Source organism: Chiloscyllium punctatum, chromosome 27 (assembly GCF_047496795.1).
Source record: "Chiloscyllium punctatum isolate Juve2018m chromosome 27, sChiPun1.3, whole genome shotgun sequence".
In the NCBI taxonomy this organism is placed as follows: domain Eukaryota; kingdom Metazoa; phylum Chordata; class Chondrichthyes; order Orectolobiformes; family Hemiscylliidae; genus Chiloscyllium; species Chiloscyllium punctatum.
Genome location: NC_092765.1, coordinates 19,185,708 through 19,314,594, shown reverse-complemented (window position 1 = coordinate 19,314,594; position 128,887 = coordinate 19,185,708). Strand labels below are relative to the sequence as shown.

Below are 128,887 nucleotides of genomic sequence, written 5' to 3'. Positions count from 1 at the left end.
TAAAAACATACTTGTTTATAATTCTGACAACATTAGAATGAGAATACCCACTATGTTTGGTGAGGCGCTGCCAAATGGTGGGAATAACTCTGCAAAGAGTGAATGTTTCATTACCAAAGAGAAATCGGAGGCTGAGGGGTGATCTTATAGAGGTTTATAAAATCATGAGGGGCGCGGATAGGGTAAATAGACACGGTCTTTTCTCTGGGTGGTGGTGGGGGCGGGGGGGGGGGGAGTCCAGAACTGGAGGGCATTGGTTTAGGGTGAAAGGGGTAAGATTTAAAAGGAAACTAAGGGGCAACTTTTTTATGCAGTGGATAGTGCATGTATGGACTGAGCTGCCAGAGGAAGTGGTGGAGGTTAGCACAATTACAACATTTAAAAGTCATCTGGATGGGTATATGAATAGGAAGGGTTTAGAGAGATATGGGCTAAAGGCTGTCAAACAGAACTAGACCAATTTAGGATATCTGGTCGGCATGGACCAGTTGGATGGAAGGGTCTGTTTCTGTGCTGTACAGCTCCATGACTCTGTAAATGTGTATGCAAATATTTGTGTGTGAAAGTATGTTTAGACGGTTGTCTGAAAGAAGGATAGATGTGTGATTTGGGCTTGTATATCTTTATCTCTCTTGGTAGGTATGTTAAGGTTATCTATGTGTATTTAAAGGATTCAGGGAAGAGCAAACAACAAGGTTTTTGCGTGAGGTTGTTTATGTTAACTTGTGTAGAAAACATAGCCTAGTTTCTCTTGGTGTCAGTTTATGTGGGTGTGAATAGTGAGTGTGTGTGATATCTAATTGGTAAATGCACGTCTGTATCAGGGGTACAATTGTGAATGGTGTATATGTATGTGCTCGCATGTTAGTGGTATGTGAAGGAGTGGTGTGTTGGTATGCCCAGTTTGTCTCTGAGGTTGTGGGCAAATGTTACATGAGTGTGCTTGAGCATGTGTACAGGTTGATATGTAACTGGAGAGTGGGAGATTTGGCAGGTAGGTATTAATATTGTGTGTATGTCGAGGTGCAAGTGTGAGGGGAATCTATTTGGGATAGTCTGCAATATATTCAATTACATCAGCTGTTTCTAACTTTGTGAGGCAGTTTACTTGTTGCAGTAATGGGACCCTCATCTAATTTAAGATATGTAGTTGAGGTCAGAGGCAGACTGTAAAATTATGACACTTCAAATTATTCTTGCTTAAATTGTGCAGGCTCTGGGAGTGATGATGTTTTTGATCGAAGAGAGTATGCAACTATATTTGTAAATCTTGCAACCATTATTAAATATTTCCACCAAACACAAGAGAGTGTGAATCAGGATATGTCGAGAACCATCCACACACAGGTTTCCATGTGATGTGACTCATCTGACATCACTGATGATGTAGTCTATCAGTTACTATAATGGTTGTTAACTCTTTGGATTACATCTCTCCCCGCCAAGACTTTCATTGCACACCTTAACGAATGCCTTATATCCACTAGCAAAACAGTCAGAGGATAAAACAGTGCAGCATGTTAACTAATCTGCCCTGTCATGTCCTCATTTCTGTTACAGGGCCTGGACGGCAGGGAATTGCTGGAGGAGGTTACACCAATTTCTGTGAACAGCCAAAATTTATTAAGCAAATACCGTACAAGCTTTGGAGGATCACTTAATGTGCTTTGCAATGCTTGCAGTGCCTGTCAAGAGAAGCTCTCTGAACGGGAGACCAGTTTTCCATTTATACAAAATCTTACATCACAGTCAGTAATGCCCACAAGACAACCCCCAATTACTCCCTTATAGTCACATGCCACTCAAGACACAATGCAGTGACCTTATTATCTCCAGAAACAATGTAATTTAGATCATTCCTTAATAGCAAGATCTGGTGTAAATCATTTATTTAACTGCAGGGTGTAGTCAGAATGCAATGTTCTTATTGATTCTGAATAGAAGATAATAATGTAAAGTTACTCTGAATAGTAAGAGATGATAATGTAATTTTGTTTTACATTGTACCTGTAAGACAGAGAAACATACTACCATAGCCCCAGGCCATCAAATTTCTTGCAGGCCGGCAGAACAAATTAACCCTTTAGCATCTAATTCCCTTCTTTTATCATTCCATGATAACCACCTAAAAGGTGCTACCAGCTTATTCATAAGACTCTGACAGCCAGTATTTAAACAAGTTATTGACATGCAGCATGCAATTATTATAACAACAAGAATGACTACTCCATGCAGTAGATAGAATCCCCAGGATCCTCCCACGTGGAAAAAAAAGTGTTCACCAGTAAAGTTTTTAAATCCACAGTCCTTAGTAACCACTCCACCCCCTCCAAGTTGAGTGGAAATGAGTCAGATCTCCGAAATGTCCTTCAGTAAACTCCAACCTGGAAACAAAATCCAATCTGTCCTTGCACACCACTCCACAGAGAAATCTGAATTCTTGGATAAGGACAGTTAAATACTTTAAAAAAACTGACGAGACTTTATCCTTGCGGAGTTGCTTTAGATGGAGGATACAGTTTTTCTGAGTGTGACGTGCGGCAGCTGCAGCACCAGCAGGCTAGGTGAATGCAGCATTCTTTGCTGCTTCTGCTCCTGCTCTGCTGTCAAATGTAACAAAGCCAACCGGCTGTTTTGATGTTAGCTTAATCAGTGAACCATCATATCCCTTAATTGATGGAAAGAGAAGGTAAATCTCACATGGTTTAATATGCATAGGAAGGCCACCTAAAAAAAAGCATACAGACCTCCCCTTCACCGTTGTTAACTTCTTCACCTTTTGTACTCATGACTGGAGAGCTGATTGAATCTGTTGGATCAGGCTATGGAGGGGCAGGCATTGGTCCAAAGGCGTAATTTAACTGTGAGTGGAGAAACTCTAGAGATGATGTTAAGCTGGTGGAAGTATCTTTGCATTTCGTCTCTCATTCCTTCCTTGCCAAGGTGAGTATCAGTATGAAGACATTTGCACATTTAACTACACTAAATTGTCTGCCTATTTCAACATTCTCAGTCATCTTGAAGTCTGTTACTTCGTTCACTATTTATGACATTATCAAGTTTTATACAATCCATAAACTTCTAAATTGTACTGCCTAAACAATTCAGTCATTTATAAGCAACAATCAATGGTCCTAAAATCAAACGATTCAGGCTATTCAAAAATTATTTTCCTTTTACAGATTAGTACTCGGTTAATGTGAAAGCTGTCAGGAAAAGTATTTCACAGTTCCTGATTTCTTACTAAGTTTTTCTTTTACTTCTGTAACTATTGACTTTATGCTTAGTTGTAATAAAGTTTAAGTTCAAGACTTCTACTTTCCTGATCACTCAAGCAAGGCGTTACTAACAGTATTCACATGTAGCTTTTTCCTTGAGGTTTAATTTTTTAATGCAGCTGTGTCTCCTAGTCAATTTAAACAGTCCTGCCAGCTGAGAATCATTCAGATGGAACCGACAGCCCATTACTGGACTCATTGCATTGCATCACTTCAGGGATCTCCCACCCACAGCTTCCAATCTCATAGCTCGGGAACCCCACACCGCCCAGTTCTACCTCCTACCAAAGATTCACAAGCCTCACTGCCCTGGCTGACCTATCATCCTGACCTTGCTCCTGCTCCACCCAACCTATCTCTACATACCTTGATCCTGTCCTATCCCCCCTGGTCAAGGAACACCCCACATACTTTCAGGACACCACCCATGCCCTCCATCTCCCCCAAGACTTTTGTTCCCCTGCCCCCAACGCCTGCACCATGGACATACAGTCCCTATACACCTCCATCCGCCATGACCTGGGTCTTCAAGCCCTCCTATTCTTCCTCTCCAGGCGTTCCCAACAGTACCCCTCCACTGGCACGCTCATTCATTTGGCTGAACTGGTCCTCACCCTCAATAATTTCTCCTTTGAATCCTTCCACTTCCTCCAGATGAAAGGGGTAGCCATGGCACCCGCATGGCCCCCAGCTGTGCCTGTCTCTTTGTCGGTTACGTGGAAGAGTCCATCTTCCGCAGTTACACCGGCACTACTCCCCACCTTTTCCTCTGCTACATTGATGACTGTATCGGCACCACCTTGTACTCCTATGAGAAAGTTGAACAGTTCATCAACTTCACCAACACATCCACCCCGACCATTTTAGACACCTCCTTCCCCTTTGTGGGCCTCTCCATCTCCATCAATGCTGACTGACTCAACATGGACATCTTCTACAAACCCACAGCTACCTGGGCTATACCTCCTCCCACCCTGCCTCCTGTAGGAACACTATCCTTTATTCCCAATACCTCTGCCTCTGCCGCATCTGCTCTCAGGAGGACCAGTTCTACCACAGAACACACCAGATGGCCTCCTTCTTCAAAGGCCGCAATTTCTCCTCCTACGTAGTCGATGATCCCTTCCTGCGCATCTCATCCACTTCTCACACCTCTGGCGTCAAATCCCACCCCTCCAATCACAGCAAGGACAGAAATATCGAATCTAATCTAATCTAAAACCCCCCCCCCCCAGTCCTCACCTTCCACCCCATTAATTGCATCATCCTCTGCCATTGCCGACACCTACAAACGGACCCCACCACCAGAGATATTTTTCCCTCCCCACCCCATCTGCGTTCCGTAAAGACCATTCCCTCCCTTGTCAGGTTCACGCCCCCGCACCAACCCAACCTCCCCTCCTGGCACCTTTCCCTGCCACTGCAGTAATTGCAAATCCTGTGCCCACACCTCCCTCTCACCTCCGTCCAAGGCCTCAAAGGAGCCTTCCACATCCATCAGAGTTTTACCTGCACTTCCACACATGTCATTTACTGAATCGATTGCTCCCATTGTGGTCTCCTGTACACTGGAGAGACCGGATGCCTACTTGCAGAACACTTCAGAGAACATCTCCAGGACATCTGCACCAACCAATCCCACCACCCCATGACTGAATACTTCAACTCGCCCTCCCACTCCACCAAGGACATGCAAGTCCTGGGCCTCCTCCATTGCCACACCACCTGAAGCTTGGAGTCGTAGAGGGAATGGTCTTTACGGAACGCAGATAGGGGTGGGGAGGGAAATATATCTCTGGTGATGGAGTCTGTTTGTAGCTGGCGGCAATGGCATAGGACGATGCAATTAATGGGGTGGAAGGTGAGGACTGGGGGTATCTGTCCTTGTTGTGGTTGGAGGGGTGTCTAATTAACCTACTGATTTGATCCTTCCAAAAGAACATTCCATCCTCCTGTCTCCTGACAGCTTGATTCACAGTTAGTAACACATTTTACATTTCTTCCCATTTGTATTTCTATTGAACTCAGTGTGAATAAATGTCAGAGAGGCAGCCAGCTATGTTAAACATTGGGGCTGTATCTTATGCTTCCCCATCCAGTGGGTTTGATGGTGGGAAGCAGATAAAATTCAGCAGGCAGTCTGTCCATTGTCTATCCCCCCAACCCCTGCCTCACAACAATCAGACCAATGGCAGGGGCTAGTGTCATACAACCTGTGTATTTTTTTTTTAACCCCCACACTCCCGCCTAACTGCGGTAGTGCTTATTTTTATTCCCCAGCACCCATGGTGCCAAGTTGTTGTTTTTTTTTTCTTTTTTTTTTCTTTTTTTTCTCCCGGGCCAAATCTCCTGTTTATCTTTTTTTTTTCCCTTTTTACCCCCACACTACCGCCTAAGTGCGGTAGTGCTTATTTTTATTCCCCAGCACCCATGGTGACAACCTGTGTATTAGTGGACTAATGGATGCCATTAATTGGTCAATTAATGCTGATGGAATATAACTTGCATTAGACACCATGGGTGCTGGGGAAAAATAAGCACTACCGCAGTTAGGCGGTAGTGTGGGGGTTAAATAAGAAAAAAATTTTTTTTAAAAATAAATAAACAGGAGTGTATTTTGATTTAATCCCTGCCCTCCCCTTCACTGTTTTGATCACACAGCATTGCCCTTTGATGTGAAGGGCAGTGCTTGTCACTGGCCACTCGGGTGTTTTCCTATCTTGAGAGAAAAAAATATATAACTTGCATTAGGGTCTTCTTGTGGCATCCCTACTCCTGGACCAGGAGGCCCACCTGCTCCAGAGATGTGTAGTAACATCTCTGAATAGGTTGATCAGAAAAATAGGTTTAACCTGCATCAGGAGAGGTTCATGCTAGCAGGCCAGTCCAAAACACTTTCCTTCTCCCAGCTCATGGATGAAGGGAGGGCTGGCTTCTTTGTTGGACCATCATTGGAACCCTCAAAGTTGCCTTGCCCAGAAGCTGTCTCAGAGGAGTTTATGGTACCTAACCCTCTCGCCAACCCTAAAGCTCTGATGCATGGCAGCTCACCTCCTAATAACTGGAGTGTACTAATGACTGCAGTTCTCTCTTGGATGGCTCACCACAGATGTTTTAACTTGGGTGAGGGCAGGGACCATGATGTTCCATAAACTCCAGTCCCTGAAGTGAAGATCAAACTCATGATTTTCTCATAGAAGGAAGGAAGGTCATTCAGCTCCTCAAACCAATGTGCCAATTGACTATGTCATTATCAATTTGTACCTTAATCATATTTACTGCCTTGAGTTCTGAAACCTTTGTACATCTGGCCAAAAATATATATCAATCTCAGTTTCAAAATTTAGAAACAAAGAAAATAAGAACAGAATGGTCCATTCAGCCCATCAAGCCTGCTCTGCCATTCAACATGATCATGATGAAATCCCAGTCTCAACAGCTTCCTTGGGGAGCAGGGTCTAGACTTCTGTAGACCCTGCTTTATGTAGACCCCCATCTGAGACACTGAGCTTCACTCTATCCATCTTATCAACCCCTTTAATTATCTTAAACAGCTCAACTAGATCGATACCTCACTCTCTCTAAACTCAAGGAAATACAAATGTCATTTAGGGAATGCCACTGGCCTAATAATCCAGAACCACAAGTTTATGTTCAGGAGATGTGGGTTCAAATTCACCATGGTAGATGGTGGAATCTAAATTCAATAAGACTGGAATAAAATCGAGCTCAAAACGACCACAGTCATTATCTTAAAAACCTATCTGGTTCACTAGGGAAAAAAAATCTGCCATCCTTACCTGGTTGGTCTACATATGACTTCAGATCCAAAATAATGTGGTTAACTCTCTGTGTTGAAAAGTGTGGCATTGGAAAAGCACAGCAGATCAGGCAGCATCCGAGGAGCAGGAGAGTTGACATGTCGGACATAAGCTCTTCATCAGGAATGAGGGGGTTGGATGGGAAGGGGACTGAGAGATAAATAGGATGGGGTTGTGGGGTTGTGGGGCTGAGGGGAAGCTATCACCTTCCAAGCTACCTTCCCCTCAACCCCACCCTCCCCCTCCTCCTCCTCCTTACCTATCAGTCGGCTTCCCCCACCCACATTCCTGATGAAGGGCTTATGCTCAAAACATTGACTCTCCTGCTCTTCGGATGCTGCCTGACCTGCTGTGCTTTTCCAGCGCCATACATTTTGACTCTGATCTCCAGCACCTGCAGTCCTCACTTTTGCTTAATTGTCTTGTAGGCCATTAAGGGTGGGAAATAAATACAGGCCTAGCCAATGACATCAGCATTCTATGAACAATTTTTTTTAAAAACCATCCTTTAAACTTAACCCTTCAACCTTCCCATTCCCACCATAAGAGTGGCTCCAGTGAAAGATCATAGCTACACAGGTGTCTGTTACACAGAAACAGAAAGTGCTGGAGAAACTTGGCAGATCTGGCAGTTCCAAAAAACCCAGTTCTTTTTCAGAACCCAATTTTGACAAAGGGCCACTGGACCAGAAACGTTAATGCTGCAATTGCGGTTTTTGTTTTAGATTTACAGCATCTACAGTTCTTTAGTTTATTCCTGTATTACACAGAGTCAACTTTAAATAGGCACTGACTGTTTATTTATAAATAGCTAAAGTAATAAAGAAGACTGCATGGAAGTATGGCATCTCAAACATTTCAAGGCAATTGGATGTGAATAACATGTACATCTTCTCCTCTCCAAGAGAAACAAATTGATGTACACTTTGTCAGAAAGTCACTTGACCTTTAAAATTACTTTGATTTCCCCACTCCCGTCATCCCATGAGTTTTACTGGGTTTCAAAAATATCTGTGTTTACACAGTTGTGACCCTGTCAAGAGATTGAGTCAAGGTATTAAACCTGACTTACAAAGGAAAGGCATTAGAATCAAATCACCTATCGGATCTGAGTCAGTACTAAGTTTTTACAGCACGGGAACAAAGTCATTGGCACCCCCACCCCCCCCACCCCCAGCCCCCTGCAACCCCCCTCCCCACCCAGGTTAAAGTTGGTAGCCAAGCTTAACAGAAACCTCCACAGATTCTATTTCATCAACCCCCATCAATATAGCTTATTTCTATCTCATTCATATGCTTAAATAATGCCTCTTAAAAGTAATGGGTGAAATGTTATGAAGCCTAAGCAACATGGTGAGATTTGCAGCACAAAATGAGTGAAGCCTGGTGAGGCCTCACTTCATGTTGGGAGCAACCTGCTGCATCTCTTCTGTATTTGAGGAGTGGCAAGGTAGGTTTTGTCCTACTTTAATCGTAAATTAACAAAATTGGATTTATCAGCCCCTGATGGGACACTGTAACAAAAAATACAGGCTAATGGTGAACAGAAACTTATGGAAAGAAACAGAGCAAGGTGAGACTCTACTGAGATAGTGGTGAGTTGCCAACTAAAGGTGATTATAGCTTGTTAAATGCCTTATTAACTCCACATCCCACCTCATTAATATTCAGCTTTATATGTGATCAAATGTACCTAACAAACTCAATGTCAAGAATTCCTGTCATGGAAGTTAGAGTGGGTGACTTCAGCTCATCATTGACTGTGAGGAGCTTTCATGTTGCTCAGCACAAAACAGCATCTCACACATGATCCATGGGGACCAGCCACAAGCACCTCTCACCCACTGACATTGGCATCTGACATTCGCCAACTCTTCATGACCAACATGGTCCCTCTCCAATGCACATTCAGGGTGCTCAGGAAGCACAGAGCTGCATTGCAGAGTGCACAGGCAACTAACATTGAATGGCTGCTTAAGAACAACTTGCACACAGAGACAGGCACCCAACTCATGGACTGGATCAGGCTCCATGTCATCTTTCTCAATGCTCAATCATCTGGATGCTTACAGGATCTCTACCTTGCCTTACCATTTAGACACACACCAGGCAGCTTGCCTTGCTGGTCAGCAGGCCTCAATCAAGTGCTGCATATCTTGCTCTATGACAGGGTGCTATGTCAATCTCACAGCTGCTCCATGTGCCAGGAGCTTAAGCAACTGTGTGTACAGCAAGCAGGCAGCCATGTCTTGGGGAGTAGATCTCGCCAAAGTCTACTGAGATGTGCATCAGTCAGGGGGTCCTGGCACAGTAAGACAAGGGCACCCTCCCATACCAGTGCAGGGGTTTTGTCATGGTCAAGCATTAAAAGTGAGGTAGAGAGGTATGTGGCATTTACCCTGGTGGAGCGGAGAAGGTCATTGACCATCTAACAGCATTGCTGGCCATTCTTCCAGACTACGGATATGGCAATGACCCAGGTGGCAACCTTGGGCCAGGCTGATAGGGTTGAGAGGCCTCCTCCGTCAGTCTTTCAGAAAAGAACAGCTCTCCTTTGCACCTCAGGTCCCTGTCTGTGAATCACAGTGTCATCTTCCCCTTCTCTGACATTTTCAATCTGTCCATCAACAAGCAGGGCAACTTTGGAATGATAATACTTATCTGCGTACACAAAATCCTTTTAAATATGGTGTGGGCATCAGGGGTGCTGGTCTTTTGGTGGATGTCTGGTGAGTGGAAAGTTGTTCCAGGAACAAGATGTGGTTAGAAGGGTCTTGAATTAGATATGAAGACCGTCATCAAGACAGGCTAGGGTAGTAAATGAGGTGAGATTAACAAGTTAAAACCAGAAAATTTGCTCGGCATCATGCTGAAAAGCATTCCAAAAAACTCAACACAATTCGCACTTTATCAAAAAATTGTAAATTTCAGCCCAATTTAGTTTGTGTCAACAACTTCATGTCTTTGCAAAGTTGACATTCTGACCATACAAATATTGTGCCAAGTCATGTACTAACTGTGTCAATGAAAACTGATAGGAAATACAGTGGGAGTTACAGAAGACTACAGCTTGCATACATTGCAAACTGATAGAATCTGTACTGGTTGTTTTCTAAAAGGGACCTGTAAGGAGACACCTGCTTATAAGATTGAACTAACTCCAACAATCACCTCACAAACTGACTCAGGTTAGAATTGCCAATTCTATTCTGGTTCACTTCTAACGATTACATTACAAAACTTCCAGCCTTGAACTGCCCTCCCTCATACTCCTGCCATTGGTCCATCCACTGAGAGCACACCTTGCCCTCAACCAATTGAAAATAGAATGAACACTTTGTATCCAATTGGATGATTCTTGACTGTCAATCAAACAGGCCTTCTCATCTGCAAAATTTTTGTAGCTAATAAATTGTATGTTGAAAGTGAGTGCGAAAAATATTTTTTATGGCCCAATGATTTTTCTTCCTGAGTGGTGCTTACAACACGTAGTCTAATCTTCAAGCGCTTGGGGGGTGAATAACCTTTCTTTTGATGCTTTCTGTTACTTCACTCATTTCGACCTTTGTTTACATCTCTGATACTATACAGCCTGATGGATAAACAAGACCCAGTCAGGGAAATATCGCTCCGCTCAGCAGCAAGACCCATGGGATGTCAATCACAGTGTCTGATTAACTTCTAACTCCCCAACCCCTCCCCACCCAACTCAGTTCTACTGGTTAGGCAAAGTCATGTGATGTTTACCGCTCTTGGAAGATGAATGCCGAAATGCAAATTTACCCCAGGGACACCCAGCAGTTTGCCATGCTAATGATATTCTAAACTGCAACAAGTAGATTATGCTGATCTTGATTTGATAGATCACTTTCACTCTGACTTTACTTTAGCTTCAGATTCATCAAAATACAGTGCATTCTTTTGATTAAAAACAGGTCTGGGAACAGCCACAATTCATCTAAATGATACTTTGGGTTTGTACATATTATTTAGGTTTGCAAATCTGGTTTGGTATTTTGCTGGAGGTTTCATCACATGACCTCAACACCACACATTTCCACTATTGGCTGCCTGACACGCCATCCTTGAGGTACCCACTTTCCCATAGCCAATCAAAAGCCAAAGAAAGTTTTCCAAAATTGGTTGATTATTAACTGTCAAATCAAATATATTTTTTCATGTCTAATTTTTTTTTAACAGACAAAAATTACTCTGGTTTTTAAAATTTGTTCACAGGATATAGATGGCTAGGCCAGCATTTATTGACCAAAGGGTCAATACATTGTTGTAGGTTTGGAGTCACATGCAGGTCAGACCAGGTCAGGATGGCAGTTTCCTCCCCTAAATGATATTAGTGAACCAGATGGGTGTTTATGACAATTGGCAGTAGTTATACAATCACCATTAGGCCTGCTGTGTATCCCAGACTTTTTTTTACTGAATTCAAATTTGACCATCAGCTCTGGTGGGATTTCAACCACAAATACTGGTTTGGGTCTCAAGATTATGAGTATACTAACATTACCACAACACTGTTTCCTTGTGAGCTGACAATGGTGTTTTCAAGACCAGTCTTTAATTCCTGATTATTCCAGGGAAATTTGACCACATACCAAGAATATTTTCATGATATAATTTTATTCATTCTCAGGATATGGGCATCAATGGCAAAATAAGTACATATTGTCCATTTGTTTAGAAGCTGGCACTTCCTTGAACTTCAACAAGTAGTGGTTTTGTACAACTGAGCACCTTGTTGAACCTGTTCAGGAAGCATATAAAAGTCAGTCTGGAGGTGTGGGATTCAGCTCACATATAGGTCAGGTGAGTTAAAGATGGCACATTTCTTTCCCTAAGGAACAATAGTGAATCACATGTACTTTTATCATAACCTGACACTTTTACAGATACTATGTTGGTATTTCCTACTTTTGTAACCTGAATTTTTATTCAGAAATTGCAAAGGTGAGCCATGGTCACAAACCACGTGTCAAGTGGAAAATCATTATACCAACCAGAAGTTTGGCTTCAAATTCTACTGCAAGATTTGAAACCCAGTATCAATCAGATGAATACTTGATGCTTAGAGATTGCTATATATCTCAAGTAACAAATTTCAAATAAAATATTCTTTAAAAACGGTTCTAGAATTTCAGGTAGACATAGAAAACCACATGACATTATTTGAAAAGTATGTCTTGGTCAAAATTCTTCCCTCAACCTCAAGCCATAGTCACTTATCCATTTTATATGGGACTTTGGTGTATGCAACATATTAATGTTTTCCTACATAGGAATGTAAGATTTTGGTCATATTCTAAGCATTTTCAGATGCTTTTGAGAGATTTAATACAAAACTAAGTTAAAATGAGCTCTATTTGAAAAGTTCAATGCCAAGAAATTGGATAGTTTTCTACCTTTTAGAACAAAGCAATTCTTTCTTTCAAAAAAATTATTAATTATTCGTAAAGGTTTATTAGACAAAAATTCCAATTTAACATGACAAAAAGTGCAATAAGATCAGTTACTTACAATTCAGTTAAAAACTAAGGACAAAAGGGTAACTAGGGAGAGAATAGGGCCCCTCAAAGATCAGCAAGGAGCCACAGGAGATGGGGGAGATACTAAATGAGTATTTTGCATCCATGTAACTATGGAAAAGGACATGGAAGGTATAGAATGCAGGGAAATACATGGTGACATCTTGATAAATGTCCAGATTACAGAGGAGAAAGTGCTGGATGTCTTGAAACGGTTAAAGGTGGATAAATCCCCAGGACCTGATCAGGTGAACCCGAGAACTCTGCGGGAGGCGAGAGAAGTGATTGCTGGGCCTCTTGCTGAGATATTTGTATCATCGATAGTCACAGGTGAGGTGCTGGAAGACTGGAGTTTGGCTAACGTGGTGCCACTGTTTAAGAAAGGTGGTAAGGAAAAGCCAGCGAACTATAGACCGGTGAGTCTTATGTTGGTGGTGGGCAAGTTGTTGGAGGGAATCCTGAGGGACAGGATGTACATGTATTTGGGAAGACAAGGACTGATTCGGGATAGTCAGCATGGCTTTGTGCATGGGAAATCATGTCTCACAAACTTGATTGAGTTTTTTAAAGAAGTAACAAAGAGGATTCATGAGGGCAGAGCAGTGGACATATCTATATAGACTTTCACTAAGGCGTTCGGCAGGGTTCCCCATGGGAGACTGGTTAGCAAGGTTAGAATACAGGGAGAATTAGCCATTTGGATACAGAACTGGCTCAAAGGTAGAAGACAGAGGGTGATGGTGGAGGGTTGTTTTTCAGACTGGAGGTCTGTGACCAGTGGAGTGCCACAAGGATCAGTGCTGGGTCCACAGCTTTTTGTCATTTATATAAATGATTTGGATGCGAGAATAAGAGGTATAGTTAGTAAATTTGCAGATGACACCAAAATTGGAGGTGTAATGGAAAGTGAAGAGGGTTATCTCAGAGTACAACGGGATCTTGCTCAGATGGGCCAATGGGCTGTGGAGTGGCAGATGGAGTTTAATTTAGATAAATGTGAGATGCTGCATTTTGGGAAAGCAAACCTTAGCATGTCTTATACACTTAATGGTAAGATCCTAAGGAGTGTTGCTGAACAAAGAGACCTTGGAGTGCAGGTTCATAGCTCCTTGAAAGTAGAATCGCAGGTACATAGGATAGTGAAAAGGCGTTTGGTATGCTTTTCTTTAATGGTCAGAGTATTGCGTAAAAGAGTTGGGAGATCATATTGCAGCTGTACAGGACATTGATTAGGCCACTTTTGGAATATTGTGTGCAGTTCTGGTCTCCTTCATATCAAAATGATGTTGTGAAACTTGACAGGGCTCAGAAAACATTTACAAGGAGGTTGCCAGGGTTGGAGGATTTGAGCTATAGGGAGAGGGTGAACAGGCCGGGGCTGTTTTCCCTGGAGTGTCAGAGGCTGAGGGGTCACCTTGTAGAGTTTGTAAAATCATGAGGGGCATGGATAGTGTGAATAGACAAGGTCTTTTCCCCAAGATGGAAAATTATAGGCCAATCAGCTTAACCTCGGTTGTTGGTAAAATTCTAGAATCCATCATTAAGGATGAGGTTTCTAAATTCTTGGAAGAGCAGAGTCTGATTAGAACAAGTCAACATGGATTTAGTAAAGGGAGGTCATGCCTGACAAACTTGTTGGAATTTTTTGAAGAGGTAACAAGTAGGTTAGACCAGTGGATGTGGTCTATCTGGACTTTCAAAAGGCCTTTGATAAGGTGCCACATGGGAGGCTGCTGAGCAAGGTGAGGGCCCATGGTGTTCGAGGTGAGCTGCTGGGATGGATTGAGGATTGGCTATCTAACAGAAGGCAGAGAGTTGGGATAAAAGGTTCTTTTTCAGAATGGCAGCTGGTGACGAGCGGTGTCCCGCAGGGTTCGGTGCTGGGGCCACAGCTGTTCGCATTATATATTAATGATTTGGATGAGGGAACCGGGGGCATTCTAGCGAAGTTTGCCGATGATACGAAGTTAGGTGGACAGGCAGGTAGTACTGAGGAAGTGGGGAGGCTACAGAAGGATCTAGACAGGTTGGGAGAGTGGTCCAGGAAATGGCTGATGGAATTTAACGTGAGCAAGTGCGAGGTCTTGCACTTTGACAAAAAGAATAAAAGCATGGACTACTTTCTAAATGGTGAGAAACTTAATAAAGCCAAAGCACAAAGGGATCTGGGAGTGCTAGTCGAGGATTCTCTAAAGGTAAACATGCAGGTTGAGTCTGTGATTAAGAAAGCGAATGCAATGTTGTCTCTTATCTCAAGAGGGTTGGAATATAAAAGCAGAGATGTACTACTAAGACTTTATAAAGCTCTGGTTAGGCCCCATTTGGAGTACTGTGTCCAGTTTTGGTCCCCACACCTCAGGAAGGACATACTGGCACTGGAACGTGTCCAGCGGAGATTCACACGGATGATCCCTGGAATGACAGGTCTAGCATATGAGGAACGGCTGAGGATACTGGGATTGTATTCGTTGGAGTTTAGAAGATTAAGGGGAGATCTAATAGAGACGTACAAAATAATACATGGCTTTGAAAAGGTGGATGCTAGAAAATTGTTTCTGTTAGGCGAGGAGACTAGGACCCGTGGACACAGCCTTAGAATTAGAGGGGGTCATTTCAGAACGGAAATGCGGAGACATTTCTTCAGCCAGAGAGTGGTGGGCCTGTGGAATTCATTGCCATGGAGTGCAGTGGAAGCCGGGACGCTAAATATCTTCAAGGCCGAGATTGATAGGTTCTTGTTGTCTAGAGGAATTAAGGGCTACGGGGAGAACGCTGGCAAGTGGAGCTGAAATGCGCATCAGCCATGATTGAATGGCGGAGTGGACTCGATGGGCCGAATGGCCTTACTTCCACTCCTATGTCTTATGGTCTTATGGGTTGGGGGAGTCCAGAACTAGAGGTCATGGGTTGAAGGTGAGAGGAAAAAGATATAAAAGAGACCTCAGGGGTAACCTTTCATGCAGAGGGTGGTGCATGTGTGGAATGAGCTGCCCGAGGAAGTGGTGGAGGCTGGTACAATTGCAACATTTAAAAGGCATTTCGATGGGTATATGAACAGGAAGGGTTTGGAGGGATATGGGCCGGGTTCTGGCAGGTGGGTCTATATTGGGTTGTGATATCTGGTCAGCGTTGATGATTTGGACCGAAGGGTCTGTTTCCGTGCTGCACATCTCTATGACTATGACTCTGTGCCTCACGATCTTTGGCATTGCAGGTTATGTTTACATTGTACACTTATATTTAACATCAAGCATTCTGTGGTGGATAGAGCTCAGTTGCTTTCTAGTCCGTGGTATAGTATGGTGGAAGAGTGTTCGGAAATAATTAGAAAGGGTCAGGAAAGAGATGGGTTGGACATGACTGAGGGCCCTGTCAACTGCAATGCTGGGGAATTCTTTGTTGAGGAAGAAAGTGAAACTGGCATCATCGGAACAGATGTAATGGAGACGGAGAAACTGGGAGAATGGAATGGAGACTTCACAGGAAACAGGGTGTGAGAATGTACTGTCAAGGTAACTGTGGAAGTTAGTCAGTTTGTAGTGGATATTGGTGACCAACCTTCCCCAAGAAATGGAAACAGAGGTGTCAAGGAAGGGAAGGGAGGAGTCACAAATGGATCAAGTGAAGGCGAGAACAGTGTGGAAATTGGAAGCAGAATTGATAAACTTTTCCAATTTCAGACAGAAAGAGGAAGTGGCACCAACAATGTCATCATGTACCAGAGAAGGAATTGTGGGTGGGGGCCAGAGGAAGATTTGAGCAAGGAAGTTCCGCACCCTGCAAAGAGACAGGCATAACTGGGGCCCATTCAGGTAGCCATGGCCACATCTTTGACCTGATAAAAATGTGAGGAATGAAAGGGGGAGTTATTCAAAGTGAGGATGAGCTCAGCCAGGATAGTTCAGTCCTATTTTTCAGGAAGAAGTGGAGAACCCTGAGACCATCCGAATGGAGGATGAATGTGTAAAGGGTTTGCACATCCATGTTGAAGAGGAGGCAGCTGGAGCCCGTAAACCCCAATTCTGTAAAGCAACAGAGGAAATGCAGATGTAACTGGAAAGGAACTGGACAAGGGGAGAAAAAAAATCAAATTGAGATCAGGAAGAGTTGGGTTCTGTGTGGTAGGAGCAGGCAGAAACAATGGGTCTCCCTGGGTAGTCCTGTTTATGGATTTTGGGAAGGAGGTAGAAGTGGGCTGTACACTGTTGGGGACATGGAGCTTGGAGACAGTGGGATGGAAGTCACCAAATGATATGACCCTAGTGACAATAACCTCGTGTTGCAGGATGGAGTCATGGTCCAGGGGCAATAGGATGAGGTGGCGCTCAGCCTCTGCAACATAGAAGTCAGTATGCCAGATCACAGCACCACCCTTATCAGCAGGCTTGATTACAAAGTCAGTTTCAGAGCATGGAGGACAGTCAGTTCAGAGACAGGTTCAAATGGGTAGAGGAGACAGAGAAATTAAGGTGACCAAGGAGTGACACGGTGGCTTAGTGGTTAGCACTGCTGCCTCACAGCGCCAGGGACCCATGTTTGTTTCCAACCTTGGGCGAATGTCTGTGTGGATTTCGTACATTCTCCCCATGTCTGCATGGGTTTCATCTGGGTGCTCCGGTTTCCTCCCATAGTCCAAAGTGCAGATTAAGCGGATTGCTCAGAGTAAAATGCATGGTTACAGGGATAGGGTGAGGGCTGGGTCTGGGTGGGATGTCTATGGGGCAAATGGCCTCTTTCTGTGCTGTAGGGTTTCAATGAATGTCATGCCAAATGTTCTCGCTGAACAGGTTGAGCACAAGTAAACTGCTTAACTTCCAAGTCAAGAGTGTGATGCTGGAAAAGCACAGCAGGTCAGGCAGCATCGTCGATTTTCTTGTTTCACAGATGCTGCCTGACCTGCTGTGCTTTTCCAGCACCATACTCTCGACTCTGATCTGCAGCATCTGCAGTCCTCACTTTCTCCTGGCTTAAATTCTAAACCTGCTTTCAAATCCCTCTATGGTCTTGCCCCTCACTCTTATTGTAACCTTCCACCCTTTGAAGTAAGTTCACTTTTCCAATTCTGGTCTGCTGTGTGTCCATAATTTTAATTTCTCCACCACAGCCATCAAGTGTTTCGTCTCCAAGCTCTGAAACACCATCATTCACTCCCTCCCTCTCTCTCCTTTTTTAACACACTCCTTAAAACTGACCTCTTTGGCAGAATTTTTAATCATATGTTTGCCTTATATTTCTTCTTGTGACTTGGTGTCAGCATTCAGGCAAAAGCCGAGGTGCTATATAAGTGCAAAATAATGTTGCTCGGGTGGAAATGTTTGCTAATTGTCCTCCTTAATGTAAGTCTCATTTTCTTTTCCCCACAGTGGAAGGTTTCCAGAAATTGCGACAGCAGGAACTGATGTTGACCTCAGTCTAAGTCAGACTCTAGTTGTTGTGACACTGTTTGCCTCCTGTTGCTAACAGAACACCTGTTATTTTGTGTTGTCTCGATGTTTGTGTTAACGCTATTTAAAACATTTGTAGACCTTGGTTCGAAAAAGAGGTTGGCGAACAGCAGATTGAAACGAGACGCCAAATGTGCCATAGCACTGCCTTACCATGTAGCAGACTCAGACATTAAGAGGGACAATTATATTTTTCTGTATCAGTCCCATGAAACTCTATCAGTTGATTTTGGGACTTTTTTTTAACAGCAGTCCCACAGCTACTAAATGGGGCAGGACATGCTGAATTTATCTCACTCACATTCTGCCCCTAACAGCTCCTAGAAAATGCTGACTTGTACTAAGGAAGTGAAAATGCAGTCTTTGACAAAAACAACTTGCATTCATCTTGTGCCCTTTACACTGTAAAAACATCACAGGGTATTTGTGGTTTTTGAGAAGATTTGTAGCTCAGGTTGTGGTTCAGGTTGTAACTTTGCTCTCTGAACTGGTAGGTTTGTTCTCAGACATTTTGTCACCATGCTAGGTAACATCATCGGTGAGCCTCTGTTGAAGCGCTGGTGTTCTATCCTGCTTTCAATTTTGTGTATTGGTCTGTTTAGGTGGGTGATATCATTTCTGGTTATCTTTCTCAGAGGTTGGTAAATGGGGTCCAAATTGATGTGTTTATTGATGGAGTTCCAGTTTGAATACCAGGCCTCTAGGAATTCCTGTGTGTGTCTCAGTTTAGCCTGTCCTAGGATGGATGCATTGTCCCAATCAAAGTGGTATCCTTCTTCGTGTGTATGTATAAGGATACTAATGACAGCTGGCCATGTCTTTGGGTGGCTAGTTGGTGGTTGTGTATCCTGGTGGCTAGTTTTCTGCCTGTCTGATGTAGTGTTTGTTGCAGTCCTTGCAGGGCATTTTGTATATGACATTCGATTCGCTGGTTGGTACAGGGTCTTTTAGGTTCGTCAGTAGCTGTTTCAGTGTGTTGGTAGGTTTGTGGGCTGCCATGATGTCAAAAGGTCAGAGTAGTCTGGTATCAGGACGTGGTTCACAGGATGAGGTCTATATTTGGACATTTGGCGACAATTGTAGGGTGTGTCACTCTGCACACTCCCAAACATACCAGCACACATAGCATAGTAAGCCTTCTCTCTGCTGCTACATTAACATGGAGCAGCTTAGAAAGGGAAAACTATTGAGATGTTCACGGAGAGAAACTGTATATTGGAATTGAGGGAACGAAGCACAGAATGTGGCATGTGGATATTTCTCTGTTGCCCAATCCTAAGTGCCCTGCTTGCCAATTTCAGAGGGTATGTAAAAATCACCAACTTTCTGTGGACCTAGAGTTACATCTTGGCCAGACATCCCTTCCTGAAAGAAGGATTGGTAAACCAAATGGGTCTTTATAACAATTGGTGGTCGCATTATGGTCACCATGACTAAATCTAGCCTTTAATTCCAGATTTTTTTAGTTACATTCCACTAGTTGTTGTGGGGGGATTTGAATACATACCTTCAGAGCATTAACCAATCATCTCTGGATCATTAGGCCATTGGCATTACCATTACCCTATCATCTCTCCTGAAAGGGAATGCCAGAATTTGAAGGATGCAAAGAGTTAAGGGCTGAAGGAGGTTACAATGGTAGGAAAAAGCAAGGCTAAAAAGAGATATAAAAACAATATTTGGGGATTTTAAGTTTACAGTGTTGCTGGACTAGGAGCTAGAGTAACTCACTGAACCTATAATAGGTCTTTGATTCCTTTCTCAAACAGCTATTGTAATGTGTACATATTGAATGCAATTATTCCCATCCAGCCATTAGATACCATACTGTGATCTTAATGATAGTCTGAATGTTATTGCATGAAAATGTAACCACACAGGTCAATTGTTCATACTAGCTTGGTTCAGTGGATTACATTCTCAGCTCTTGGATGTAGCATTGTGGGTTTGAGCTCAGGATTGAACACATGACAAAACCTCATAAAAACTGAAAGAACTGCAGATGCTGTAAATTGGAAACAAAAAGAGAAAATACTGGAAAAGCTCAGCAGGTCTGTCAGCATCTGTGAAGAGAAATCAGAGTTAATGTTTCAGGTCCAGTGACCGTTCTGAGCAAGGGTCACCAGACCTGAAACATTAACTCTGATTTTTCTTCACAGATGCTGCCAGACCTGCTGAGCTTTTCCAGCAACTTCTATTTTTGTTTGTGAGAGAGAAGAACAGTTGGCTAGACAAAGGAGTGGATAACATTCTGGCTAGACAATTGAATAGGGACTGTACTGTTTGTGGCTAACAATAGGCTAACAAAACCTGATATTTCAGTGCTGCACTGATGGAGTGCTACATTGCCAGAGGTGTTGTCTTTCAAACTGGATTTCTGTTTAAGTGGCGAGGAGAATTTTTGACTGTATTCAACTAGACAGAGTAGTTCCCCTGGGGTGCTGACTTCCTGTCATATGAAAAACAGACTCATCTTATTCTTGTCAGTGGGACCTTGAAATGGAAAAATGGTCAGTTCATTGGTCTACAGAACAACTGTCCTTGCACTTTAATGCATTTCATTGTGTTTCAGTTCCTGCAAAACATTTCTGACAGAAACATTATATGAATCTTTTCTCTCATACATGTTTCACTTGTTATGAAATGTTACCGATGTGAAATGAAGAAGTACCCTTTGTAACAGCAAAAAAAGTACAGTGCTTTTTATGACCTCAGGACATCTGAAAGCACCTTATAACCAATGAACTACTTTTAAAATGTGGTCACTGCTGTAAAACACAGCCACTGGTCAGTTCTGAAGAAGACTCATAGGACTTGAAACATTATCTCTGTGTTTCTCTCTATAGACTTGCTGAATTTCTTCAGCACTTTCTGTTTTTATTAAACACAGCAGCCAACCCCTTCTCAGCAAAGTCCCACAAACAGCAATGCAATAACAGCTAGATCATCTGATATACATTAAAACTGAAAGAACTGCAGATGCTGTAAATCAGAAACAAAAACAGAAGCTCAGCAAGTCTGGCAGCATCTGTGCAGAGAAATCAGAGTTAATGTTTTGGGTCCGGCGACCCTTCCTCAGAAGTTTGCAGGAATGGTTACTGGACCCAAAGCGTTAACTCTGATTTCTCTTCACAGATGCTGCCAAACTTGCTGAGCTTTTCCAGCAACTTCTACTTTTGAATCTGATTTAAATGTTAGTGGGGGAATAAATATTGACCAGGCTGTTGAGGAGACTGTACTGTGCTTCTTCAAAATAGTGCCAAGCGACTTCCTTCATATCTACTTTAGCGAGCAAGGAGGTTCTCAGTTTATCATCTCAACCAAAAGACAGCAATTCTGACATTGCAGCATCCTCAGTACAGAGCTCACGTGTGAGCCTAGATTATGTGATCCAATCTCTGAATTAGGAATTGACCCCACAACCTTTGACTGAGAGTGACATCTACTGAACCCGAGCTAATATCTTGTAGTTTTTATTTTAATTAAGTGCCCTAGTTATTGTGCAGCCAAGCTGATTTGGTTGAAGTTACAAGTAAAATAATTTAATTAATTCTATAACACATTCAGTGGTTGGCAATGAATGTACAGCTGTCCAATTTTCTAAGTAATGGGGTAATTAAATGGGACAACCGTTACCCAGGTAGCCCTTACTGAACATGAGGTCTAGGATAATTTACCCAACATCATGGTGTGTGACAGGAGGCACAACATTTTCCACTGCTGAAGCCCTGGTTGCCAGCAGTGCCAAACTTGACTTAGGAATAGGAAGATATTGATAAGGCTAGTCAATCCCTGACAAAGGATGAGACAATTTCAGACACTGTCCAGTGACTCTGGGTTGAAGTAGCCCCTGGTGCCTGTCAGGCAAGTGTAGGACTGGGTCTAGTTTTAATGTGTTCTCCTATCAGATACCTTGTTTGTGCTCACACTGATGAAGTCAGGGTGAGTTACCAGAGAGAGGCGAGGACCTCATGGAACATGAACTTCGGAGTCAATGTGTGCATGGAAGGGGTGAGGGGAAAAATATCCTAAGTGCAAGTCTGAAACATATCCAATGAGCAGCTGGAGAGCTATGTTAAACATGTGGCAATCAATTTATTTTATTTTGATGGTCCTTAGCTATGGTTGTCCAGCTGCTCACTCAGGCAATTTTTAAAGAGGCAGCATACTCAGGAGAAACATAAATGGGAATAATGCAATCTTGTCTGGTCACTCATATGGGGGGGGCAGAAAGCTTACTGGAGCTTAGAGGCTTTTTTAAACCATGTCTCGAAGAGCCATCTGCTCCAGTAATACAGTATTCTGCCTTGGCTACATGCCAATTTAGGTGGATTTTGAACTCTCAAATAAACAGGCAGCTCCACTTACAGGGATGAGACTCAACTAGCTCTTGGATGCCCTCATAAGTTTCTAAAGTCAGTTTGACAAAACCACTGTCACTGTAACAGCTGTTACACTTCTTTTATTGAGAAAATAATGGGTGGGATTGTCCCAGCTCCTGGATGAAGGAGTGGTAGAGCAAAGTGTGCAGAGGACTGTGCAACGGACATAGATAGTTTAAATGAGTGGGCAAAGGTCTGGAAGATGGAGTACAATGTTAATAAATGTGAAGTAATCCATTTCTATAGGAATAATGGTAGAAAAGAACTATTACTTGAACGGTAAGTAATTGCAGCACGCTGTTGTGCGGAGGCACCTGGAGTCCTTGTGCATGAATCACAGAAGGTTGGTCTGCAGCTGCAACAGGTAATTAAGAAGACAAATGGAATTTTGTCCTTCATTGCTAAAGGGGTTGAGTTTAAAAGCAGGGATGTTGTTTGCAGCTGTATAGAGTGCTGGTGAGGCCACACCTGGAGTATTACTGGCACGAGAGGGGGTGCAGAGGAGATTCACTAGGTTGATTCCGGAGTTGAGGGTGTTGTCTTATGAGTAGAGACTGAGTAGACTGGGATTATATTCATTGGAATTTAGAAGAATGAGGGGGATTCATATAGAAACACATAAAATTATGAAGGGTGAAACTAAGATACTAGTATCCACTGGCGGGTGAAACTAGGACAAAAGGGCATAACCTCAAAATTAGGGGGAGCAGCTTTAGGATTGAATTGAAATGGAACCTCTTCATACAGAGGGTTGTGAATCTATGGAATTCCTTGCCCTGTGAAATGGTTGAGGCTTTCTCAATAAACGTTTTTAAAGCTAAGATAGATCATTTTTTGAACTGTCAAGAAATTAAGGGTTATGGTGAGAGGGTGGGTAAGTGGAGCTGAAGCCACAAAAAGATCAGCTGTGATCTTATTGATTGGCGGAGCAGGCTTGAAGTTCTTATGTTCTTATGTTATGATGTGGGCCCTATTTGGGAATATAGGGCGAGTTCAACAGAAATGAGATTCCCGACAGTACGGTGACAAAAAGTCCAATTCTTCGACAGGTTTTGAGTCACAAAGCCAGAATCTCAGTCATGAGGGGCAAAGGACTAATTTGCATCCAATGGAATGCATTAGTGTGCCATTATAACTAATTCCACCTCGCTGAAACACAGTTTCCAATTCTCCCAGCCACCAAATAGTAACGCGACATCAATATGTAAGTCAGAGTAGTTCCAGATCATTGTTTCCACCTCTAGGCCTCCAATGTAGCAGTCCCCTACATCTCATGGCACATTTCATAGCCAAGAAGCAGTCCACATGCCATCCATGGACATTGGTTTCGGACACCTCCCAACTTCACCACATCTCCAATCCAGTTACAATACAGTTCTGCATGTTAATGCTGCACTCTGGAATGTTGCTGCCAGGACTTCTTTATGCACAGGGATGGGCACCCAGCTCATGGATTTGAACAGGTTGATCCTTGCGGTTTCTCACCTGCTTTCTGAGCACTCACTGACTTTGTACCTACTTGGATCCTCACAGCATTTCTGCCTTTTTGTGTGTTTTACCCTCTCAGCCAGAGCTTGAAGGCTTACTTCTGTCTAGTGCAGACAAAAAAAACCAAGCAGCTTGTCATGATTGTCAGCAGTTATCAGTCAAGGAGAAGGACATCTTGTTGTATGGCACTGTGCTACATCAATCTCACTAAGTCTCAGCAGCTTATGCAGCAAACACACTGCAAATACATGAACCAAACGGCCTTGTCTCAAAGTCTAAGGGGTATAGTGCTCAGTCAGGCCAAAGGAAACAGCCTTCAGTCAGCAGGTGTCATCACAGTAAGTCAAAGGCAATGTGTAATATCACTTCAGGGATTTGAATCCCCACTTGGCTGCTTAGAGCAGACAGTGTTGGGGAGTTCATACCAGTACAGTCTAGGGACTGGGACATGGTCAGTCCTGCAGATCCCCTGCAACTAGTCGGGGCATTAGGGGTGATTCAGTTGTGGAGCTGCAACAAAGCAATCAAATCATTTGATCAAAATACTAGTGTTGTTTATGGGAACTTGTGTGTATATCTTCTGCAACGTTTCCTACATTACAACAATGAAACGTATTAATTTTAAAAAGTTGTAAAATATTTGTGGGAAGTCATGAAAGGTTCTATAGAAATGCAAGACTTTCCGATTCAGAAGAGGGAGAATTAAATGCTGGCTTTTCGAGAGTATCAGTGGGGTACAGTTCCACAATCAGAGCTGATCCCACTCCACTAGTCAGTCCACAAGGCAGACAGTCAGTATCAACAAGTCATACACAGAGCTGACACAATTAGCCTTCATGAAATGTCAGCCTAATATTCTTGGGCTTTACAGTTCAGTGGGTGACTTTCAGTTATTTTTCTTTAATTGTCTTAGCATTAGTTTCAATATTCAGATTATATCTGTTATGAACTAAAAGCTGTCGTTTTTATTGCTCTGCTCCACTAAACCTGTGTAACCAAGGTCTAAAATTAATCCAAATCATGGCTATGTCAGCCATGGCTCAGAGGGCAGTACAATTGTGTTCAGTTCAGAAGTATGTGAGTTCAAATTCCAACTTAGACACTTGAGCATAAAATCCAGACTCTCACTTCTTGTACAGTACCATTAGAGTGCTGCATTAACAGAGGTGTGGTTGCTCATAATACAACATTTCATTATTTATTTTCCCACAGTTCCTAAATATCCACAGGGTTTTCTGGTTTTAAGAATGTCCTTAGTTCCACAAGATAGAGGAAGACCCACTTACTTTGTGTTAAAGCTCTGCCAGCCGCCTCGCTTGATGTAAAAGATCCCATTGCATTATTGTTGCAGGAATTTAGGATTTGGCTGAGGGATAAATTTGCCAATTCTCTACAGAAGGTCCATCCATTGCTCTGGAGGTGATAAACTGTAACATTTATCCCAGGATGCTGAAGTAAAGGGAGCAGCAGATGATCAAAGGAGCTAAATAGTCTACAAGTGATTTAATCATCCAAGAACATTAAGTAGATGTTGTAACACAGATGGTGGAGCTATCAACTCTAATGTCATGACTGACGCAGATAGTTCAAATGTTTGTTACACTTGTCATTGAACTAAAATGCTCTGAGCTGAGAGGAATTGGCTTACCAGTTATCAAGGTTGAAAGGACAAATCAGAGTTTTTAAAAATAATTCCCAAACACTTTCTCCCACTCTCCGTATAATCGTGCGATGGAGACCTAACTGCACCACATTGTTTCCATTTCTTTTTCTTTGTTAACTTAGAATAATGCTTTGGCGCAACTGTTTGTCAAAACCATCAATCACTTTCTGAAGCACTAAGTTTGCAATTTAGACATTGCATGTGTAGCGGGGAGATTGCCTATCTGTTCCTTTTAGAACATAGAACATAGAAGAATACAGCGCAGTACAGGCCCTTCAGCCCTCGATGTTGCGCCGATCAAGCCCACCTAACCTACACTAACCCACTATCCTCCATATACCTATCCAATGCCCGCTTAAATACCCATAAAGAGGGAGAGTCCACCATTGCTACTGGCAGGGCATTCCATGAACTTACGACTCGCTGAGTGAAGAACCTACCCCTAACATCAGTCCTATATCTACCCCCCCTTAATTTAAAGCTATGGCTCCTTGTAATAGCTGACTCCATACGTGGAAAAAGGTTCTCACTGTCAACCCTATCTAACCCCCTAATCATCTTGTACACCTCTATCAAGTCACCCCTAAACCTTCTTTTCTCCAATGAAAACAACCCCAAGTGCCTCAGCCTTTCCTCATAGGATCTTCCTACCATACCAGGCAACATCCTGGTAAACTTCCTCTGCACCCGTTCCAGTGCCTCCACATCCTTCCTATAGTATGGCGACCAAAACTGCACACAATATTCCAGATGCGGCCGCACCAGAGTCTTATACAACTGCAGCATGACCTCAGGACTCCGGAACTCAATTCCTCTACCAATAAAAGCCAGTACGCCATATGCCTTCTTCACTGCACTATTTACCTGGGTGGCAACTTTCAGAGATCTGTGTACATGGACACCAAGATCCCTCTGCTCTTCCACACTACCAAGTATCCGACCATTAGCCCAGTACCCCATCTTTTTGTTACTCTTACCAAAGTGAATCACATCACACTTAGCTACATTGAACTCCATTTGCCACCTTTCTGCCCAGCTCTGCAGCTTCTCTATATCCCGCTGTAACCTGCCACATCCTTCCTCACTGTCTACAACTCCTCCGACTTTCGTATCATCCGCAAACTTGCTCACCCAACCTTCTAACCCTTCCTCCAGGTCATTTATAAAAATGACAAACAGCAATGGTCCCAAAACAGATCCTTGCGGAACACCGCTAGTGACGGCACTCCAAGATGAACCTTTGCCATCAACTACTACCCTCTGTCTTCTTCCAGCCAGCCAATTCCTAATCCATACCTCCAACTCACCCTCAATGCCATATCTCTGTATTTTCTGCAGTAGCCTACCATGGGGGACCTTATCAAACGCCTTACTAAAATCCATATATACCACATCTACCGCTTTCCCCTCATCTACCTCCTTAGTCACCTTCTCAAAGAATTCAATAAGGTTTGTGAGGCACGACCTGCCCTTCACAAAACCATGCTGACTATCCTTGATCACATTATTCTTATCCAGATGTGCATAAATCCTATCCCTTACAATTCTCTCTAAGACTTTGCCCACAACAGAAGTGAGACTCACTGGCCTATAGTTACTAGGATTATCCCTACTCCCCTTCTTGAACAAGGGAACCACGTTTGCTAGCCTCCAGTCCTCTGGCACTACTCCTGTAGACAAAGAGGACACAAAAATCAAGGCCAATGGCTCTGCAATCTCCTCCCTTGCTTCCCAGAGAATCCTAGGATAAATGCCATCAGGCCCAGGGGACTTATCTATTTTCACCCTTGCCAGAATTTCCAACACCTCTTCTCTACATATCTCAAAGCCATCCATTCTACTTATTCGTGCCTCAGTATTCATATCGACAACAATGTCCTGTTCCTGAGTGAATACTGACGAAAAGTATTCATTCAGTGCCTCCCCAATCTCTTCAGCCTCCACACGCAACTTCCCATTACTATCCTTGATTGGACCTATTCCTACCCTAGTCATTCTTTTATTCCTAACATACCTATAGAAAGTCTTTGGGTTTTCCCTAATCCTACCAACTAAGGGCCTTTCATGTCCCCTCCTTGCTGCTCTTAGCTCTCTCTTCAGGTCCTTCCGGGCTACCTTATAACTCTCAATCGCCCCTATTGAACCTTCACGCCTCATCTTTACAAAGGCCGCCCTCTTCCATTTAACAAGGGATTCCAATTCCTTATTAAACCACGGCTCCCTCACACGACCCTTTCCTCCCTGCCTGATAGGTACGTACTTATCAAGGACACTCAATAGTTGCTCCTTGAACAAGTTCCACATATCAATTACGCTCTTACCTTGGAATCTACTTTTCCAATCCACACATCCTAAGTCATGCCTCACCGCATCATAATTTCCCTGCCCCCAGCTATAACTCTTGCCCTGTAGTACACACTTATCCCTCTCCATCACGAGAGTAAAAATCACCGAATTGTGGTCACTGTCCCCAAAGTGCTCACCTACCTCTAGTTCTAATACCTGGCCTGGTTCGTTACCCAGAACCAAATCCAGTATGGCCTCACCTCTTGTTGGCTTATCTACATATTGTGTCAGGAAACTCTCCTGCACACATTGGACAAACACTGACCCATCTAACGAACTTGAGCTATAGCTTTCCCAATCAATATCAGGAAAGTTAAAGTCCCCCATAACAACCATCCTATTACTGTCACTCTTCTCCTCAATCATCTTCGCAATCCTTTCTTCAACGATTCTAGGACTATTAGGAGGCCAGTAAAAGACTCCTAACAGGGTGACCTCACCTCTCCTATTCCTAACCTCAACCCAAACTACCTCAGATGGCAAATCTTCATCCATCTTCCTTTCCACCGCTGTAATACTACCTTTGACAAGCAAAGCCACACCCCCCCCTCTTTTACCCCCACCTCTGACCCTACTAAAACATTTAAACCCTGGAACCTGCAACAGCCAATCCTGTCCCTGATCTAGCCATGTCTCCATAATAGCCACAACATCGAAGTCCCAGGTACCAACCCACGCTGCAAGTTCACCTACCTTATTTCGTATACTTCTGGCACTAAAGTATACACACTTCAAGCCACTCTTCTGTTTACAGGCACCCTCCTTTAAGATTGATGCCATATTCCTAACCTCCCTACACTCCAGATCCTGCACCCTAAAGCTACAGTCTGGGTTCCCATGCCCCTGCAGAGTTAGTTTAACCCCCCCCCCCCCCCCAAGAGCACTAGCAAACCTCCCCCCAAGGATACTGGTGCCCCTCAGGTTCAGGTGCAGACCATCCTGTTTATAGAGGTCCCACCTTCCCCAGAAAGAACCCCAGTTATCCAAGTACCGAAATCCCTCCCTCCTGCACCATCCCTGTAGCCACGCATTTAACTGTTCTCTCTCCCTATTCCTCGACTCTCTATCACGTGGCACGGATAACAAACCAGAGACAACAACTCTGTTCGTTCTAACTCTGAGCTTCCAACCTAGCTCCCTAAAAGCCTGTCTAACATCCTCAGCACTCCTCCTACCTATGTCATTGGTGCCAATATGGACCACGACTTCAGGCTGCTCCCCCCCCCCCTTAAGGACCCGGAAAACACGATCAGAGACATCACGTACCCTTGCACCTGGGAGGCAACATACCAAACGTGAGTCTCTCTCGTTCCCACAAAACCGCCTATCTGTGCCCCGAACTATCGAGTCCCCAATTATTATTGCTCTGCTCTTCTCCACCCTTCCCTTCTGAGTAGCGGGGACAGGCTCCGTGCCAGAGGCCTGAGCCCCGTCACTTACCCCTGGTAAGTCGTCCCCCCCACAAGTATCCCAAACGGTATACTTGTTCTTGAGGGGAACGGCCGCAGGGGGTCCCTGCACTGGATGCTTCCTCCCAGTCCCCCTCACTGTCACCCATCTATCTGCCATCTTTGGAGTTACTACTTCCCTATAGCTCCGATCTATGACCCCCTCTGCCTCCCGAATGATCCGAAGTTCATCCAACTCCAGCTCCAGTTCCCTAACACGGTCTTGGAGGAGCTGGAGATGGGTGCACTTCCTGCAAGTGTAATCAGCAGGGACGTCCATGGCATCCCTCACCTCATACATTTTAGAATATGTTTAAGTCCAAGCCAGGTTGTGAAATCTGTTCTCATCGTTCTAATGATTAGATTTGTGATAACAAGCAAGGACCAGTTCCTATTCAATCCCAATTATAATATCTCAAGTGAAATTTGTAATTAAGCCCAGAATTGTAGTCAGCAGATATGCAAGGTGAAGTACAATTGCATGATTTTTATAGGCATGTGAATGGCTTGATTTTAAACCAACATCAATTGTGCCCTTAGCCACTAAGAGACTTTCAATTTACATATGATACTTAGTTAAAATCACACAGGTTATAGTCCAACAGGTTTATTTGGAAGCACTAGCTTTCAAAGCGCTGCTTCTTCCTCAGGTGGCTGTGGAGAATAAGATCATAAGACACAGAATTTACGTACAGTGTCATGGAGATGTGATGATACATTAAACAATTTTAGATCAAGTCTTTGGTGTGTTGGTTTCTGTTCTTCTCAACAAAGGTCTAGATTTTAACAATAGGTGCCATCTCAGCTCAGACAATGCTTTAAGGTGTGAGGTCTGTCTGTGTCTCAACGTTGAGTTAGACTGGTTCTATTTCTAAAGTGGGATTTACAGAGTTTTACATGGATTCATGCAGTTTTTGAGCACAATAAAATGTAATTCTGCAAAAACAAATTTACCCTATAAACTTTTGTGTATGCGCATATAAGAGAGACAGAGTGCGTGTGTGGGTGTGAGTGCATGTGATAGAGTGTGTGTGTATATGTATGTGTGTGTAGGCTTGGTTAAGTGTGTGTGTGTATATGCGTGATGGGATATACACTTATGAGAGTGAGAGTGTGGGTGAGAGTGTGGGGGGTGCATATGTGTGTGTATAAGACACAGAGGAATTCATCAGCTGGATGAGACTCCAGGAATTCTTTCAAGATTTTGGCAGTGATCCCAATTAGTCCACCGATGAACCAGAACAGCCATCACTGGGATCTGTAGAAGAGTGACCAAAGAAGGGTCGACTTGGACCCCATAGGATGATTGCTGCCCTGGGCTTGACATGTATGCTCAAACTATCAGGAAATATGTGAATACCAGATTCATCTGCCACATCCATAAGGTAGAGCAGAACATCACCTGATCACAATGCAACGCCATCCATGCTCTCAAAACCAATCAGAAAATTGTCAAGGAGCAGTTATCGTCATTCAGAATAGATCAGATTACTGCAAGGAAGTGTACCGGCAACTGAACAACCTGAATCATTACAGGCAACTACCGGCTGATCTGACCAAAAAACACACTGTGAAGTAGAAATGTTGATTAGGACTTTTGATCCAGTCCTTCAGAGTTCCTTACGTGGTCTCATCTCACGTACTTCTCATGTAGGTGACTTCTACTGCCTTTTGAAGATACACAAAGCCAACACATTAGGACGCCCATCATATCAGGCAATGGGACTCTATGTGAGAACCTCTCTGGCTATGTCGAAGGCATCTTGAAATCCTTTATACAGGGGACCCATAGCTTCTTTCTCAACACTACAGATTTCTTACAGAAATTCAGCACCTACGGACCAGTTGAACCTGGAACCTTCCTCGTCACAATGGACGTTTCAGCACTCTACCCCAGCATCCCCCACAATGATTTCAGTACTCAACACCAACAACTGCTAATCTCCGAGCACCATGCTACAACTCATCCACTTCATTCTCGACCACAACATTTTCAACTTTGACAACCAGTTCTTGATCCAAACACACAGAATGGCCATGGGGTCCAAATTTGCCCTTCAATATACCAACATTTTCATGCATAAGTTTGAACAAGACTTCCTTTCTGCACAGGACCTCCAACCAACACTATACACCAGATATATTGATGCCATTTTCTTCCACTGGACCCATGGTGAGGAGTCACTGAAACAACTACAGAATGATATCAATGAGTTTCATCCCACCATTAGACTTACCATGGACTACTCCTTAGTATCTGTCTCATTCTTGGACACATGCATCTCCATCAAGGATGGGCATCTTAGCACCTCACTCTACTGCAAACCCACTTCTCTAGTTTCCACCCTAAACATATTAAAACAGCCATCCCTTACGGACAAGCCCTACGCATACACAGGATCGGTTCAGATGAGAAGAAACATGACGGACACCTGGAAGTGCTCAAGGATGCCCTCATAAGAACAGGGTACGATGCCCAACTCATTGATCACAAGTTCCGACATGCCACAGCAAGAAACCATAATGACCTCCTCAGGAGACAGACACGGGCTGCAACAGATAGGGAACCCTTAGTTGTCCAGATTCTCTCTCATACACAAGCTCTTTCTCTTATGCACACACATACACTCCCTTCACTCACAACCATGCACGCACCTTCTTACAGGCATATACCTTATCATACTCTCACACACACACTTAACCAAGCCTACACACACATATATACACACACACACACTCTATCACATGCACTCACACTCACATACACACACTCACTCACACACACTCACTCTGTCTCTCCTACACACACACATATAAGTTTATGCGGTGAATTTGTTTTTGTAGAATTACATTTTATTTTGCTCAAAAACTGCCTGAATCCATGTAAAACTCTGTAAATCCCACTTTAGAAACAGAACTAGTCTAACTCAACACTGGGACACAGACAGACCTCACACCTTAATGCATTATCTGAACTGAGATGGCACTTACTGTTAGAATAGCTAGACCTTTCTTGAGAATGTAATTTTAAAAAGTTCTGGGACTTATATATCAAAGAACAGAAACCAACGCATCCCATTCTAAAAGATGAAAGACTTGATCTAAAATTGTTTAATGTATCATCACATCTCCATGACACTGTACTCATTTGGCTATAAATTCTGTGTCTTATGATCTTATTCTCCACAGCCACCTGAGGCAGAAGCAGAGCTTTGAAAGCTAGTGCTTCCAAATAAATCAGTTGGACTATAACTTGGTGTTGTGTGATTTTTAACTTTGTCCATCCCAGGCCAACACCGGCACCTGCATGTCATATAATACTTAGACCATGAAGTTGTCATTTTCAATATTTTACTCAGCAGATTTTATTTATTAAATCCTATTTGGGGCTGCATTGCTTCATAAAGACCCCAGTCTACAGAATCAGTGCCAAATATTTTGATGGCTACAAATTGTACAAAAGATGTTATTATTTAATTATTTATTTCCCACAGTTCCTAAATATTCACAGGGTTTTCTGTTTTTAAGAATGTCCTTAGTTTCACAATGCAGAGGAAGATTCACTTACTCAAACGTTACACTCTTACAACCAGGTACAGAGCAGAGCAATCTCAGGCTGGGTGCATGGGCTGAGGGTCTGCCTGGGGAGCACTGCAAATGGGGAATGTTACAATTTTCAAAGGGGTAGTGGCACATTTTTGGCACATGGGTATTGAAGGGTGGGAAGGATAATGTGCTATAGGAAGTGTGTGACACTTGGGAGCATCCTGATGACCTTCTCCAATCCGAGACCTTCATTGTTCATTGATGTTACACTCAGGAGAACAATAATGGAGTTTGGGATTGATTGACTGACGGAAAAGGGATGCGGACATGAACCTATATTGGCTCTGCCGCTTTTCGGGGAAGTGAGACATAAGACCATCTATTGCCATTTTTTAAAAAATCCATTCATGCTTAAGTAGATTACCGCCTAACAACTTTATATTTTCACTCTTTTCTATAGGGAGAATGGTGAGAATGTCCAACTCCCTATCTGGTGGAGTGGATAAGACAGAGAACATTGATGCATGAAGCTTAATGTATACATGAGAGATGACGGAGTATATTGATAAGGCCAGATTGGGAAGAGGCTATTGGAATGGATGGTGGTTCATATTGAGCATTAATGCTAGCATAGATCAATTGAGCCAAATGGCTTGTTTTTGTGCTGTAGGTTTTAGGTGATATTTTGGGAGAATTAAGGAGGTTTTTTTTAATGGTGCAGCATGTTTAATCATATCCCTTGGAATTTGTTTGATTAACCTGAGGAATTGGGAAGGAAATTCCCAGAGATTTACTTTTCCTGAATTTTGCTCATGTTTTGTTTCTTAAGGAAGGTTAAAGTACAAGGTTTACTTGGCAGAGGGAGCATGTTTATACCTTTTCACATATAATTCAGTATTAAACAGAAAGGCAAATAGAATGTGCAGTGATTAAACTCCCTTCTGTGTCGTAAACATTTGAAAATAATGACTTATTTCGAAAGTTCTACTAATCTTCAGTAAGTTGAACTGGGCTGTAATATCCATCGATAGCAAATGTCTCATTTTCCCTTATTTAACTGCGTTGTAGCTGCTATCACACTCCTGGTTTAATGGACTGTTTTCACTATATATGGTGTATGGCTGATCCAAGATAGGATTTGATTCATCTGAAACAGAAAATAGATATAAAATTCAAGATAAATATGTTAAAACTATAAGGATTGCTCAGTGGATAGTACTTTACTCTTGTTGCAGAGGTTGTGGGCTCAACTCGTTCCTCATAAGCTTGTGCACAACATTCAAAGCTGACCCTTACAATGCAGTAATAAGGGAGTGTTGATTAATATGTTAAACCTCAGTGACACGTAGCTGATTCCTTTTCCTTTTGAACAGTGACTACACTTTGTAAGTATTTCATTAGGTGTGAAGTTCTTTGGGTCATCCAGAGGTGTGAAAGGTGCTATTTAATGCAAGTCTTTCTTTCCTTATGCTAGGAATTTGTACTGTGCAAGTGTTTAATGCTACCATCTGTGCAGCACTAATCCTCAGAGGCTGGATTGTTGTTGGTTCAATATCTTCTTTTTGCTAAATTAGCTCACCTCAGCTGGGGAATTGGCTAAAATTACACTGACAGAAAAATAAGCAAGAAGGAAAGACCATTTGTCTCATCAAGGCCAATTCCTGTGACATACAAACTCCCAATAATCATTTTGCTACCTCAGTTCTCCATTAGAATCTACAACATTGCCGAAAAAATTGTCTAGATTTTCTCTTTGAATATTCTATCTTTAGTGCTCATTAACAACTATCTGCCTCTCCAGTATTAAAACACTGCAATCAGGCCCCATCTCTCGAGTGTCCTAACCCTTGCATTGAACATCATCCCTTCAGTACCTTAACTGCCCATAGAAATCCTTTCTTCATTTATCCAGCTCTGATTAAAGCTTGTCGCATCAGTAACCCAATAAAACCATTCCTCCAGTATCTTACCTCTCCCCCCAACCCCATTCCTTCAATACTCTAACGCACCTCGCAAAACTCATTCCTCTTGGATCTTTTACCTCCCAATGAACCCTATTCTTCCAGTATCCTAACACTCCCATTGAATCCCATTCCTCCTGTACCCAAACCATCCCAACCCTACTCCTCCAGTAACTCTCCCAATGAAACTCATTCCTATTTGTTCTATTACTCTGATGTACTTATGTAAGGTATTATTTGTCCGGTTAGCAGGCAAAGCAATTTTTTTCACTGTGTCTCGGTACAAGTGACAACAATCAAATTAAATCAAATCCATGAGTCATTAATCTGTAGTATAGGGACCTGTAGACTAGGGAAATGTAAGATCCTGCGTCTAACCATAGCTTAGTCACTGTTTATTTTAATTGTTCATGAGATGTGGGCATCACTGGCTAGCCCGACATTTGTTGCTCACCCCTAATTGCTCAAGAGAAAGTAGTGGTGAGTTGCTTTCTTGAATCACGGCAGTCCATTCAGACCCAAATGAACCCATACGGCCGTTAGAAAAGGAGTTCAGGAGATTGACTGTGACAGTGCATGAATGGCAATATACAGGCGGTCCCCATGTTATGACTTCTTGAGTCCATTAACAAGTCAATTTGTAAACAACTCTAAACACAATGCAGGACAATATTAAGTCACCATTCGTAAGTACGGGAAATTTTCAGATATCAGATCTTTAACATTACACCCCGTATTGATCACATTAGTAAATCGGGGGCCCCCTGTAGTTCCAAGTTAGAATGGTGTGTGGCTTGGAAGGGAAGATGCAGGTGGTGGTTTTCCCATGTGCCCTTCTAGGTAGCAGAAGTCCCAGTTTGGAAAATTCTGTTGAGGGACCCTTGGTGAATTGCCACAGTGCATCTTGTAGATAATCTACTTTATACTGTTGCCACTGTGCATCAGTAGTGAAAGCAGAGGTGCTTGGAGAATGGATATGACCATGTCACATTTAGCTGCAATAGACCATTTAGTGGTGATGTTAAAAAGTAAAGGATAGTGGAAATATGGAACTGTCTGCCCAGAAGGTAAGAAGTGCTGTCATGGTGGCATAAATATGGACTATTCATTTTCTAATTCCATTGTCCTATTAATAGATGGGACTTTCATGGGTTGAAATTATTTTTTTAAAAAGGCAACAAAAACACAGGCTTTAAATGACCACAGCAATCAAATGTCCACACAGGTTGGCTAAGTTTCATGAAACCAATGTAGATTAAACAAGGGAGAGACGAGCTGAAATTAACATGTTTTTCTAAGAGCAATGGAACAAGCCAGCAAGCCCCTTGAGAAAGTGTTTAAAAAGGCCTCCATTTTCTAGTTTAATTCATACTCTTTGAAAATGCTCACATGGCACCTCACCTACAATTAATAAGCCTGAGAACATATCTTCCGCAACAGACAAGCTTCCAAGGAGTTGTTTTGACAGAGAGAGATGAAACTAAGGATGCAGCACTGAACAGAGGCTATTGATGCTTTCTTTCAGGAGGACAAAGCACCTTGATTGGAGATAAATATCAGGACACTGAGAACTCAAAGGATAACTACATCATTCATTATTATTGATGGTCCCAGATATTAATAGTCAACCATAGTGTCAATTTAAAACTTTAAACCTCAAACACTCCCTAAGGACTTCAAATTGTATATTATTTTACCTTCTCCTTTGTACTGGACCCTATTTCCTTTTAACTTTTCAACTGATGTGTGTGTGTGTGTGTGTGTGTGTGTCAACTATTGTTTTTCTTGTGGTTAGTACATAATAGCTTTTCCTTTCACTCAAGAAAGCTTTTTAATTGCCTCCTTATTGCTTACAGTAATTGGAGAATAGGTATACTCACATGCTAAAAAGAACATAAATCTTTGCTGCAACCAATTGGAAGATTGAAAATGGGTGACACGGGGGCACAGTGGTTAGCACTACTGCCTCACAGCGCCAGAGACCTGGGTTCAATTCCCGCCTCAGGCAACTGTCACAACTGTCTGTGTGGAGTTTGTACATTCTCCCTGTGTCTGTATGGTTTCCTCCGGGTGCTCTGGTTTCCTCCCACAGTCCAAAAATGTGCAGGTTAGATGAATTGGCCATGCTAAATTGCCCGTAGTGTTAGGTGAAGGGGTAAATGTAGGGGAATGGGTCTGGGTGCGTTGCTCTTCGGAAGGTCAGTGTGGATTTGTTGGGCCGAAGGACCTGTTTCCACACTGTGAGTAATCTAATCTAACCTAAAAAAAAGAGGGGAAACATTTTACCCCGCCTTATTCGGCCGTAATGAAATTAGGAGCTCAATGTCTGGAATAGTACTACTGACTATTAAAGAACTGGATTGAGGAAATTAAATTGTTCCTTCAAAGTCTATTTTAAATATATTTATAAAAAAATTTTCTTCAATCTGTAACACTGAAGTGTTGAGATGACCACATTTAATGTCAATGTTTTCATAGATCAGGATGAGATAACTTATGAAAAGTTCAACCTGGAAACAAGTTAACTTCCAGCATCCTAGAGGGTCCAGTAGTCAAAGTTTACTTGGAGAGTGAACCTATTAATGGTCTGGTAACAGAGGAGATAATCCCAAGTCCATTATGCTTTTGCATTAGCAAGCAGTAAAACTGCACTTCCTTTCACTCAAGAACATCTTTGTAATTGGCTCCATTTTGTTTCTGGTGAAAAAAATTAATTGCATTTTAATTGAGAATATGAAGTTAAAAGTTCATGTTGTAAAGAACTTAAAAAACTAAAGAACTGAGGATGCTGGGAATCAGAAACAAAATCAGAAATTGCTTGAAAAGCTCAACAGATCTGGCAGCATCTGTGGAGAGGTAAAAACAATGACTGCAGGTGCTGGAAACCAGAGTCTAGATTAGAATGGTGCTGGAAAAGCACAGCAGTTCAGGCAGCATCCGAGGAGCAGTAAAATCAATGTTTCGGGCAAAAGCCCTTCGTCAGGAATACAAGCAGAGAGTCTGAAGGGCAGAGAGAGAAAGTAGAGTTAGTAGACCAACAAGCAAGGTTGGAAAGAGGAGAACCAATTCAGCTCTCTTCACATTTTCTCGTGACTATGCTGGTGAGAAAATTGGAGCTTTAAAGGTGAAGATTAATAGATTTTTGGTGAGTAGAGGATGATAGGCAAACAAGTAATGGGATTATGACACAGATCAGCAGTGATCTAATGAAATGTGGAACAAATGTGAGGGGGACATGGTCTCCTGCTGGAGAAATGCACTGCACCCCAGCAGGAATCAACACCTTTAGAAGGGTAGGATGAAAATCAGAAGGATAAATACAGGAGTTAGTATTTTCAAATGGGTCTGATGGATGTTTAACATGCACCTTAATCACCATGTGTTCCTCACCTGTGGGAATGTCTCCAGAGCTCTCATTGGTTTGATCAGCCTTTGGTAAACACTTGCCACAGCAGAAACAACAACACAAACAGCAGCAACAGCAAGTGATGATCGTACAGAAATAGGCCAAAAACTGTAAGAGAAGCAAAGCTTTCAGTACACAATTGGGAAAAAAAACAACTGACTGACAATGAGACCAGACATTACAATCATCCTGCCTCTAAACCCAAGGACCAGAGTCCCAGTGATAAGGGCGTGAACTGCAAAGCCAGCATTGGATCAGATGTGTTCAAGTCCTCTTACTTAAAGCACTGCCAACAACTTCCATTTTGTATTCATTTCTTGACTTAAACTATCCAACAACTTTTGTCTGATCTCATTAAAGTTTGATCAACCCTTTGATGGAAACGAGTCCTATAACTTGCAACAAATCCTCGGCAAATTAACAGCTGCAGTATCGATGACATAGCATCATGTTGGCTCCCTATCTTATTTCAGGTGGTTCCAGGAGATTTTGACATTTTCAAATAGTTAGATAGAAGTGGTGGGAAAGAGCTGTATTGATTGGGTGTGAACGTTTGCAGGCAAAGTAAAATAGTCCAAAGTGATGAACAGATAACATCCTGACTAACGGTTCGACGGCCCTTAATATTTCAGTAACTGCCTTCTGCATAAAATTTGATGGACAGATGAATCAGGATGTACAATCAGTAAGTTTATTGGTAAGGGAATGAAAAAAGATTAAAGGAATGCTGAAACATAATGAAGTTAGAAAAGGACATACAAGATTGGGTGCCAGGGAAGAGAAATCAGAATTAATTTGAGGTCTGATCAACTTTGAACTTGAAACTGTTAATGTACATGGACTCTCCTGTGAATTTGCGAGGTTTAGCTGTACTTAATTAATGCCAAGAATAGTTATTACAATACAGTGTATAAACCTGTTCATATTGACCTGAAATGTTACAAATACTGTTATTTTAGATTAGATTAGATTAGATTCCCTAGTGTGGAAACAGGATGTTCGGCCCAACACGTCCACAACAACCCTCCGAAGAGTAACCCACCCAGACCTACTAACACTATGGGCAATTTACCAGACCTGCACATCTTTGGACTGTGGGAGGAAACCCACGCAGACATGGGGAGAATGTTCAAACTCTACACAGACAGTCGCCCAAGGCAGAAATCGAACCTGGGTCTCTGGTGCTGTGAGGCTGTAGTGCTAACCACTAAGCCACTCATTTTGAAGACTAATTTGCAAAGGAAGACCCATCCCTATACAGAGTCTGAGAATAATATTGCCTGGAAAGAGGCCATTTAACTCATATTGCATCCAATTAGCCACACTGCCCTTCCCTTTCCCACAATCCCGAAAAAATTCCATTCCAAATATTTATCCAATTCCCTTTTGAAAGTTATTACTAAATTTGCTCCTACCATAGTCAACTTAGAAATATAAACAAAAAGTGCATCAAAAGCCATGATTTATTTCTAAAATATTTTCATCTAATTTTTGTGTTATAAAGTTGTTAGTTATTTAAGTTTTCATTTAACTTTTATCAGCTACAAGGAAAATATCAGGCAATTCTCCAGCAGATCTGCTGTAGCTCTGGTGGAACCAGAAGGGCTGACATTTATATAATAGGACAACAAGATCTTGATCAATTGGACCAATAGGCTGGGGACTGGTAGGTAGTGTTTAATTTGGATAAGTGTGAGATGTTGCATTTTGGTAAGACAATCAAGGGCAGAGCTTACACAGTTAATAGTAGGGCCCTGGGTGGTGTTGTTGAACTGAGAGACATAGGGGTTCAAGTATTCAAGTTCATTGAAAATTGCAACACAGGTAGACAGGGTGGTAAAGAAGACATTTGGCATGCTTGCCTTCATTGCTCAGACCATTAAGTACAGGAGTTGGAATATAATGTTTCAGTTGTACAGGACATTGTGAGGCCACTTTTGAAATACTGTGTACAGTTTTGGTTCCCCTGGTATAGGAAGAACATTATTAAATTGGAGATCCATAGAAAGGATTTAAAAGGATGTTATGAGACTGGGAGGTTTCAATTATAAGGATGAGGGTGGAATGGTGGCTCAGTGGTTAGCACTACTGTCTCACAGCATTAGGGACCTGGGTTTGATTCCACCTTTGGCTGACTGTCTGTGTGGAGATTGCATATTCTTCCCGTGTCTGCGTGGGCTTCCTTCAGGTGCTCCAGTATCCTCCCACAGTCCAAAGATGTGCAGTTACGTGGATTGGCCATGTTAAATTGCCTTGTTGTGATTAGCTATGTGTAGGTTGGGTCGGTTAACCATAGAAAATGCAGGGTTACAGGGACAGGGTAGGGGGTTGGGTTTGGGTGGGATGATCTTCAGAGGGTTGGTTCAGACTCGAGGGGCCAAATGGCCTGTTTCCATACTGTAGGCATTCTAATGATAGGCTGGGACTTTTTTGACTGGAACATAGGAGGTTGAGGGGTGAGCTTTCATAACTTAACAAAATCTTGAGGGGCCTAGATAAAGTGAATAGCAAATGTCCTTTCTGTTGAGTTGGGAAGTTCAAACTAGAGGGCACTTTAGGTGAGAGGAGGTGAATTTAAAAGGGACCTCAGGGGCAACATTTTCACACAGTGAGTGGTTCATACGTGAAATGAACTGCCAGAGGAAGTGGTAGATGCAGCTGTGGTTACATCATTGAAAAAACATTTAGACAGGTACGTGAATAGGAAATGTTTAGAGGGATATGTGCCAAATGCCAGCAAATAGGATGGGTTTAGTTTGCGAAACTTGGATGGCATGGATGAGTTTGACCAAAGGGTCTGTTTCCGTGCTGTATGACTCTATGACTCTATTCCCTCAGCATTGCATAAGAAGTCAGTCTGGATTCCCTATTATCTGAAGGTGGATGTGCTATCATGGAGCCAAGGTTCCATGAAACCTAAGTGAGGGACAAAGAGTGTGTAGGATAGAGGATTTAAGGTTGAAAATAAACAGAAGAAGGCTTAGAGATTATTCCACCAATACTACGGGGAGGACAGGATTGTGTTAGGCTGTGATCATACATGTTTGAATAAACTATCAATCCACATATAGAATACAGCAACTTGACTAAGGTGCTGGAAAGCATCCAGTGACCATGGATTGGTAACTAATTCAGGAAAGAGAAGGGGAGGGGAGAGACACAATTGGGAACATGATTGTCATTCATCTCATGTGAAAGCACAGCATTGTGGCCAAAACAAACATAGCCATGGTCTGAGGTATCAACCGGTAGGAATTCAAGTTGAATCTCCCGGACACAGAAAGCAAAATGTGTGAGGAAAAAATGTATGTGGAGGAACGTTATCATAAAATGGTGTATTACTTTAATTTGTTTTGAACACTCTTATTCAATCCTTACAAAAATATCTTGGAGATTTTGGATAGGAGAGATTGCATAGGCTGCCAGTCGAGAATCATCAGATCATCAAAATTGAATGGGAAGGTTGAGCAAAGGTGGGATTGATATGTCATGGGACCAGTAATGCAAGTGTAAGGGGGGAGTAATGGAAGTGTGAGGGTAGAGTAACACAGCTCACCTTTATGCAGCAGTTATTCTTTGAGGCGAGGATGTTTTCCCCATCCTCCCCAAGCATTGAGGCCATTTGCAGCCCGACTGAGCCATATGAGTCATAGATACGCTTCTTCTTTTCATCAGAGAGTATGGTATTGGCTCTGTTTATTTCTTTGAACAGTTCAGCAGCCGTAGGGTCATCCAGATTTTTATCTGGGTGATATCTTAGTGCCAGCTTTCTACATTACAATCAGACACAGAATCAATAGCAATCGAAAACAACTGACAGAGGCAGCAATTATCCTTCTTAAAATATTCTTTTTGGAAATAGTTCTTCTGGATGGCCTCCCATCTTTCTCCCTCCATAAATCTGAACTCGTAAAAACCCTGCTGCTCTAATTCACCTGAATTTATAACAAGCCTCATCACTCAACACCCGCTACTTCCTGATCTACATTGGTTCGCTGTCTGTCTATACCACAATTTAAATATTCTGCATCTTTCTCTTCAAATCTCTCCATAGCTTCATCCACTTCCTTCCTTTGTAACTTGCTATAAATTCTGTGTCTTATGATTCTGCTCCACAACCACCTGCTGAAGGAGCAGCGCTCTGAAAGCTAGTGCTCCCAAATAAAACCTGTTGGACTATAACCTTGTGTTGTACAATTTTTACTTTTATAATATTCCAAGATTTCTGCACACCTCCAATTCTGGGCTCATGTGCATCACTGCTCTACTATTCTTTCAGCTGCCTCGAACCTAAGCTCTGAAATCTCCTCCATAAACCTTGTGGCCTCTTTACCTCTCTTTCCTTCTGTAAGATGCTCCTTAACAGCTAATTTCTTGACAAGTTTTTTGATCACTTGTCTTAACATGTCTTTACATGACTGTCAAAATTTGTTTGATAAGCGCTGCTGTGAAGTGCCTTACGATGTTTAACAATGTTAAAGGGGTCTTATAAATGCAGGTTGTTGTTAATTTCAATTAGCTGGTGAATCTGCCATGCAGCGTAGGCTAGAATCACAGAGATATTCAGCTCATCCCAGATACTCAGCTTGTAATTAATGAATAAATGGTTTACCAAGTCACCCAATAGTGAAACTATCAGTGTCTAATTTAACAAGACTAATCTCATAAAACTCATAAGGTGCACATTCTACCCACTTATCTGTGTGCCTCAGCCAATATTGAAATTCCAAAGAAGAAAATAGAAGTTTTTGATATGTGGATGCTAAGATTTATGCTAAAAATTACACACAAGAATAAATGATAAGGTAATTGAAATTGTAAGAGCAAGAAGACGCAAGACGTTCAAAACAAGTCATATTGTCAGGATTTCAGCCACGTCCTACCAAGGTCTCTTTGAGAGGTCAAAGTAGAGGGCTTCAGAAAGAGGGGTCAGTCTAAATATCATTGAGTGTCATGGACTGGTTGCAATGAATGTGTGAACATGGCACAGGCCAGGTGAGTGTGGCACACCATGGTAACAGATCTGTTGGCAGGAGTAGATACAAATAGTAGCAAGAAAATGATGACTGGCACAAACTGAACCAAAGGATCCAGTAGGCACAATATCAAAATTAGACCTGGACCCTTTGAGAGGGTGAAAGCAGGGACTGGAGTTTACACTTTTCAGTGGGATGTTGGATATGAGTATCAAAGAGAATGGGGCAATGCCGGAAAATGGAGGGAAGACACAGATCAATTATGATACAATTTAAAGACAGAACAGGCTCAAGGACCTTAAAAGCCAAATTTCATTGCCGTGTCTCTACCTGTATGCTGCTTTAACCTCTTCTGGCGTAGATTTTCTTGGCAAATGTAGAATCCTGTAGAGAGTTTCGCCACTTGTTGAATTTGCTCGCTCACGTCTGTTGGCCATTATAGCTTCTTTTAGAAAGTGAAGACAATGAGATGGTTAACAGTTGGTTGTCAAAGTCCCAACCATCTGAAGGACTTCTGTGAAGGGTGATGCACGTGTCACAATTGCTGCTGTCTGCCTGCATGAAATTCCTAATGAAGGGCTTTTGCCCGAAACGTCGATTTTCCTGCTCCTCGGATGTTCAGTTCAGTTTCCTGAACTGCTGTGCTTTTCCAGCACCACTCTAATCTAGAAAAGATTGTGGTTGTTGAATCCAACCTAAGGGCAATAGCACCAGTGCAGCAGCAATTACGATCACTGCCATGAAACTTCCTTCTACATCTTTCCAGTGAAAATCCTCCTTTTTACTGGCAGAATGGTCCCTGGCTGTTTCTTTCTTAGTGACACTCCCACTCATCACTTTGCTGCTTCTGTAGCTGCTGCTATTCTCTGCTCCTCAGAAAATATCTTGTCTAATTAAATATGTAAAGTTTTGTATGGGCTAAATTTAAGTTCTCCTACAAAGGCAGCCCTGAATCACATTAGATTAGATTCCCTACAGTGTGGAATCAGGCCCTTCGGCCCAATAAGTCCACACTGATCCTCCAAAGAGCAACCCACCCCCCTCTGACTAATGCATCTAACTACGGGCAATTTAGCATGGCCAATTCACCTGGCCTGCACATCTTTGGACTGTGGAAGGAAACCCATGCAGACATGGGGAGAATGTGCAAACTCCACAGAGACAGTCACCCGAGGATGGAATTGAACCTAGGACCCTGGTTTTGTGAGGTAGCAGTGCTAACCACTGAGCCACTGTGCCACCCTTTTGGGATTTCTCATACAAAGACAGTCCTGAATCACATTGATCTAGGCTTTGCTCCTGAAGAAAGTTTACACCCAAGGCATTGACTTCTCCAATGCCTGATGCTGCCTAGCTTGCTGTGTTCTTCTAGCCTCCTGCCTGTTTACTTCAGAACATATCATCATCCATTCTCCAGTCCCCATAATTTCCCAAATAAAAACAAAAAATTCTGAAAATTCTCAGTCGGTCAGGAAGCAGAGAGAAACAGTTAGTATTTTAAATAGATGACCTTTTCTCTCCATTCTCTAGCTTCCCTCTCCTCTAATTCCCCAGTCTCACTCACTCCCACATTCCTTTCTGCGAGTCCTCATCTTCAGCATCCTCTGCACGTTTAATGTAGCTATAAGTTGCAAAAGGTGCAGAAAGGATAGACCAACTCTTTATTGCCTGTTTCATAATATCAAACAAACTCAAAATTACTCCTTGACGGTCTAAAATTGTTTTAGAAGTTACTTAGAATCATAGAGTCATAGAGATATACAGCACGGAAACAGTCCCTTTGGTCCAACCAGATATCCTAAATAAATCTCGTCCCATTCGCCAGCACTTGGCCTATATTCCTCTGAGCCCTTCCTATTCATATACCCATCCAGATGTCTTTTAAATGTTGTAATTTTACTAGCCTTCACTATATCCTCTGGCAGCTCCTTCCATATACGTACCACACTCTGTGTGAAAAAGTTGCACCTTAGGTCCCTTTTAAATGTTTCTCCTCTCACTTTAAACCACCCTCTATTTCTGGACTCCCTCGCCCTGGGGAAAAGACCCTGTCTATTTACCCAATCCATGCCCCTCATGATATAATAAACCTCCATAAGGTCACCCCTCAGCCTCCAATGCTCCAGGGAAAATTGCACCAGTCTATTCAGCCTCTCCTATAGCTCAAACCCTCCAACCCTGGCAAATCCTCGTAAATCTTTTCTAAACTCTTTCATGTTTCACAACATCCGTCATATAGCAGGGAGACTAGAATTGCACATTGTATTTCAATACTGGCCTAACCAATATCTCGTCGAGCTGCAACATGACCTCCCAACTCCAATACTCAGAGCACTGACCAATACAAGTAAGCATACCAAATGCCTTCTTCACTATCCTATCTATGTGCGACTCTACTTTCAAGGAACTATGAACCTGTATTCCAAGGTCTGTTTGTTCAGCAACACTCCCCAGGACCTTACCATTAAGTGTATAAGTCCTGCTCTGATTTGCCCTTTCCAAAATGCAGCACCTCACATTTATCTAAATTAAACTCCATCTGCCACTCATTGGTCCATTGGCCCACCTGATCAAGATCCCATTGTAATCTGAGGTAATCTTCACTGTCCACTCCACCTCCAATTTTGGTGTCATCTGCAAACTTACTCACCATACCTCCTGTGTTCTCATTCAAATCATTTATATAAATAATGAAAAACAGTGGACCCAGCACTGTTCTTTGTGCCACTCCGCTGGTCACAGGCCTCCAATTTGAAAGGCAATCCTCCACCACTACCCTCAGTCTTCGACCTTTGAGCCAGTTCTGTATCTAAATAGCTAGTTCTCCCTGTATTCCGTGTGATCTAACCTTGCTAACCAGTCTACCATGAGAAACCTTGTCGAACGCCTTACTAAACTCCATATAGATCAAGTCTAATGCTCTGCCCTCATCAATCCTCTTTACTACTTCTTCAAAAAACTCAATCAAGTTTGTGAGACATGATATCCCACTCACAAAGCCATGCTGACAGTCGCTAATCAGTCCTTGCCTTTCCTAATACATGCAAATCCTATCCCTCAGGATTCCCTCCAACAACTTGCCCATCACTGATGTCAGACTCACCAGTCTATAGTTCCCTGCCTTTTTCTTACCACCTTTCTGAAATAGTGGCACCATGTTAGCCAACCTCCAGTCTTCCAGCACTTTACCTGTGGCTATTGATGATACAAATATCTCAGCAAGGTGCTCAGTAATCACTTCTTTAGCTTTCCACAGAATTCTTGTGGACACCTGATTAGGTCGCAGGGATTTATCCACCTTTATGGTTGTAAAATCACTTGTTCAAATTTTCAAAATCCTTCACATTAATCATTTATCATTAATCAATCTTTGTATACATATTGCAGATACTTAAACATTTGAATAAATAGGCTATAGTCCTTTATAAAAGCTTTAGATGCTTTTGTAGTATTTCCAGTTTTCTACTTAAATTATGAAAAATATGATAAAATAATTTTCCAGGATTTAGGACATAATCCAGACTGAACCTCCTATGCTAATACTGAGGGAATACCCTATTAAAAATGCTGCCTTTTAGATTAGATGTTATCTAAGGCCTCATCTTCCCTCCCAGGTAGAAGGGAAAGATTCCATTGTGCTATTTTGAATAGCAATGTTCTCCTGGCCAGTACATATCCCTAAATCAACATCAGCTAAGATAAATCATACCATTATCACTTTGCAGTTTCTGTGAGCTTGCTGTACACAAAATGGCTGCTGCTTTTTCTACATTTTGACAATGACTACACTTCAAAAACTACATTATGGGTATAAAGTGCTTTGAGAAGTTTCATGTTATGAATGATGCTGTATAATGCATTTTATATTTCTGCCTATAAACTATTGGGCCAGAATCTCCTACACAGCGCAGCAATGGTGATTATCAATGATTGAAGTGGAGATTTCTAACAGTATCCCAAGTGGTGCATTTCCAGGTGGTGAGTATAATTGAACCTGATCCTATTCCCTTGGACTGGCAATTGAAAGCAAACAGGGTATTTTTTTCTGAAGTCTTTTCTATGCTCTCTGCTGGAAGACTTGGAGATGCTGGTGTTGGACTGGGGTGTACAAAGGTAAAAATCACACAACACCAGGTTGTAGTCCAACTGGTTTAATTGTAAGCATACTAGCTTTCGGAGCGACGCTCCTTCATCAGGTGATAGTGGAGGGCTCAATCCTAACACAGAATTTATAGCAAAAATTTACATAAAAATGTAAATTTTTGCTACAAATTCTGTGTTAGGATTGAGCCCTCCACTATCACCTGATGAAGGAGCATTGTTCCGAAAGCTAGTGTGCTTCCAATTAAACCTGTTGGACTATAACATGGTGTTGTGTGATTTTTAACTCTGCTGGAAGGTGTGTGTGATTGCAAGAACATTCAGAGACCACAGTCTCCGTCCAAACACGCACTATAAACACTCACCATCCTGAGCCACACTTGAAAAACACCAACAAGGGTTGGACACACCTGTTGAACTTGGCCCATGAGAGAGATGATCTGGGGATGGGGGGATGGGGCGCAGCACCAAAAACAGAAGTCATCCTTAGCCAGCATAGGGAGGAGGCAACGATAACGGCAGTTGATACAGAACTACTGGTAAGATGTCCATCCTGTCATACCACATCCAGTGCACTGTAGTGCAATCCTTGCCAATTTCACCTAAATGGGTTGTATAGTTTATAATTTCTAACATTTAAATGCTGATGTTAAAAATCATCTTAACTAAACAGTGATCAGTATTTTTTCCGATGCAGGTTTATGGTGTGGAAACATGAACTGTTAAGGTTTTATCCCATTCCTCTGCTTTCTCTCTCCTGTCCTTCCTCTCCCAAACCTCTTCCACTGCATTTCCACATTCTGTTTCTACACATAATTCCCTTAAATGCTCCACAGCTGTCTCACTCAGCTCCGCTGGTGGTGTTCCTCTATCCTACTGCATCTCCATTTGCATACACCCTTTTTCCTCCACTCTTACCCTCTCCCTTCCTTCCTGACCATGCCCCTCATTCTTCTCCACTCTTCCAGTCCGCCACTCCCTTTGTTCCTCTTTCCTTCTGCTTCCTTGCTCTCTCTCTCTCTCCTTCTCTCTGCAATATCTCTTCTTTTCCACTGTACTCTTCTATCTCCGGTCACTTACCCACCTTTGCCCTCTCTCCCTTGCTCCAGAAGTATCCCTTCATTGTCTAAATTTTCTAAATTGTAAGGTTCATGCCTTATCTGTTAATTTCGCAACAAACACAGGCTGATGGCCCACAAAGCAGCTGCAGCTCAGTGCACCTGCACAGGAGGAGTAGCTGAGAGTTCTCATTGGGGTTGTTCTGAATTTTCAGAGTTGTTTCCTTACCTCAGTCTTTGGATCCAATATCTGCAGGTAATAATTCCACTGGCAAGAGTATGACTTGGCAAGAAACCTTGTGCAAATACTTCCTGAAATCTGCTATTGAAGGTCTGTTCTGTACATGTAACAAGTCTTGTGATCAGTAACAAATCAAAAGAGAATCTGCCTTTTGGAGTAGGAGCATAAGACACACCCTCCTGACTATGAGATGCTATAGCAACTGCTATGCTGTCAGATCCATTGAGAAAAACAATTTCAACTACCTATAGTGGCTATGCTTACATGCACCACACAGTGTGGAATTGAGCTAAACCCAACGCAGCATCAACCTCAATTGCTGACCTGTGTACAGTTAATTCAATTGAACTCATTGGTGTACATATTTTTATTTGACATTGTCAGACGTGTTATGACACATCTCTGGACCAGGTGGAACCTGCACCCTGACCTTCTCACCCAGAAGTTGGGGTATTAGCTCTGCACAACAACAGCCCTCAACTCTTGGGTAGTAGCGGTGGACAATTGATCGCAGTTGGCTTTGAAATCCATTAAGAAGCCATGGATCCACACACGTAATCAGTATCCATGTGATAAGTGTGTGATTTCAAGTGGCTTGTCTTATGATATTCTTTTTGAATAGCCAGTGGAGACCATCTGGCTTCTCAAAAGGATCACAGATAACCTATCACTAGGCTGAAATATCACATAGTTACATTATTCTCTAGCATAATCATTCAATTAAACTGTCTAAAATCAACAGATTAAAATAGGAGGCAAAGAAATTTCATATGAAATCCAGAGTTGCATTTCAACTTACAAATCTTTACAGTTTAAAAAATAAAACCAGTGCATTCTATCGCTATGGACTCATTGAGAATGTAATGGTGATGTCAGCATATTCTATCACCATGGTTTCATGTATCGAGTCAAATGGGCTTCATTGAGGGTAATGGAGAAGGGGTCTTGTGTTACAGTGAATGATGCCCCTGCCTCTGATCTAGAAGCTCCAGAAAGGTCCACTCATGGTGCAACCAAAGAAGGTTGAGTATCAATCTGCAAATGGTAAGATCGAAGAACAGGGCAGTTTTCTTTTGTTCATGGCACGTAGCCACCACTGGCTGGGCCAGTGTTTACTGTCCGTGTCGAACTGCTCAGACAGCTGTTCAAAGTCAACTACACTGTTATAAGTCAGGAGTCGCATTTAGGCAAGACCAGGTAAGGTCAGCAGATTACCTTCCTTTTAGATCATTAGAGAACTAGATACATTTTACAACAATCGACAATGGTTTCATGGTTGAAATTAGGATAGTTTTTTATTCCAGATTTTTATTGAATTCTAAATTTGCCATTTGCCGTGGCGGGAATAGAACCCTCGTCCCAAAAACATGGTCAGCCATGTAATTGAAAGACATTGGAGTCTCTGTCATCACCATCCATAGTTCCAGGAGATAACATGTATATTAAAGTCTAAGTTGTCACAGCAACTTGGACTCCTGGATAGGAGAGTCCGTTGGTTCACTGCCTTTCTGTTTCAGCTTGGTGCCAAAGGCATAAGAGTTCAATCCCATTTTGGCTGGATGGATTAAGGAACTGCCTCCTTAGCCAGCCCAGGGTAGAGATTATGGTGCTGTAGATCTGATCTACCTTCAGGCAGAGAACTAAAGAAGCCCTTCTGTTCCTTTATTCACTTGTGGGACTTGGATGGTGCTGTTTAACACTTCATTTCTCTTACTTGATATACTGTTTCATTAAAGTTATATTATTATTAGGTTATGTCACTATTTGTTAACTATATTTATGAGCAGCATTGCTGCTAATACACATGATCCTGTGTGTCAGCAAGTGCAGACACAGTGCAAACCGTTCCACTGTACATTCTAAAATTACAATGCAGCAGTTAAAGCATTTAAGAGAAGGATTGGATGAGGGCTACATAAATTGATTGTTTTATGCACATGTTATGTATTGGGTGATAATAAGCTGTGTGGGTGCGAGAACAAGTTCTTGTGCTGGATTGAATTTATGAGTGGGATAGTGACCTCTAATGTACACAAGTGGTATGTGACAAGGAGCAAGAATTTTGACACATCTACACGCAGGGTTCCCAACTGCAATTGGTTGTATTCCTAGGAGTTTCATTATGTAAATTGCCCAAAGTAACATTCATTCGTCAACCAACATATTTTGACCTTCCTGTTCCAATTAGAAAACAAAAGATTCACCGCCTAATGAGATGATGCTTGACTGCTAGTCAAATAGCATTTCTGTGCCTAATTTCAATACTTTTATTTCTGACATGGACAAAAATTCAAAGAAAAAAGTCTCTTTTCTTCTGCACACTGCGGTGATCTGGAGATTCCTGGAGACTCCAGGCCAATCCTGGAGAATTAGAATGGAACCCTATCTTCACCATTTGGACCTGCCACATTTTACTAAATGATAACCAAGAATAGGCAGAAGTGAACTGGCAGTAAGCAGGCATCAGCATCATATCTTGGGCTTTAGCTAAAATTCTCAAGACCTGTGGAATTTTCATTACACAGTATTCACAAGACAAAGCTGAACATTTGAACATACATTCAATGTTGTAAGCATAAACATTAAAGGAATACGGACAAAGAGTGGGAGTTGGTAAATAAATCCCAAGTGAACTTTTGATAATTTGATGATGAGATAATGGGAAGCCTCCCCAAGTGCCTTCACATCACAAGGGATCAACGTAGAAATAGTTTTTCATTTAAAAAGCAGACTTCTGTCAGGTGTATGAATTCTATTTTAGAAATTCAAGACAAAAGTCAATATGTTTCCTGTTCAGCAATAAGGCTAAGATATTAAAATATAAACATAAGGGGTCGACGGACCCTCATGGGAGTGCAGCATGGTACAGCCACGTTTCTGGTATTGAGACTGGCTCCAATGTAATTAGGGGTATGTTGGGTTCCAAGCAATCGATTTTGATAGGGAACTTTCTAGTCCAAGGCACAGACAGACCTTTCTGCGGCCAGTAGTGAAAAATCAGAATGATGTGTTGCCTCCCTGGGGCCAGAATCAAAGATATCTCAGAGATGGTGCAGAATGTTCTCAAAGTGGAGAGGGACCAGCAGGAGGTCATTGTACACATTGGAACCAACAACATTGGAAGGGAAAAGGATGAGATTCTGAAGGTAGAATATAGAAGGTTAGATAGGAATTTAAAAAGGAGGTCCTCAAGGGTAGCAATATTTGGATTACTTGTGGTGCTATGAGCTAGTGAGGGCAGGAATAGGAGGATAAATCAGATGAATGCGTGGCTGAGGAGTTGGTGATGGTATTAGGAAAGAACTTTCAGAATCTGACTGAGGGCAGATGTTCGCAGGTAAATGGATGGCTGGAAAATGGAAAGCCTTCAAAAATGAGGTAATAAAAGTCCAAAGACAGTATATTCCTGTTAGGGTGAAAGGAAAGGCTGGTAGGTACAGCGAATGCTGGATGACTGAAGAAATTGAGGTTTTGGTTAAGAAAAAGAAGGAAGCATATGTCAAGTATAGACAGGAGAGACTGAGTGAATCATTAGAAGAGTATAAAGGCAGTAGGAGTATACTTAAGCTGGAAATCAGGAGGGCAAAAAGGGAACATGAGATAGTTTTGGCCAATAGGGTTAAGGAGAATCCAAATGGATTTTATAATTTTTTTAGGACAAAAGGGTAACTAGGGAGAGAGTAGGCCCCCTCAAAAGTCAGCAAGGCAGCCTTTGTGTGGAGCCGCAGAAAATGGGGGAGATACTAAATGAGTATTTTGCATCAGTATTTACTGTGGAAAAGGACACAGAAGATGTAGAATGTAGGGAAATAGATGGTGACATCTTGAAAAATGTCTAAATTACAGAGGAGGAGGTGCTGGATGTCTTGACACATACAAGTGGATAAATCCGCAGGACCTGATCAGGTATACTCTAGCCTCCTGTGGGAAGCTAGGAAAGTGATTGCTAGGTCCCTTGCTGAGATATTTGTATCATCGATAGCCACAGGTAAGGTGCTAGAAGACTGGAGGTTGGCTAATGTGGTGCCATTATTTAAGAAACGTGGTAAGGAAAAGCCAGGGAACTATAGACCAGTGAGCCTCACATTGGTTGTGGACAAGTTGTTGAAGGGAATCCTGAGGGACAGGATTTACATGTACTTGGAAAGGCACGGACTGATCGGGAATAGTCATCTTGGGAAATCATGTCTTATGAACTTGATTGAGTTTTTTGAAGTGATAAAGAGGTTTGATGAGGGCAGAGCAGTAGACGTGATCTATATGGAGTTCAGTAAGATGTCGACAAGGTTTATCATGGGAGACTGGTTAGCAAGGTTAGATTTCATGGAATACAGGGAGAACTAGCCATTTGGATACAAAACTGGCTCAGAGGTAGAAGACAGAAGGTGTTGGTGAGGGGTTTGCTTTTCAGACTAGAGGCCTGTGACCAGTGATGTGCCACAAAGTTTGGTGCTGGGTCCACTGCTTTTTGTCATCTATATAAATGATTTGGATGTGAACATAAGAGGTACAGTTAGTAAGTTTGCAGATTACACCAAAATTGGAGGTGTAGTAAACAGCGAAGAAGGTTATCTCAGATTACAATGGGATCTTGATCAGATGGAACCATTGGGCTGAGGAGTGGCATTTTGGAAACGCAAAATGTAAGGTGCTGCATTTTGGAAACGCAAATCAGTGCAGGACTTTTACACTTAACGGTAAGATCAAAGGGAGTGTTGCTGAATAAACAGACCTTGGAGTGCAGGTTCATAGATCCTTGAAATTAGAATCGCAGGTAGATAGGATAGCGAAGAAGGTGTTTTGTATGCTTTCCTTTATTGGTCAGAGTATTAAGGACAGGAGTTGGGAGGTCATATTGCGATGGTACAGGACATTGGTTAGGCCACTGTTGGAATATTGTGTGCAATTCTGGTCTCCGATGTTATGAAACTTGAAAGGGTTCAGAAAAGATCTATAAGGATGTTACCAAGGTTGGAGGATTTGAGCTATCGGGAGAGGCTGAAAAGGGTGGGACTGCTTTCCCTGGAGTGTTGGAGGCTGAGGGGTGACCTTATAGAGGTTTACAAAATTATGAGGGGCATGGATAGGATAAATAGACAAGGTCTTTTCCCTGGGGCAGGGAGTCCAGAACTAGAGGACATAGGTTTAGGGTGAGAGGGGAAAGATATAAAAGGGACTTAAGGGATAACGTTTTTACACAGAGGGTGGTGCATGTATGGAACGAGCTGCCAGAGGAAATGATGGAGACTGGTATAATTGCAGCACTTAAAAGGCATCTGGATGGGTATATGAATAGGAAGGGTTTAGGAGGATATGGGCCAAGTGCTGGCAAATGGGACTACATTAGGTTAGGATAACTGGTCGGCGCAGACGAATTGGACCGAAGGGTCTGTTTCCATGCTGTATGACTCTATGACAAATATAATTTCCTTTAATAAAAGCAAAATTCAGCACATGCTGGAATTCTGGAAGTCTTATGAAGAAGTCATTCCAGACTTTCTCTCTCTCCATTGTTGCCAGATCTGCTGAGTTTCTGCAGCATTCTGTGCGTTTATAATTTCCTTTAATGTAGTTCATATGCAAAAGATATGGATAAAAAAAAGGACTTGTTCCGTCACACAAGGTGAATGTAGTCACGTGCAAATGTTCCCAGCATAGAGGAAATGAAATAAAAACATTTCTGTTGCATTTTGTACATTGGTCAAAGCAGATAATTTAGTATTTTTTGGACTGTAATTGTTACTTATTCTGGTTTCCATGAGTTAGAAACAGTCATATTTTCGACTCAGTGCTGAAACTTAACATTTCTTCCTGCTCTCTGTGCACTTCATAGATTGATGCATTGTTATTAGACACGTGGGACAGTGAATGCGACACAGAGGATACATAATATGTAACATTTAGTTCCTCGCTCATTTACGAGTACTATACTGTCACAATGTAACAGAAATCACAGTTATAAAATAGGAAATGTTGCTGGTACTGTGGGAGCAACGTAATAATGATCAGATAATCTATTGAATAGATTTTTTTGGAAAATACAATCATCAGACAAGCAATAAAAATGTTCTACAGAAACTTTTTGAGGCACCAACTTGAGCTGGCTCTATGTTTCTAACAAATTTTACTCATTTTTTTTCAACATTAGAACTTAAGAATCGGAGAACTCGAGTTTTACAATGAACGCCAAAACAGAAAATATCGAGAAAAAATATTTAAAAGTAACAGATTGCGGATAATGGACATCTGAAGTAAAAATAAAATGCCGAAGAAACTCTGGCAGCATCTGTGGAGAAAGAAACAGTAAGTTTCGAAACCAGAATTGGAATTTAAAAAAAACTTTTCTTAATATGAGGTAAAAATATTCTGGTTCAAGGATATTAAAATATTTCCAAATACATATTTTTAAAAAGGATCTCAAATTGTTAAAGCGTGAATTGTATCTCGCAATGAACACTTGAAATATGGAGAAATAAAAAACTGCAAGTGATGGAAAATTGATACAAAAACAGAACTAGAAAATTTAGGAGAAACTCAGCAGGTCTGCGAACACCACGTTATCATCCAACAGGCTTATTTGGAAGCACTAGCTTATGAGGACCACCTGATCCAGAGGTAGCGCCTCGAAAGCTGATGTTGTATGATTTTTAAGTTTCTCCAGCAATGTTATTGCACAATGACGTGACCCTTGCCAGTTTGAAAGATGGCGGAATTCTGAGTCGACACAATTCAGGATGGGCCGGAAGGCGGCGTAAGGCACGTGACGGTGACGCGCCGCCGTGGACGTGATGGCGTAACGACGCGTCGACGCTGGCAGGGAGACGTTGGTGACGGAAAAGCGCCGAAGTAGAGACCGCGGGACCTCGGCCATTTCTCGGTTTGTTCAGCGGCGCCCAGAGCCCGCGGGTGGGCCTCTAGGCCCCGCAGGCCCTCCTTCCCCCTCCCCCGTCGGAGCAGTCAGCGAGCGATCGTTGGGAGCGAGCAAAAGGAGGAGGGCGAGGCAGCGAAGAAATGGCGAACGCGGCGGAGGTGAACGCGGTGCCTGTCGGGGATGTGGTGGTGGTGAAGGCCGAGCCCGCAAGCCTAGAGGGGGAGAGCTCCGAGGAGAGCAAGACCCAGGTCATCCTGCAGCTGCAGCCGGTCCAGCATGGGTAAGGATCCTGTGCTGGGGGTTCGGGGGTGGGGTGGGGTGTGAGGCCTACCGGCTTCAGACACCCTCCCCTCCCCTCCCCTCCCCTCCCCAGTGAAGGTCTGGAGCCTGGCCGTCACCCTCAGACATCAGACTAGACAGAGCTTCACAATATCCTCTCACATTTTCATATGGAACCATTACAGGGGGGGACAGCACCAACGCCGAAAGCGCAGGGATTGAGGCGTCGCCTCTGTTGCGCTCCACGGCCCCCGTCGGAAATCCTGAGGAGACCAAGCGCAATGAAACTCACCCCACCCACACACACTGTGTTCCCCTCTTTTTTTTTGCGGATGCCCTGTTTCTCCCTCCCCCCCACCCCCCACCCCCCACCATTTTCGCAGGTGCACTGTTCTTCCGCCCCCACCCCAACCCCATTTTTCAGGGTGACCCTGTGTCTTTCCCACCCCCTCCTTTTTTTTCCGGGCGACCCTGTGTTCCCCCATCTTTTTTTGCGGGTGCCCTGTCTCTTTCTCTTCCCCTCCCCCCCCCATTTCCGGATGTCCTGTGTTCTCCCCATTTTTGCAGATGCCCTGACTTCTTCCTCTTTCCCAACCCCCCCATGTTTTGCAGGTGTCCTGTGTCTCCCCCCCCCCGTTTTTGCAGGTGTCCTGTGCTTCCAACCCCCACCCTGTTTTTGCAGGTGTCCTGTGTCTGCCCCCACCCCCCCGTTTTTGCAGGTCTGTGTTCCTCTCCCTATCCCCTGTTTTTGCAGGTGTCCTGTGTCGTCATTTCTCTCCTCCCCCCAACCCGGTTTTTGCAGGTGTCCTGTGATCTCTTCTCTTCCCCCCCCCCCCCAGTTTTGCCAGTGCCCTGTACCCCCCCAACCCTGTTTTTGCAAGTGCCTGGTCTCCCCAGTTTTGCAGGTGCTCTTCTCTGCTCTTCTCTCTTTTACTCTTCTTCCCCCCCCCCCACACACAAATATCTGCAGGTGGCATGTGTTCTTCTTTCCCCCACCCCCCAATCTTTCACAGGTCCCCTATGTTTCCCCCCTCCTGCTTTTGCCAGCCCCTTTGAGCTCAATAGATTAAATTTGTTTTGCTTGTATTAGCATTAATGTAAATACATAAATATAATGCTTCCTAGACCTTTTCCCTCTGACACTTTTCCAGAGTTTGAAACTTGTCCTGACACTGCACTGAGAATTTTTAAAGTGGTAGGACAACCTTTAGAATTTGGTGTTAGCTCCACAATGGCCATTGCTGTATCAGCTCACCAAGCCCCTTGGGGCCCTGACCCCAACTATTCACATACCAGCTTTAATATGTCTTACATGCAAATAAAAAATATATAATTCGTTTGAAAATTAAATTCCAGCCATTTGTGGGTTCAAGTCTCTGCCCATTGACTTGAGCACAAAAGTTAGTTTGTTACCCCAATGCAATGCTTTGCTTGGTCAGAGTTGAAAAGTTAAAGTACCTCTTCAGATGGGTATCAAGGTTCCAATGATACACTCAGAATATGTGCAGGAAGTTCTATGTCCTGGCCAGTGTTTATCATTCTACAAGTGTTACTTTTTAAAAAAAAAACCTCATCTTTGTATGCAAATTCTGCTTTCTTTCCGTAATTACGATGGAGAGCTGCGTTTCGAAAAAAAAATCACACAGTAAAGCATATGGAGGAAAACAAATGCTGTATGTGCTGGAAAAAAAAATGAGTTAACACTTCAGACCAGACCAACAACCATTCAGAAACAAAATCATATGGCAGCACAGGCTGTTCATTCTCCTGTACGCATCCAACAACTAAAAGTTCATTTGGAGCTGTCCACTGAAATGTTATTCCCTTTATCCATTTACTTTTCTGTTACTTTTCAAATGCCATGTTCCCTGTTGCTTGATGTTATGGTCTGTTATTTTTACATAAAACTCATTTTAGTTTGAATACGTAGAAGTCTTTTCAGACAATGTTCTGGTAAATGTTTGGGTGGAAAGGTACTTGGAACAACTGGGAGATAGTGGTAATACCGCCAGATCTAGAAGTGCTGGTTGATGACGTGGGACTCGAGGTGAAATTTCAGTAGACGGTGAAATTTGAGTACAGTTTAAAATATCTGGAATGTAAAGGTAGTCTCAATAATGGTGACCATGAAGCTGTCCTTAATTGTTGTAAAAACCCAGTGGGCTCAGCAGTGTCCTATAGGGAAGGAAATTTGCTTTTTGTCTAACACATGTGAGACTCCAGATCCTGAACAATATGGTTGACTCTTAGCTGCCCTCTGCAATGGCCTAGCAACTATGCAGTTCAAGGACGCAAAGAGTGAGAAATTCAAGTGGAGGTGAATGACAGGTGATTGACAACGGATGGCCGTGTGGCCAAGGACCCATTTTTAACTTTGATAATACTAGGGCCTGAGATTTGCTGATTATAAATATTATAAAGTATTAATCCAGTGGATCAGGTGGGGAGGATTTGAATTATTTGTGGAAACGTGCTGAGCAACTGTGTCTTTATAGTGCTTGTTCATGTTCTATCTGATGCTTTGGTGTAGGGGAGTTTAAGATTCTTCATAGATACCTTTTAATCAAACTGTCCAGAGGTGTTAAGACACATATCTGGAGCAGGTGGGACTTAAACCCAGGTCTTCTGACACAGAGATAGGAATACTACCTCTGAGCCACAAGATCCCGAAGGATTCTTTTAAAACACTTGTTGCCAGGGTGTGGATGATGCTGATATGGTTGATATTTATTGTTTTGTTGCCCTGAGTGCCTTGAGAATTAACTGTAGTGTGGGATTAGAAGCAAGTAGGCTGGAGTAAGCAGAATTAAGTGATCTACCCTGACTGCTGCTATGAGTGAGCCAGTTGCTTATTTTGAGACAACTGCACCAATTTTGTTTTACCTTGTGTCAACCCAATCAATATTTTGCTTTATATTCTTCAACCTGCAGGATGAGATTTGAGCTCTTAATCTCTAAATTTCTAGTTCACCAAAGCAACTATTAGACATATCAAAAACTAAATTTCATAAGTTTCTGCATTGGTATGATGATGATCCATTCTGGCAAACGAAATGTAATTTCTACATTTTAGAAAGGTGAATTTTACTGCACCAAGTAGAACTCTCATTGTGAGCCCCTTTTCCCTTAGTTATATTCTACTAATATATGCCCTCCTGATGCATTGGGTCATATGTGGCAGATGATGTCATTTTCTTGGCCTTCCCTTTAACATCGGCAAAGGTGGGTTGGTAACTTTTAAGAAGCCATTCCCTTTTTCTCATTTGAATCTTTTTGCTTTTTTAAAAGGAAGTACATATATGACTGATCTCATTCTGGTTTACCCTACTCTTTTTCCCCCCCCCCCCCCCTCACAAATCGAGAAGCTTTGGCGCTATGCTGCTTAGAAAATAAATCAGGTAAATCTATACAGAAATAGCATTTGTCCTACTAGATGTTTCTGTCATAGACACATCAGTGTATGGACCTTGACTGGCATACGCAAACTCTGAATTACCCCAGGGATTGAGCTGATTTTTGTCATTAAGTTTTTCTGAGAGTTCTGCATTTCTACCACCGAACCCCTGCCAAGAGTTCACACCCGGTGAAATCTGGGACTGCTCTATATTTCATTATTAAGTCAGTGGCTGCAGTGCATTCGAGTGAGCTGATTGTGAGAATGTGAATGTGATCAACTGTAAAAGTACAAAAGATCTGAGAATCTGTGGAGTTGGAAATGCTGGCGAATAGTTGGTGGTGATATGAATCTATGACCTCCTCCAGAATGCTGTTGTTCCATCATTTAAACCTTCCAACTTGCATTGAAACCATTTTCACAGCAGTTTAGGAACAATAGCAATTGAGCTATTACCATGTGAGGGAATGTTTACTTTGAAGATAAATGTATTTTACTCCTTATATTGACAATGTTCTCTGTTCTAAAACAGAATCTGATCGGAATGGTGTTGATGTTGGTGATACACCATTTTTCATTTTGCCTGAGAGATGATGGGATGTCTCCACCTAAATCAACAGCTGGTGTGATGGAATTTTGTTGCCTCTATCCATCATTCAGCATTTTAAGAAACAGGAAAAGAAAAGAAGTTGCATGATAACTCTGAAGTGGTGACATTAGTATGTTCTGGTATTAATCACATTTTGCTTAACCCAGTACAAAGTCAGGAGACACAGAGCTTAATTATTCTGTGCTGATTTAGTTGTCAGAGAAGGGAATGATTAATTGGTCTCAACATTTTAGTCTGTCTTCTGATATATTGATCCATTGCTAGAAAATGTATGGATATGGAAGATGATGGTATCATAATGAGGTTTCTCATGGTCAAATAACTAGCTTAGACAAGTTTAAGATCCAGATATGAAGGTAGTCACATGGATAATGTACTGAAGATCTTATTCCACATGAGTATATAATGAAATTATATTATAGCAGAGCTCACACTTTTGGGGGTGAGAAGGAGGGTAAAACTTCAAACCTAAGCAACTGCTTTTGTGTTGCTGGCATTGAGGACCAGTGTATATTTTGTCATTTTGGTGTCTGTTTGTTGATCTCAGCATGCCAATGGGAAAACATTACTTAACAATGTGTGCACAATACGTTTTAGCTTGTCCAAATTTTAACAGTCACTTCTGTTTTAAAAGGCTTAGAGTTTATCATTAGGATGTGAGCTTTTAATTGAATAAGTTGACACTAGGGTGCAGTACAACTTTTGATTTAACATTGAACTGTGATCTCAAGTGTTCTGACATTAAAACACCTGCGGCACTGTTTCAAAGCAGTTAATGCAGCCAAACATAATTCATTGTGTATGACCTAAAGATTTCTCACAATGTGCTGAAACAATATGTAAATCTTTAGTTTTTAATGTGCCAATGTCCTTTTGATGTGCTCATCATTAATTTATCAGTTTTTCATTGCTTCCATGATATCGACATGTTTTTTAGGCATAAAATTCATCTCTCTGACTATTTTGTCTGGCATTTATCAGGAGTGATAAGCAAGAAGTCAAAGTTGAAAAGTGAGCATAGATTTTTACAGCATACAGCCAGGGTACTGAGCCATCGTAGGAATGGAAATGCAGCAGAATCTGTTAACTATCATGCTTAGTTCACTGAAAATCTTGAGACTAAGCAGGTGTACTCTTGTTAAGAGTTGTGAAGAATATAGTGGAGTTGGCAACATACTCTTTCTAATTTTGTTTCTCATTGAATGCGTGGCAGCAACCTCCAAACCCAGAAGGCAATCAGAGCAGCAGCTCAGCTTAGAGAAAACACTAGCAATTCCTTGATGAAAACGGATGCCAAGTATGGATGAATTTCTTTTCCCTAGATAAAATTGAACCCTATGTATCGTATTCGTAGCTCCTAATGTGTGCAAATGCATCACACTGCAAGACCAACTTACGACCTTAAGTTGGTTTTCTGTGTAATCTTTGGTGCAATTATGATTATCTATTCCAAGCAGTTATTTGTTATCTGAAAATGCTTCTGAGACACAATCTTGAATTTGGATGGAGAGAACCCAGGGTACATGTGATTGCACAGAGTTGGAGAGAACGTTTCAAGCAATGAATGTTGGATAAAGTGTTACATGCAGTACATGTGACATTTTACAAGAAGTGTCCATTATATACCAAACTCTCAATAAGCCAACAACCAAAATTTGATAGTGCGTTTCACTGAACTCCCAGTGGCAGCACTGTATTTTGTTTTGACTGGACAACTTTCTATTTATCTTTGTACAGTTGTTCATTCCTGTACTGTGGACTGACCTTCGTTTGAAATTATTCCAATAGCATGTGTGAAGAAGGAGCGGAATCGAATTGCAATGCTTCGGTTGTGACTGTGGAGACGCACACTTTGCAGAAGTTAGCAGATGGGGAAGGTAAGAGATTAGACTTCATAACATAACACATTTGGGTATTGTTTGAGTTTTGTTTACTTAAGTTTAAACATCTAATCAAGCGTTGGCAAGTAGAATGAGGTCGCAAAGATTCTCTTTGTCAAATTAATGTCTGTTAAATGCTCAGAATTTGATTTTAGCAGTTTTTACAATAGCATAATGCATTCTGGGCATGTGTAAAAATGTTAGCATGCAAGTTACATGTGAGGGTACGAAGTAGGAATAGGTGTAGGCCAGGTTGCTGCTTTGGTGAAAATGAGGACTGTAGATGCTAGAGGTTAGAGTCAAGATTAGTGTGGTGCTGGAAACGCACAGCAGGTCAGGCAGCATCTGAAGAGCAGGAAAATCGATGTTTCGGGCAGATGCTTCTTTAGCCTGCTCCACTAATCAATAAGATCTTAGCAGATCTGATCACCCAACATTCCTACCTATCCCAATATCCTTTCACCCCCTTGTTTATCAAGACTCTGTGCACCTCGGTCTTAAATATGTTCAAATACCCTGCTTCCACACAGAAGAATTCCAACGATTCATGACCCTCAGAGAAAAATTCTCCTAATCTGTCTTTAACAGACCAGCCCTTCTTTTGAAATAGTGACCATTGGGTCTAGATTCACCAACAAAACGTTATTTCCACATCTCCCCTGCCAAGCCTTTGCAGGAGCTTGTATGTTTCAATCAACTCATCTCTTGCTCTCCTAAACTCTATTGAATATAAGCTGAGCCTGTCCAATTTTTTCCCCATAACACAATCCTAGTCCAGTAAGCCTTCTCTGAACTGCTTCCAGTACATGTACAACCCCCACCCCCCCAAACTATTTCTCCAGATGACACCTCCCCTGTGCCCTGTGTAAATGAAGCATAATCACCTTAGTTTTGAACTCAATCCCCTTTGTACTAAATAACAACATTATATTAGATTTTAGTTAAATACGCTATCCTTTGGTGATTCATGAATTAGGCCACACATTATCCAAATCATTATAGATTGCTCCACATCTTCAATGTGCTTTTTTTGATTCATATCAAAGAATAGGGAAAGTATGACAATTATAGAACATGTAGCATGGAAAGAGGCTGTTCAAGCTTCTAGTTTTTGGAACAATCCAGTTACCAAAATTTTACAGCACAGCTGGACTGTGCTCGAGTGAATGCTCCAAATGAACCTCTGCACAAGCCCCCGCTTCATCCAAGTCAGATGTGGAGGTGCTGGTGTTGGACTGGGATGGGCAAAGTTAAAAATCACGCAACACCAAGTTAGAGTCCAACAGGCTTATTTGGAAGTACCAGCTTTCATGGTAACTTGATGAAGGAGCAGTGCTCTGAAAGCTAGTACTTCCAAATTAACCTGTTGGACTATAAACTGGTGTTGTGTGATTTTAACTTCATCTAACCCAATCAGCCTATCCTTCTATTCCTTTTTTCCTTTGTGTACTAATCTGTTTTGTTCTTAAATATATCTATCCTATTCATCTCTACTCCATATGGTAGCAAGTTCCAAATTCTAAACATACTCTGCTAAAGTAGTTTCTCATGAATTCCTTGTTGGAATTATCAGTATTTTCTTATGATTCTTGGTTATGAGCTCACCTACAGAATGGAACATCAGGCAAACTTTTTAATCCATTCCAAACATATCCACTTATATGATTAAAATTTCTCTACCTTTCCCCATAAGGCAGTGCTGTCTCTCAGCTCCAGTCTTTGTCGGGGTTCTATCAGGGTATTAGTAGCGCTACTTTGTGCAATATGGCTTTAGCTTGTGTTCCTTAGTTTTTCAGATATTGGTGGAACCTGGTATTCAGTGTTCACAAGTTCATGGGTATGGGCTAACATTTATTGCCCGTCCCAAATTACCCGAGACAAGTTGTTAATGAGCCGCCTTTTTGAACTGCTGCGGTCCTTAAGTTCTAAGAACATCAGGATGTGTTATAAGGAAGGAATTCCAGGAGTATGACGTAGCAACAGTGTAGAAAAAGTTACCATTGCAAGTCAGTGTGGAGTGTAGAATGGAGCCAACTTTGAGGTTATTGTGCATCATCTGCCTTTGTTCTTCTAGGTGGTGGAGATTATGGGTTTTGAAGGTTGCTATCAGAAGTACCTTAGTGAGATGCTGCAGTACATTTTGGAAAAAATACACATTACGTCTACTGTACATTTCTGATGAAAGGAATGAATGGTGAAGGTGTTTAATAGGGTGCAAATCGAGCAGACTGCTGTGTCCTGGCATGTATCAAACTTTTTGAGTACTGTTAGAGCTGCAAGTGGAGAGGATTCCATCACTTCCGTGCATTGGACATGATGACCAAGCACCAGGGAGACAGGAGCTGAGTTACTTATTTCAAAATTCCCAACCTCTAACCACATTAGCAATTGTATATATTGCTGATCCAACTCTGTTTATGGTCATTAGTAACCCCAGGATATTGATAGTGGGCGAAGTTTAGTGATGGTCATGTCAGTGTCTAGGAAGGATGTTTAAATTCTGTCTTGTTGGACATGGGTATTACCTGGCACTTAAATGGCAAATGACATGCAAACCACACATCAGCTCAAGCCCAGATGTTGTCTATGACTTGTTGCATATGTGTATGAATTACTTCAGAATCAGTTATTGAGAATGATGTCAAGTGTTGTGCAATCATCAGGAAACGCCCTCACTTCTGACTTTATTTCTGTGGGTGGTCACAAACGAAGCAGCTGAAGATGGTTGGGTCTCTGGTACTGCCCTGAGGAACTCTTGCAGTGATGTCCTTCGACTGAGAATGTTGATCGCACTCAACTTTTGTTCCAAAAAGACGGCAATCGATTGATTTTTTTCCACAGTTCCACTGATTCCAATTTTGGTGGGGCTCCTTGATACTGCACTTCATCAATTGCTGCCTTGATGTCAAGGGTGGTCAGGAAGATTAGGGTTTCATTACCTGCTTCCTAGTATCTCCATCAGGAGCTTAATCACTTAATAAAGCATCTTGACTTTGATCTGCCACAAAAGTAGGATTATTTCAGAAAATGTTCAAGTGTTTGATATGATATGGTGTTTGCAGTTACTTTCATAACTAATTTTCAAGACTAAATATGAATCTCCTCCACATTTATTGACATGATCAAGACCAGTCAGTCATTTGGGCTTTTAACAGGTCATGAAATTTAGTTGATCTGAGAAATGTAGCAAGACGGTTGAATAGTTCATGAATACATGCTTTCACTTGTCCTAAATGATAAGGAATGTTTTTGACCCATTCTCTATGTGGAGGAGTTAAGCAGGGTGACGTGCTAGTGTTAATCCTCCAGGTTTTCTTCTGCCTTAACAATGGTGATCATCATAATCAGGTATTACATGGGTGGAAAGCTACTCAGTATGTGACAAGTCCAGAGACATACTTGATGCATTCTTGTTTGTCAACATATACTGATTCAGAGCTGGACATGTGCTGTCGCATAGACTTGTTCTCTGAATGTGGCAACTTGTGCCTTGCAATCAGCACAAAGTAATATGTACAATAAGTATTATGAGTCTACACCCAGAAAACCCGAACTTCAATCCAAGATTTCAGTCCTTGACCAGACCCTAATTCCACCCCCCACCCCCCCTATCTCTGCAACATTGGTTTGTATAGGGCAGAGGTGAAACATGTCAAAAAGTTGTGTGCGCTATTTGGAGACTTACCCCACGAAGGCGGCAGCAGTCTTAGTCCAGTCCAGCTGACCTGTTTGGGGGGGGGAGATAGGGGTGCAGAGTTGGGGCTGGGATGGGCGGCGGTGAGTGGGAGGGAACAGGGTTGCGGGTGGGTGGGAGCGGACAGGGTTGGCGGTGGAAGGGGGGTGGTGTAGGAGCAGATTGGGGTGGGGTGTGATGTTGGGGCGGGCGAGGTCTCGCACGCAGTGTGCTGCTGCCTAGCTTCCTGAACGGGAAGCGGACTTACCAGAAAACTCCAAACCCCAGATGAAATAAATTAACCTATTAATAAGTTATTCGAACAAAATAGTGCCTGCCCATTTCATTTGGATAAATTCATTTGTTGCAGCAGTGCTCTGTCTCTTGAGCCTTCCACAATAAATATGTGGCATGCAGAAGAATTGTCAAGGCCAGTATAACCTTTTGGTAGATTTTAAATATCGGTCTTGGCACAAAGAGAAGAGTAAGTCATTGAGTGCATATAAGACTGAGCGAGGTTCTCGATTAGTAAGGGGTTCAAAGGTTATAGGGAGAAGGCTGGAAGATAGGCTTGGGAAGTATACCAGGAGAAAGTGAGAACTGCAAATGCTGGAGATCAGAGTCGAAAAGTGTGGCGATGGAAAAGCACAGCCAGTCAGGCAGCATCCAAGGAGCAGGAGAGTCGACATTTCGAGCATATGCAGAAAGATGCTGCCTGACTGGCTGTGTTTTTCCAGCGTCACACTACTTGAGAAATATATCAGCCATGATCTAATGGCAGAGCAGATTCGGCGGGCTGAATAGCTTAATTTAACTCTTGCATGTTATGATCTTGGTCTGCCTACCAAAGTAAATCTCTGCATCTGTAGTCCTGCCCACTTCATTCTATGAATGCAAGACTTGTACTAAGTATCTCTGTCATGCCAAGAAGCTCAATTAACTTTCATTTGAGCTGTTTCTGGAACCTTCTGAAGGTCAGATGACATGGTTAAACACTGGATATTGAGGTACTCGCCCGAATTGGCATGCCATGCTTCCTCGCCTGTATTGAGGCATTTGTAAATGATGCAGGTTGGTCATATGGCCAGAATGTGAGATACTCCCTTGCCAAAATGAATATTCTATGGAGAGCTTGAGCCTGGGGTACACACTCGTGACGTCAAAGGAAAGGTTGCAGCTACACTAAAGTTTTCACTTAGAAGTTTTGAAATTGACTTTAAGTTCTGAGCTGAAAAATGTGTTGCTGGAAAAGCACAGCAAGTCAGGCAGCATCCAAGGAGCAGGAGAATTGACATTTTGGAGTTCTGAGGGAAACATTGTCAGTATGACTGCACCTGGCTAAGCCATGTAAAAATAACATATGGGTTTCTTAGAAAGCAAGCCCATATGTTAAGCAGCCAGAAAACAAGCAGAGGAAATTCCAAGTCAGCAACTCAACCAATACACAAATCATCTCCTGTCCTGTTTCAGTGGAAGCTTGCAGGCTCAGATAAGCTTTAGCAGCCATCTATATGGACCACCTGAATTATAAGCATATGATGAAAGTCATTTGCATCTCAAAAACAAAGCAGAAGTGGATCCATTAGAAATTTTTAATGTATTCATAGTTTAAATACATCATTCTGTACATCTGTATATACATAATGCTGACAGATCCTGGGGTTTATTCACCACTGAGGCAACAGGATAAGTTGATGTCTGAGAACACCAAGTGCAAATTTGAGCAAGTTTCCTGGTGTCTAGGCCCAATTGAGAGATAGGAAATAGAAGCAAGAACAGATAATGTTGATTCTCAAGCCAACTTTGCATTCAAAAAGGTATTGCCTAAATTAGTTAGCTCTGTTATTTTGCCCTGGGCTGAGTATTGCTTGCAATCTGCAACTTGGACATCCCTTGATTGGACCACTTGAATCTGACTTGATCTGATAGTTCATAGAACCACAGAATCCCTAGAGAGCAGAATGAGGCTATTTGGCCTGTTAAGTCTGGACTGATGCTCTAAAGAGCCCCTCAGCTCATTCCCTTAATCCCCACATGGAGTTTTGATCATGGCCAATCAACCTAACCTGTGCAGCTTTGGACTGTGGAAGGAAACCGGAGCACCCAAGGAAACCCAGGCAGACATGGGGAAAACATGCACACAGTCACTTGTGAACCTGGAACTCTGCCACCCAGCCTACTTTACCCAGCCAAAATTCACTCTTCATATTTGTTTTCGCAGTGCTGAGCAGCATCGATTTTACAAAAGCCTACAAGTACCTCCAAAAAGGGAATTTGACCATGTGGAATCATGGCAGAAAGAGATTATCAGGCAGTGCAACCTTCACTCACAATCTTAATCAGATGAAATCGCAAGTTACTCACTGATGTGTATCTTGTGCATCTTGATGCGATGTGCATAACAAACAGATGTGACTTCGAAGTTTGTTGATTCAGGCCTTGCTCCAGAAAGTTGAGCTTAAAATCCAGCTGACATTCCAGTGCAGTACAAAAGGAATACTTTGTCAGGAAGTATCATCCCTTGAGTGAGATGTTTACCTATAGCTCCATCTGAACCCTCAGATGGAAGTAATATATCCAGTCGCACTATTTGAAAGAGCAGTATCTCTTTTTGTCAGTATCTTGGCCAGTTTTTAATCTCAGTCAACATAATTAAAACAGATTATCTATTTGTTAGATTTTGGCTACTGTACCTCCTACATCACATCTACTACCTAAAATAATAATGCCTGCAAACATGTTGAGAAGGTGAAAAGTCCTCGATAATTCAAGGTTTCTTTTAAACAAGGTCTAAAAGGATTCCAGACTCTCTCTCCAGACTGGATACAGTGCAGTCTCATAACTGCGCTGTATCCAGCAGGCAGGTGAAGCTGACTGCCAGTGTCAGATAGTAGACCTACCTGACAGAAGCTGAGATTGCTGATGAACTCTGGAGTAATAGCTTTCAGATCTCATGTTGCTAAATACAGGCATATCTACCAGCCACTTAGTGTTAAGAGGTCAATGATCTTTGGAGACGAAGGAGATAAGGGGGTTGAATATGAGCAAATGGGAGAGAACAAGGAGGCTCAGGATAAGATTTGGCATTCGTTTTGGTTTGGCTTTATTCAAAGTTACTGAGTATATGCACTATTGAATGCTTTATCCACCAAGAGCCTATTTGAACTTTTTAAAGTGTGCACTTCTTCATGCCCTCTTGGCCCAGTTAGTGAAGTCACTGCCCAAAACAGAGCTAAGTTACATGGAGACCATAGGTTTCATTCTCGGTTCCTACTGATTCCAGCCCAAGTGTTCAATTGGGCCTCGGCATCATCAGTCAACAAGGCAAAATCCAATGTGTTCCTGCTACTGATCATTGTCGAAACTCTGACCAGAAACTATGCATATACCCTCTTGTGTCTGTTTGTAATGCCATCCTGCTAATACTCCTCACTACACTTGAAACATTTACCAGAATCTGTTACCTGTAGCTCAGTAAGTCAGCAACTGCTGCACATATGTATATCATATGGAGCTACAATTTTTCCTGTTTGTTCTTGTACAGGATATGGGTGTTAGTGACAAGGCTGATATTTGTTGCCCTTTCTCAGTTGCCTTTGAACTAAGTAGCTATGTTGGCCATTTTAGAAGGCAGTTCAGATTCAACCATATTGCTGTAGGTCTGGAGTCACAGGTTGGCAAGACCAGAAAGGGGCAGTAGAGATCCTTCCCAAAAAGGCAGTAGTAAACCAGATTGACTTTTATGACAATTAACAATGGTTACCTGGTCACTGAATCTGATTTTTAATAACATTGAACTCCAATTTCTCCATTTGTCATGGTGGGATTAAAATTGGTGAACTTGTAAAGCATGGGTTAGTTTATTAGTCCAGTGACGCAATTACTGTGCCATCGCGTCTCAAATCATTGAATGGAATGATGATGGAAAAGCTTAAAATTAATCTGATTACTGAATATAAGTTTGAACAAGAAGATGGAATTCTTTATCATTTAATGTAATGCATATGGGGGAAAAAACGTAATGTAAAGCTTTTTGTTAATATTTCAATCTCCTCTGAATAGGAAAGGCTTTGAGCTCCTGATGATTTCTTCCTTTAATCTTGTATGATTACCCCTCCTGTTGCAGGGATTGAACTCGTTGTGTGGCCAACAGTTGCAACCCTTCAGAGAGGCTTGTTGCAAGCTTCTGAATGGGGTCTTTACTCCATACTGCGTTAAGATGCTGGGCACTGATTTACATCTAATTCCATCTTCTCACCCATATACATCAATTCCCCATTACTAGCCCAGAAGAGCAACCTCCATGAGAAATGGAAATGGTGAGACAATAGACAGCATTGAAATAAATGCAGTGGCTGTCTGGACATGGGATGTTTGGCCATCTAGAAAATTGGATGATGGGGGATACATGTGACTGGGCATAAGGAAATTGAAGGTTTCATTGTTTTTATGGTTAATGCAAAATGCATTTGTTAATATGACACTCCTTTTCCAGAAAGTTTTTCAAGTATCCTTGAAGGTGCTACCCTTAGGTGGAAGACCAGTTTCCTAGTTCCAGATTTTATGTTGTTTTTGCAGAAATAATTTTTTTCCAAATCTTTTCAGTCACATGACCTAAACATCTCCTTTACATCACTTGGTATCAGATTTTCAGCAAACACTCCCATAAAGGAAACTTTTTAAAAACTGCTAATCACTCCACACATATATATAATATGCGCGCGCGCACACACACACGCACTTGTTCTGTTAGATGGTGAGATGGAGTTTGGTGGGAGTGGAGCACATTTTCTACCATAAAGTGCCTTATAAGTGAAGTCAACTTTGGCATTTATGAAATAGAGAACAACCAGAAAGTAAGTATAGAGGAACCTCGATTATTCAGCATTTGATTATCCAAATATCAGATTATCCAGCAAGATCGCAAAGTCCTGATGCTTGGCTAAACTATGTTATCTGGCATTCAATTATCCAGAATTCGATTAACCGAATGAAGTACTCCTGCCCATGTCTTTCGGATAGTCGAGGTTCCTCCGTAGTGAGATCTGAAGGGAGTCACTTGGTGGTGAACAGGGAGCACATTTGTTTGCTTTTCTGTCTGGCTTGTGGTACTGAAGTCTGAGAAAACCTTACCAATGGCATCTCTCTGAGATTAGGCACAGACATTAAAAATGGTGCAGTCTACTATTGTGCCTTTTCCGATCTGCATGTAGCATTTTTTGATGTACTTGGTGAACAAACCATTCAGGAGCAGCTAATGTGGAGCATTTCTGACAAACTCCTGTCATAAAGTAAGTTGGGTTCTTCTGTATAAGAATGTTAGTTGCATAAAAGCAGTAGTAGATTAACATTCTGAAGTATTTGCTTTTATTCAGAGAAATTACTTGATGTATTTAATCCATTGCATATCTCTGGCAAGCACTGTTGGAGTTTGCTGTCTAACTACAAGTGCAGTGCTCTGATTTTATAATACCTTATCTAGTCACGTTCCCAGTAATGGTATTAGTGCAACTGTTATTTTAAACTGAGTCCATTTCATCACTTCTTTCTGGAGTAATGTTATATGCTAGAAATTGGCAATTGTTGGCTAAATATAACTTTCAAGAACTCCATTATTGTGCATGGAAAGGGCTGAATAGCAAAATCCAGTACGTCATTTCAAATCCAGGCCAGACTAACAGGAATAGTTGTCATCCAGCTGTGAAATGCTGTATGAAGTGAATTTGAGAATATTTCAAGACAATTGCAGGTGAAGGAAAGTTCATGTCACCAGCCTCTCACTGAAATTGCAGGATACCTATTGTGCAGAACCTAGCTATCAAAATGACACTGTGGTATTTGCAGAAGATGGTGAATCTTCTATCTCTTCAGTGCTGTGCATAGTTCTTGCTAATGTTTGAAGTGTCAAAAGGAACTTTGCACTGCTTGTTAACTCCTTTATCTCGAACTACTTGAATAAAGCAGTGTTGAAGCAGCTGCTGCTTTCGTAGCTCATCTTTACTTAGCTAGGAGTGCTTTGTGCTTGTTTCAGATGCTATTGTTACATTTCTCCTTGTGTAAATTCAATTTATTGTACCATTACCAATTCTGATCTAAGTTGCTGCCCCCATCGCCTCCCACCTCGCCTTCCCAAAACCTGCCACCTATCTGTAACTTCGGCTGTTTCTACAGCACTCTATCTCTCTGCACGTCTATTTCTGACCTTTGCTTTCTTGGCACTAAGCTCTGGAATTCCTTTCTCAACTTTTTTTGCTTCTCTACCTCTCTTCCTTTTAAAGGTACTCCTTAAAATCTGCCTTGTCATCTGTTCACTTCCTTTTGTGGCTAGGTGTCAGCTTTTATTTGCTAATGTTCCATTGAGGTGTTTTGGGCATTTTGCTAAGTTAGAGGTGTAGCATAAATGTAAATTGTCATAAATTTACCACTGAGAACTGCATACAGCTTCTTTGCATGGCAGGGGTTGAAAGAGGCAGATCATTTTGGCAATGGTTTTTACCAGATAAGACCTGGCACCGTAATGTGTTTTTTGCAGTTACTTTTCAAAAATAAAACTGAAATTGTTTGCTGGGGGTATGAAAATTGATCGTTTTTTTAAAAATTTCAGATATCTGCAATGAGATCAATGAAGAAGTTGAAATTGCTTATCCCATTACTTGTGGCGAGAGCAAAGCTATTCTCTTGTGGAAGAAGTTTGTTTGTCCGGGTATAAACGTGAAATGTGTAAAGGTATGATAAAGCTAAAAGCGTTCTAGCTTTAACTGTTCTGAACTTGTTAAATTTGCTACCTATTATCTAGTTGAGCCAGGCAGACCACTGAAGTCTCATTTGATTTCTGGCTAACGCAGTGTTGGCAGACATCACATGAGTTGGCCATAGTGATACTTCAATTGCTCTAAGCCCCCTGTGTTCAGGAGGGCAAAAATCAGACTGGGCTGCTGCTCTGGCTGTTATTTCTACGTGTGTATGTGTGTGTGTGTGTGAAAGAGATGTGGTTCTGTGGTATTGCTTTTAAAGTTATAATTATCTGCTACTGTCGAGGTACACAAATCCTTCATCAGTCCCTTGTCCCTTATCCCTTATGCAGCACACAACGGTACGGACATTCCCCAGCACGAGTCAGTGCCTCGGTTTCATCACTCTTACCTCAGAAGATGCTTCACCTGAATTTTGATAGAATGGGATATTTCTGTTTTTGTATTTGAGTGTATGCATGTGTGTGATATGCTGGTATTCTTAGACATCTCTTTGCCACTTAATATATGACCAAAGATGTCTATATTTTCAGCTCTGGCTGACAGAATAATTGGATTTTCCTTTTTTTTTAGTTCAATGATCAGCTCATAAGCCCAAAGCAATTTGTACACTTGGCAGGGAAGTCTACACTGAAAGACTGGAAGCGGGCAATTCGAATAGGAGGTATAATGTTGAGGTTGGTACCAATTTTCCAGGATTGCTGGTTTTTATTCTCATTTGTGTGATCTTGTGATGATGCTGTCTCTGTACTTTTTTTTTGTTAAAATACTTTTCTGCCTTGATATCCAGCTTTCTGGAGTCACTGTCTGCTAACTCTTGATCTGTCTGTCATGGCAAGCTTTTTCATTTCATTTGCAATCATTTGTCATCATCTCCCTACATAAAAATACTCTGAATCCATCCTTTTTAATCTAATTTTCCCATTTCTAATGAACTACTGAATCTGAGGCCACAAAATCCCAGGTTTGGTTCCTAAGCTGTGGTTGGTGAGCTGAGGTTCCTCTTTGGTCATCCTGCAGAATTTATAATCCTTTTGAACCCTGCTGTCTGCAATTTGTAACTAAGTTCACAGTCTTGACAGACACCCAGTGCAGCACTTGAGTCCTGCACTTTAGCTGTGCTGGATATCAGATGAGATGTGGAACGAAGGCCCTGTCTGTCATTCTAGGTAGGCAAAAAGATCAATGGGACTGTTTTGTCTAAAAGGAAGGTGTCTTTCCCTAGTATCCTTGTCAAAATTTATCCTATGACCAACAACATGGAAAGTAGAGTTTATCCTCATTACCTTGTGTGCAAAATGGCTACCCACTTTTTCATCACAACATCAATAACAGGAATTCGGAGGTGTTGATGCTGTACTCTAATCTTTTAACATTGGTGCTTTTTAGAATATTGAACCTATTCAGCTAGGTTTATTTTATTTAAAATATTCAAATTTATTAGTTTTAATTTATCAGTTTACTAATAATTAAATATTACTAATTGGTAAACATAAATTAGTTTTGGATTGTATGCTTCTGATGTTTTCGTGAGCATGAAAGAAGCCAAGGCTCCTTGCAGGTAATGTGTTTCTAAAATTCTGTTGTCTGTCAGTTTTCTCTGCCAGCTCCCACACTCCTTTCCTAAATCAAGTTGTGTATTCTGCTTAATTGGGAGTGGCCGCCACTGAGCATGATACACTGAAGTGCCAACCAACATGTCAGTATGTAGTATTATAAAGTCCTAATCATAGTCTTACACCATGAAAACAGACCCATCGATCAAACTCATCTGGGCTGACCAGACATCACAATCTGACCTAGTCCCATTTGCCAGCATTTGACCTACATCCCTCTAAACCCTTCCTATTCACATACCATCCAGATGCTTTTTGAATGTTGAAATTGTACCCGTCTCCTCCACTTCCACTGGCAGTTCATTCCATATATGCACCTGCTGTCTGTGTGAAAAGATTACCTCACAGGTCCTTTTTTAAATCTTCCCCTTTTGCTTTAAACCAGTGTGTCATGTACCCACACCAAACAATCCAACCCAATCCTAGGAAAAAGACCTTGGCAATTAAACTTATTTATGCCCCCTCATTTTATAAACCTCAGAAGGCCACCCCTCAATCTCTAGCACTCTGAGGAAAGCCCCAGCCCAGATACACCACCTACTCTGGTGTCAACTGCAAATTTACTAACCATTACTCTTATTAGATTAGATTCCCTACCGTGCGGAAACAGACCCTTCAGCCCAACAAGTCCACACAGACCCTCCAAAGAGTAACCCTCCCAGACCCATTACCCTACTCCCTATTAATGCACCTATCACTAGGGGCAATTTAGCATGGCCACTTCACCTGACCTGCACATCTTTGGATTGTGGGAGGAAACCAAAGTACCTGGAGGAAACCCACGTAGACATGGGGAGAATGTGCAAACTCCACACAGACAGTCACCCAAGGTTGGAATTGAACCCGGGTCCCTGGTGCTGTGAGGCAGCAGTACTAACCACTGAGCCACCGTGCCACCCCATTGCTCACATCCAAATCATTTATATAAATGACAAAAAGCAGTGGACACACCATTGGTCACAGGTCTCCAGTCCAAAAAGGTCCCTCCTCCATCATCTCCTACCTTCAAACCAATTTGTATCCAGTTGGCTAGCTCCCTTGGATCCCATGTGATCTAACCTTAGTAACGAATGCCACGCAGAACCTTGTCAAACACATTGCTGAAGTCCATATAGACAGCTACTGTTCTGCCTTCTTCAGTCGTCTTTGTCACCTCTTCAAAAAAAGTAAGTTAGTGACACCTGACCTCTCACCCACAAGCCATATTGACTATCCCTAATCAGTCGTGCCTTTCCAAATGCATATAAATCCTGTCCCTCAGAATCCTGTCAAGAACTTACCCATCACTCAATGGTCTATCGTTGCCGGGCTTTTCCTTACAGCCTTTCTTAAATAATGGCACCCCATTAGCCACCCTTCAGTCTTCCAGCATGTCACCCATGACTACCAGTGATACAAATATCTCAGCTAAGGGCTCAGCAATCTCTTTGTTAGCTTCCCACAAAATTCTAGGAAACACCTGATCAGGTCCTGGGGATTTCTCTACCTTAATGCATTTTAAGACCTCTTCTGTAATATAAACTCTTTTCAAGACATCTGTAATTCCCCAAGTTCCCTAGCCTCTGTCTTTGTCTTTTTCTAGAATAAATATTAACAATGTACTGATCTCCTGTGGCTCTAAACACAGGAGGCTTTGTTGATCTTCATACTTGAAGATCCAGCTTTACAGCATTTACCCGTGTTATTGGCATTGCCTTTGTAGACATTTTGGAGGTTTACTCGCCCATGATTCAGAATTCCAAGATTTATTTCTTGTCTTTTGTGGGGGATAATGTTTGGGGAATTGAGCATCCCTACAGACAAGTAGAATGGTTGTGATAGTGGTGGCATACAGGTGAGGTGCCGGAAGACTGGAGGTTGGCAAACGTGGTGCCACTGTTTAAGAAGGGCGGTGAAGACAAGCCAGGGAACTATAGAGCGGTGAGCCTGACCTTGGTGGTGGGCAAGTTGTTGGAGGGAATCCTGAGGGACAGAGTGTACATGTATTTGGAAAGGCAAGGACTGATTTGGGATAGTCAACATGACTTTGTGCATGGGAAATCATGTCTCACAAACTTGATTAAGTTTTTTTTGAAGAAGTAACAAAGAAGATTGAGGGCAGAGCAGTAGATGTGATCTATATGGACTTCAGTAAGGCATTCAACAAGGTTCCCAAATGGGAGACTGATTAGCAAGGTTAGATTTCATGGAATACAGGGAGAACTAACCATTTGGATACAGAACTGGTTCCTAGGTAGAAGACAGAGGGTGGTGGTGGAGGGTTGTTTTTCAGACTGGAGCATAAGAGGTACAGTTAGTAAGTTTGCAGAGGACACCAAAATTGGAGGTGTAGTGGACAGTGAAGAGGGTTACCTCACATTACAACAGGATCTGGACCAGATGGGCCAATGGGCTAAGAAGTGGCAGATGGAGTTTAATTCAGATAAATGTGAGGTGCTGCATTTTGGGAAAGCAAATCTTAGCAGGACTTATACACTTAATGGTAAGGTCGTAGGGAGTGTTGCTGAACCAAGAGACCTTGGAGTGCAGGTTCATAGCTCCTTGAAAGTGGAGTCGCAGGTAGATAGGATAGTGAAAAGGCGTTTGGTATGCTTTCCTTTATTGGTCAGAGTATTGAGTGCAGGAGTTGGGAGGTCATGTTGCAGCTGTACAGGACATTGGTTAGGCCACTGTTGGAATATTGCGTGCAATTCTGGTCTCCTTCCTGTAGGAAAGATGTTGTGAAACCTGAAAGCGTTCAGAAAAGACTTACAAGGATGTTGCCAGGGTAGGAGGATCTGAGCTGCAGGGAGAGGCTGAACAGGCTGGGGCTGGCAGGTGGGACTAGATTGGGTTGGGATATCTGGTCGGCATGAACATGTTGGACCAAAGGATCTGTTTCCATGCTGTACATCTCTATGACTCTGACTGTGTGTGCAGTGTTTGTTTGTCTGATGTTGTGGCTTCTGCCCTGCAACATAACTGAGCACAGGATGTTTGGCTAATTCAAGCAGGAAATTGCATATGGAATATTATGTAGAAAAATGTCAGGTTATCCATGTTTGTAGTAGGAGCAGATGTGCAGAGTATTTTTTAAATGGTAAGAGGTTGGAAGGCGTAGATGTACAAAAGAATTTGGATGCTGTTATGCCGTTATAGATTTAGCTCTGGAAGATTAAATTGAGGTGCAACAAGTTACTAGGAAAGCTCATAGAAGATTAGTCTTTATTTCAAGAGAGTGTGTGTACAGGAGTGGTGAAGTTTTTGTTCAATTGTGTAAGAGTGTAGATGGACCATACCTAGAGTAATGCACAATTTTGGTTTCCTTGTCTCAGGAACGATATTGCAATAAAGGAAGTGCAATGAAGATTCACCCGGATATGTTCCCAGATGGTGGGACTTTGATCAGTGGTGAGCCTTTAACATAAGCATAAAGTGGCTGAGCTTCCACAGGATGTAGATTCTGGTTGCCAGTGGCATTGGGGATGGTGTGAGTAAAAGATATTAAGGTGTTTGATCAGCCATGATCTCATTTAAATAGCAGTGCACGATCGCTGGGCTGAATGGCCAACTGCTCCCTATGTAGAAGTAGAACCTCCCTATTTGAAGCAACCAATTGAGTATTAGCTGTGAAACGTTGTTGGGTTCGCTTTGTGTTTGTGGTGCAGTGCTGAGCTGCAATCGTCCTAACACTGACAACCATCTACGTTCATACCTGGAACAACGACGAATTGCATTGGTAATGTGAGGCATTGCCACTGTATGCTTTATGTAACGGTGCCTCCAGGCAACAGGTCTTGAGAGAACCTTAAAGAAGAAATTCCAGTGGAGCATCACAGTTTGCTGAAGTGATGTTACTGTGGACTGGAAACACTTGGCTTTCTATTTTATTATCTGCTATCTTTTAAATTGAAGATCAAGGCTAAGATGCACAGTGCAGGACACTTCGAATGTTGGTAAAGATATTTTTTAAAAATTTAGGAGTTAGTAGTGGAGTGACATTGTTTTTATTCAAATTGTGAATTTTTGGAAGGGTATTTCCACAGCTTTGAAGTCCTGGGAAAGCTTGCGAGATAACCAGAGCCTTCTGCTTTTTAAAAAAAAATAAATTGAGAAGAAAATCCTTCCAGTTGATGTATGGAGGCTGGGGCTGCTGACTGTCATTTTATAAAAAGCAAAGAAACCATTTGGCCTGTGTTGCATACGCTGGCTGATAAAAAAAAAAAGAGGAGAAATGAAACTAAATTATGTGTATCTGAATGTGGACAACGTTCATAAAGCACATTGAAGTGAATAAATGTATAGTGTGATCGCCATTGTGGAGACATGGATGCTGATGACACAGAAGGAATTCAAAATATTGAGGTGTATATGACATTCAAAAGGAAAAAGAAGCTAGATAAATGTGGATAGATAGCACCCCTAATCGAAGACACTATTGATGCAATAGTTAAGGGTGATTCTGGTTCAGGATATCGGGATGTTGAATCTGTTTGGGTGAAGTTGAGCAAACTTTGGGGAGTGGGAATTATCTGCAGGTTCCTGAATGGTAACCATGATGTAGGATGAAGTGTACAAGAAGAAACCTTAAACGTTTTTGATTAAAAAGATGGCATTAATCACAAAGTATTTAAGACTATTACAAACTAGAAAAAATTAGACACTAATAGTACTCTCAGTGAGGAGTTCATAGCTTGTGAGAGTGATTATTGGAGCAGAATGTTCTGGAAATGACCGTAGAGCAAACTATACTAGATTTGATATTGTGAGATGTTACAGAATTAATGATCTCAGTAAAGGTATGTCTGGGTAACAGTGGTGAAAAATTCAATCATACTCCCTTTCAACAGGGTGAACAGTGGGTCGAAAATGAGTACGAAAGCTGAGCTAGCTGAAGTGAACTGGATGTACAGGTGGAAATAGATCTATAGAAAAGCAGTGGTAGACATTTTAAAGGGATGTTTCAGAGTACTCAATAAGTACATTCCTACTGTAATGAAAAGATCCAAGGGAGGGTCAGTAACTGAAGAAGTTTAGACATAAAGTATATATTTGTGAAAAGATGCATGACTGATCAGAATACACAAAGGGAGAATCAGTAAAAAGCTAATCAAGACGAATAAATTAAACATGAGAAGAAGCTAACTAGAAATCATAGAGCTGTACAATATGGAAACCGACTCTTCAGTCCCACTCATCCATGCCAACCGGATATCCAAAACTAATCTAGTCCCAGAAACCAATAACTTCTACGGGTATCTTAAAAAGGACAGGAGTAAATACAATGAATGGTCCTGTAGAGGGTGATAAAGAAATGGTGTATGTAATCAATATTTTGATTCCGTCTTCACTCGAGTGTGAAGTAGTTGATTTAAAGTATGTGAGTTTTGTTTTAAATCCCTAGATTCTGGCAAGGTCCCATCAAACTGGAAAATAGTAAATAAGCCACCTTATTCAAAAACTGAAGAAGGCATGAAACTGTAGACCAGTTAGCTTAAGGTCTGATGTTAGTCAGCCTTGAAGGAAATTCAAACTGAGAACTTGGAAAAGCTCATGGTAATTGGTAAGAGTCAGCAGGGCTTTGTGAAAAGGAAATTGTCGAACCAATTTATTGTAATTCTTTTACTAATTAATGTGCACCGTGGATAAAAGAGACCCTGCTGACATATTATACTCGGATTTCCAGAAGTCATTTGACAAGGAGCAGCACAAAATAGTATTGCATAAACTAGGAGCTCACGGTGTAAGGAGCAATATGCCAATGGAGATAGAAGATTGGTTAATAGAAAACCCTGTGCAGAAATGGGCCTTTTTCAGATTGGCACATTGTGATGAGTGTTATCCCATGAGTCTGAACTGGTCCCTTGACTTTTTACAAGTTATATTGATGAATTTGCAGATAATGTAAAGATAAGTAGAAAAGTATGTTGCAAAGAGTGACAATAAGAATGCAGGTGACTATAGATGCATTGAGTAAATGGGTAAAAATTTGGCAGACTGACTATAATTTGGAGAAAAAGCGTGAAGTTATTCACTCTTGCAGGAGAATTTAAAATGTGTTATTTAAAGGAGAAAAACTGCAGCATTCCAAACTGCAGTGGGATTTTAGGTGTTCTGGTTGTGCATGAATCTCAAAGTTAGTATGCAGATACAGCAGTCAATCATTGCGACTAATGGAATTCTATCCTTTATTACGAAAGGAATTGCATACAAAAGTAAAGAGTTATGTTTTGGTTAGACAAGGCATTGGTGAGACCGTGTGTTAAATATCAATGCATTTTTGATCTCATTATTTAAGGAATAATTGCATGGAAATGGTTCATGTGTACTAGATTGACACCAGGAATCAGTAGTTGCTTTGCAAGAAAATATTGGACAAACTGACTTGTTTCCACCAGAGCTGAGAAAAAGTGAAAGGTGACTTGATTGAAATATACAAGGTCTTGACTGAGAAGGTGGGTTGAAAAGGTTATTTCCTTTTGACGCTGTGTCCAGAACTAGTGGATATCGTTTTAAAATTAAATCTTATTCTTTCAGAGCAAAGATGTATTTTTTTCTCTTAGAGGGTTGTCTGTCTTTGGAACTCTGATGGTCATGGAGTTATTCAAGATCTTTATGGCAGAAGTAGATGGATTTCCTTGTTTAGCAGCAATCTCCTATTGACTGAAGTAGATGGAAATTTGAAACACACAGAACAGCCACAACCTTATTGAATGGTGGAGCAGGCCTACTTCTCCAAATCAATAAGTCTCACTTTTCTAGCTATTTCTTTGTAGCTCTGCAACTTGTGCACCAAGTTTTCTTTTGAAAGTTGCAATTCAACTGCTTCCATTATCCATAAAATTTATTTTCCTGGAGTGAAAACAATAAATTCTAGCTCTGCCCAAAGTCCACAGCAGGAAAGACTGCAAATGGAGTTTCAATGACACACTTCACCCAGTCTGCAAGGTTATGGTATCATGTCAAGTAGCCTTGGAGTGTATTATATGTACCACTAAAGGATTGTCTTTGGATGCACTTACTTGCAGGAAAATGATGGACTCTGGGCAGTTGGATTTCTATCAACACGACAAAGTTTGTACCAATACCTGCCGCAGCACCAAATTTGACCTTCTAATCAGCAGTGCCAGGGCGCCAGTTCCGAGCCAGCAGAGCAATGTGATACAGACCCCTACCTCCATAGATGGTGAGTGCAATGTCACAGATGGAGGGATACTATTGAAAGAGGTGGCGTGGCAGTGGGGGTGTATCTAAAGACATGGACGGTTGTGGTTTCATAATTGTTGCTTACACGATAGTTGTAAGGTGTGCATTTTATGCTTGCTGTATTTATTTGGATTTACTCCAATGTCAGAATTTGTAAATTGTAGTATAAACTGCCCCTGAAATGGGGACAAAGTTCAGTAAATTTTTCAGGTGAAATTCTTCACAAAATTTTCTTGGAGTACTGATTTATTGATGTGTGCATTGTGACTTTTCATATTTTTGGCAGGAGCAGTTATTCTTTATTTTTCTTTCATGGTATAACATAGTGTTTTCATTACAGGGCTAATCAATAGAATTTGAGTACAAAACCTAGCAGGGTAGCTTAAGAAATTGAATCTCTTTTTGGTCATCAGTAAATCTAACAGAAGCTGACAGATTGTTTTATTAAAAACCCACTGGTTCATTGCCATATTTGAGGGGAAGGAAGCCTTTACCCAATCCAGCTTACAAATAAATATAGTACAGCACTAAATTCATTGACTTTAACTCGTTTCTGACCTAACAAATCATTCAGGGGCAATGAGAGATGGGTAATGTTTGCAGAACCTGTGAGAATGACTGACTGACTGACTGTTTGTTTGTTTACTGAACAGCCAAGTGGTATTGGAGACATGTTGAGAGTTTTGTTTTCCTGTGATTCACTTCATGGAATGGGGGTGTTGCTGGTTAGGCTATTTTATTGCCTGAGCCTAATTGCCTTTGGTAGGGTGAAGCTGAACCTTGAATCATTGCATTCAATGTTGGGAAGGTACATGCATTGTTGATAAAGAAAAGATTTTGGCCCAGCAGTAATAAAGAAACAGCAAGATTTCCAAAACTGAGCCGTGGGTAACTTGAATATGGCAGTGTTCTCGTGCTCCTGCTGTCCTTGTCCTTCAAGGTGTTAGAAATTACTGGTTTAGGAAGTTGCTGCAATGCATGTTATCGGTCTACACGCTGTGGCCACAGCTTGCCACTTGTGGAGAATGGAATGTATAAGGTGGTGGACAGATTGTCAATCAGGTTGCTTTGATTCAAGTGATGTCAAGCTGTTCGATGTTGGAGCTGAATTTATCCAACCAAATAGAAAATATTCTAAATTTGCATATGAAAAGACTTGGGGACACTCTGTTGGTCACTGAGGAATACTAAATGTTTGACCTGCTCTTGTAGCCAAAGTATTTATATGACTGGTTCAGTTTTGATCCCTGATGCTATAGGACGTTGAAGCTAAAGGAAGTGTTCAACAGTGGTAAAACTATAGAACGTCAAGATGTGATTAGATTCTCTTAATGAAACATGCTTGTGTGGTTATCACCTGCATACCACTTCAGAGCCCAGGCTTGAATATTGAACTAACTTTGCTAATTTTGAGAAGAGGCTAATTTCAGAAATAAGTTGTAGATGAACACTTTGCAATCATCAGGGACAGTCACACTTTTGACCTTTATGATGGAGGGAAGGTAATTGAAGAATCTGAAGATGTTAGGCCTATGACACAACCTGAGGACTCCTAGATTGAAGAACACCTGAAGCAATGTCCTGGGGCTGAGACCAATGCCCTTCAGCAACTATAACTGCTTTCCTTTGTGCTAGTTATGATTCCTTCTAGATTTTCCCTTGGTTCTCATTAATTTAAATGTTGATGGGTCTCTTTGATATCATTTTTGAACAAATGCTGTCTTCAAGCACAGTCATTCTCATCTCATCTCTGGAATTTAGTTCTTTTGTCTGTCCTTGACAAGGCTGTCATGACGTCTGGGGTTCTGATGAAATCCAAATTGAGTATTGGTGAATAAATACTACTTGATAGCTCCGTTGGTTATATCTCACTTGGATGATTGAGGATAGTAAGAGCAATAATTGACCAGATTGAATTTGTCCTCCTTTTTACGAACAGGGCATAGCTAGGCACATTTCTGCTTGGTCAGAGAACTGTTAATATAACTCTACAAGTCTTGTTTGGCTAAGGTTGCAACTAATCCTGGAGCACAAGTGTTCATTATTACAGCAAGGATTTTGTCACCTCCCAGAGCTTTGATAAATCCAGTATGATCCGTTATTACATGATTTCACATGAACTAAACTGACCTGGCTGAAAAATCTTATGTGATTCTGGAGACTTCAGCTGAGTGGCTGAGATAGATCATCCATTTAGCAGCTTTAATTGAAGATGGTTATGGTTGTTGGGCCTTCAGCCTTGTCTTCTATACTCCTGGTGGACTCAGCCATCAATACGGATTTCTCCCTACTGTTTCCTAAGGTTAGTTGTTTAGTTATCCACCATCAGGACAGATGTGGCAGATTGCATTTCTTTTCTCTGAGCCCTTTACAGGTTAGTATAACTCTGTTTCTGCTGTTTAGTGTGTATGTAATCTTGTGCTGTAGCTTCACCATAATGCAATTTAATTTTGGGTATGTTCGATACTGCACCTGGTATGTTCTCAATTACCTTGGAAACATGGTCAGTTCCTTTGCTTGGTAGTGGTAGAGTGAGATAGTTTAGGTTGTGGTGAAATATAGTCCTTCTACTGATGGCATGCAGCACCTCCATGGATGTCTCGTTTTTGTATGCTCGTTTTTTTTCCCCTGAAAATTTAATTTTCTTGATGGTAGTAGTAATCAGCACTGTGGGGGATGTTCCCATTGTTTCAGAACAGAGCAGCCCCCTGGATTTTGCAGGTACTTGTGTGTCCACCTTGCTGACCTTCCCCCATGTGAAGTCAGTATGTTTTATATCCTTTTCTAGGCTGGAATATTTAACTCAGTTAGTAAAGGGCTACCTGGTCTTATTGTTTTTAAATTCAAGCACTTTGAGGCTCAGTGACACCCATTCCTCCCCAAGAGTTTCAATGAAGTGAGAGATTGTGTGTTCTAACTAAACAAAAAAAAAAGTTTTTGCTTGAGGACTGTTATGGACCAGACTAAATCCCTTCAAAATACGTGAAGATACATTTTTCTTATTTTAGAGGTGTTGCACTCCAGATGCAACTTGATTGGTCAAATTACGTGACTTTAAGCAAAAAAGTTTATTTTTGCACCACAGTTAAAATACAGATAAAAGAAAAGAATTGGCTTAATTGTAACTATTGAAATGCTTAACAAAATGTGTTAACTGCTAATTAATTGTTCCAATACGGTAGCTTCACAAACACACCGATTGGCAAAGGCAAATTCAGTCAAATAGATTCTTACGTGCAAGAAGAGAACACAGCTTTTAGCTGTGACAGAGGATTTAAGAGCTTCCACATCCAGCTTCAAGACCCCAGCAACTACAGAAAGCTAAAACTAAAATTCCTGGTTCTGTGGGAGCTTGAGTCCATCCATTCAAACTGCTTCTATTGTTCCAACTTCTAAGAAAAACTAAAGGTCACACAGACTTTTTATTTTATTGGCTTTGCAGCAGCACGCTCAACATGTCTGATTCAACTTTTCTTCATAAAGAAAACCAAAATACACTTATTAAAGCCATTGTATCATCACAAGACTGTCTGTTAATTTTACAGGCAATGGGACCCACATAACTGTGTCTGAAGAAAATACTGAAGAATGCATTGAATGGAGTCCAGCTCTGACTACAGTTGCTGTTACTACAGAGGACTTAAACAGGAAAGATGGTGAAGAGATCTCTGGTGAGTTCAGTGAGCCTTTTCTGAGCTCCAGTTAAATAGAAACCTCTGTCAGAATGTTGGGACTTCGAGCTGGCATGCAGTTACCTGTAGCCTATGTAATTATGCAAATACTTTGTTCTTTAAAATTAAAATTCAGTACAATAAAATATTTAACAACTTTTTCTGTTTATATGTCCCAGTGAAGAAGAACAATTCTTGGAAGAGGATAAACCAACCGTGGTTAACCAAGAAAGTTTAGAATTAAATTGTAAAAGAAAATTAGCATTAAATGTCGTTAAGATTACTGGCAAGTCAGAGGTTTGGGAAAGATTTAAAAACAAACAAAACATCTTTTTTTTTTATAAAGAAGAGAATAAAGTTTGAGGGTAAATTGGAGAATGGAACTAACAAATGGCAAAGGAGTTGAATAAATAGTTCACATCAGTTTTCACAGGACAAGACATAGTATTCTAAAAATATTAACAAAAGGCAAAAGAGGAAGTAAATACAATAATTATTGCTAGAGAAATGATACTCATGAAATGATAGGTGCAAAAGGCTGATGTGTTGTTGAGACCTAATTAGTTATGTTTGAGAATAATAAAGGAAGTAAGTGGCTATAGACGTAGTGGATGCACTGATACTAATCTGCATATGTTTGGGTTCTCAAATTCCCAGAGGATTGAAAAACCGCTAAAGTAGCACCCTTCAAGAAGGAAAGAGGAACTGACAATAAACGGCTAACAATAGGTCCAGCTAGTCAAACATTTGTCATTGGGAAAGTGTTAGTCTGTTATAATGAATGTAGGAAAACTCTTAGAAATCTATAAAGTAATCAAACAAAGTCAACATGACTTATTGAAGGGAAAATCATGCCTGACAAACTTGTTAAATATTGAACGCTTTTTAGAAATTATCACTTAATAGAAGAGCCCATGTTGTTGAAGGTAGTATATTAGCATGGATAAGGAATTGGCTACCTATTAGAAGGCACAAAATTGGGATGCGGGGAACATTTTCAGAATGTCAAGGGCCACAGTAATCCGTGTTGGACTACAATTATTTACAATATATGTTAAAGACTTGAATGAGGAGAGTGGATATACCGTAGCCAAGTGCGTCCATTACGCCTAATTCCCTTTATTGATTACAAATCAGTCTACCTCAGCCTTGAATGTATGTAACAACACTAAAATAAGTGGAAAGACAAGTGGCAATGATGTCAGCTTACAGAGGGATATAGACAGGAACTTTGCAGATGGAATGTAAATGGGAAAATGTGAAGTCATGGATTTTGTCAGAAAGCATAATTCATGCAAAGTAGGAGCAGAAGTCAATTCAGGCTTTGAGTGTGCTCCACTATTTAATGCAGTCATGACAGATCTCATCTTTGCGTCAACTCCACTTGCCTATTCATGCTCCATAATGCTTTAACCCATTTCTTCTGAAAAATCCGTTTTATCTCCTTTAAGAGATAGACCAAATGTTCCCTAAGTGGAGCTAAACTATAGAAAACTAGACACAACAAATTTGGGATTCCTTGTGCACGAAAAAGAGCATCCAACTTCTTTGGGAACTAAAGGAGGCAAATGGAGTATTGGCCATTATTAATAGCAATGATCTATAAAGATAGGAAAACCTTGGTAAAACTATATAAGCCGCACCTAGAATACTGTGAACAATTTTGTTCACCTTGGTTTTATTAATAGGGGCTGGAGAATTATGTACCTTTTGGGGGGAAGTATATGAACACATTAGAGACGGTACAGAAGCATTTTGCAGGAGTGGTTCCAGGGATGCAAAATTTCCGTTATGCAAAAAGATTAAAGGAGTTGGGAAAATAGCTATGAGGAAATTTTGAAAGAGGTTTTAAAAATCATGGGTGGGTGATGGGGAGGAACAATTCCTGCTATTAAAATGGTAGAGAATTAATAGGCACAGATTTAAAACGTTTTGCCAAGGGAATAAATGTGATGAGAGAAAAATCATCTTCACACTGCAAATAGTTAGAGTACGGAGTGCACTGCCTGGAAGTTTGATTGAGACAGTTTGGAGGGTTTTGGATGATTATTTGGACAGAAAATTGGCACTAGGGAATACATGCTTGAAGACCCTGTATTGACACAAAGCATCTCTGTGATTGCTTGAGTTATCTAAGGAATGATATCCTGGCAGTGGAGGCATTCCAGAGAAGCTTCACAAGTTTGATCCCTGGAATGGGGAGATTTTCTTACAAGGAAAGATTGAGTAGGTTGAACCTCATTTGAGTTTAGTAGAATATGACGTGACTTCTTTGAATGAGTCTTAGAAGGGCTTGGCAGCTAGATATGAGATGTTCCCATTATGGAAGAGTCTAGAGTCAGGTGGCATAATTGGAGTGCAGGATTGCCCATTAAAGCCAGATAAGGAACAATTTCTTGAGAGTTGTGAATCTGTGGAGTTCTTTACCCCAGAGACCCATCACAGTTTGGTTAAAACTGCTCAAGGTGGATTGAAATTTTCTATCAGTAAGGGAACAGGGGGCTCCGTGGGAAAGCAATGAAAGCGGAGTTGAGGCACAATAGGCTGTGAGGTCTTTGAATGGTGGAGCAGACTTGACCAAATGACTAATTCTGCTTCTGCATTTTTTGGTCGGTCTGTAAGCTGTTGTTGCTTCACTGTGCCATACAAATTAAATACACTACTACTGAATCATGTAGGTGAGGAATTCTTGCGTTCAGATTCTGCTCATCTCAGTTGTAGTTCACCTTCAGGAGTGATTAAAATCATCTTGTCCTGTTACTGGAAAGTTAAAGGATGTTACCAGCCATGTGGACTTGTGATGAACATATTTCTGGATTTCACTTATAATTTATGAAGTTCACCAGTCAACCAAAATTATGGAATTGCACAGAACAGTGGATATACTGTTGAGCACTGGTGATTGAAAACAACAGGAATTTTATTTTAAAAGTTTCCCTGTGTAAGAGTGATATGAACGTATAATTCATGATTCAGTGAAGGCGGAACCAAGTTGCATTAAAACCAATAGGTCTAAAGACATGCTTTGGTAACTGAGTTGAATTGTTAACAGAACTGCAGTTTAAATGGTTAACCTTTTTCAGGTTGTAGTTCTGAATCACAATGTTTTAAGAGTGTTTTGCTGCAGTGATATTTGTGTATACATAACGTAATTTTCTTAGCAAGTCAGACAGTATCTATGGAGAAGAGTTTAAAAATTTGAGTGTAGTGCTACTTCAGAACTCTGAAAAAGAGTCTTATTGGACTTGAAGTAATAGCTGTTTCTATTTTTGCCATGGGACTTGCTGAGTTTCTTAGCAATTTCTCCTCTTCCTCTAAGTTTCTAGCATACACAGTATTTTGCTTTTATTTATGTAATATTTTAATATTGTAATAAGCCTTTGAACGATGAGCAAAAATATTTTGCCCTTTAAAGACCACTAAGCTTTTTATATTTAATGTTTTGCAAGTTTCCCCTTTTCTTCATCTCCCCACTGCTAAGTGCACCTGTAAGGATAGAAATGAGCAGAACTGGGTACTGTAGATGCTGGAAATCAGAGTATAGATTAGAATGGTGCTGGAAAAGCACAGCACGTCAGGCAGCATCCGAGCAGCAGGAAAATCGCCGTTTTGGTCAAAAGCCCTTGGGGTCAAATTAAACTGTGATGCTTTCTTTTTGAAAGAATAATCCAGCCACATTTGCTGTCGGACTTGCGTAAGAAATGTTTACTTAGAGAACCACTGGAATGGAAGGGAACGTACAAGCAGTTGGTCTGGCACTGCTAGGTGCTGACCTTCTCAAATCAATAACGTAATGTTGTACTGTCTATCCTGTAACACGCAGAGATTTTGTCTGATTTGTATATGCTTAGATGAATTGATGTTAGAGAGCATTGGGTTCAAGTTCCACTCTCATGAAAGCCTGATTTAAGCTTACTATTTCAGTGCATACTGAACGAGGATACCAACAGAGGTGATTTTGAAAGCAACATTAAATTGAAGCCCCATTTTACTTGTTAAGGAAAATTCATTGGATCCCATGGCAGTAAATAGACAAGAGCAGTACACTCTCCTAGTATCCTGTCCAGCATTTTCCCCTCAGTTGTGACCACCAGGTTAATGTCATTCATTGCACTTGTGCACAGCAAGATCTGACATACAAATTGGCTGCTAGATTTGCCTACAAAACCAAAGTATGCTAACTGTACCCCTGATGAATTTCCTACGCTTCCTTTCCCTCTGGATCTCTTTAATCTCCCCTAAATATCTACATATATTCAGCAAAGCATCTGGACACCATTGAGTAACCTGGTTCCCAGTGAGGTCCAATATAACCGGTACCAGTTCATGTGTATTCTTATACAACACTTCATTACTGTTCTGCCAGTCAGGTCTTCCTGTTCCACAGGGCATTGTATATATTCTTTAGTTAGTGGGAGTATATGTGGAGTACCTGTGGGTATTTTTAAATCATCTTCTCATAGTAATCTATTTTTAGCCTCCCCTCGACCTACAAGGATCACGCATGGTTATCAGGTGTTACCCTGTGTAGCCTGATAATAATTAGATCAGTCATCATGCTTTCCCCATCATTGTGACACACCGTAGTCATATTTACTGTTTCCTGTAAAGGTCCTGTCTTGGTTTGCTGTCATCAGCACCACACAGCCACTGCATTCATCACACCATGATGTGTGTTTGTGGTTAGACTTCAATCATTCGCTCTTGTCCCTTGTATTTGTACCATCCTGTTCCATATGCCATTCATGACAGCCAACGCTGCAATCCAAATAAATTGTTTTCCCAATTGTGCAAATTTTGCAATAAAGATAATTTCACAGCAGTTTCTCCTCTTTAGTTAACACACCTGTGTTTCTAATTGAACAAATTTCTCTGCTATTTTTCTAAGCCCACTCCTGTCTCCCTTTCCCACTCAGGCAGAGTTTGTTTCTCGTCCACTCTTTTTCCTTTTCTTCAGAGATCTCCCTTCTGAACATATGTGGCTAAATTTCTTGACCTGTTTAGGTGCAATCAGAGCCACAGCTTGAACAAGCTTCTCTCATCCTGATATGTGGTATTGGTGGCAGTTATTCTGTGCCCCTCTGGACTTTAGTTGGTTAACGTGATATAATCCCTGTATCTCAAAGTTTGGTGTACTGAGGGCTTGGCTTTTGCTATCACTAAGTGGGACCTGCGCACCACGGAGTCTGGAAAGTCCTAGGTTGGAGATGTTAAAACATCACTCGTTGCCCTGTCTGTGTCACTAGGCTTGGCTTCCATCCCTGCCATCTGCTCGGTGATTTTATGAATGCCAATTAATACTCAATTTTGTGGTAGTGTGAAAACCACCTGTGTCCATTAAAAACTTGATGAGCCAGCCTTCATAGAACATAGAAAAGTACAGCAAGAACAGGCCCTTTGGCCCACAATGTTGTAAAATATAGTAACTTAACCTACACACCCCTCAACTCACTGCTATCCATGTGCATGTCCGCAGTCACTTAAATGTCCCCAATGCCTCTGCTTCCACCACCACAGCTGGCAACGCATTCCATGCATTCACAACTCTCTGCGTAAAGAGCCTACCTCTGACGTCTCCTTTATACCTTGCTCCTCATATCTTGTAACTATGACTCCTCGTACCAGTCATTCCTGCCCTGGGGAAAAGTCTCTGGCTATTGACTCTATCTATGCCACTCATTATTTTGTATACCTCAATCAGGTCTCCTCTCTTCCTCCTTCTCTCCAGAGAGAAAAGTCCAAGTTTATTCAACCTCTCTTCATAAGGCAAGCCCTCCAGTCCAGGCAGCATCCTGGTAAACTTTCTTTGCACCCTCTCCAAAGCCTCTCTATCTTTCCTGTACTAGGGCGACCAGAACTGGATACAATATTCCAAGTGTGGTCTCACCAGGGACTTGTAGAGCTGCAGCAAAACCTCGTGGCTCTTAAACTCGATCCCCCTATTAATGAAAGCCAAAACAACCCTCTGTTTCTTAACAACCCTATCCACTTGGGTGGCAACTTTTGAGGGATCTATGTACTAGCACACCCAGATCCCTCTGTTCCTCCACACTGCCAAGTGTGTACAGGGAGGTCTTCCCACACAGTCCCATTGAGGCCTGACACTGTCACATGTGGGGTCTTTGACCCTTTGGTTCTGCTTGGTTCATCAATGTCAAGGAGCCTTCGAGAGGCAATGGGTCAGCTACCTGTATGGAGATGGCCAACCATGAGCAAAATGTTCTGCACCTCCACAGTTAATACACTTCTGGCTGTGGCTGCCATCCCAAAGTCAGGTGAGGGTGTCCCCCTTTTTCTGCCTATAATTCTTCCCGTATTTCACTTTTACTCGTTCCATTTTTCTCTGCTGTTTTTCTTGTCCTCAACTTCTTTCGTCCAAGACCTGACCATCTACCGAATCATCCGCACCTTGTGGATGATGTCTGAGGGGTTGAATCTTTTGCACACCTTTCTACCTCCTCTGCGGCATGGGACGCCAGGGTGCACCACATCTTACTGAGCATGTCGGGCCAGTTCATTCTCTAAATATCCCCAATCCATGTCTTTCTCGTCACAGTACTGTCCTCTGTCAAGAGAGTGCAGACAAAACCTCATTGGCTAAATAACAGACTTTAAAGCGGATGTCTCCTGGCATTTGTCTGCAGTTTGGCCCCTATTTTCAGTTTGAGCTTGATGAAGGACCTTACTAGTTGACTGTAAATCCTTACACTTTGCCTCCATCATTTGGGCCTTTTCCTGTCCCTGTCTCCTTATGAGCCCTTTCCTTTGCTATCTCGCCTTTTCAGACTGGTTTTGAAAACTGTCAAATGAATAACTTGGACTTGGCTTTGTTCCTCAGTTTTCTAATTTTCCTCTTTTAAAATCTCGGATTTATTTTTCATCTTGCCGTGAGACTGGAGGTTTAAAATTAGCACGTCTCATTATCTCTGTTTCCATTTCAAGCTATATTTTCCGTGTACACACAACAAATCGAAACTGCCTCCTTCTCTTCTGGGTGCGCACTGTACCGTATTCTAGCTTTATCCCAGAGTGTCTGTGCCAATCCTTGATCAATGAAGTCTAACCCATTACAGAAATCAACCCACTGTGGCCATTTCTTACCAAGATAATGCTTACACACTGTTTCTCACACTGGCTGACTGCTTTGATCTCTGTTCACGTGTTAGGTTCTTTTCCTGAGGTTTCAGACACAGGATGTAATTTGCAACACCAACTTCTACAAGCAGTTAAAGTTTATTAAAGCCTGTACAAGCTAGGTGACCTCCTTTGACCCTCCTCACAGGCATGCGAAGTCAAGTCAAAAGAGGCCTTGAACAAAGAAAACACCTCCCCTTTCAGTAGGTCATTTGGTAATGCTTACAGATACTCTGGCCACTCCCCTCATAACTATATTAACCCAGGTACAATGGTCAGATGAGGTCATCCTCTGAGATAATGTAAATGCCCTAATCCTGGGGAAATGCTATGCAAATGACTTCCTGATGCACTGATTCTCCAAGACAGTGTAGGTGTGATATGCTTCAGTATCGGAGGATGATCACGCAAATGAATTTTATTGACTGGGGATGGCTATGAAAGCATTTCTGAATGGAAGGGGCTAAATAAGAGTTTAATTTGATATAGCAGAAGAGTAGTAACAACCACTGGCACGGTGGCTCAGTGATTAGCACTGCTGCCTCTCAGTGCTAGTACCCGGGTTCGATTCCAGCCTCTGGTGACTGCTGTGTGTAGTTTGCATGTTTTTCCCCGTGTCTGCGAGGGTTTCCTCCGAGTCCAAGGATGTGCAGGTCAGATGAATTGGCCATGCTAAATTGCCCATTGTGTTCAGGGATGTGTAGGTTAGGTGAATTAGTCAGGGGTAAATATAGGGGAATGGGTCTGGGTGGGTTACTCTTTGGAGGGTCGGCATGGACATTTTGGGCCAAAGGATCTGTTTCCACGCTGTAGAGAATCTAGTGAAATGAAGTGAGTCATCCACATTCCTGTATGACTCTCACCTCCACCCACTTCCAGAATGTTCAGCTTCGGGAGGAAAAAAAAGTACAGTTTAACCCTTTAACATTACATTAATGTCCAGAGAGAGATTCCAATTTAATTTTCTAACATTACATAGGCTGCAGTCAGCAGACTTCAAAACTCCTGCTGTCATGTTTGGTGTCGTTTGTCAGAGAGCCCTGGGTCCACACATTTATCAACCTTGTCTGTTACTGCTTCAAAACGTTTCAGGTTAATTTTGATGTTTATGAAAGGTTTATGAAAGTTTGTCATGTAGGAAATGAAGTTTGAATTCTTATCTCACAAATACTGTCGGTTTTGTTTTCTAACATACTCTCTGAATCTACATTCTGGAGTTGATGGAATATCTGGCTTCTAAAGAGGTTTTATTTCTTGTTGCAGAAGACACCCTGGCCTTCTGGAAAGGAATAGCAGATGTAGGTCTGCTTGGAGAAGTTGTTACTAACATTCAGAAGGAACTGATGGAGATGTTGGCAGGTGTTCAGCAGAGGATGTGTCAGACTCCATTACAAATCACAGGTAGGTAGGGGAACATCTGGCTGTATTTTGTATTTGGGTATTGGCTGTCAAATGTTTCCATGAAGTTGATTATCTGCTCTTTGTCTGGTGACTGTTCACTTGAAGATCTTGCACACTCAAGAGTCTGAGAGGTTTATGTTGTGATGCCCCTACTGTAATGCTGTCTATGCTGGACTCTCCACCTCCAATTTTGAAACACCTCCGTTTCGCCAAGGATCTACTGTCCATATCCTACTGAACAAATCCAGTTTACCAACCATTCTCATTGGCCTTCCTGGACTCTGCCTCAAATTTCAACCTGTACCCTCATCTTTAATGTCTTTGTGGATTCCTTTCCCCATCCCTAACTTTCTACACCCATATCAAATTCCTTCTGTTCCCTAAATACTAGAGTGTTCTCTTGCTAAACTCCTTTGCTTCCTCTCCACCTTTCCTTCACCACCCATGGCTTTATCTTCATTTGTCTCTGTGCAATCTCTCAAATTTTCTTTCTAACATCCTCTGTCTCTAGCAGTTCTCTCCTTTCAGATCATCTTTAAATGCATTTCTTTGATTGGAGGCCTGTGACCAACAGTGTTCAGTTCAGGACGTAATTAAGGATGAGCAAGCCAATGCTGACTTTGCTCGCAACATCCACATCAAAAAGAATACTGATTCTACACCTGAGTTAATTATTGATAGAGCTGTCGTTGTGACATTATTAATGTGGGAAGAAAAAGTAACCAGAATTCTATTCTTGATTATTATCATCACTGCCTGAATTATTGGCGAGAATATTAGCCAGCCTTGTGATATCCTCCACCATAAATTAGCCTGTTGACAAAGTCTTTATTTGCCCCATTAATGAACACTGTTATGAGGTCCTGGATGATTGCAGGGTTAACCGAGCAATGGTTTGTGATTTTAGGATGCTTAGTTGGACAAGCGGGCTGATGGGTATGTGATCAGTAATGCCTATTCTGGATTGGAGATATTGCACATATCTGTGCTTTCCTTTCAGATGCTGCTGTCCTGAACAATATGGCTCACACTTTTGGCCTGCTGGAGACTGTGAAGAAGGTTTTGGACAAAAGGAAGAGTCAGACTGATCAAAGCCAAGAACAAATTCATAGTGACCTTGCGGGTAAGTTGTCTCAACCCCTTCTCCGTGTGAAGGTGACAGGTCACCCAGAACACTGGCTCCAGGGCCAAAGAAGCAGGTATATTTCTTTGCCAGCCCAGTTGTGAGATCTGCCAGATGTCTTTGAGGATTAAGGTGAGATGGCTATCACTCCAGGAAAGTACCTGTTCATTATTCAGCCCCTCCCACAATTCAGATATCCATTTAATCTAGATAGTGATATATACTGCCAATTAAAAACTGATCTCAGGCTCTTGTTTTAATCAGTAATAAGCATTCCTATTCTTGCAGGTAGGGGTTCAGTTGGCTGAATTATGATGGAGTGACACCATCAATGCCGATTCATTTCTTGTGTTGGCTGAAGTCGCCCTAAAGGCCTCACCTTAATGCTGCCCCTCACCTGAGGCATAGTGTCTCTCAATCTGAAGTCATCACTAACATCCCAGTCTAATGAGAGTGCGGTCTATGGTCTTCTGGGACTATGCAATTTTCACCTATTATTGAGGTGCATCGGGGTATTAAGCTTTTCTTAATAGTTGCATTCCTGTTACTGATAGAAGCCTGTTGCCTTCAGATGACCTTGTCTTGTTTGCTGCTGTTGGAAACCCTATATAAAGAATGTGGAATCTGGGTGCCCTCCATCCGAATCTTTGTAAGGCAACTTCTGAGTCCTTTATCTCAATAGTCTTGATGGCCTATAAAATCCAGCATCTATTGTTAAGGTAGCTACATAGTGGGTTTGGTTGTGTCATTTTTTTATTTTTGTTGTGTACTTTGCCTGGAATTTTATATTGATGTCTATCGTTAATAAAAATTTCTACCTTATTCTCAAACTCAAATCATGTTGTGAAATTCAAGGTCTACTGTAATTTTCTAGTTGTACATCTAGTTTGTGCCTTCCGTTAGGATTTGACTGGGTACCAATTTGTTAATGTTTGGGACTCTGTAAAGTTCCTGACATTTCACTGTAAATGGAGCATCTTCATAGTGCAACAAAAAGTTTTATATATTCACTTTCACTTGTGCAATAAACCATCTCAACACTTCACAGGTATGATTACAAGCCAAATTTGGCACTCAGCTGGATAAAATATCAGGGCAAATAACCAAAAACTTGAAAAGAGGTAGATTTTAAGGATAATCTAAGTGTGTGGCCGAAGTGGGCAGACTTATGGAGGGTATTCCAGCACTCGAGGCCTAGGCAGCTGCTGTTGTTGTGTAAAGAGCCAGAACTGTGAGAACCCAGAGATCTTGGAAGAGATTAAGAGACAGCAAGAGATAATGGATGCTGAAGTTGTGGATAGAGGGGCAAGAGTTGTCTGGTAGAAATCAATACCATTCATTTTTAAATTTATAAATGGTTGCACTGATGAGGGAGTTTATTTTTAATCCGTAAGGCTCGTAACTTTTCATTGTCTTCCCTTAAAGAGCCATGTATGTACATGCCATGTAATAATATTGATTACTTTTCATTCCTTATAATTCTATATATACTAAGGAGTGTGACACAAACATATGAAGTTATCATTGTTAATGTTAGAAATTAAGTAGCTTGCCCTTTCATTTTCTTGCCCCTCTCTAATTTTCTCCACTTTCCAACAATAGAACTGGAACGTCAGCTGGAAGAGCAGAGGAGACGAGCCAAGGAGCAGAAACTGAAAAACCAAACTCTGCAAAACGTAGTGCTGATGCCGATTGCTACTCCCAAACCCAACAAGCGCCCCCGACTGCAGCGACCTGCCTCCGCCACTATTCTCACCCCAACCACACCTGTCCAAACACCCCAGTTCACCGTCATTTCACCTATTGCTATCACTCCAATAGGAACAAACTTCTCTGTCGCCAATGTCACAACCATGCCTGTGGCCATTGGCCAACAGTCCAGTCCTGTCACCGTACACACGTTGTCAGGTGGGTCCCAGCTCTTCACCAGGTATGCTGGCGTGGTCACTGCAGCCAAGACGACTGCCTCTGACACAGTCACCATTCATCCTGCCTCCAGCCTTGCCCTACTGAGCACAGCTGCCATCCAAGATAGCAACACCATCACGACCATGGCAGGCATGAACATGGGCCCCGTAGAACTGGTCACCGTGGACTCTGGTCTTGTATCTGTCGTTCAGAGTCACAGTGTTGACCATTCAACGGCAGAATCACAAACTGTGATTGAGATTCACCCTGGGCCAGAGATGGACTCGGACCCAGATGGTACAGCAGAAGCAGAGTGTGATGACAAGGTGCCGGACACGGACAACGAAACCCAAATACAAGCCATCGAAGTTGTGACCCAGGAGGAACAGCAGAATGAGCGAAATGAGAAAAATTAATTATAAACTTGAGTTATTGAAGTATTTGCTTGGCTGTATCTGAATGTACTGTTACCAAAACATAGTTATGTGTAAAAGATATGAATTTCACCCTGAAGATTTTTTAAAAGGAGGAATGCAATATTATTATGCATTCTATACGCTGTGGTCCGCCTGTTCAGCTGGACCCCCAACCTTGGATCAGAATTTACTCCAGTTTGCCTTGTTTTGCAAGCTGCTAACAGCCAAAAAAATGTTTGGGTAGCATGTTAGCATCTTGACCTTAGCAATCTCGCATTGTCTGTCGCCTTTCCTGCCCAGAATAAGTTGTAAAGAGGATGCACGCTCAGGTTCATTGATGTATGTAAATAAAAGTTAAATACCTGACCCACATCCTTCCAGTTAGTCACCATGTATTAGCCAACACTGGGTGGATTGGTTCAGTTTTAATTAACCTGAGGCTGATGATAACATTCAATTTTGATTTCTATCCCTGGAAGAGATGAGGGTATTCTTGCAGTGTGAAACAAAGCAAAAGCATAAAAGGATGGTTGGTGGTGACAAAATCAACTGTTCATAACAACGCTGCATTGGGTACTTGGAAACAGTTCTGGGAGGCAATCACTACACCAATAGATTAGCAAAAAACAACTGCAGCTGCTGTAAGTCTGAAGTAAAAGTACAAAATTGCTGGAAGTGCACAGCAAAATATGTCAGCATCTGAAAATCAAAACACAATTCTGCATCTTATAACTTTAAAAAAAAATTCACTTGTAAAGCATTTACCTGTCTTCTCTTCTCAGATGCTGCCAAACCTTGCTGTGTGCTTTTATTTTCACTCTTGTGTAACCCTTGTATATCCTTGCCAAAATTTGAACAAGCCTCATTTGTGTAAGGGCAGCTTCAGTGTCTCCTTTCCAATGATGTTTTCAAAAGTTTCTTAATGTGAGCCTGTAATGTTTTCATTTGCTTCTTATTATGAATCCACACTATGTACATTTTTTTACTAAACCAACAAAAATGCATAGCATTCCTGTATAACAATTAAATGCATGTGACGGAAGATAGTTGAAAATATTCAAATTCTTTTATTTTTGTGTCATGTCTGAAACTATTTTGTTTTAAAATTACTCTTTCACCCTGCACTCTTGGTAGATGGATAACAAAACCTAATTTAACATTGGTGAAAAAGATTTCAGATTCTGATATAAGGCCATTAGATAAGGCTACAGCAAGAATTGCTGCAACTGGGATGCCTCTGAACTTGGAGGTGGTGCAGAGCATTGTGGCTTTGCTGTGTGCTGCTCCTAGCTGGAAAGTGTATTCAAGCCTGAACAGTTCTTCTAGATCACACTAACTTGTGAAAGTTACTTTGAGTTCACGTAGAAAAGAATGAAAGAAACAAAATGCTCGAAACAGGCCAGTCCGCTTTTGTGCAGAGAAACCGTTAACACTTAAAGTCAATTACTTTTCATCAAGACAGAGTTTGACTTGTCTCAGCCTATTTCCTTGTGGTAATAAAATACATTTATATAGTGCCTTTAATGAAGTAGAACACCAGGCTTTTCACAACCTGATCAGGTAATGACAAAGCCAAAGAAAAACAGCTGATTGAAGTTTAATCAAAGAAGTTTTGAATATGAATTACAAGTCTTCTAAATTATATAGTATTACACTTCAAAAATACTTCTTTGGCTCTAATGTGGTCTGTGACATGCTATAGTTATACATGATGTTATATGTATTTGCATCTTTATATTTAAGAGAGGAAGAAGATCTGGAAAGTCTGCAGGTTTAGTGAAGGAATCCCTAGCTTAGCATCTAGTGTCTGGCTCCTAGGAATAAATAAAAGAATTTGATGTGCAAAATGTCAAAATTGGAGGAAGCACATAGGCCCTCGCAGAAAAAGTTTGCTTTCCATAAATGGTTTATAAATCTCCCAAATATAGGTAATGAGTTTGGGAAGTGAAAGATATTTAGAATAACAGGTACAGCATAGAAACACTCTTTGATTCCCATTTGGCAGCATTAGCCCATATCCCTCTAGACATTTGCTATTCATGTACCCATCCAGATGCCTTTTAATTGTACTAGCTGCCTCCACTTTCTCTGGGAGTTCATACCATACATGTACCACCCTCTGTGAAAAAGTTGCTGCTTAGGTCCCTTCTAAATCCTTTTCTCTCTCTCTCATTCCCCCTCTCTCTCTCTGCCTTCTAGTTTTCGTCTCCCTTATGCTGGGAAAAAGACCATGGCTATTCACCCTATCCATGCCCCTCGTGATTTTACACATCTCCATAAGGTCACCTCTCAACCTCTGGCACTCCAGGGAAAATAACCACAGCCTCTCCAACCCTGGCAAGATGTTGTCAACCTTTTCTGCACCCTTTCAAGTTTAACAATATCTTTCCTATTAGCAGGGAGACGAGAAATGAACACTATAATTCCAAAAGTGGCCTAGCCAATGTTTTCTATAGCCATAACATGATATCCTAACTCATAAACCCAATGTACTGATTAATAAATGCAACTACGTCAAATGGCTTTTTCACTACCTTGTGAAAGGTACTACTGTGACTCCACTTTCAAGAGTCTATGAGCTGGCATACCACGGTCTCTGTGTTAGGCAACACTGCCCAGGACCTTATTATTAAGCCCTGCCCTGATTTGCCTCACCAAAACGCAACACTTCACATTTATCTAAATTAAACTCCATCTGTTACTCCTCAGCCCATTTGATCAAGGTCCCATTTTACACTGAGGTAACCCTTGTTCACTACACCACCAATTTTGGTGACCTCTGCAAATTTACTAACCATTTTTCCTACGTTTATGTCCAAATTACTTGTATAAATGTCTAAAAGCAGTGGACCCAGCATCGATCCTTGTGGCACACTGCTAGTTGCAGGCCTCCAGTCTGAAAAATAACCTTCCTCTACCACTTTGTCTCCTGCCTTCAGGCTAATTTGTTCCATGTGGAAATGCTTTCTAAGGCTAAGGTATGTTGTTGGGTTGTAGCAAAATCCATTTGGATCAACTGACCTTTACTTTGATCCAGAAGTAGATCATCTATATTCCTACATTTATAATAAGGCAATGATTATAAGTTTGTGTGGATGTAACCTAGAATTGTGCTGAATAATTGCATGAATTTGGTGTCTTAATTATTTGTTCTCACTTAATGATTACACTAGCTCTGCAAAGTCCTTGAATCTTCCTTGTGTCTTATACCTTTCAGTCATCTGACTCTGCGCTTTTGTGCATCGCAATCAGCTCAGTCTATCTAGTAGAGCCATCAACTCTCTTGAATGTGCTGTTTGTATTTGACGCTCTTGGTAATCACAAGTCCTCTCAATATGTTTGAAAGTTATCTTAAGATTGCCTTGCCCAGTACGTTTTTGGTCGCATTTCCTAAAGGTTGCAGTGCACCTTAATGTATGACTTGGATTGATAGAATTTATATTTATCAAATGGTTCCTGTGATGCTGCTGGTTCTTTAACCTCCAATTTCATGCTGCTGTTCTGTGTAGCTTTGTAATGTTTTCTAAAGCGCGTATTCTTTTAAGTGTATCTTGTTTAAATTTTTAATTCAATAGTCAATTGTGGTAAAGTTAACATTTCATATTCTACCAACTTCTTATGTGGAAAACATTTCCCTCTTAGACTTTGGTGCTACTTCAGCCCATACCATGTACAAATTTACTACTTTAGGAAACTGTTTCACAAGACAGATTGGTACAGTTGAGGTACAGATCAGTTGTGATCTAATTGAATTGTGGAAGAGATTAGTGACTGAAATTTTTAAAAATTAAATTTGTACCTAAAATCTCATGGCCGTTTACAATCTAAAGAAATGAAACTGTTAAGTTTGTGCTAGAGAAGTTGATTGGTTAAAGGATAACGACCAATGTGATAACTGTTAATTATGACATTGCAGACTAGACTACATTTCCTGCAAGAGGACTAATGGATAACTGGTGCAGAATTGCAGTAGCTCCCTGACTGAGGTTGAGGGAGAGATGCTGATTTATGACAGTGCTTCAGGGTGGCATGAGCCATTGAGCAATTTGTAGCAATTTCAAGTTTTCCTCACAAGTTGTTGCTTAATTTGCGCACTTAGAAGCGCTAGCATTGTTTTCCCTAAGTCTGCTCTTATATTTAATGAGTTGCGTAGATGTATCTAATTATTGTGATAATTAGCTTTCCAGATTTCAGTCCAAATGGCCAAATTAGTTACCTGCTCTCCCAAATACAGCATGAAGCCAAGCTGTTCAGTAGATCCATGTTTTGTCTGGAGTTAATGATTACTTTGCCTCAATCAGTCCTGACTCATTGAATTGACTTGAATGGCCCATCAGTCAGGTTGCTTTTAGCCTTTACAGCTTGGGTAGAATACAAAAAGGAAGTTTCACTGCAGCCTAACAAAACCTTAGTTATCACATTATTTAAAGTTCTGTATATCTTGGAAATATGTGTTAGCTTGGAAGGAGTGCAGCACAGATTCATTTATTAACCAAGGTTTCAAGGAATAGTTTACAGAAAGACCAAGACTAGGCTTGTGGTCCATTGCATATTAAAGATAAAGGAGTCTTGATAGTTTTTGAAAGTTTTTATAAGGTAAACTTTGATAAAGAAATAATACAGATAGGGAAATGCAGAATATGGAGAATGAAGCTTATAATCAAAGTGAGGAAAATCAGAAGAAACACTTCTGAATGCAATAGATGTTAGAAGTGTGGAACTTCTACAAAAGTAAGTACCAACAATATGTTTGGATTCAGGATGGATATTTTTCCTAGCCGAGGATACTAAGAAGTCATCTTGTTGCACCTACACACCCCTGCCTCAGAGTTAGAAACTCCCAATTTTAATCCACTCCAAGGTTTGATGACTGCCTGAGTAGGTTCATAATGTGCCAAATTGATTAATCATCAACCTGTAAATCTTCCAATATGCCTGACAGTAACTACGCAATTCTTCTGGTCAGCCATACTGTAGAATGTAACAGCAGGCCACAATTGTAGACCAACATAGATCAAATAGAAGTCCATTATGATCAAAACTGCCTTAGGTTATAGTATCTGAAAAGGGGAGAAGGGTTATGTGACATTAAGCTGTGGTGACTGGATGACATTAGGATACAGATATATCATCATTTTCTCGCATAATGGAAAGGGTAGGAGGGAGGGAATGGCCTACGCTTGTACCAATGTTCCCCCTTCTGCTCATTATCCTATTTCTACCATTTGCACATTCATATAGTGGAATGCAAGTCATTCCATGTTGTTTTGATTGGTCTGCTATTAGTCCTATGTAGCCACTGGGGTGAGCTCCACATGCTTAGCAAAGGGATTGAGAAAATTTGAAACTAACATTAAAAGAGAAAAAAACATAATTCCATGGTTGGGCTATTTTAGAATATAATCATTATTATGGATTGTTTAACCTATGCTATCATATACAATTTGCAACTTTTCTTGCAATGCAGTGCTATTTGTACTTATCTGTTTCAATGTTGTAATCACTGAGATTTGGAAAGGGCATCATGATGCTTCAGTAGATGAGAATATAGATGTCAGTATTGTCTCATTTGCCTCTGAGTTGGAAAAATTTGAAGCAAGTCCTCCAGAGACTTGAACACATAATTTAGGCTAATGTCTGTGTAACAGAGTATACAGTATATTGCTGGAGATGCTGTATTTCAGTGAAAACACTATATGTTTGGTCTACCCTCTCACATAGATACAAGAAGAGTAGAGCAATTCTCCCTTGTCCTTGTCGAAAAGTTTGGTGCTAGAAAAGCACAGTCGGTCAGGCAGTATTTGAGGAGCAGGAGAGTCGCCGTTTTGAGCATAAGCTCTTCATCGGGAAAGGGCCTTGTCATCGCCAACATTCATCCATCAACAAACAGATTCCTTGTTGGTTAATTTCATTGCTCTCTAGTGGGAGCTTACTGTATGTAATGCAGACAGAGGTCATTCAGCCCATTGAGTCTGCACCAACCCTCTCAGAGGCATCCAAGCCTGACGCACCCCTTCCTTGCCCATTTTATTCTTCCCACATCTAATTTGCTTAACCTGCACATCACATACAATTTAGCGTGCCCAATCCATGTAGACGTGGGGAGAATGTGCAAACTCCACACAGTCACCAAAGCTGGGTCCCTGGCGTTGTGAGGTAGCAGTGCTAACTACTGAGCCACTGTGCTGCCCCTAAATTGGCTGTAGGTTTTCGTATAAGAAGGGTGGTTCAATAAGGAAGTTAGATTAGTTTCAACCTGAGTGGAGAAAACAAATGTATAAATTGCAAAGATTGTAATTACCTGATCAATACATTGGTCGGGTATTTTTAAACTAGCTAAGAATGGCCCCTTTTTTTAAAAAAAGTGAGGAAAAACACTTGGTAGTAACAGAAAAATAGTAACATTTTCAAGTATTTTAAACAGGAAATGAGTAACTCAGGTAAGTGTTGAACCTCTAGAGAGAGTGCCTAGGGAATTAATAATAGAAAACAAGGAAATTGCAGAGGTGTTGAATAGGTGTTTTGTTCCTTTTTTTCCCACTAGAAAATCTTAAAAAAAACTTCCTGAAAATATCTGAAAAGGAGGAAGGAAATTAAAACAATCAATATTACCAGGGCAAAGATGGTGGGAAACCTATTTGATCAAAAGACTTCCTAATCCCAAATCTGCATCTAGGTTCTTAAATGTAGTGACTGGAGAGATAGTAGATGCATTGGTTATGAATTTCTGAATCTGGAAGAGTTCCAGCAGATTGGAGAATACCAAAGGTAACACATTTTGTTCAAGAAAGTAAGGAGATGGTAAGAAGTAAGCTATAGGTCTGTTATCATATAGAGAGATTGTTAGAATCCATTGTTAAGATTACACCAGGATATTTCACCAAGTAAATGAATGAAATATGATCCCCACATACTATTTAAACATGCCAAATCTCAACTAATTTAAAAAAAAACTTAATTTCCATTTATATCTTAATCTGGCAATAGTTATGGTCATGAAAGCTTTCAGGAATATTTTGAGTGATACTGAAAGAAGGGCAAAATGGCAATGTGAAATATTCTAACATAGGGGCATTAATTTATCTGAAACAGAAACAGAAGTTGCTGGGAAATCTCAGCAGGTCAGGCAGCATATGAGAAGAAAAATCAGAATTAGCGTGTCTGATCCGGTGACCCTCAGAACTCCTTAGTTCTGCAGAAGGGGCACTGAAGCGGAAATATTACCAGATTCCTCTTCACAAAGGTTGCCAGACCTGCTGAGTTTTTTTCCAGCAACTTCTGATTTTTATTTTCTGACTACAGCAAACACAATTCTTTTGGTTTGCGTTAATGTGTCTGTTGCTTTCCTCAAGGAACTCATCAAATATTTACTCCTCCTTCCTTGGACAGGCCGTAATTCTCTACTGAGTCCTCTACCCTCTTGGAAATGCTTTTATAATATTTCTTGAATTTGAATCCAACCAATAAGATTTGCATCTGACAAGTGAATCCTGGCTTATATTTGCCTTTAACATTTCTCTCTTCCTGTTATTACCATCTATGACAATTATTCCCCTGAAATCTGCATCCTTTGACTTCTTTGTTATCTATATGGAAAGAGCATGAATTTATACAGATCTTTCTACTTGTGTTTTTAGTATGAATGTTGAGAAGATGACTTTGTCATTTACATAAATGATTTGGATGTGAGCATAAGAGGTACCGTTAGTAAGTTTGCAGATGACACCAAAATTGGAGGTGTAATGGTCAGCGAAGAAGGTTACCTCAGATTACAACAGGATCTGGACCAGATGGGCCAATGGGCTGAGAAGTGGCAGATGGAGTTTAATTCAGATAAATGCGAGGTGCTGCATTTTGGGAAAGCAAATCTTAGCAGGACTTATACACTTAATGGTAATGTTCTAGGGAGTGTTGCTAAACAAAGAGACCTTGGAGTGCAGGTTCATAGCTCCTTGAAAGTGGAGTTGCAGGTAGATAGGATAATGAAGAAGGCATTTGGTATGCTTTCCTTTATTGGTCAGAGTATTGAGTGCAGGAGTTGGGAGGACATGTTGCGGCTGTACAGGACATTGGTTAGGTCACTTTTGGAATATTGCATGCAATTCTGGTCTCCTTCCTATAGGAAAAATGTAAAACTTGAAAAGGTTCAGAAAAGATTTACAAGGATGTTGCCAGGGTTGGAGGATTTGAGCTATCGGGAGAGGCTGAACAGGCTTGGGCTGTTTTCCCTGGAGCGTCGGAGGCTGAGGGATGACCTTATAGAGGTTTACAAAATTATGAGGGGCATGGATAGGATAAATAGGCAAAGTCTTTTGCCTGGGGTCGGGGAGTCCAGAACTGGAGGGCATAGGTTTAGGGTGAGAGGGGAAAGATATAAAAGAGACCTAAGGGGCAACTTTTTTCACGCAGAGGGTGGTACGTGTATGGAATAAGCTGCCAGAGGATGTGGTGGAGGCTGGTACAATTGCAACATTTAAGAGGCATTTGGATGGGTAAAAGAATAGGAAGGGTTTGGAGGAATATGGGCCAAATGTTGGCACATGGGACTAGATTAGGTTAGGATACCTGGTCAGCATGGATGAGTTAGACCAAAGGGTCTCTTTCCATGCTGTATATCTCTATAAATTTTGTCTTTATGACCAAACCTTTGGTCATCTCCCAAATCCCTCCTTAGACTGGGTTGGGATAGCTGGTCGGCATGGACAGGTTGGACCGAAGGGTCTGTTTCCATGCTGTACATGTCTATGACTCTATAACTATAGACCTATTTGTGTAGTAGTAGGGAAAGTAGTAAGAAAAGTTCTGGAACATTATAAAAGTTGCGTTTCTGTGTGTGGGAAGGATTAATATTCACAATGGTTAAAGGGGAACCTGAAGACATACTAAACTTGAATTTCCTGAGAGTATCTGACAATTTGCACAAAACAGCAGCTAATAGTGTAGGGGTAATATTGTTAGGAAATTGATTGGCTTGCAGAAAATGGAGTGTGTGCATAAATGGACATTTTTCTGATTGGTAGGATGTGATAAATGGAGTAGGAGAAAGTGAGGACTGCAGATGCTGGAGATCAGAGCTGAAAATATTCTTGAAGAAGGGCTCATGCCCGAAACGTCGATTCTCGTGCTCCTTGGACGCTGCCTGATCTACTGCCCTTTTCCAGCAACACATTTTCAGCTGTGATAAATGGAGTCCCAGGTTTTCTGAATGGGCCTCAGCTTTTTGCTGCTTTTATCAATGATTTAAGTGAAGTGAGTGATGGCATGGTAACTAAACTTCTAGATGATGCAAAAATTGGTAAGACATCTTGAATTTTGTGTACAGTTTTGGCATTTTTGTCTAAGAATGGATGTTAATGCATTGAGGCGATCAGTAGAGGTTTAGTAGATTGACATCTAGAATAAGGAGGTTGACTTGTGAGGAAAGAGTTGTGAAGACTCAGTTTGTCATCACTGGAGTTTAGAAGAATGAAGGGTGCCTTGACTCAGGTATGTAAGATTCTGAATGGTCTTGCCAAAATTAATATGGAAAGGAATTCTCCTCTTTCTGGGTGAATCCAGAACTAGGCTGTACTGTTTAAAAATTAGAGGTAACCTTTTTAGGACAGAGTTGAGATTCTTTTTTCTTTAGAGATTGCGTGATCTTTGAACTCTCAGCCTAAGAAGGCAATAGAAGTGGAATCATTGAATGTTTTTAAGGTGGAGGTAGCTTCTTAACACGCAAAGAGACGAATGGACATGGGGGTAAATGGACTTACAAAACATTAACAGCTTAATAGAACAGGCTTGGGAGCTAAATGGTCTACATCTGTCCTCCTTCATGATTCATTTAAAGCTGCATGCATGTACAATTAGGAAGGCAAGTGGTATGTTAGCCTTCATCACAAGAGGTTTTGAATATACAAGTAAAAATGTTTTGCGACAGGTATATGGAACTTTGATGCAATTCACCTGAAGTATTTTTTTTACAGTTTTAGTCACCTTCTCTAAGTAAGAATGTGTTTGCCATAAAGGGTGTGGACCAGATTAATCCCTAGAATAGTAGAATTGTTTTATGTGGAGAAATTAATAATGCAGGGTCTGTACCTCCTAGAATTTTGAAAACATCAAGATCGTCCTTCAGAAACTTAGAAATTCTTACCGGTTTTGACAGGATGAATGTAGATGTTTTCCTTGGTTGGTGAGCTTAAAATCAGAGGAGATTATCTCAAGTTAATTGGTAGGCAATTAAGATTGAGATGTGGAGGATTTGTTCACTTAAAGGGTGATGAATGTTTGGAATTCTCCACCTCAGAGGGCTGGGAAAATCAATAGGTTTCTGGAAACCACTAACGTCAAAGCATATGGAGAAAGCACAGAAAAGTGACATCGGGATAGATGATCAGCCATGATCTAATTGAATGGGAACAGATTTGACCAGTTGTGCTATGTTCAAAACACTTCAAAGCCAATTAATTATTTCTCAAAATATTGCAATTATTCTTATATAGGATATGTGGCAATCAGCTAACAGAGTACCATCCCACACATAACAAATGATTTGGTTATTACATTGGACAGCAAGTTTATATTTCACATAAGCGCATAAACTGTTGATTTCAGTGTCTAGTTAATTTATTAAAATGTTTCTTGAAACCAGAATAAGGAGAATGTTTCTGAAAGTGCAATGGGTTAATTCATCTCCAAATTAGAACAGAGGATCATTTAGGTGTGACCAACAAGTCCACACTGACCCTCCAAAGAGTAACCTACCCAGACCCATTCCCTTACTCTAAAACCTAGATTAACCCTGACAAATGCACCTAACACTAGGTGGCAATTTAGCCAAGTCAGCTGACCTGCACATTTTTGGACTGTGGGAGGAAACCCACACAGACACGGGGAGAATGTGCAATCTCCACACAGACAGTCACCCAATGTGAGAATCGAACCTGGGTCCCTGGTGCTGTGAGGCAGCAGTGCTAACCACTGAGCTGCTGTGCTGCTCCATTTCTTACACCATCTTAACTAGTTCCCTTTGTGACATCATTATTTCAGTTTTCCCTCCTTCAGGTTCTAAATATTGGATAATCACTTTAAACATCCGTTTCTTTCAAGATCCTGCTTTTGCTTGTATTTTTTTCTAATTGTCTCAGTTTAGCCTCAGTCAAAGATTTCAGATAATCCGTTGTTAGAGGTTCCATCGCAGAAAACTTTAGGTATCACCTAAAGCCATTTTTAAAATCCAATCTATGCAAAAAAACTTCACAAAACTCCTGGGTTGTGTCCATACCAATCTGATTTTAAAATAAGACACAGACCCCTCTTAATTTCTATGAACCCAAGCACCAGAAAGAGCACAGACTTCTTATAAGGCCAGCTATTTTACTACTGTACAAGTCAGATCCCAGAGTGAAACTCTTGAATGGGGCATGCATTTAAGGTGAGAGGGGGAAAGTTCAAAGCAGATGTAATGAGCAGGTTTTTTACAGAGAGAGTGGTAGGAGTCCAGAATGCCATGCTGGGACTTTGGAGGTGGAGGCAGATACATTAGGGGCATTTAAGAGATTATTAGATAAGCATGAGAATATGCAAAGAATGGAGGAATATGGACCAAGAGCAGGCAGAAAGATTTGTTTAATTTGGCATCACATTTGGCACAATATTGTGGACCAAAGGATCCATTCCTCTACTGTATTGTTCTATGTTCTTTGTTCTAAATCCTGCTTGATAGATTATCTTTTAAAAAGTTTGAAGCTTAGGCACATGAGGCTGCAGATTTTCTTCTAACATTAAAAAAATGCCCAAATCTGTATTGTGCATAAAAATCAAATCCACTTCAGTTGACAGTGCCATCAAGTTACACTTAAAGTGTCTCCCTCCCATAGAGTCATAGAGTTATGCAGCATGGAAACAGATCCTTTGGTCCAACACGTCTATGCCAACCAGATATCCTAAATTAATTGAGAGTCTTTGCCATCATTTGGCCCATAACTCTCTCAACCCATCCAATTCATATACCCATCCAAACGTCTTTTTAAATGTTGTAATTGTACCCGCCTCCACCACCTCCTCTGGCAGTTTATTCCATAGATGCACCACCCTCTGCCTGAAAACATTGCCCATTAGGTCCCTTTAAGTCTTTCTCCTCCATCCTTAAACTTATGCCCTCTGGTTTTGGACTCCCCAACCCTGGGGAAATGACCCTAGCTACTCACCCTGTTCATGCCCCTCATGACTTTATAAACTTCTATAAGGTCACCCCTCAGCCTTCAATGCTCCAGGGAAAATAGCCCCAGTCCATTCAGCCTCTCCCTATAGCACAAGCCCTCCAACCTTGGCAACATCCTTGCAAATCGTTTCTGAACCCTTTCAAGTTTCACAACATCCTTCCTATAGCAGGGAGACCAGAATTGATCACAATATTCCAAAATTGGCCTAACTCATGTCCTGTACAGCCACAGTATGATCTCCCAACTCATATATTCTGTGCACTGATCAATGAAGGTAAGCATACCAAGCACCTTCTTCACTAATCTGTCAACCTGCGGTGCCACTTTCAAGGAACAATGACCTTGCACTCCTGGACTTTACCATTAAGTGTGCAAGTTCCATCTTGATTTGTCTTTCCAAAATGCAGCACCTCAAATCTATCTAAATTAAACTCCATCTACCACTCCTTGGCCTATTGGCCCATCTGATCAAGATCCCATTATACCCTGAGGTAATCTTCTTCGCTGTCCACTATACCTCCAATCTTGGTGTTATCTGCAAACTTACTAACCATACTTCCTATGTTCACATCCAAATCATTTATATAAATGATGAAAAGCACTGGACCAAGCACCGATCCTTGCAGCACACCACTGGTCATAGCCTCCAGTCTGAAACATCCTCAACCACCACCCTCCGTCTTCTATCTTTGAGCCAGTTTTGTATCCAAATGGGTAGTTCTCAGTGTATTCTATGTGATCTAACCTTGCTAAGCATTCTACCATGAGGAACACCTTATTTGTCGAATGCCTTACTGAAGTCCATATAGATCAGTCCGCTGATCCCCATTCCATTTCAAGTGTTATTTTTAATTACAAGTTTATCTGCCTTTTATTTATGTCCCTTTCCAAACTCTAGGTTTCACAGACAGCTCCTAACCTGATGACAGACTTTGTTCAAACATAGAAAAAGGACTGAGCTCCAGAGGTGAGGTGAGAACAACTGCCCATTAGAGCAACGTTTGACCAAGTATGAAATCAAGGAACCCTAAGAAAACTGTAGTCAATTAGAATTGGGGAATAACACTTGGAGTTTGAAATCATATCTACCACACCTGAATATGATTGTGGTTGTTGAGGGTCAATCATCTCAGCCTCAGAATATTATTGCAAGAGTTTTACATGGTAATATCCCATGCTCAACCATCATGAGCTGTTTCATCAATGCCTGACTTGCTGTGCTTTTCCAGCACCACACTCTCGACTCTGATCTCCAGTACTTGCCATCCTCACTTTCTCCTCATAGGTATCAATACCTGGATAACAACCAGGTTTGGGTAATAAGTAATACTTATGCCACACAAGTGCCAGACAATGGCCACCTTACCACCTGACCATACATCAAAGAATTTCAGAAATAACAGCCAGACTACTAAGACCCCTCAGAATCCTAGTAGCACACAAACCCACCAACACTCTCAAACAAAAACTAACAAACTTAAAAGACACAGTACATCCCATGGACAAAACCAACGTCATCTACAAAATTCCTTGCAAGGACTGCCACAAACACTACGTAAGACAAACAGGAAGAAAGTTAGCCTCCAGGATACACGAACACCAGCTAGCCACAAAAAGACAAGACCCTCTCTCCCTTGCAGCCCTACGCACGGATAAAAAAAAGCCACCTTTTCGACTGGGACAACACATCTATCCTGGGACAGGCTAAGCAAAGACATGCCAGAGAATTCCTAGAGGCCTGGCACTCCAACCACAATGCCATAAACAAACACATAGACCTAGATGCCATCTATCAACCCCTCAGAAAACGAACAGGAAATGACATCACCACAAACCCCAGGAACCCCATCCAGGAGAAAGATATAAATAGAAAGCAGGAGACAACAGCTTCGCTTCACTTGGAGGTCGCCATTGATGATGTTACCTAGCCAGGTAACGAAACCTCTGGATATCAAACCTACAGCTCAGCGAGCAAACTTACACCTTAAATCTCAACCTGAGCTACAAACCTTCAAAAACCTTGTACAATGACTATTGACAAAAGGACAGAATATAATGATTGCCCCTTGATATTCCATGGCATTTTTATTGGCAGATTCCTGACTATCAACATCTTATTGGGGGTGGGGGTGTGGGGGTGTGGGGGTGGGAGAGGGGGAAGGGGGAAGGATGGTGTGGTGTTTCTATTTAACAGAAATAGAACTGGACCAGCCATATAATACTGCGGCTACAAGCGCAATCAGTGGATATGAATTTGTAGTGAGTAACACATCTCCTGTCTTCCCCAGTACCTATAAGTCACAAGTGGAGATTGTGATGACATGCTCCCCACAGACCCAAATTGATTCAGCTCCAACAACAAGCTAAAAGCTTGACACCACCCAGGACAAAGCAACCCACTCGGTTGACAACACCATCAGTAAACTTTGCCCCCTTTAAATAAGAAACACTAGGAATAAGAGAAAGTCAGGTCCAACATAATAAAGCAATGTAAGTAATCCAAATTTCTATAAAATGAATGAAAGGAAAATACTTTTAAGATATGGCAGCTCAGGTTGAATGAGCAGAATGTATGGCCTATTATATGTGCAAAGTCATAGACCCTGGTGGGGTCCTCAGTGACCACATATGCAGGAAGTGCTTTTACCTTCAGAAAATTGAGCTCATTTTGGAACTCAAGTAGTGCCTGAGCCATTGTGGTGTATCCATCAGGCTGGGATTTAAATGGGTAGCACATCAATAGGGCTGGTCATATCACAGCAAGAGGATGGTGACCACCTGGCAATCTGAAAGAAGCGGATCTTGCTGGAGTCCCCTGGGGTCCCGTTCACAAATTACTTTTCCATTTCATGAACTCGTGAGAGTGCTGGTTCCTTAAGGGGTGCAGTCAGACCCAAATCTGTGGAATCACAAACAGTTTGGCTGAAACAGGAGGGAAGGAAGGAAAAATGGAGAAACAATAGTGATAAGGAATTCAATTGTTCGGGAAATGCATCGGTGTTTTTGTGGCTATGCGTGTGACTTCAGGATGGTATGTTACCTGTCTGGTGCCAGGGTTAACAATGCCACAGAACAGCCAAGGAATATTTTCTCTGGGAGAGGGTGAAAAAGCCAGAAGTCATGGTCCACACTGATACTAATGACTTGAGTAAGAAGGGAATGTCTGGGTCCTAAATTCAGAAATTAGGGACCTAAGGAGAAAATAATCAAGTAGGATCTCAAATGTAGTAATCTTCAGATTATTCCCAGTGCCAATGTGTAAGTGAGTACAGAAATAGGAGCATCAAGTAGATAAATGTGTGGCTGAAAAATAGTCCAGGAAGGTGGGCTTCCAATTTTTGGGATGTTGGGACTGGCTCTGGGAATGATACACCTGTATAAGTGAGACAGATTGAACCTGAGCAGACCAGGACTGAGTTCCTAGCAAATGTTTTAGCTGGTTCTATTGGGAGGCTTTTAAACTAACTCAACAAGGGTGTGGGAAGAGAGCACATTAGAGAGAGTGCGCAGAATACTTGGATTGATAGATAATTCAGATACTGAAAATTGAAAATGAATAGTTGGTGAGTTGGACTGACTCTATAAGTGATCAAGTAATGAGTTCTAAATCAGGGTTACTATGCATGTATGTGAATGCACAAAGTACATAGCATATATAAAAAACAGAATTTGCTGGAAAAACAGAGTGGGTCTGGCAACATCTGTGGAGAGAAAATAAAGTTCATGTTCTGGATTTGTTACTGGATCCCAGTGACCATCAAGGGCAAGACTGCTCCACATTTTCATGTCAGTGGCATGGTGACTCAGTGGTTAGCACTGCTGCCTCACAGCACCAGGGCCACAGGTTCAATCCCAGCCTCACATGACTGGCTGTGTGCAGTTTGTACATTCTCCCTGTGTTATGAATTTCCTCTGAGCGCTCTGCTTTCCTCCCACAGTCCAAAGATGTACATAGTGTGCAGGCTAGATAGATTAGTCATGGTCAATGTGAGATTATGGGGAGAGGCTGTGGTGCCGAGTCAGGGTGGGATGCTCTGATTTGGTGCAGAAACAATAGGCTGAATGGCCTCTTTCTGTGCTGTAGGGATTCTATGGTTGTTGTTTCACAGAGCAAATGACACCCGTGTGGCATCTCCCAATCACTGACACATAAACACATGTGGGATGTTACAGATGCCATTCTCCCCAAAGTACAGCTCTTCATATCCTTCCCCTGTGAGGAGAAGAGTCAGACATCACTGGCCTCCCTCAGTTGTAGCATGACTGCACCTACATTTCTTTGAGAGTGCTCCATTACCAGCCTGTGACCTGAGGAGTATTGTCATTTTCTGAGTATCTTAATAATCTATTTTTCTTTTGTCTCCCTCAAAAGGGAGCTCCAGGCAGGTGGGGAAAGCCCATGTTTAGATACATTAGGCATTATGACAACAACTTACATTTATATAATACCATTGATATAATAAAATGCCTCAATATATTTTGCGGGAATATTATCTGACAAAATGGAGCTCTGAGCCACATGAGAATTTTAAGTTAGGTGATGAAAGGCATAGTCAAAGAAGTAGGTTTTAAGGAGCATGTAAAGGAAAAGCAAGAACAGAATGTTTGGAGCTGTCTAGATTGATCAACAGATAATTTATTCCTATTATGTTCCTAAAAATTCAGTTTTCAAATGATGTAGGCAGTAAGCATTGAATCTTTGAACAGATAGAATACCGTGACCCAATACTGGGGTTAAAGAAGAAAAAGATGTACAACACAGGAACAGGCCCTTCAGCCCACCCAGACTGCACTGGCCCATAATGCTTTTCTAAAGATTAAATTAGATTCCCAACAGTATGGAAACAGGCCTTTCAGCCCAACAAATCCACACTGACCCTCCAAAGGGCAACCCACCCAGATCCATTACCCCACCCTATATTTACCCCTGACTAACACAACAGGCAATTTAGCATGGCCAGTTCACCTAACCTGCACATCTTTGGATTATGGGATGAAGCTCACAGAGACATGGGGACAATGTGCAAACTCCACACAGACAGTCGCCTGAGGTGAGACTTGAACCCATGTCCCTGATGCTGTGAGTGCTAACCACTGAGCCATCATGTCACCCTGGTGGCTAAAGCTAAAAGTTTGTTGTCTCTATGCTGTCCATATCCCTCTATTCCCTGCCTACTCATCTATCTGTCAAGGTGCCTTCTAAATGTTGTTATTGCATCTGTCTCCACCACTACCTCTGAGGCACATTCCAGGAAACATCTGTCTACACTCTATGTAAAAAAAACCTGTCTCCCACATCTCCTTTAAACTTTCCCCTTTTACCTTAAACTTATCTCTGTAGTAATTGACATTTCTACCCTGGGAAAAAAGTCTTTGACTATTCATCTATCCATGCCTCTCATAATTTTGTAAACTTCTATCATGTTGCTCCTCAGCCTCCAACTTTCAAGTGAAAACATATCAAGTTTGTTCAATCTTTCCTCATAGTTAATACCTTCCAAACCAGGGAACAGTGTCGAGAGTATGGTGCTGGAAAAGCACAGCAGGTCAGGCAGCATCCGAGGAGCAGAAGAATTGACATTTTGGGCATAAGCCCTTCATCAGGAATGAAGTTTGTGAGCGAGGGGGCTGAGAGATAAATGGGAGGGGGCGGTCTGATGAAGGGCTTATGCCCGAAACATAGATTCTCCTGCTCCTCAGATGCTGCCTGACCTGCTGTGCTTTTCCAGCACCACACTCTTGACTCTGATCTCCAGCATCTGCAGTCCTCAATTTCTCCTAAACCAGGGAACATCCTGGTAAAGTGTTTCTGTACCCTCTCCAAGCCTCCACACCCTTCCAGTAGTGTAGTGACCAGAACTGCACACAATATTCAAAATATGGCCTAACTAAAGTTCTATACAGTTGCAGTTGGGTTTCATCCATCTACTCCTACTTCTCCCACTCTTTCTCCATAATGTTAAAAATCTTGGACTGACCTTTCCCATATTTTGGCTAAGTGTCAATTTTGGAGAGTTTCCTGGTGGGGTTGCTCCTGTAAACACTGGTGACTTTTCTAACGCAGTTGTCTGCTCCTCACCTCATTAAAATGTATCATGTCTCCATTGCATAGCAGTCACACACAATTCATCCAGGATCACACTTGAGAGAGTGAGTTGAGGGTTATTCTAGGTTACCACCCCCCACCCGCCCCAAAAACAACCTTCATGTACTTTGCTGCATTGTAGTCCCTGTCAACTCAATTTGTTTTATTTTGAGCCTCTCCACGTTTCCACCCAACACTTTTACCCCTGAACCCTAAGTTTATTACTTGGCCATGCCCAACATAGTGATCCACTGTTAATCTTATCAAAGGCTGGTGGTGGTGATGGTTGATAACTCCCCCACTCCTACAATACCCCAACCCCTTCTATACTATATTGACTCCCACCCTTATAGCTGGAGCTGCACATCTGCCCACTCCACCTCCCCACTTCACAGTGATTATCCGCTATACACCCTGGGTTACAAGCTCCAATCTCCACATTTAATTTCTACAATTTCCCCAACACAGTACTGTCCTCTGATAAATCCCCATTTCCCCCCCAACCCCGCCCCCTGATGTTTAGTACCTAAGGTCTCAGGTATAACCTGGGCCCACATCCTAACCTACTCAAAGAATGAGTCCCCACTGATCTTGTTTCCAGTTCCCTGAAAGATTTCAGTGCAGGTTTATGGTATTCACCAGTAGTCTCCAGAGTGGTTGAACTGGACCTGAGGTACTGACTGCAGTCCAATGTATGGACTGCAAAGATACACAATCCCCTTATCCTAATCACACCAACTGGCTGACTGACCCTGGTCAACCCACTGGGCTAAGATTGGATGCTGCAGTTGACTGACTGTGGCAATACCCCCTAAATGACCATAGTGCCTCTTAACCTGATGAAGGCCTACTTCCCTTAAAATTTCAGACACGGCCAATTTGTTGAAACACAAGTAGTGTGTTCGCTGTGTAAGCAGCTGGCACTTGCTGTAAGTGTGGCATTGACATAACACTGTGCCTTACAGCCACATGGAGAAAGTGAAGCCTGCAGATGCTGAAAAGTCAGAGTTGAAAAGTATGGTGCTGGAAAAGCACAGCAGGTCAGGAAGCATCTGAGGAGTGGGAAACTCAATGTTTCAGGCATAAGCCCTTCATCATTCCTGAAGAAGGGCTTATGCCCGATATGAAAAATGTGTTGCTGGAAAAGCGCAGCAGGTCAGGCAGCATCCAAGGAGCAGGAGAATCGACGTTTCAGGCATAAGCCCTTCTTCAGGAATGAGGAGAGTGTGCCAAGCAGGCTAAGATAAAAGGTTGGGAGGAGGGACTTGGTGGAGGGGCGTTGGGAATGCGATAGGTGGAAGGAGGTTAAGGTGAGGGTGGTAGGCTGGAGAGGGGGTGGGGGCGGAGAGGTCGGGAAGAAGATTGCAGGTCAAGAAGGCGGTGCTGAGTCCGAGGGTTGGGACTGAGATAAGGTGGGGGGAGGGGAAATGAGAAAGCTAGAGAAATCTGCATTCATCCCTTGTGGTTGGAGGGTTCCTTGGCGGAAGATGAGGCACTCTTCCTCCAGGTGTCGTGTTGCCATGGTCTGGCGATGGGGAGGCCAAGGACCTGCATGTCCTTGGCGGAGTGGGAGGGGGAGTTAAAGTGTTCAGCCACGGGGCAGTTGGGTTGGTTGGTGTGGGTGTCCCAGAGGTGTTCTCTGAAACGTTTCGCAAGTAGGCGGCCTGTCTCCCCAATGTAGAGGAGGCCACATCGGGTGCAACAGATGCAGTAAATGATGTGTGTGCGGGTGCAGGTGAATTTATGGCAGATATGGAAGGATCTTTTGGGGCCTTGGAGGGAAGTGAGGGGGGAGGTGTGGGCGCAAGTTTTGCATTTCTTGCAGTTGCAGGGTAAGGTGCCAGGAGTGGAGGTTGGGTTGGTGGGGCATGTGGACCTGATGACGGAGTCGCGGAGGGAGTGGTCTTTCTGGAGCGCTGATAGGGGAGGAGAGGGGAGGGAAATATATCCTTGGTGGTGGGGTCTGTTTGGAGGTGGCAGAAATGATGAAGGATAATACAATGTATCTGGAGGTTGGTGGGGTGGTAGGTGAGGACTAGTGGGGTTCTGCCCTGGTAGTGATTGGAGGGATGGGGTTCAAGGGCAGGGGAGCGGGAAGTGGAGGAGATGCAGTGGAGAGCATCGTCAACCAAGTCTGAGGGGAAATTGAGGTCTTTGAAGAAGGAGGCCATCTGGGTTGTTCGGTATTGGAATTGGTCCTCCTGGGAGCAGATGCGGCGGAGGCGAAGGAATTGGGAATATGGGATGGCGTTTTTACAGGGTGCAGGGTGGGAGGAGGTGTAATCTAGGTAGCTGTGGGAGTCGGTCGGTTTATAGTAAGTGTCCGTGTTGAGTTGGTCGCCCGAGATAGAAATGCGGGTGCCCATGGCTACTCCTTTGGTTTGGAGGAAGTGGGAGGATTGGAAAGAGAAGTTGTTCAGAGTTTGAACCAACTATAAACCGATTCTCGTCGATTCTCCTGCTCCTTGGATGCTGCCTGACCTGCTGCGCTTTTCCAGCAACACATTTTTCATATAAATTGACAATTTAATGCTGACAAACAAGCTGCCTGGCTCGCTGTCTGTGCTAATAGATAAATCAAGAGAGAAGTAAGTTCTGGATGAAGCGGCAAGGCAGAGATGCTATGAGTGTCCAAGAGAGCATAAAGTATGTGAATACTAAGACTGCAAGCTATAAGCCTGGAAATGCACCCTGTTCTGAAGCATGAGATGTGTTTTGTCCCCATGCGTAAGCCTGAGATGTCCCACAACGATGTAGTGAGGCCGATGTTTTGCCGACTTCCATGGACAAGGGGCACAGGTAGTCACTGTCCATGCAGCGTGCCCTGATACGTTGGGGAATGCTGGCCAGGCTAGATGCTGAAGAAGATGCCAGAAAGTTGCAGCCACCACGTAAGTACTCTGACTTTTAAGCCAGGAATAGGTACCGTCTAGTTTCTCACCAATACCTGGAAAAATAGCTACCTGCATATAACTATGTTAATGCATACAAATAGTGCCCTTGCTGCGAACTGGTGAGATTGTCATCTCGTCATTGAAACTTTGTGCCTCCAGTGTGTCAAAAGCCCAAAGGAGGTTTAATGGATAAATAAATGTCAGCACGGATTCATTAGATGTAAATTGTATTTGACTAATTTGATCAAATGATCTGGATGCACAATCGGTGTGTAAATAGATTTTCAAAAGACATTTGACATAATAGACTTATTAGCAAATTCTAAGCCATGGGGACAGTGGCAGCACAGACACAAAACTTACAAGGGACAAAATAGAGAGTATTGGTGAACAGTTCATTTTTCAGACTTTCCTTTTCCATTGCTATTTCTTTCTCTAAGTGCAGCAGAATATATAATATTATTTCTCAGGAATTGGTTTTAGAGTTTCTGTGCTTTTGATATATCATAATAATAAGTTGGACTTGGATATGGCTTCAATATTTTCAGATGATACAAAACTCAGAATAATCAATGACAACTGAAATCAGGGGAACTGGTTAAATGATTAGTCACAGGTAGCTTAAATTTAACACAAAAAGTAAGGAGATGCACTGTAACAAAATGTACAGCTAGGGTACAGGAGCAAAGGGTCCTGAGGATACGAACACAAACCATTAAAAACAGCAGGGTAGGTCAAGAAAGCAGTTCATAAGGCACGTAGAATTTTGGAATTATTCCCAATTCCTCCGCCTCCACTGCATCTGCTCCCAAGTTCCACCACAGAACACACCAGATGGCCTCCTTCTTCAAAGACCGCATCGATGATGCCCTCCAGTGCATCTTATCCACTTCCCGCACCTCCACCCTTGAACCCTTTCCGTCCAACCGCAACAAGGACAGAACCCCCTGGTCCTCACCTCCGTACACATCGCATCATCCTCTGCCATTTCCGCCACCTACAAACGGACACCACCACCAGAGATATAGTTCCCTCTCCACCCCTACCTGCTTTTCGTAAAGACCATTCCCTCCGCAACTCTCTTGTCAGGTCCATGCCCCAAACAACCCACCCTCCCCTCCCGGCACCTTCCCCTGCCACCACAGGAATTGCAAAAATTCCCTCCTCACTTCCGTCCAAGGTCCCAAAGGAGCCTTCCACCCATGTCATTTACTGTACCTGTTGTTCCCAATGCGGTCTCCTCTATATTGGGGAGACAGGACACCTACTTGCAGAGTGCTTCAGGGAACATCTCCGGCACGGTGGCTCAGTGGTTAGCACTGTTGCCTCACAGCGCCAGGGACCCGGGTTCAATTCCCACCTCAGGCAACTGTCTGTGTGGAGTTTGCACATTCTCCCCGTGTCTACGTGGGTTTCCTCCAGGTGCTCCACTTTCCTCCCACAGTCCAAAGATGTGCAGGTTAGATGAATTGGCCATGTTAAAGTGCACATAGTGTTAGGCGCATTAGTCAGGGGTAAATGCAGGGGAATGGGTCTGGGTGGGTTGCACTTCAGAGGGTGGATGTGGACTTGTTGGGCTGAAGGGCCTGTTTCCACACTGTAGGGAATCTAATCCAATCTAATCACCCGCACCAACCAACCTCACCGCCCCTTGGCCGAACACTTCAACTCCCCCTCCCAGTTCGCCAAGAACATGTAGGTCCTAGGCCTCCTTCATCATCACACCCTAACCACCTGATTAGGAAGAATGCCTCATCTTCTGCCTTCGGACCCTCCAACACATGGTGTCAATGTGGACTTCACCAGTTTCCTCATTTCCTCTTCTCCCAGTTCAACCTTCAAACTTGGCACCGCCCTCATGATCTGTCCCACCTGTCCGTCTGTCTTCACACCTATCCACTCCACCCGCCTCTTCGAACAATCACCATTACCCCCACCTCAATCTAATTATCGCACTCTCAGCTACCTTCCCCCCAAGCCCACCCTGCTCTCATTTATCTCTCTACTCCCTCAGCTCACAAGCCTCATTCCTGATGAACTACACTCTCGACTCTGATCTCCAGCATCTGCAGTCCTCACTTTCTCCACATAGAATCCTGGGCTTTATAAACAGAGACATAGAGTACAAAAATGAAGAAGTTTTGCTAAATCAGTTGGAAATACTGGCTTTGCCTTAAATGGTATATTCACTCCATTTTTGGATGTCATAGTTTATGAAGGATGGGAACCTATTAGACAGTGTATAGAAAGGATTCACCAGAATGGTTCCAGCATGAGAAACTTTAGCTATGTTAATAGATTAGCAAAGTTTCCTCTCTTTTCACATTAGTAGTCTCAGCCTAATATCTGCCTACCACCAATATTTTTGTCCATAATGATAATGCTCCTATGTAATATGGCCACAAAGGCACATCTGTATTTTATTCTCTAGTATTATCCAGCACGTGTAAAAATAGGTGAGAGTTACAAGTTAGTCAGGAAAGACCTAAAGAGAGAGCTAAGAAGAGCCAGGAGATGACATGAGAAGTTGTTGGCAAATAGATCAAGGAGAACCCTAAGGCTTTCTATAGGTATTTCAGCAATAAAAGAATGAGTCGAGTAAGATTAGGGCCAATCAAGAATAGTAGTGAGAAGTTGTGCATGGAGTCAGAGGAGATAGGGGAAGCGCTAAATGAATACTTTTCATCAGTATTCACACTAGAAAAATACAATGTTGTTGAGGAGAATACTGGGATAAAGACTATTAAACTAGATAGGATCGAGGTTCATAAGGAGGAAGTGTTAGCAATTCTGGAAAGTGTAAAAATAGATAAGTCCCTTGGGCCAGATTCTCCGGGAAGCCACGGAGGAGATTGCTGAGACTTTGGTTTTGATCCTTATGTCATCATTGTCTACAGGACTAGTGCCAGAAGACTGGAAGATAGCAAATGTTATCCCCTTGTTCAAGAAGTGGAGTAGAGACAACCCTGGTAATTGTACACCAGTGAGCTTTACTTCGTTGGTGGGTAAAGTGTTGGAAAGGATTATAAGAGATGGGATTTATAATCATGCAGAAAGAAATAAGTTGTTTAGGGATAGTCAACACGGTTTTGTGAAGGGTAGGTCATGCCTCACAAACCTAATGAGTTCTTTAAGAAGGTGACCAAACAGGTGGGTGAGGGTAAAGCGATTGAGGTGGTGTATATGGATTTCAGTAAGGCATTTGACAAGGTTCCCCAAGGTAGGTTATTGAACAAAATACAGAGGCATGGGATTGAGGGTGATTTAGTGTTTGGATCAGAAATTGGTTAGCTGAAAGAAGGCAGAGGGTGGTGGTTGATGGGAAATGTTCATCCTGGAATGCAGCTACTAGTGTGTACTGCAAGGATCTGTTTTGGGTCCACTGCTGTTTGTCATTTTTATAAACGACCTGGATGAGGTTGTAGAAGGATGGGTTAGTAAATTTGTGGATGACACTAAGGTCGGTAGAGTTGTGGATAGTGACGGAGGATGTTGTAGGTTACTGAGGGACATATATAAACTGCAGAGCTGGGCTGAGAGGTGGCAAATGGAGTTTAATGCGGAAACGTCTGAGGTGATTCAATTTGGAGGAAGTAACAGGAATGTAGAGTACTGGGCTAAGATTCTTGATAGTGTAGATGAGCAGAGGGATCTTGGTGTCCAGGTACATAGATCCTTGAAAGTTGCCACCCATGTTGATAGGGTTATTAAGAAGGCATACAGTGTGGTAGCTTTTATTGGTAGAGGGATTGAGTTTTGGAACCATGAGGTCATGATGCAGCTGTACAAAACTCTAGTGCGGCTGCATTTGGAGTATTGCATACAGTTCTGGTCACCGCATTATAGGAAGGATGAGAAAACTTTGGAAAGGGTTCAGAGGAGATTTACTAGGATGTTGCCTGGTATGGAAGGAAAGTCTTACGAGGAAAGGCTGAGGAGGTGTAGTGGACAGCGAAGAAGGTTACCTCAGATTACAACGGGATCTTGATCAGATGGGCCATTGGACTGAGAAGTGGCAGATGGAGTTTAATTCAGATAAATGCGAGGTGCTGCATTTTGGGAAAGCAAATCACAGCAGTGCTTATATACTTAATGGTAAGGTCCTAGGGAGTGTTGTTGAACAAAGAGACCTTGGAGTGCAAGTTCATACCTCCTTGAAAGTGGAGTCACAGGTGGATAGGATAGTGAAGAAGACATTTGGTATGCTTTCCTTTATTGGTCAGAGTATTGAGTACAGGAGTTGGGAGGACATGTTGCGGCTGTACAGGACATTGGTTAGGCCACTGTTGAAATATTGCATGCAATTCTGGTCTCCTTCCTATTGGAAATATGTTGTGAGACTTGAAAGGGTTCAGAAAAGATTTACAAGGATGTTGCCGGGGTTGGAGGATTTGAGTATTAGGGAGAGGTTGAATAGTCTAAGGCTGTTTTCCCTGGGCCATTGGATGCTGGGAGGGTGACCTTATAGGGGTTTATAAAATCATGAGGCGCATGGATAAGATCAATAGACAAAGTCTTTTCCCTTGGATGGGGAGTCCAGAACTAGAGGGCATAGGTTTCAGGTGAGAGGGGAAAGATATAAAAAAGACATAAGGGGCAACTTTTTCACGTGGAGGGTGGTACATGAATGGAATGAGCTGCCAGAGGAAGTGGCAGAGGTTAGTATAACTGTAACATTTAAGAGGCATCTGGTTGGGTATTGGAAGGATTTGGAGGGATATGGGGTGGGTGATTGCAGGTGGGACTAGATTGGGTTGGGATATCTGGTCGGCATGGACGGGTTGGACCAAAAGGTCTATTTCCATGCTGTACATCTCTATGACTCTATGAACTTGAGGCTGTTTTCATTAGAGAGAAGAAGGTTGAGAGGTGACTTAATTGAGACATATAAGATAATCAGAGGGTTAGACAAAATGGACAGTGAGAGCCTTTTTTCCTCAGATGGCGATGGCTAACACAAGGAGACTTAGCTTTAAATTGAGGGGTAATAGATATAAGACAGATGTCAGAGGTAGTTTCTTTAGTCAGAGAGTAGAAGGGGTGTGGAAGGCACTGCCTGCAATAGTAGTGGACTCATCAACTTTAAGGGCATTTAAATGGTCATTGGATAAGTAAATGGATGCGAATGGAGTAGTGTAGGTTAGATGGGCTTCAGCTTGATTTCACAGGTCACGAGGGCTGAAGGGCCTGTACTGTGCTGTACGGTTCTATGTTCTATGTTCTAGGCATGCATTGATCCACCCTATCTACTAATTTCTACTTCTGCTCATACACAACACAAGGAATAATCAAATAATTGCTACCATTTGCGATCCTACTTATTAATATTCTCCCCAACTTCTGAAAATTTGACCATAGGACCCCTGTATCCACCCTGTCTATGTCATTTATGAGGTGTAGCACATCTCCTGGCTCACTCTCATTCTTCTACTATGTGAATGAAAGCTACTGTCCTTTAATAGCATGGTTTGAAGGAATTTTCAGTGGGCACATGAGAACAGTAACTGCAGTACTTGGAAACAAAAATAAAGTTTGCAGAAAAAACTCAGCAGGTCCAGCAGCATCTGTGGAAAGAAAGCAGAATTACCATTTTGTGTCCAGTGCCCCTACTTCAAAACCATTTTGGGTCACAGGACCTGAAGCATTAACACTGCTTTCTCTCCACAGATGCACCAGACCTTCCCAGCAATTTCTATTTTTTAAAAATGTTTTTCAACATCTACAGTTCCTTGGTTTTTTTATTAAACATAGTACTCAGCATTGGACCTGGGAGTTACAACTCCATCTCCATGGTATCCACATGATGTGGCTCACCATGATGGTCACAGAAATACCCATCTATTCTCCTAACTGCAGAATCTGCTACACTGACTACCTTCCATTTTTTACTCTGCCCTCCTGCACAGCCCAACATGTCCATGTTGTGGATAGCACTTCTTCAAGATTTTGTCACTCCCAGCTGTCTCCAAAGTTCACTAGACTGCTAGCAGATATGAACAGAATGTCATATGAGAAGAAGTTGAGTAGATTGGGGCTGTACTCATTGGGATACAGAAGAATGAGAAATGACAACTGAAAGATACAGATTCTTAGAGCATTGACAGGGTAGATATGCAAAGGTTGTTTTCCTCTGTAGGAGAGTCTAAAGACTGGAAGGGATAATCTTAGATTAAGGGGTCAAATATTTAAAACCTAGATGAGGGAGTTGTGAATCTGTGGAATTCATTACCACAGAGGGCTATTGAGGCTGTTTCATTAAGCATATTCAAGGCTAAAATAGATTTTTTAATCAATAAGGGTTATTGGGTGAAGGCAGGAAAGTGGAGTTGAAGATTATCAGATCAGCCATGAATTCACTGACTGGTGGGACAGGCTTTTGGGGCTGAATGTCCTACTTCTGCTTCTATGTCATATATGGTCTATAGAAAGCTTTTCAGTGGAAATAACCTAAAATAGATGTTGAAAATTTCAAGAGATGGAGTTATGATTATTTCATTTTGCAGCTGGTTCCAATTTGAGATTATACTTGGGAAGAAAAACTGCTGATACACCAGTTTCAAAACAAATTATCTTTGCCATTATCCACGTGAATGGCTATTTTGTATTTCATCAATTGCTGGAGTGCATCAGGTACTTCTTTCTAATGTTTCTCACTATATGTTTTGAACTTTTTTTACAGAACGTGGTGAACCTACTTTCTTCCTCTCAATCACTGATCAACAATATGACATTGGTGTGTTTTCTGTGCTGAATTGTGATTGTGGAAGGTTAGAAATGTAGTTTCTGCAGGTGGGGGGGTTGGGGTGTTGCGGGGGTGGGACATTATACAAACAGTCGCAGAATTCTTGTCGCATGTAGCATACTTAAGGCTAAGACTTTAATGAATATAGAGGGTCTTTTAAACAAAATAGTTTTAAGCTAGGAAATAATTATGAAGGGTTGTAGCTGACTACAAAAGAAGCAGCAGGGGCATTTCACAATAAAGCTTATAGTATAATAAGAGAAACTGGATAAAGGAACAAGCTGTAACAAACAAGGAACAAAGAATGCAGACAAGGACAGCAGGATGGCCAGATAAGAAAATTACTAGAGAAAAACACAAGTGAGGTAACCGGCTTATGATAGGTTGAGATTAGAACAATGAGAAAAGGGAGGTGTGATTCAGCAACTTGCAAACTGAACAAAGAAAGTTTACATGTTTTGCTACGTGCACATTTTTGCTTGATTGCAGAGGTGTCCGGTACTTGCAAGGCCGTAATAAATTGTTCTTGTTTCCAAGGCTTTGTCTCAGGCTGATTTGTGAGTGAGTTCTGTTTCTCACAATTGGGGGCCTCGCCCGGGATCCAAACTCTGACCGCTTGACACTCTTGGGATGACGGGGAAGGTGCACCTTGCCAATTTCAGCGATCTCCAACTCCTTGTTTGCCGTTTGTGGTTTGGGCAAGTACGATCCGGACTGGGAGACCCTGGAAACAAGGCGGGTAAATGCGGCGGTTTCGGACGGGCAACTCTTGTGCACAAGACCCGGGTAGGGAAAGGTCTTAAAGGATGTATCCGGGCGACCGGGGGCAACGGTATTTGCTGCAGGAATTGTTGCGGGACGGGGCACACTGAAATGACCAGGTAACTCTGTGCACAGACCAAGGTAAGAAAAGAGACCTTGAAGTATTGCCTTGGTGGTCGGGACGTACGGAAAGTACGGGAAATTGGCGATATATAAAATAAAGCATATGTCAATAGAAAACAGCCCATGTCAGAAGGGCTAGTAGCTGAAAGGCTACTGAGGGTGCACTTCATAACTAACTTATGGCCAGACATCCAGAAAAATATTCAAAAGCTAGAGGAGTCAGTGTCTGTGAGACACGGTGTCTGTGTGTGTTCGTGTGTGCGTGTGTGTGTGTGTGTGAGAGAGAGAGAAAAGAGCGATACAGCTAGTAGAATGTTTAACCCTTTGTGATTCGGTTTGAATGCACATTTGTTTGTTGGTAATTGAATGTTAACAGTTGAAGTCTCAAAAAGCATGTAATTGGCCAGATTAATTAAATTTGCAACAATGGGAGGCAAGGGGAGTTGCCTGTGTAACGATCGATCTGCAAATAACGTTAAAGGGGGATATATCCCGCCTGACAGTTTTTTGGGGAGAATGTTGGGTAATTGGGAACACAACTCCCGGACGCGGGAGAAAGATAAAGCTACAATGATAAACTATTGTTGTTTTGTTTGGACTACAGAAAGTATTAAGGCGCCTGGTAATTTTTGGCCCAAATATGGGTCCGATGAGGATTGGCTGTGTCAAGATCTTAATATATATGTCAATCGAAAAGAACCGTACAGTCAAAAAGATTCTGATTATGAGGCTTGTTGGATAGGGAGCGTGGGAGTAAAATTATGTCCCATGAATACGGAGGAATCAGGGAAAGAACAGAAAAAGAATAAACAAGGGAAGCCACAATGGGATCCTTAATGTGTTTGCCGCCCCCATATACTACTCCCTGGAATGAGCCGACAGCTCCCGAAGTAGAACTGAGTCCAGACACAGAAAGGGGAACAGACTCTGAACTAAAAGATGCAGAACCGGGGGGGGGGGGGGGGGGGGGGCACGAGGGGGGGGGGGGGGGGGCGCTCAGAATCACTCGAGCCACCACACGTAAAGGAGGGGCAGAGATAATGGAAAATGTAAAATTATGTCCCTTACGAGAGGTTCTGATTGGGGAAGGTACAATCGGATATGTAAATGCTCCCTTAACTAGCAGTGAAGCTAGGGTCTTTAAAAAGGAAATGAAAAGTTTAATAGAGGATCTGGTTGGACTAGCTGAACAATTAGATCAACTCCTAGGGCCTTGGGGTGGAGGATAGTGCAGTAACTACGATGGCTATGTTAACACCTAGTGAAGAAAAACAAATCAGCCCTGATGTGTGGGCGAAAGCGGATAACACAGGGCATCTAAATATTACTCCGCTGGTGATTACGTTGACTCGAGGAGATGAGATGGTTCGGTTTAGACAATACCCTATATTGTTGGAAGGCCGTAGAGGTCTGCAACCAGTTATAGATTCTTTGGTAAAAACTGGACTGTTAGAACCATGTATGTTGCCCTTTAATACCCCAATACTGCCCGTCCGCAAACCAGATGGAACCTATCGACTGGTGCAGGATCTTAGGGCATTGAACCGATTGGTTCGAACACGGCACCCGGTGGTACCTATCCCATATACTTTGCTAGGCAAAATACTGTGTAACCACCACTGGTTTAGTGTAATAGATTTAAAAGATGCATTCCGGGCTTGCCTCTGGCCCCAGAAAACCGCGACATGTTTGCTTTTGAATGGGAAAACCCAAACACTGGTAGAAAACAACAGTTTCGATGGACGGTACTTCCCCAGGGATTCACAGAATCACCTAATCTATTCGGGCAAGTACTGGAACAGATCCTGGAACAACATAAAATGCATCGAGGAATGTCATTGTTACAATATGTGGACGATTTACTTGTATCAGGACAAAAAAAGAGATGATGTGAATTTAGCCACCAATAGACTGTTAAATTTCCTAGGGCAACGGGGTTTAAGAGTATCTAGGAATAAATTGCAATATGTAGAGAAAGAGGTGAAATACTTAGGACACCTTATTAGTGAGGGCACTAGATGCATTAACCCTGAGAGAATTAAAGGGATAGTAGAACTGCCCCTTCCGACCACCAAACGAGAATAACAGACGTTCTTGGGGCTGGTGGGCTATTGTAGATTATGGATAGAAGCATACGCCCAGAAAATGAAGGGGTTATATTACAAATTGACAGAATCTGAACATGAAAGACTGCACTGGACAGAAGAAGAAAAGGAAGGGTTACATGAGTTGAAGCGTAGTCTAATATGAGCTCCGGTGTTGGCCCTTCCATCCCTAGATAAACCATTCCACCTTTTTGTGATAGTAAATGATGGAGCAGCCTTAGGAGTGTTAACCCAGAAAGGAGGGGGAAAGAGACAGCCCATAGCCTTCCTGTCCAAGATCTTGGACCCTGCCTCGAGAGGATGGCCTGAATGTATACAGGCAGTAGCAGCCACTGCCATACTGGTAGAGGAAAGCCAGTAAACTTACTTTTGGAGGGGCACTAGTCGTTAGTACACCCCATCAAGTTAAAACTGTGTTAAACCAAAGGTTGACAGACTCCCGAATCTTAAAATACGAAGCCATCCTGATGGAGAGAGATGACCTTGTGTTAGCAACAGACACCTGTCTAAATCCAGCTACCTTCCTATGGAAGGGAGAACCTCTGGACAAACGAGAATTAGAACGTGACTGTCAGGATATTATAGAGTATCAAACCAAAGTTAGACAGGACCTAAAGGATATCCCCTTACATGATGGGGACAGACTGTTTATAGATGGGTCATCAAGAGTAGTACAAAGAAAAAGACACAATGGATATGCAGTAGTGGACGGTAATGAGAATCGAATGGTTGGGGCTGACCGGTTGCCTAACATATGGTCGGCCCAGACTTGTGAGTTGTTTGCATTAAACCAAGCTTTAAAACAATTAGAGAACCGAGATGGGACAATTTACACTGACTCTAAGTATGCCTATGGGGTGGTACATACCTTCGGAAAAATATGGCAAGAACGTGGACTAATCAATAGCCGGGGAAAGGAATTGATACACGAATAGTTGATGGGACAAGTGTTGAAAAATTTGGAATTACCTCAGGAAATAGCTATAGTCCACGTAACTGGGCATCAGAAGGGGAACACTCTAGAGGCAAGAGGGAATAGGCTAGCAGACGAGGCAGCCAAAGAGGCAGATACAGTAACAAAAATAGGGGTTCTCACGCCCATAGTGGAATCCCCTTCCATGAACCCCATGTACACAGAAGAAGAGGAAAAGGAATTCCAGGAAATGGGGACCACTAAGACAACCCAAGGAAGATGGATCCTCCCGGATGGAAGAGAGTTATTAAGTAAACCAGTCATGAGAAACATCCGAACCACCTTGCACCAAGGCAGTCATTGGGGCTACCAAGCTATGTGTGACACAGTGTTAAGGAAGTACGGATATAAAGGGATATACACATTAGCCAAGCAGGTATGC

General features: G+C 41.9%; 2 protein-coding genes across 5 annotated transcripts; one reads left to right on the top strand and one right to left on the bottom strand.

Moving 5' to 3' along the window:
• Nucleotides 1-32,744: 32,744 nt before the first annotated feature.
• On the bottom strand, nt 32,745-48,813 carry LOC140453287 (dnaJ homolog subfamily C member 5-like). Of its 3 annotated transcripts, none has more exons than XM_072547848.1 (5): nt 48,688-48,813; nt 43,630-43,744; nt 41,880-42,093; nt 38,308-38,431; nt 32,745-34,103 (listed from the first exon to the last, which is right to left on the bottom strand). In XM_072547848.1, exons 2-5 carry the CDS (start codon nt 43,734-43,736, stop codon nt 34,006-34,008), a joined length of 543 nt encoding a protein of 180 aa, XP_072403949.1. In that variant the 5' UTR covers nt 43,737-43,744; nt 48,688-48,813; the 3' UTR covers nt 32,745-34,005. The 3 variants fall into 3 exon arrangements, with proteins under 3 accessions (XP_072403949.1, XP_072403950.1, XP_072403951.1); XM_072547849.1 differs by having other exon boundaries at nt 43,630-43,741; XM_072547850.1 differs by lacking the exon at nt 48,688-48,813 and adding an exon at nt 47,766-47,789 and having other exon boundaries at nt 43,630-43,741.
• Nucleotides 48,814-55,512: 6,699 nt separating this feature from the next.
• LOC140453507 (glucocorticoid modulatory element-binding protein 1-like) lies at nt 55,513-97,668 on the top strand. Of its 2 annotated transcripts, none has more exons than XM_072548241.1 (9): nt 55,513-55,850; nt 61,642-61,730; nt 72,011-72,132; nt 72,732-72,835; nt 80,782-80,939; nt 84,505-84,630; nt 93,028-93,165; nt 94,166-94,288; nt 95,891-97,668. In XM_072548241.1, the coding sequence occupies exons 1-9, from the start codon at nt 55,711-55,713 to the stop codon at nt 96,610-96,612; spliced, it is 1,722 nt and encodes a 573-aa protein (XP_072404342.1). In that variant the 5' UTR covers nt 55,513-55,710; the 3' UTR covers nt 96,613-97,668. The 2 variants fall into 2 exon arrangements, with proteins under 2 accessions (XP_072404342.1, XP_072404343.1); XM_072548242.1 differs by having other exon boundaries at nt 55,731-55,850; nt 61,591-61,730.
• Nucleotides 97,669-128,887: the final 31,219 nt, after the last annotated feature.

Coding starts and splice junctions, on each gene's coding strand:
- LOC140453287 (XM_072547848.1), bottom strand. CDS start 43,736: ATGGCCAACAGACGTGAGCGAGCAAATTCAACAAGTGGCGAAACTCTC. Junction 38,432..41,879: donor AGAATAACTGCTGCATAAAG/GTGAGCTGTGTT, acceptor CTTCTCTTACAG/TTTTTGGCCTATTTCTGTAC. Junction 34,104..38,307: donor CTCTGGAGACATTCCCACAG/GTGAGGAACACA, acceptor TTTCTGTTTCAG/ATGAATCAAATCCTATCTTG.
- LOC140453507 (XM_072548241.1), top strand. CDS start 55,711: ATGGCGAACGCGGCGGAGGTGAACGCGGTGCCTGTCGGGGATGTGGTG. Junction 55,851..61,641: donor CTGCAGCCGGTCCAGCATGG/GTAAGGATCCTG, acceptor TTATTCCAATAG/CATGTGTGAAGAAGGAGCGG. Junction 72,836..80,781: donor ATAGGAGGTATAATGTTGAG/GTTGGTACCAAT, acceptor ACTTACTTGCAG/GAAAATGATGGACTCTGGGC.